General features: G+C 34.3%; 8 protein-coding genes, 1 long non-coding RNA gene and 2 pseudogenes across 12 annotated transcripts; 7 read left to right on the forward strand and 4 right to left on the reverse strand.

Moving 5' to 3' along the window:
- The first annotated feature begins 2,646 nt into the window (after positions 1–2,646).
- LOC145567005 (RNA-dependent RNA polymerase 6 pseudogene) lies at positions 2,647–3,000 on the forward strand (annotated as a pseudogene).
- An 11,315-nt stretch (positions 3,001–14,315) lies between these two features.
- LOC145569461 (SUPPRESSOR-OF-WHITE-APRICOT/SURP RNA-binding domain containing protein 1-like) lies at positions 14,316–19,310 on the forward strand. Its single transcript, XM_081628805.1, has 4 exons — positions 14,316–14,456; positions 15,884–16,892; positions 17,778–18,061; positions 18,336–19,310. The coding sequence occupies exons 2-4, from the start codon at positions 15,928–15,930 to the stop codon at positions 19,043–19,045; spliced, it is 1,959 nt and encodes a 652-aa protein (XP_081484931.1). The 5' UTR covers positions 14,316–14,456; positions 15,884–15,927; the 3' UTR covers positions 19,046–19,310.
- Positions 19,311–22,132: 2,822 nt separating this feature from the next.
- Positions 22,133–23,421, reverse strand: LOC145567006 (CASP-like protein 5B1). The gene is made up of 3 exons (XM_081626243.1): positions 23,279–23,421; positions 23,038–23,182; positions 22,133–22,243 (listed from the first exon to the last, which is right to left on the reverse strand). The coding sequence occupies exons 1-3, from the start codon at positions 23,419–23,421 to the stop codon at positions 22,133–22,135; spliced, it is 399 nt and encodes a 132-aa protein (XP_081482369.1).
- Positions 23,422–29,791: 6,370 nt separating this feature from the next.
- Positions 29,792–45,088, reverse strand: LOC145569463 (uncharacterized). 2 transcript variants are annotated; one of them, XM_081628806.1, is made up of 23 exons: positions 44,875–45,088; positions 43,540–43,819; positions 43,079–43,147; positions 42,858–42,995; positions 42,604–42,721; positions 41,335–41,417; positions 41,011–41,106; positions 40,129–40,297; positions 38,960–39,102; positions 38,774–38,860; positions 38,486–38,671; positions 37,553–37,720; positions 36,871–36,991; positions 36,717–36,786; positions 35,729–35,816; positions 35,521–35,641; positions 34,841–35,034; positions 34,626–34,734; positions 34,157–34,312; positions 33,245–33,347; positions 32,048–32,221; positions 30,730–30,875; positions 29,792–30,578 (listed from the first exon to the last, which is right to left on the reverse strand). In XM_081628806.1, the coding sequence occupies exons 1-23, from the start codon at positions 45,024–45,026 to the stop codon at positions 30,388–30,390; spliced, it is 3,162 nt and encodes a 1,053-aa protein (XP_081484932.1). In that variant the 5' UTR covers positions 45,027–45,088; the 3' UTR covers positions 29,792–30,387. The 2 variants fall into 2 exon arrangements, with proteins under 2 accessions (XP_081484932.1, XP_081484933.1); XM_081628807.1 differs by lacking the exon at positions 37,553–37,720.
- A 10,738-nt stretch (positions 45,089–55,826) lies between these two features.
- Positions 55,827–57,847, forward strand: LOC145567008 (uncharacterized). Its single transcript, XM_081626244.1, has 5 exons — positions 55,827–55,871; positions 55,970–56,596; positions 56,700–56,843; positions 56,954–57,168; positions 57,259–57,847. Exons 1-5 carry the CDS (start codon positions 55,827–55,829, stop codon positions 57,845–57,847), a joined length of 1,620 nt encoding a protein of 539 aa, XP_081482370.1.
- Positions 57,848–70,097: 12,250 nt separating this feature from the next.
- LOC145569464 (deoxyuridine 5'-triphosphate nucleotidohydrolase-like) lies at positions 70,098–71,444 on the forward strand. Its single transcript, XM_081628808.1, has 3 exons — positions 70,098–70,480; positions 70,570–70,661; positions 71,040–71,444. The coding sequence occupies exons 1-3, from the start codon at positions 70,188–70,190 to the stop codon at positions 71,282–71,284; spliced, it is 630 nt and encodes a 209-aa protein (XP_081484934.1). The 5' UTR covers positions 70,098–70,187; the 3' UTR covers positions 71,285–71,444.
- A 1,346-nt stretch (positions 71,445–72,790) lies between these two features.
- LOC145567974 (glucose-6-phosphate isomerase, cytosolic) lies at positions 72,791–83,649 on the reverse strand. Its single transcript, XM_081627410.1, has 24 exons — positions 83,483–83,649; positions 83,194–83,247; positions 83,030–83,106; positions 82,799–82,880; positions 82,655–82,702; positions 82,335–82,490; positions 82,146–82,242; positions 82,003–82,045; positions 81,270–81,337; positions 81,103–81,187; positions 80,545–80,593; positions 79,594–79,666; positions 79,173–79,233; positions 79,019–79,085; positions 78,662–78,718; positions 78,486–78,539; positions 78,225–78,353; positions 76,371–76,434; positions 76,179–76,252; positions 75,800–75,853; positions 75,648–75,716; positions 75,388–75,477; positions 75,093–75,200; positions 72,791–73,265 (listed from the first exon to the last, which is right to left on the reverse strand). The coding sequence occupies exons 2-24, from the start codon at positions 83,242–83,244 to the stop codon at positions 73,215–73,217; spliced, it is 1,707 nt and encodes a 568-aa protein (XP_081483536.1). The 5' UTR covers positions 83,245–83,247; positions 83,483–83,649; the 3' UTR covers positions 72,791–73,214.
- A 3,032-nt stretch (positions 83,650–86,681) lies between these two features.
- Positions 86,682–88,567, forward strand: LOC145567975 (UBP1-associated protein 2C pseudogene; annotated as a pseudogene). Its single transcript, XR_014095760.1, has 2 exons — positions 86,682–87,949; positions 88,159–88,567. The product of XR_014095760.1 is annotated as a UBP1-associated protein 2C pseudogene (transcript).
- Positions 88,568–92,480: 3,913 nt separating this feature from the next.
- Positions 92,481–98,840, reverse strand: LOC145567976 (uncharacterized). Its single transcript, XM_081627412.1, has 5 exons — positions 98,337–98,840; positions 97,507–97,568; positions 95,162–97,408; positions 94,949–95,039; positions 92,481–93,206 (listed from the first exon to the last, which is right to left on the reverse strand). Exons 1-5 carry the CDS (start codon positions 98,419–98,421, stop codon positions 92,599–92,601), a joined length of 3,093 nt encoding a protein of 1,030 aa, XP_081483538.1. The 5' UTR covers positions 98,422–98,840; the 3' UTR covers positions 92,481–92,598.
- A 1,925-nt stretch (positions 98,841–100,765) lies between these two features.
- Positions 100,766–103,589, forward strand: LOC145569465 (uncharacterized). Its single transcript, XR_014096113.1, has 2 exons — positions 100,766–101,040; positions 101,805–103,589. It is a non-coding gene; the product is annotated as an uncharacterized LOC145569465 (long non-coding RNA).
- A 1,294-nt stretch (positions 103,590–104,883) lies between these two features.
- LOC145569466 (ATP-dependent DNA helicase Q-like 2) lies at positions 104,884–118,660 on the forward strand. Of its 2 annotated transcripts, XM_081628810.1 has the most exons (20): positions 104,884–105,090; positions 106,484–106,704; positions 107,751–107,897; positions 107,992–108,207; positions 108,706–108,810; positions 108,921–109,025; positions 109,108–109,230; positions 109,324–109,412; positions 110,162–110,198; positions 110,289–110,322; positions 111,594–111,646; positions 111,717–111,794; positions 111,895–111,960; positions 112,898–112,964; positions 113,088–113,141; positions 114,838–114,945; positions 116,395–116,459; positions 117,401–117,479; positions 117,895–118,115; positions 118,341–118,660. In XM_081628810.1, the coding sequence occupies exons 1-20, from the start codon at positions 105,024–105,026 to the stop codon at positions 118,524–118,526; spliced, it is 2,121 nt and encodes a 706-aa protein (XP_081484936.1). In that variant the 5' UTR covers positions 104,884–105,023; the 3' UTR covers positions 118,527–118,660. The 2 variants fall into 2 exon arrangements, with proteins under 2 accessions (XP_081484936.1, XP_081484937.1); XM_081628811.1 differs by lacking the exon at positions 104,884–105,090 and having other exon boundaries at positions 106,587–106,704; positions 107,803–107,897.
- Positions 118,661–125,507: the final 6,847 nt, after the last annotated feature.

Consider the following 125,507-nt stretch of genomic DNA (forward strand, 5'->3'; position numbering starts at 1 on the left):
ATTAATATTCAACCAACATAGATAAACAGGGTAGGATCAATATAATGTTTGTATGTTATTCGAAAAGCGCACATGAATACGAGCAGAACAAAGTAGAGGCCTATTTTATAGGGCGGGTCCTTTCTTTTGTAGATTGGATTCGTACCCTCATCCCCGGACCCTATTTGGTTCAAGACCTTATGGAGTAGTTGATGGTCCTTTTGGATTGTCTTTTGGGTTTACAAGTTCCTAAAACTTGTTGGCGACTCTTTTTGCTCTTTGTCTTTCCCTTTGGAACCCACCGTACTTTAGTGTATGATCACAGTGGGGTTCAAGTTTGGGGTTATCATAATGCTTGAAATATTCCCTACAATTATGTAGTACATATTAACATTATGTAGTAGTTAATATTACTACATTATGTAGTAGTTAATATTATGTAGTACATATTAACATTATGTAGTAGTTAATATGGGTGAAAAAGAAAGGTGACAAGTGTATGCTACTACATATTAAACCAAGTGAGTTGTTGATTATCATCACTCATCTGCTTTAATATGCTACTACATATTAAAATACCGAATATTTTTTTTATTATTGTAATTAAAAGTGTTCTTAAATTTGCAGATGAAAAATCTGATGCATCAGAGATAATACTAATAAACAAAGAATATACATATTTGGTATGAGACTCCGATCTACACAAGCTAAATTGGATGTCTTTCGGGAGAGGTACAAGGAGGCTTTAGATGAGCAGGATTTCATGCATAAGAAATTTGAGGAAACTTCCACTATGTTGAAAGAACTAAAGCAGATGAGTGAGGATAATCAGCAACTCACTTGGTTTAAGAATAAATCTGCCCTCTATCAACGGCAAAAGAAGGCGAATGAGGAACTTAATAACGTTCTCTCTGAGAAGCTCAGGATTAAAATGGAGGAAAATCGGATCGTGAGACGGAGAACCAAAGAACAGCATGTGGAGAACAAAGAAGAGGTACCTTTTTTTTAAAAAAAAATTAATTAATAGTTTGGGCTGTTTGGCACAACAATTTTTTTATTTTTTATTTATTTATTTTTTAACAGCAAGTATTGAGAAGGAATTTTCTGCCGAAGAGATATCTGCAATGATCCAGATATACAGATTAACTAATGTATAAATAAAAAATTAAATACAGATCATTCCCCATTCCCATTGCCATCAACTGCTGCTTCACACTTCTTCTGGAATTTGCTCCACTGTATATGCTAATTGATCAATTGACATCTACCAATAAAAGAAATATGTCTTGCACTCCAAGTTCTTATTCTTGCTGTCATCTTTTCAATGAGCACCTCACATTGTTTTAGGAGCTTCGGAGTAAACTGAAACAAGTAGGCCATTTTAGGAGTTAAATTATATTGCAAATCTTCTTTACTGGCTGTTATAAAGCAAACTGTCATGAAGGGGTAGCAAGTTTTGGGTGATGAAGGAGGAAGGATAATAGATGAATTGTGGTCTAAATTTAGTTTGTTGTGATGGACGGATGTATTGGGAAATTGGGGTGTCGAAAAGTTGATTGAAGAAGTGAGAAAGGTTATGGAAAAGTGGGTTTGAAAACAGAGTTTGCAGACTAGTGGAGTTGTGGGCTCAAGGTTTGAATAATGGTAGTTTTGGGTTTTGAAGGGATGGGCTGAGAACTTAGTGTTAAATCTAAATACCATCAAATTGGGCTTGAATTTGGTGAGCCCAGAATTCTGCCAAACCTCTTTAGAGGGATTGAGAGTGGGTAAATGGGCAGATATTAAATCACGTGTCACTTAATTGTAGAAACTGCTAGTCTTGGGTTTAAGAAGAAGGTGGTGGTTTTGAGAATGATGCAATGATGGAGGAAAATGGGTGTTTGAGTTTAAGGTCAGGGACGAAGGTGGTGAAGAATTTGTCGAATGAGCGCGAAATCGATAACGGTAAGGAGGGAAAGGGTAAATTGACCATCCTTTGTGTTCGAGGCTACTGTCTTCAAATCTTCAATCTTCTTCCGCTCCTCCTGCTGAAGCTTTTCAAATTGGTCCTCCTTTACATTTCAAATTGCTCTCAGTGGGAGGGTTTAAAGCAAGAGGTGAAAAATCACGACATTGTCTGGCCTCCTATGGTTATGATCATGAACACTTTGCTGGACACTGATGACAATGATAAGGTATGCATTTATGTTTATTTAATTTTTTTATTTATACATTAGTAATACAATCCTATATGTAGTACATATTAACATTATGTAGTAGTTAATATGTGGTGGAAGTGACAAGTGTATGTAATTTGTAAGGTGACAAGTGTATGCTACTACATTTTAACTACTACATAATGTTAATATGTACTACACATAGGATTGTATTTAATACATGAAATGGTTAACGTGTATTTGCAGCAGCAAGTTGTTTCTTCAAGTTAAGCACCTCTATACCGTAGGAAGCCAACCGTTCTTTCAACATAGTGGAAGTTTCCTCAAATTTCCTGGTAGACTAATACTAAACAACCTAACCCAAGACTCTTTATTTCCATACTCATTCATCACCCAAAAATCAGCCTCTTCCATTAGACAAGAATCCCGAACATGATACGTAACAACCACACACAAACATCCACCCAATTCCGACAAAAGCCTCTCGGTCCTCATGTTGGGTAGATGGCTGATGGGTTGTCTAGATGAAGTTGGTGTACTTGAACAAGGTCAATGCTTTGTACAAGTGCCAAACCCTTCGCTGGAAAACTACTTCTCCAAACATGGTTCAAGGTTTTCAGAAGTGAAAAAGAATTTACAGATTATTAAGGGCTTGGTCATTGTTGCCAAAAATCCTTGTCTTCATCCAGGAGATATAAGGGTTCTTGAGGCTGTAGATTGCCCAGATTTGCATCATCTTTTTGACTGTCTTGTCTTTCCTCAAAAAGGGGAGAGACCACATACAAATGAAGCGTCAGGCAGCGATTTAGATGGGGATCTATACTTTGTTTCTTGGGATGAGAATCTTATCCCACCTAGTAAGTGAAGCTGGATACCTATGGAGTATACACCTGATGTGGTAAGGGAATTTCCTTGTCCAGTGAACCATCTGGTAATTATCTGCTCTTTTTTCTACTGCTTCATCTTTTGGTATGGTTAGAAGATGTCAGCATGAATAACCCAAAAAATTGTTAGCATTTCGTGATTAGTAGCTGTTTTCTGTAACATAAAAGTGTTATGTGTCTCCTTGTTATAGCTAAATAAAGCAAGATGCCATTATTTATCCTAGTAGCCCAAGTGCATACATGCTGTTTTTGTTTTTCACTCATCTTCTTATAAAATATAAATATAAAAAAAAAAAAAAAGTAAATTTTATTGTTGGTCATGAATTACCTGGGTGAATTTTATTAATGAACTAGTCGATGATCATCCCATCAAAGATCATCCTATCAATAAAATGAAAAACAATCATTAAAATGAGAACAAATACTCATGGGTGTACAGTATACCCGGGTGTATATAACAACCTCTCATGATCCGAGGCATTGTCCGGGCCAAAAACTAGTTATAATTAAAAACAAATAACCCTAGCCAAACCTCCACCGCCACCTCCCCTCCGACAGCCCCTTCTCCCCACTACTAAAACCCCCATCACGGGAGTTTAGGTGGAAAAAATTTCAATATATATGAAGTTTACATGTGTCTCTTAATGATGTCTACATGTTTTATTTTAGTAATATAATATTAAATAGATAGGACATTTTAAAAAAAACACTACCTCACCGCTAGTGAGGGAAGGTGGTGGACTGGTGGGTCATCGTTGAGGGGGATGTGGTCGGTTTCCGGTCAGGGTGGTGGTGCGTCGTCAGGAGAGATAGAGGATGATGAAGTAGTAATGGTATGGTTGTCCATTCACACCAAATATTAACAGTGGTTATGGCGGTATTTAGCAATCCACTTTTTTCATTCTATTTTTAGTTGTACTATAGGACAAAAACACCCTCAATTCTCTCTCTCTTATATATATATATATATATATATATATATATATATATATATATATATATATATATATATATATTGTAATACCCCGTATTTTTCTACGTATTTTCCTAATTAATTAATTACTTATTATTTTCTAAAAAGGGTATTTTAGTAATTTAACTTACTATTTAAATCTTGGAGCCAAAACGATATTTGAATTTTGGCGCCAAAAGTATTTTAAAAACAAATTATTATTTTGGATAAGATTTATTATCCATTTATCCTATTTTAAAAACCGGATTATTTATATATTTTGGATATTTTAATTAAGGCAAAAGCTATATTTTATTATTATTTTAATAAGTCCGAAAATCCCATTTATTTGGCTAATAAATTTCGGATTTTCCTAAGAGAAAATCTGATTTTATTAGTTAAATTATTTGGTGAATATTTGGTATTTTATTATTTAATTATTTATTACAATAAATATTATTTACACAATTATTTTAATTCCTTAAAACTAGCAAAATAATTTCCTAAAGTACTAAATAGGAGGGCCGAAAATATGAGCTTAGGAAAGCTCAAAAATTTCGGCCATCCCATGTAGATTTTGGGAAAAATATTTTTTGGTAAATTGTATTTTTAATTATCTCCTTAAAATCTCCTATTTTCCTTAAATCTAATTCTCCATCTTTTTAGTATCCAATCATTATATTTTCTTGCCATCTATTTTTCTTAATTATTCCCCAAGTAATTCCAATTTCCTTAATATTTTTCATGACAATCATACCTTCCATATTCAATTATACACAATCTCTTCAGTATCAAAACTTTCCTTAAATCTTTACTCACTTCTCCAAGTAATCCCTTAAACCCTACTTACCATAATTCTTCCCAAATTCTCTTACCATAATTCTTGCATGAGCTAGCCTATAAATACCCCTCCATACCCCTCACATTCTTCACACCAATTCTCTTCTTTTCTTCTCCACTTTTTACACAAATCATCCCGTTTATCTTTGAAGCCAATTTTCGGGCACTTCTGGTCAGTTTTTGGGGTATTGCTGTTTCACAGAAGATTGTTCCTCTCGAAAAATCCTTGAGGTTAGGCTCAAGAATCACCCAATTCGGAGTTATATCGAAGGAGTTATAGCCTCTGAAAGTTCTGCCTATTCTTTCCAACGAAAATCCAATTCTTCTCTTTTCCTTGGTTTCTTATCTTTTCTCTTTCTCTTCTCTTATTCTATTATTATTATTATTATTATGGGGGATTTATAAAAATTATTATTAGTAGTTTTAATTATATAAATTAGATTTTTAATGATTTTTATGAAAATTAATTTAAAAGGTTCATGTACATATAGTTGGGGGTTTTTAATTTCATTGTTGTGATTATTTGTTAACCTTATATTAATTAAGGTTATATTTATTTGTAGGGTGTTTTTGATCAAGCTACTTGAGAGTTCTTTTGAAGTGTTTTTGGCTAAGCAAGGATCAAGGTACGTTAGGTGGCTAGATACCTTGAAAGTGATCGATTTGAATGAGCATGTTTGAATGATTTTATGGTGATTGAATTAAATTGACTTGAATTATGGTTTATGAAATAAAAGTATGTTTAAAAGATTGGTTTTAATAATTAAATTGGAGTATTGATTTTTATAACATGTTTTGATTAATTAATTTATTATTCATGTTTTAAAAAGGATTGGTTTTGAAAGCTTGTTGGATTTATATAAAAAAAAAGGGAGTTTGAATTATTATTATTTTTATTAAAGGTTGGAATTATTGGATTTAAAGAGGATTTATTTAATCATTGAATTAAATTTATTATTTATGCTTTATAAGCATGTTAGTAATCCCACTATGCGGATTTGGTATTTTGATAAGGCCTTGGACTTTGTATGACCGGGTCTTTCCTCAAGAATAGCCTTGTAACATAAGGAGACTAGCTTGGGGGGTGTGCACACTTGGGAGAGGAATTGGTTAAATTGGTTTTAAAATAATTGGAATTGGTTTTATTGATTATTGGGATTTGAATATTGAAAATTGGTTTTGAATCATGAGTTTGGAATTATTGGAATTGATTTCAAAAGCATGTTTGCAAATAAATTGAATTTAATTATCTTGCACTTACCGTACTTAGCATATTTGCTAACCCGTACTTCTTATTTGTTTTGGTTCGCCCTGTTTACCGTAATGGTAAGCAGTGTTATTTCAGGTGGAGTGAATAAATTGATGCATTGGAGTCCCGGGATTTGGTTTCACTAAATTAGGAATTTTGGTCTTGTATTTAAATTGAGTACTCATAACATTGGTTTCTATTCATAGTTATTATTAATAAAGGAGAGTTTTGAAGTTTCCGCTGCAAAGTATGGTTTTGTTAGTAAGTTGAGTAGCCTTACGTAATCACGCGGCGGTAATACGCCTAAGTCTATCTCTACGGTATAATTATACGTATTATACTAGCATTTCCGTAGAGGGAGATTTGGGGGTATTACATATATATATATATATATATTTTCCTTCTTCTTAATTACCTCCAATCTCCGTTCATTTGTTTTTTTGGTTGAAAAATACACTACATAAAAGTACACTCACACATGCACTATTTACCGCATAATTTGAGAAATAAACCCATTGATAAGAGACGGAAGGAACATTACTCCATATATTTTCACCTCTCCAATTCCCATATACAAGTAGCAAAACACCCGATGGGTTAGGGTTTCAATTGAGGGATTCTTCTTTGGTACCTCCGGCGACTTGTATCAAGGTTCACAGGTTTTCTAGTTCAGCGTCTCTTTAAGCCACCTTTTTCCTCTTTTGTTCTGTTGGTGTAGACAAAGCGGAGTACGGGTTCCTTCATCGCCGGCTCGCCTTCTTGGTATGGTCAGTTCTTTTGTGTGATTAAGTGAAAGTCTAGTGGTTTAGTTTAGCTTTGTCTTTGGTGTTTTAGTATGTTTGTTTAAGTTTTAATGGCTAGCTTTGAAGAACTAAGGGGGATGTTGTGTATGTCACATGTTGACGAGAATAACGTCTCTTCTCATGGGTTAGACTTTGTAGTTGGGAAATTGAAGAATCCTTTTGGTATTCTCAATTTTATTAAGGGTTTAAAACATGGGGGAAACAATTTCTCGGTGAAAGGAGGGTTTTTAATTTTTTTAGTTTCAGGTGGATGGTCTTGGTGGGGGTGGTGGATGCCGGTGAAAGGGGGTGGGCAGGGGGCTGGGAAAGTGGGAAGGGGGGTTTAATTTTTTTTTTAATTTTTTTGTTTTTTTTTTAAAGTTTTTTCAAAATTAAAAATAAAAATAAATAAATTAACCAATCAAACTAGAATACGTGTCCCAGGGTTACCAGTTTTTTGTTTCATTTTTGGCAAATACATGTGAAAGGTGGTGTTATTCTGGAATAATCAAAAGGTGGTGCTATTATTGGAAGACCGCCCAAAGGTGGTGTTATTTTTGGCAAATTTTTTCTTTTATTAAGGGTTTAAAAGATGAGGGAAACAATTTCTACAGGAAAAATCAAATTGGGTCTGCTATTGCGAAATACTCTCTTGCTCTTAAAATATTGTCCTTTGCTTCGGTTTGTAGTGATGAAGATAAATTGATGTTTTCGAGCATATAGTTGTGTCCCTAAATCTGAACTTGGGTGCTTGCTTCATCAAGGTGAAAGACTATGATAGTGTTGTTTCAATGAATACTACAAGAAGGGGGGGTTGAATTGTAGTATGGCAGAATAGTCAAACTTTTTTTACGGAATTAAAACTACGTAAGCTAGAGGAACAGAAAGATAAGCTAAAGGAACTAAAAGTGCAAGAGAGATTTTTACGTGGAAAACTCCTTGGCCCTAATCAAGGAGAAAAACCACGACCACTTGGGATTTTAGAAAAAGAATCTTTACTAGAATAGGGCAAATAATACTATTACAAACTAAAGACTCTAACTTTGAGTTCCTCAACGAACCCAAAGCCCCGAGGAACAAGTCACCCAACTTGTTACTCTTCTCTTCTCTTTCTCTCTTCTCACTTCTCTTTCTCTTCTCTTCCCCTTCTCTTTCTCACAAATAGAAGTTCACTCAAACTTCCCAATTCCCCAATACAACTCGAAAAGATTAGCCCTAGTATAAGAACATTAGAACACTCTTTTTCACAAGTGTGGAATTGACTCTTGACTCGACTAAAGAAAACAAAGGTTGAAATCTTATTTGAGCAAGGGTGAGTTTTCCAACAAAAATCAACAACTATTTATAGACCAAAATTCGTTTAGGAAAAACTTCTTTGTGCAGCAAATCCATAACGCCACTACTCCAACCCAATAAGAAGAACATGTCCTAAAATCAAGGAACATGAACTCCTCCATGTGCTTGACCATGACATGAAAGGGATCATGGGGAGTAGGCCGCAAGTTTTGGAAAACAAAACTGGTTTTATTTGTTTAACTGATTTTTGAAAATAACTAAAATAAAATCCTTTTGATAAAGATAGAATTAACCTCAACTATTTTCCTAAAAACTAGCTTGCACAATATTATCTTTATAGACCAATTCCACACAGATATTTTCGAGTGTAATATTATCCTTATACTTACATAAATCTTAAAATATAAAAATATCTTAGTCTTCATGATTCTCTGCTGAAGCTTCTACTCCGAGGCTTCTGTTCCTTAGAAGGAACTTCTCTTCTCTAGCAAAGCTTCCACTCTGAAGCTTCTGTTCCCTGAGGGGAACCTTCTCTTCTCAACACTTCATTTCTAAAGCATCGGTTTCTGCAAAGGAACTCTTCATTTGGATAGCTTTGTTTCTGGCTTTCCTGTTTCTCATGGTATCTTCGCAAGACACTTAATTCTCCTAGTGTTTGCAACTGATCACACACTCAAACAATCAAGCTCTTATTAGTTTGTAAGTAAGTGAGGTTGTCTTACCATCAAAATCATTAAGTCCAATAGATAGAGTGGGTCAATTGTGTTCAGCGGTTTTGTGTTTTGATATTACTAATGTGAAAGCTTATTTCAGAAGAGCGATTGCAGTGTTAGAACTTAATAAACCTTCATTAGCTTTCATGGATCTTGCACAAGCCCTTAAATTAGATCCTAAAAACCCTGAGTTCGAACAAAAACTAAAGAAGGTGATATCCTTATTGGGTTGGACTCAAGATTTCGTTGATGAGGCACTTGCAGTAATGAGGGAGAATGACAAGTTTAGAGATTATGTTCACTGTGGGAATGAAAATAATAGTAGGAAGTTAGGAAAAAAAGGAAAAGAAAGGAAGGAGATGGTCGTGGTGATGGTCATGTTCGAAGGTAGAAGTGTCCACCATGCGAGTCGTGCGAGTTGGGTTAGGGTTAGGTGGGTCGCGGGTTGGGGTTTCATGACACACGACACGACACACGTAAGGTAGGGTGGGTCGGGTCGTGGGTTGGGTCGGAGAAGTTGGACACACCAGGGTTAGGTTCGTGGGTTAAACGGATCGTGGGTGGGTCGAGCTGGGTTGGGTCGGAGAAGTTGGACACACCAGGGTTAGGTTCGTGGGTTAAACGGATCGTGGGTGGGTCGAGCTGGGTTCGTGGGTTAGACGGGTCGTGGGTGGGTCGAGCTGGGTTCATGGGTTAGGGTGGGGCGAGGTGGGTTAGTGGGTTAGGGTGGGTCGAAGGGTGGGTTGAAGGGTGGGTTAGGTGAGCTGGGTTTAGTGTGTTAGGGTCGGGTGGGTTCGTGTGTTAGGGTCGGGTGGATTCGTGGGTTAGACGGTGTTTTAATTTTTACAAAATTAACAATTTGATGGCTTGCTCTTAATTAAGATGCCTACGTATCCTTATATCACAAATTAAGGAATCAAAGCCAACGTAGTTCTTATATTTACTTATTTTGGAATTTGGGGGAGGGGGGGCTTGGACCTATCTTTAGAAAATTAAAATTTAATTTTGCAATTAAATTCTAATTTTCGAAAAATAAGTTGCCTACGTATCTCGAAGAATCAAAGCCCACGTAGTTCTTAGCGTACCTGATTAAGACTTTTCTAGCCACCCATGTTTGTTGCATCATCATCCCTGGAAGGTGCATTATCCGTTGACGACTCCAATATCATCACAGGATCATCTTCATCGTCTTCGTCTTGCTTTAAACCTTGAGTTCTTCTTTCAGTTTGATCCCAATATTTTTACAAACACAAATGTGAATGCTTTCCGGAGTTAAGCGAGATCTTTTTTCATCTAACACTCTTCTACCTGCACTAAAAGCAGACTCAGAAGCAACAGATGAAGCGGGAACTGCAAGTATATCTTTTGCAATTCTCGCCAATATAGGAAAACTTTTTTGATGTTCTTGCCACCATTTTATAATTTGAAAGCTGTTGTTGGTCTCATGTTGATATGACAAATAATCATTAATAGCAAGTGTTGAAGAAGATGGTGATGAGAATGATGTAGATGCTTGTGTTTTTTTTTCATAACTTTATCAAGAAAACCAAATCTAGAATCGGAAGTACTAGTATTAGTTGGTGTTGCTAAATCAAAACCATAAATAGATGCATAATGATCATAAAGGTCTCCCAAAACAGATTTACATTTGTTAATATATTCACTAACATCATAATCGATACCTAAACTTGTATAATAAAATTCTAAAAGATTTTCCAAACCTTCAGCTTTGACACCAGGGTTGAATAGCAGCAATTCCGTAAATAATTGGAAATTTACTAAAATAAGTATGCCACTTACGTTTCATGCTATCAAGAACGGGACAAAGTTCATCAATCTTCATATGCTCTTCGATGGTGTGAACAACTTTAAGACACTCAATTACGACTAAATGAATGTTAGGCTCATAGATATAAGAGAAAATATGAGCTGCACTATCAAAAGCATTTAAAACATCACGAACAAAAGAAGCATTAGTCCATTGACTTTCGGTTATTAACTTAGTAGGATCAGCACGAGTCTCATTGTAAAGTTGGGTCAAAATATCACGATACTTTATAGCATCATTCAACAAATTGAAAGTAGAATTCCAACGGGTAGGGGTATCAATAGACCATTGTCTTTTCAAAAGACCTCTCTCTTTACACATATCTATGTACTTTCTTCTAACTGACTGAGTTATCCTAATCCATTTTATAACTGTTCTAATTGGGTTTAGCAATGGTTGCAACTCAGCGAGACCCTCTTGAACAGACAAATTCAAAATATGAGCATAACATCTAACATGCAAGAGACTACCACCCAACAACAAATGCAACTCGGAGTCATTTTTCAAATAGTCAATGCACTTTGTGTTTGCAGTTGCATTATCAAGAGACAAAGAAAAAACTTTATTATTCAAGTGAAATTCTTTTAAACAATCCAAAATATGAACTTTGATGTTAAAACCGGTATGCCTTTCTTTCATAGCTTGAAAACATAGTATACGTTTTTTAATAAACCAATCATCATCCACCCAATGAGCAGTAATGCAAAGAAAAGGTTCGCCCATACTAGAAGTCCATGTATCACTTGTAAACTAACACGACCATCAAAAGTACGAAATAATTCAATCAAACTACTCCTATACTTATAATAAGAAGTTTGTGTATAACGTCTTAGGGTATTTCGAGGGACACGAGTAAATGCAGGTTGTAATGCAACTTTATTAAAATGCTCAACATTTGCATTTTCACCGTAAAGGGTATTCATTAGCAATAACTAAAGTACTCATTTCATAAATCATTCTATCTTTATTATAAATGAAAGGTGTACCTCCGCCCGGTAGATGGTTCATGTATCCACCCAATTGTGTTTGGACGGGCATCCCACCCCCCGAATGACAGGGGCCATTTTCGAACAAGTCGTGTTTATTTTGCAAATGCCGAGTTAAGGTTCCGGTTCCATCTCTCGTTTTCCAATTATATGACTTGACATTTGCACCTAGCGCCTTGCAAACTAGGCATGTACATGTGAACCTCTTTGGTTGACCAGGTTGCGGATCCCGGGGGTGTAACTTCAACTCGTTCAAAATGTTTCCACACCCAATAAGTTTGTGCTCGACCTTTTCTTTCACCGCCAACACCTTTCATAAATTAAATTATTGAAATTAATTTTTAACGCTATTTATGAAAATGCACTTTTAAATTTAAAATATTTTAATTATAATAATTTAAACGCATTTTTCATGGTGATTATAAATTATATAAAATTGAAAACTAAACTAAATTTATAATCATTAATAATTGTTTTTTTTAAAAAAAAAATATTCATAACAATAAAAAATAAATTTGAAATTACCTTGAGATGAAGGTTGAGATGTTGGTTGCGATGGAGGTGGCATAGTTGAACTTGATGATTGTTGGGAGAAATGTTGTGGTGGAGACGTTTGAATATTTTCCCATCTCCTAAACCATAATCTCCATATTTATTGACAAATTGGTTTAAATTTTCCGTATTAATTTCATACGAAAAATTTGCACCACCACTCCTTCGACCACCACTTTGATTCCTTCCCATTCCTCCTCTTGAACCCATTTTTTTTTTAATGATTACTAACTATAATATGGAGAATTTTTTTTTTTTGAGAAATTGTTTTTAAGAATACTAATAATAGTATTAAGGAGATTTTTTTTAACAAAGATAAACTTTAAATAACACTAAATAACACTTGAGATTTTGAGACCAATTAAGTTTTTTTTTTTTTTTTTTTTTTTTTTTTTTTTTAGTAACAAGAGAGAAAGAAAGCTTGAGTTGTGTGGAAATTTGAGTGAAATGGAATTGGTATTTATAGGAAAATTTGAGGGGATGGTCGTACAATTAAAAAAAATACTAGCCTTCTAAAAAAAAAAAAGAAAAAGAAAAAAAAACTAGCCACTACATAAAAGTAACCGTTAGTTTTGAAAAAAAAATCTCATAAAAGTTGTTAGTTTTGAATTTTTACACAAAGTAGCCGTTAGTTTTTGGAATTTTTTTTTTTTTACTAAGTAGCCGTTAGATTAGGCGGGTTGGGTTGGTGGGTTATGCGGGTTGGTGGGTTGGGTGGGCTAGTGGGTTGTGCGGGTTGGTGGGTTGGGTGGGCCGTACGTGATGGGTCGAATTGGGTGGGTTCGTGGGTTGGGTGGGTCGAAGTAGGTTGAACAAGTTGGGCCAAATCATGTGGGTTGAAAGGGGCTGGGCTATAATTTTTAGACCCACGACACAACTACCTTTGCAGACAGGTTGTGCCGGGTCAGATCCGGGCTGGACCTATTTGACCCACTAGCCGTGCGGGTCAGGGTGGGCTGGGTTCAACCCGGCCCACTGGCCACCTCTATTCGAAGGTGTATAGGTGTGACAGACGACACCAACATGGAAAAGAATGTTGATGGTAATTCTTTGGATTTGGAGGGTAAAGTCAATCCTACCAACCAAGATCTTAGGCCCAACATTATAGATAACAATTGTGCTCTGAAGGAAACTTCAGAAACAAAAAACCCAAATATGTCAGGGTCCAGTTTTCGGTTCTCAAGCCGAAAGCGATACGGTACCTATTTGCATCTCACTCCAACAATGTATAGAGCGATTTTCAAAGGGCGGACAGTACAATACTATTGTTCTCTTCAAAAGCATCTCATTACCATCCGAGTAGCCAATCCTTTAAAGAAGATGGATAGTGGTGAATCTCAAGAAGGTTCTACACCAATGGAGCTTAGTCACCCCCTGTGGAAGGGCACGATAGGTGTGAAACAACTACAAATTTGATGTAAGAAGATCCAGCCATAGGTATGGCAAGTCACGAGTCATCATGTGAAACTACGTCGACACTCCTACCAATTTCGCCCGTTTCTTCCCCTCTGCAAACTTTCGTTCACCCAACAACGTCCTCCTCTGAAATTTTGTTGGGTTTTGTCTCGTTTCCCCGTTCCAGGTTTAGAAGGAAATATGCCACGCTGCATAGTAGGTCTCCCGTGCTTTTTACTAACTCTTTGTTTTGCAGGTTAAGCGGCTCTAAAAGAATAGCATCTTCTTCCATCGGGTATACTTGGTTTCCTAGTCATAAGAAGTTGTATGGTTCGACCCCCAATGTTCTATCGTGTAATCTTGCTTTCTTTACTTAGTTTAGGTTGTAATCTTACTTTTTTTTTTTTTTTTTTTTTGAAAGAAAGATAGAGCTTTATATTAATTAAGGAGAAACGTCCATCTCCGCTAAAGTTACAATACTATGAGGAAAAGAGCTAAGACGTACTACTTCATCGTTCCCTCCCATATCTCCTCTAACAACTAGGTGAGATACCGTATTGCAACTTCTTTTAGCATGCGAAAATAAACATACATTAAACCACGCTCTATCTTACTTTTCTATTACAGTACTCTTTGTCAAACAAAAAAAAATTAAATAAACCCCCCCCCCCCCTAAAATAACACCAAAATTAAAAAAAAAAAAAAAAAAAAAAAAAAAAGAAAAAGAAAAAAGGGGAGTTATTCCCCCCTTCAGAACTCATTCACGTTTGCGGTTGCGCTGCGTAGCTGCACTCTCTCTCTGTGAGCTTTCTCTCCTCCATTGAAGCAGCTTTTTTAAGTTACGGTAAGATGTTCTTACTTTTTAAAACATCGATTATCAATTTCTCAATCTATTGTTAATTGCTAAATTAATTTAGTATGGTCAATTTAGGGTTCGTGCATTATTGAACTACTGATTGATTATAATTACTTGAAGATTTAACGTAATTATTGGACCCTAATTTGATAGTCGATTCAACTTTGGTTAGTATAACCCTCTAATGTCAATGTCAGGACGAAACCATCAAATTCTAGATGGTTTTCGAGTGTAGTGTTCATGATTTCAGGTTAATATTTGATAGTCTTTAGGGTAGTTGACTTCAGGTTAATGTTAGGTAATTTTTTAGGGTAGTGCTCATTGATTCAGCTTAATTTTAGATAGTTTTTAAGGGTAGTATTCATGATTTCGGGTTACTTTTAGATAGTTTTTTAGGGTAGTGTTCATGATTTCAGCTTAATTTCAGATAGTTTTTGAGGGGAGTGTTCATGATTTCAGGTTAGATTTAGGTAGTTTTCTAGGGTAGTGTTCATGATTTGTTAGTGAATTCGAGCCTGATGAAAAGGTTTGCATATGTTGGCATAATGTAATTTGAGTAACTATTGGAGAATTGCTATTATGCGACATGACCGGCTTTTTAGTTTGGGTTAAAGGGTTGCCTTTTCTTGCTTGAACATATGTTGACATGATATGTTTCTTCCTTTCTTTGATATCATGTATCTCAATAAAGCTTGCCCCAAACAATATTAGTCAAACTTAATTTTTAAGTTCTCTGTACTTCTGTAGTAGATTGTATGTGGGTTAAGGTCAAGATGTTGTATCTTGCTGAGAGACATGCGTGGTTAGAAAATTATGATTGTTAATTTTGGTTTGGGGGAGTTTACAAGATTTGCTGTTAAAGGATGGTCATTTTTTAATTGGAGACTAATGCTGCTGCATTTATTTCATTTTTTGGTTGAGCAGGGGAAGAGGAGATTGTATTATATTATGATTTCTTCTTTTAAAACAAAAGGTCCCTCTTTTGTAATTTTGGATGTGAAGTTCTTTTTGTCCACAATCACACTAAAACACTGAATAAAGTGATTTCTATGACTTAGATTAAATAGGAATTTATGTTTTCATAAGGTGAAATGTGAATAATAAAAGTCTTTTTGCTGCATTTATAGCTATTGGTTTATGCATTGTGAAAATGATGGAAAAAAAAATTACATATAAAAAGTACTTATAATTTATAACAGATGCTTTTAACAAGACTGTTAACAATATATAATTATCTATACTATTAAGCGATCAATTATTAAAGGACAAATGAGTATTCAAATGTTGTCAACTGTTTTGATAGAAGGGATTATATTTGTGTGTGTTGTGTGTGTGTGTTTTGTTTTGTTTTTGGTTTTATTTCTATTTGCCAGCAAGTAATGTAATATTAATGGGGAAAATCTTCTGCACTGCAGTTAGTATACAGGAGATTGTCTTATAAAAAATCATTTAAATATTGATGGATCGTTCACCACATGATTATGCTGCTATGGCATTTGCTCAGCAACAGCAACAGCAACAAGCAGCTAATTTGCCAGGACAACAGTATGGATTTCCTCCACAGCATCAACAGTTTCCCCCTTCAGTTCACGGTCCTCCTTTTCTACCTCCTCCTCCATCTGTCCAACAATTTCCTTACCAACATCAGCAACATCCTCAACAAATCCATCCTCATCCTCCTCACTCTCATCTTCTTCATCTTCAGCAGCAACAACAACCTCCACCACCTTTTCCTCCTCATATGCCTCCTCACATGGCACCATCTCCTTTTCCTGGAGGACCATATGACTCTGCCCCACCCCCAGCTCCTCCTCCTCAAGATCCTGAAATGCGAAAGCGTATTGACAAGCTAGTTGAGTATGTTGCCAAAAATGGCCCAGGATTCGAAGCGATGGTTTGTGAGAAAGAACATAAAAACCCAGAGTATAGTTTCTTGTTTGGCGGTGAGGGTCATGGATACTATCGCTATAAGCTGTTTTTGTTTACTCGATCTCCTGGTCCTTTTGGTGCCCCTTTTCCCCCTTCTATGCCTGGGATTCATCCTCCTATGAATCCTACTGCAGCCTCTGGTCCAATGATGGGCCTACCTCAGATGCACCAACCTCCTTTCCCTCATTATGATCAGCAACAGCCCTATTCTCAGCCTTACATGGGTGATGGTCGAATGGATTATGACCAACCTCCCAAGTCATTTAGAGGTCTTTCAGGTCCACTTCCTTCTGATATTGCAATGGAGTTGAACAATGTGCTTGTCAACCTCACTGGTACCAAGGAGTCAATTAAAGGTGCTAAAGCATGGTTTATGCAGAGATCTCCTTTTGCTCCTGCTCTAGCTGAAGCGTTGAGAGATAGGGTCTTCACTTTAGAAGATTCTGAGAAGCTATTGCACATTATTTACCTTGCAAATGATATTCTCTTTGACAGGTATTTGAAGGCTATAATTGAGTTTGCTATAATTATTAAATTCTAAATGTTAAATCTAAATTAAAATTGTCTTGCTGATTTTGCTTTGTTTTCAAATTATTTTTCTATGTTCTTGCTCCTGTGGATTTTGTTGTTGGTAATAACCCTATGGAGGCTGCATAACTCTACTCTTTTTCTTTTGTTTTGCTTTATCTTCTCAAAACAATGCTTTGCTCTTGGCATTTTTAAGCCATTTACCGGTTGCTACAGTAACATATTGCATTGATAGCTATTCTGCATCTCTTTTCATCCTCCCTTCCTCTTACAAATATTTCCATGCACCATAGTGTTAATAAAAACTGTCTTCCTCCATTTACAAATTTTGTCTGACAAATACTTCCATACTTAATTCTAAAAAATTTACCCAAAATATTTAAGAGAAATTTATTGTGAAAACTAAATACTTTGTAAGCAACGTGGAGAGTAAAAATTTATTTTTATTTTTATTATTACTCTTTAACAGCACCCATTTTAGAAAATAATGGCTTGATAGTTGCATTTATTTTCCCCACCATGTAAATATGTAATGGATGATTTACTGGTGTTCTGGAATCATTTTAGATATATTTTCCCCTATGTGTTTATGTAAATGTCGTTATTAAACTATAAAATAATTGGCATACACTGTTGTGGTACTTTCCATTTTCAATGGAGCTCAAAGATATACTATTCTTTGGCTTTTGGTAAATAATAGATTAAATCAAAGTGGTTCAGTCCACTGTATGTGGTTAATCATGATGTTGATGTTAGCATATCCTTGTTTACATGGTTTTTCTTCATTAGTGGCATTGCACTATTTTGCTTTTTGCACCATTTTTTAATACTATGGTTACTTGAATTTCACAGCTTCCAGCGACGCGCCAATCCTAACGAACTTGATAATGAGGCTCTTGCATTCAAACCTGTTCTGGGCTCCATGCTGGCAAGAATTTACCATCACCCACAAAATAAGGAAGAAAACCAGTCACGGTTGCAAAAAATATTGCAATTTTGGGCTTCAAAAGAAGTTTATGATCAAGAAACTATCCATGTGCTTGAGGGAGAGATGACTGGAGGACCACCGCCTAGTTCATTTTTTGGGCCTCCCAAAGAGCTGCATGGTTCGTCAGCCGATCCTTCAAGTTCTGGGGGTAGGCCATCACCTTAAAATTCACCGTCTAATATTTTATCCTTTTGACATTTGAGTTAACAAATTTTTAAATATATTGGTGGGGGTTGTTTTTGTTTTTTTAAACTAATATTCCTGCTATTCTTTGAAAATTTTGCTGGATAAAATTGTATCAGTATGTTTCGAAAATGATATCTTCAACAATAAGATGCATCTTACTTGTGGACTTTCATAGTGGTTTCACATTTTCTTTAACTCTTTGAATCGATCATATATTTTTATGGACCTCGATGCAGGGATTCCTCACCAATCAGCAATCAGTAACCTTCAGTGGCAGCAGGACAAACACAGCATACTTAACCAAGAGCATCCTGATAGACATGGCTTCGGAGGTCAGCCATTTCTTCCACACACTGTCACGCCTGGTGGTTTTCCAGGATCTGTTCCTTTACCTTCGGCAGTTCCACCTGTAAATCAACTTCCTACCCCACTTGCACCACAGCCATCTGCTAATAATGTTGGCGAAAAGGTACCGCCATACCCTTTGTTCCCTCCCGGTCTTATACCTGGAATGGTAAAAAAACAGCAGGTTGGAAGTGGTGTACCTTATTCTCCGATGAGCCCTCTCGAAATCCCAACTGTCATACCATCATCTGATATTCTAGAATCTGATATCTTGGAGAGAGTGTCTAAATATTTTAAGGAGATTGGGGAGGTCAACCCTTCTGAAGGACCAATGAGCGGGTCTGAAGCAAGATATGATGATGACTATCAAAGAGATTCTCCAGTCCGCAAAGGAGGAGCTTGCATCCCTCCACCACCAAATCTGCAATTAGATGCAGAAAGAGAGACAGAACCGGGTTCATTTAGCTCTGGAAGATTAGGTCTTGGAGCCACTGCAAATCCAAATGAAGCAAGCCAATATGATGATGTGTATACTAGTTATCGCAAACAGAGAAGCTCTAATTACCATGTGTCAATGAGTACAAGAACAGGAACACGGTAGTAAAGCATAGTAGAAAATTTTGTGCTTTGTGAGCTGAAGTACCAGATACAAAAAGCTTAACTCTCTTGTATGACTTAATGTTTATTCTTGGTTTGAGTTTTGTAAAGCCTTAACGTAGTGTTTGAATACAAGGATTTAATTTCAAACTAGTGTTAGGCTCGGACGATGTCCCGAGTTATTATATTATTTCCATGATAAAAATCTTTGTTAATATGTCAATTAAGAATTCAGAGTGCACTACAATGAAGGAGAGATAGCTGCATCATTCTCTTCGCTTGACCCAATAATATGTCATTAAGTTGTACATCTAAATAATCAATCAAATACTAAAATCATATAACGACAATTTAACTAAATTAATGATCAAAATAAGTTTAGTTATAATAAGCAACCAAACGAGGTTAAATAATTTATCACTTTAGCATGATCGGTAGATGTGAAATTATGAATTCTTTTGTAATTGAACCATGACATTTAATCAATAAATTAATCTTAGTACAACTGAACAAAGCACAAGTGCACAACCAATATAATAGTTTGATACAAATTTCATAATTTCATTTGACATGAATCATGTAAAATTGATACTGAACTAAACTAAAAGTCAAAAGCTAACTCAAATTTGGCTCCACCCAATTATATATTGAGGATTTTGTTTTTTTTTACCACTTTTAGTTATTGAGGATTTTGCTTAAAGAGTGAAGACGTATTATTATATTACCAAGTCGACATTATCAATGATTTAAATTTAAACTCAGGAATGGATCCCATAATATAATTAAGATTATGGTTACAACTTACAAATCTTATGAATTAGAAAAAAGGAAAATTTGTCAGAAAAAATCCATTTGAAGCACTCTTTTTGTCCGAAAAAATTTTTTAAATTCTTTTGGCAATCTAAAACCTGATTCCAATTTGTTGAAGACAATCAAAAAATCTAATTACCCTAATCACTCTCTAATTATCCCTAATTATCCTTCTAACTCTCAATTAATTATTTAAAAATTAATAATTAAAAAAGACATAAAACACCCAAACCCCCATCAACCTAATCCTCTTCATCTGATATATCATCATCCGCATTATGAATCTGATTTACAAGGGAGTTCTTAATCCTTTGGTAATTTTTTAATTTTATTTATTTATTTATTTATGTTTTTTTTTTTTTTTTTTGAGGACTAATCCTATGGTAATTAAGAACTCGATTACTGAAGAAGTTCAAGTTACTAGCATGGACCAATCAAATGAAGGATTGGGCCCAAAGTATGAATAGCCCAATTCCAAAGATGAAGCCCTAATTACGTTTAGCTGTTGTATGGGCCCTAATTTGGTTTGGTTTGCCTTTTTTTCTTTGGGTCTATTATTTACTGTTGATCGATATAGATCATCTGCAGGTTACCAGGAGGCTCGTAGAGTCGTAGGGGTGCAAAACATAGCTGAGAGTCTGATGCGGGCTTCAAGTATTCCGACTTTGCTTGAATAAAGTTTGCTTGCAAGTGTCTTTCTTAGGTTTTTCGTAGTCTTGTTATTTCCTTTGTTGGCTTCTTTATTGCTTTATACTAATTTTTGTCAATAATTTAAAAAAAAAAATTATAACGATCAATTGAGGTGACAAATTAGTTACCACAATTTGAATTAAAAAATGACTACATATTGAAAATTTTCAATCATTGAACAATAAATTTTCAATTGACTGACCTTATAAAATAGGTAGAATTTTTTTTTTCAACTATAATAGTTTGATGATGCGGAGTACAAATTTCATAATTTCATTTGACATGAATTAATTTAAATTGATACTGTGCCTTGGTGGGATAACTTAGCTTTCATAGATGCATTTCATAGAATACTGTGGGAAGGCTCATTGGGAGTCATGGTATTGTAATTTGTAAAAGATAATTAGAATTTTTAGCAAAGTTAAATCTTTATCCTTATCGTGGTGTAACTTTTATTTGTTTTAATATTATTAAATTTTGAAAAAACTTTATTAAATATTCATATGATCATATTGTTATATACATCGGGGTGTACCGTATACCTAACTAACCTATGATTAGTTTTTACTCTTCATTTGATGATAAAATGTATAAAAAAAAAATATCAAAATGAGAGCAAATATCCATAGGTGTACAATACACCCGGGTGTATTTAACAACCACTCAATTTAATTTGCAAAACATTGTTTTGTAGGTACTCCCTCCGTGTTTTAACAAGTGTTAAACTTACCAAATTTGGCCGTATTTTAATAAGTTCAGCTCAATTCAGTTCAACTCAGCCCGACTCCTAAGTTCAGCTTAATTTCAGTTCAGTTCAGTTCAGTTCAGTTCAATTCAGCTCCAATCAGTCCAATTCAATTCAGCTCCTAAATTCCTTCTCTCATAAAATATTCATTTTAGCTCTATTCACTTCAGTTCAGTAAATCAGAACAGGCCCTTAGTCATATATACACATTATATGTTGCATGGAGGAAATACATTTATACAAATACATGTGGTGAGATGATGATATAAATTACGTAGTATAAACATCAAACAAATTAAAGCTTGACCTACTAGCAACTATTTGATCTCATGACTTGCTTGAAGGTCATGAAATCAACTCTAACTAGAAACTTTTGGTGTGGTGATGCTAAGATCTCTTAGTTATTTCTACTCATTGTCAATGAGTCTGACTTCTCTTTACCGCAAAATATGTTATATGACGAATATGAGATTCAATCTAAACTAAACTACTTGTCATCTAAAACTATAATGTGTTTCGGTGAATAAAGTAATGACATCTTTGTAACCTACAATAGTCCGGAGTAGTAAGCAACTAAGCATCCACGTTCCATGATATTTAGGCATACTGAATTACTGTTTTTTTTTTTTTTTTTTTTTTTTTTTTTGGTGAGCACTGAATTACTGATATTGGACATATGACCGATTGATTGGGCCAGTGAAATAGATGAGTATATGTCCAACTATTTCAATCAATTTAGATGGAAAGATTTTTGGGCCAAGCCCACTTAATTGCCTTGGCATCATTAGGTGGATTTGGCAACAGTGGCCCAAGAGATTATTTTGTGTTGGGTTGAGATTATTTCAATCAATTCGAACCAGGAATGTCGTACTTGCTGCAAACATCTGCAACATAAGCATTGAACACATATCTTGCTGCTGATGCGCCTGCTGCTGCTAACGACAAATGACATGTCACCTGTACCAAAGTTGCTGTATTGTTAGTCATTGAATCTTAATTAAGGTATCATAACATAATCGTATACAAATTAAGGATGACTTTTGAGTGGCCAAAATAAAATTGTGGTTATTGTATCAAATCAAATCACAACCGTTTATTTTTATTGACTAATGTAAACCGTTGATATAGTTTACTTTTTATTTTATTTGTTAAAATATTAAAATAAAATAAAAAAAACCTTCCACGTTCTTTTTCAGTTTCTTCTTTGTTTAAGCAGTATTTTTTTTCCCCCTTAACTTCTCTTCAATCTTTCTTCATCGTTTTCTTTGTTTTGAAGTGGATACAAATAATTTAATCTTCATTGTACTTTTACAAACCAGTTTTCTATTTAAATTACTTGCAATTAAAGTATTTTTAAAGACCGAACTATATTGTATGTCTGTATCTTTTCAATATTGCCGCATCAAGCCATCAAGTACCTGTAATCTGTAATCAAGCAAAAAATTAAAGCAATCTTGAATTCAAGCAACTCTATTTGAATGGTTGGACTTGAAGCCAATTGTTATAATCAGATTGAAGAGAAGTAATGAAAGAAGATACTGAAAAGAAACCGATAAGAATTTGAATTTTTTTTTTTTGATTTTTTTGTTGTCAAATTTTTTTTAAATATAAAATAAAAATAAATCATATCAAAGGTACACATTAGTCAATAAAAATAAACGCTCCTGATTTAATTTAATACAATGGCTACAATTTTATTGTGGTCATTTGAAAACTGTACACATATTAAAGGTCATAAAATCAGTAAATACCACATCGATGATAAAGATTTTGATCAGAAGTCTAGGACTCAATCGCAAATCAATCTTCTTGATGAGTGTGAAAATGTCCACGCATGCAGCTACCAGACTAAATGTCTGTTGCAGGCATACTAGCCCGATAATCATTTTTATAGCACTAAACACAAAATTAGAAGAAGAAAAAAATATTAACAATTACAAAACCAATTAATCGAATTCATGAATGGAACAAAGCTAGCAATATTATTATTACCTGATGTTTGCTTTACTGAATAGTGACCTTTGCGTAGATGGGGACGTAGCTATAAGAGTTACGGCAGTAACTACGCAAAGAAAATGTGCTAGCCTGAGTATCAGGCTAGCTATCGTCCCTGGACGGCCTATGATATCATTCATCGATCCTATCATGATTCACGAGTACATATGGGAGGATCGTAAGTTAAAACATATTCAAAGATTATACGTATAAGAAATAAACAATGAACTAATGAAGTGACGAAGGGTGCATTTAATTAGAAAGAATGAAAACGAAGAAAGACAAAGTGATTATGACAGAAATTTGTGATGAAAAACTAAATTCCATAACAGCAAAGAGAATAATAATGATTGACTTAATTTAAATTAGTCCAAGCAAATGGTAAACAAGCAACCTGATCCTAAAATTCACATCTATCTATAATATTATTAAAACTTAATGGGACAACATGTTACCGCCATGTGTCACCATTCCTTTTATATGACTTGGCGCCACATGAGCAATATGTGTCACCTTATGTGTCATCATTCATTACCCTAAAACTCTTCACATGTATAACATTTATACTTAATTTCCCCATAAAGATGTAACTCCTAAATAATTATTGCACATTAAGATATTTTGTTGATTCCTTGGATGCTATGGATGCTAATTTCCTAGAATCCTAGATTCAATACCAACCAAACAATTATACAAAATACTCCATAATATTTACATAAATTATTATTTTATTATTATTACTGTATTCTTATTCACTTATAAATATTGGTGAACACTACCCTTTTAAACTTAGTTTTTTCAAATATACAAATATATAGTGATCCGGGACATCGTCCGGGCCAATAACTAGTTTAAAACATGAAACCCCAAAGTTAATGTAATTTTTTTAAAAAATTTTTTAAAGAAATTCCCATTACATTGGTGGCCCTTATTAACTTAAAAAAAAATAAAATAATACTAAGGTTAATTTCTTAAACGCAGCATTAATTAAGTTAATTTCCTGTAACTAAGGTTGAAGTGAGTTGAACTAACCAGGGTTATAAAATAGTGAAAGCGTTGAATTGACTAAAATTGTTTCTTTGTCCTATCCATGAAAAAGCAAAGCGTTGCTCCCCTGTACAAGTACAACATCTCCTCTTACCTATGCATTACTCACCTAACAACATACTAATACTCAGTATAATGCACAAATAGGATCATTTTCTCCAACAATCAACTCTAAATATAGCTTAATAGTATCATGAATTTCAAAATAAGGTAAACATGTAATTTTCCAAAAAAAAAACATGTAAAATAGGATCATTTACTCCAACAATTAACTGTGAAAATAGCGAAATTAGTGAAATTACGAACCTGAGTTTCGATTTCCCCAATTCTCTATCACCAGAGACCACCCCGACACCGGCTACCGGGCCTCTAACTGTTTCTCTTTCCTTTATCTCTGTTCTGCTTCTACTTCTCCTTTTATTTCTCTTTCTTCGAATCTGCTTTTTTTTTTTTTTTTTTTTTAATTCACTTACTGTAGAAGTGTAGATGCACTCCATTGGAGTCCAGTAGGTGTAGAAGTCGAATAACTTTCCCAAGTCACTTCCGTTTTTTTTTTTTTTTTTTTTTTTTTTTTTGCTTTAAGTGGTACGAGTAGTTCCTAATTATTTATTTATTTATTTATTTTACATTTTATGGTACAGGGATACTTTTTGAAATTTTAATTTTGCGTATCTCATCCCATTCCGTGCAACATAAAGTATAACCTTTAAAGTACTATGTATATTGTATATTACTCCCTTCGTTTTTAAATACTTGATCCGTTTTTTTATGTGCGGAGTTTTAGGAAATATTAGAGAAAGTAATAAAATATATAGGTAGTGGGATGGGTGGAAGAATAAAAAATGGTAAAAAGCAAAAGTAGTGGAGAGAATGGGAGGAGAGATAATATGAAATTAATAAAATATGACTTATGTTAGGTCCACTAGGTGAGAAAAATGAATTAAATATTGTTAAAGTTTTCCAAATAAGGAAATAAACAAGTATTTAAAAACGGTCGAAAAAGAAAAGTAGAGCAAGTATTTAAAAACGGAAGGAGTATCATTTATATTATAATGGGGTAGGACCGTAGGAGTGAACGATAAGCATTGGTACTCCGTAATAAAAATTGCGACTAGTTTGAATCCAACAAACCAAACAACGAAATTCTAATCTCGAGATCAGAAAAGACCATTGTAATACATACTTAAATCAATTCATAATTAGAATTATACCTACATCCCATCATAATTTTTTGAGTTTAATACGAGTATATAATTAGGAAATTTTGTGTAAAACTACCTTAAAGGTAGAGTTATTTGTAAATAACTACCCATTTTTTTTTATTGGTTTAGAACTACCCACAAGTTTGAAAACGTTTGGGTAGCACTACCCATTAACATTTTTCGTCCAATTAAGACGTTATCGGAGCCCACTTTTTTCACTTTTGCCATCCAATTAACTCTCCCAATTTGTACAAAGGTTTTAATTTACCTTAATCAACCTAATTAGGATTTTAATTAGAATTCATTTTAGGGTTCATTAGTTTAGTATTATTTGGGGATTTTGATTTCTAAGGTTTGGGGACTTAATTGAATTGGGGTTTTTGTTTATTTTAACATCAAAATCATGTTTTAATTGGACGGAAAACATTAGTAGGTAGTGCTAACCAAACGATTTCAAACTTACGGGTAGTTCTAAACAAATGAAAAAAAATAGGTAATTGTTTACAAATGACCCTATCTTTAAGGTAGTGCTAAAGAAAATTTTCATATAATTATGGGATTTGATTGAAACCCTAGATTGAAGAACAACAATCGCAAATAAAGCAATCGAAATAAGGATGCAAACGCCAATAAACTATTGAAGACATATCTCATCACGAATTATAACTCAAATAATTAAATCAATAAGATAAAAGTATATATTATTGTATAATACTCCATAATATTTTCTTTCAAAAAAAAATGCTCCATAATCTTTATTATAGTATGATGATATTATTTATCAATTACGGAGTATCATATATCAAAGATAAATAAAAAAAATTAGTCTTCGCAACGTTTGGTGTTCCAATCTTTCCAGCAGTCTTTTTCGTTCTTATAACATTTCTCATCCAAACAACACCAGCATGTACTAGCACCGCATTGTTTTTTTGTGCAGCCTATTACTTCAGGAACTACTTTTGCTTTCCTGCTCATCATCAACTTCATTAATCCAACTTCATCTCCAGCGTTATTCAAGTTAGTTTCATCACCTATACATTTACAAATTAAGGGAAAACAAATTATGAGAAAATTATAGTTTTTAGTAAAAACCAAGTCTATATTATTATTTATTGAATTAAATGGAATTATTATATATAGCTAATTAGAATAATTATTGTTGACTTGTTGTGATAGAACTCTATTGCTAGCACAATATGACGACAATAATAATTGCTATAAACCTAGACATTCAAACAACACGAAAATAATTAATAATAGTGGGACTTACAATTTGCAATAATCAAAAGAGAGAAGACGATGACAACTGAAAAAATAAAAGTGCTTGATGCCATTATTGTTTTTGTTATTGAATTGATTGAATAGAGAGTATGATAGTACGGAGTATAAGTGAGTACATCATGCATGGATTCAACTCGAATTATTTATAGGTGCATTTTGTTTGTAATTATGGAACGTTAAGATTTTCTTAGCTAGCAAAATAATAATAATAATAATATATCTAATTGATCCGATCTCCTCTATATCTAATTGATATGGTATGATTTGATTATCTTTGTGATTTCAATTGCTTGTCAAGATTAATGTTTGTCATTGCTCATTAAGGAAATGAATCAATTATACTACGTATTAATTGGATGTTAATTTTAATTTAGAAGATTTTTGAAAGGATTGTTAATATACGGAGTATTATTTATTTCCACTATGCATCTTCAAGATACTATTGGCAATATTTCCTACTCTAACAAATACTGGTATATATTATTATGCCATAATGTAAGATTATCAAGATTCTATTCTAACAAATACTGGTATGTATTATTGATTTTCTTTGTGCATCTTATAGATACGGCTCACAGTATTTCCAAAGAATATTACTCCGTATTATTTATATTTCATTCCTTGTAAAACTGTTTTTTTTTTTTTTTTTTTTTTTTTTTTTTTTTTTTTTTTTTTTTTTTAAATATTCAAATTTATTTAAGGGAATTACTAAAAAAAAAAAAAAAAAAACTTATGCAAGTCCACAACCTAAATATGCATATTACGTAGAATCTATCTATAATCTATAACTTTATACTAAAGGCGAAACCAGGAATGACACATGTCATCTCCTGGTTAAAAATTTTCCCTCCAAAAGTTTTTTTTTTTTTTTTTTTTTTTTTTTTTTTTTTTTTTGGGCCAAAGCTTCTTCGAGAAGTTTTTAATACAAACTATTCAATAATATTTCACTTCCTCTTTTATAAGTATATTCCATTTGACATTTGTACACAATCAAACAAAGATTTTTTTTTTTTTTTTTTTATATACAATATTCTATAACTTTATACTAAAGGCGAAACCAGGAATGACACATGTCATCTCCTGGTTAAAAATTTTCCCTCCAAAAGTTTTTTTTTTTTTTTTTTTTTTTTTTTGGGCCAAAGCTTCTTCGAGAAGTTTTTAATACAAACTATTCAATAATATTTCACTTCCTCTTTTATAAGTATATTCCATTTGACATTTGTACACAATCAAACAAAGATTTTTTTTTTTTTTTTTTATATACAATATTATGCAATAATTGTTTTCTATCTATAACTTTATGATGTAATTCATAGTTATTTTTATTAGTTATGTATACATTATTCTTTTTTTTTTTTTTTTTTGTTAAGAGAGCCACAAGGGCAGGGGTAAGAATCGATCCCAAGATCTCCTGGAACCGGGAGGGAGCTCTAACCACTTGAGCTACCCCTCACTCGCATTCTCTCTGTTTTCTTTAGTGTGATCAATTTTTTTAATTTTTTTTGTAATTACAAAACTTTTAATTTTTTATAATTAAATAATAATGCTAAATTAATGATAAGTATCAAGGTTTAAAAATTATCGTGCATGGCACGGGACTTAACCTAATTTTATACTAAAGGCAAAACCAGGAATGGCACATGCATGTCATCTCATGGTGAAAAATTTTCCCTCCAAAAGTTATTTATTTATTTATTTATCTTTTTGGCCAAAGCTTCTTAGAGAAGTTTTTAATACAAACTATACAATAATATTTAACTTCCCATTTGATAAGTATATTCCATTTGTACACATTCAAACAAAGATATTATATTTTTTTTATACAATATTATGCATATATTATGCTCTCCGTTTTCTTTAGTGTGATAAATTTTAAATGTTTTTTTTTTTTTTTTTTTTTTTTTTTTTTTGTAATTAGAGAACTTTCATCCTATTTTGCAATTAGGTATAATTTTTTAATAATTAAATAGTGTTAAACTAATGATAAGTATTAAGTATTAAAAATCACCGTGCATGGCACGGGACTTAACCTAGTTTTAAAAATGAGCGAGTCTAAGTGGAAGCAAAACTTTGATGTCTAAGTGGAAGTTAAATTTTCATGTCACCACTCACCAGTGGAAGGAACCATTGATGTCCTTTTTACCTTTAATCTATGGCTTGAAGTTAAAACTATTATAAAAAAAATGGCTTGAAGTTAAAAAGTTATTCTTGATTACTTCTTTATCATAACTAATTAATTTCAATTATTAATAAATTCCTTAATGTAGTTTATTTTGTATCATAGCCATTACTCTTGATTTATCAAGCACTACTTAATAATATTTGTTTGCTTTAAATAAAAAAAATAAAAAGTAATAGACAAGGCTATTGGCCTTTTGGACATAAAACTTGACAAACAATATGTGATGTGGGGTTGTGGGCCTTCAAATAAATCTTGGAGAAATAGGATCAAAAACACATGCCTCAAAGCAGCTTGACTTTTTTGAATTATTAACATGTTATTAAATCACAAATGTGGGCCTTGATCAAGGTTAACACTCTATATTCATTCGAGAATTAAGATCAAATCATTACCAAAAAAAAAAAGTAGCCTCGTATTACTTTTGATAAGTTAGTACATACTCCCTCCGTTTACAGTTTGACTTTTTAGTGAGCTAAAAAAAAAATGTATACCGACAGTCAGTATTAGAGTAGTAATACCAGTAGTTGCATAGTTGCATAATTGTGTACTTGTGTACCCTGCATGATCCCGAGCTTTTTAGTGAGCTCAAAAATATGTTCAAGCTCGGCTCATTTTGTACATTATATGTTCGTGAACAGTTCATGAATGACTCGTTTATTAAATGAGATGATAAATGAGATGAACGATCTTAGTAGTAAACGAGATTCTCTAATAAACGAACTTTGTACTTTGGACATTTGAAAAACTCAAAATTAGGTATAATTAAATCCTAATTATAAATTAAGAATTAAATCTTAATTATTAAAAAGCTTAAGAACTTAACAATTCGTTTATCAAAAGTAATGATCAATGTGCTTAAATTAATACAAAGTAATATAGTCAATGGATGTTTGTAATTATTTGAACAGAATCGAAAAGTTAAAGGGCTTCCATTCTTCCAAAATGGATCAACACATATCAAACTTTGTGAGTCATTGCCGAGAAGGCAACTAATAACCTTTAGGAGGAGCTAGGAGCCTATTTCTCCCAAGTTTTACAATGGTGCCTCGCTCCTCTTTAGCTTAAAAGTGGATAGCTCCCCTCTTTTCCTCCTTGACTGAACCCGTATGACAAAATACACAAATATAATGAAATGACTCAAAAGGCTATCACGGTAATAGTTATTACTTGGTATTATGTCAGAGACATTGATACAATTCTGGGTACAATTTTGCTTATTCTGAAGAACATTTTACCAACAGCTTAAGTTTATTCTTCATTCTACAAACACGCTTTTCATTTTACATTATCTGGATGCACAGGCTGCGAGCATGAATCCAGACACACCACTCAGCACTTGATATCTGTATCGTTTTCCTACTTTTTGTGCGACAACTGAGAAGATATACAAGGTACTAAGTCATTTTCACCTTGTATTCGTGTGATATGCTTAGAGGTGATTGCTTAGAAACAGGCCTTTGCTCTGACCAGAGCTCCAAATTAACAGTTCCTGTACCCCAGTGGATTAAACACTTGTATACTTCATTGATATCAAACTGGTTGACAAGACTAACACCGAGACATTTATCAACTAGTGCCCATTCTCCTGAAAATTCACAGATTTGAGTGTATAAATTCAAAGAAAACTAAAAGATAATATCAGATAGCTCCATGTATATCTAAAACAAATCAGATGATCAAACTAGCTACTAGCTTTCTACTACTAAAAAATGCCACTATTACTGTGTGAGAATTACCATTTGGTCGCTGGTCGCCCTCATAAGACAACTCATCAGACTCTGGATGAATCTGATGCTTAGATCCATCAACTGCGGTAAATGATACAAATGATTCTGTAGGGTGCATGAGAGCAAAGGTTGGATGCACACGCAAGCACACAAGCCTACACAAAATTCCCGTCATCAGGCAATGAGTATGAGCACAAGTGGCTGCACAACTTAAGACTAGATGAAGCAGGCTTGGATTGACTAAAATATATTCAAAAAAAAAAAAAAAAAACACAAGCATTCACAAAATTCCCATCATCTAGAATTGAGCATATGTACTGTAGAATGACCATTTTAAGTTGGCATGTTCAATTGGGTAATCATTAGAAAATATAAAATTATAATTTATAGACATTTAACTGATACTACTATGTTGTCTATGTATATTATAAATACTAATCCATAGCACTGGAATTACACAAGTTAAGATATGCAATATAATTAAAATTTCCCACTAGTTATACTTACAACACAAAAGGCTGACTGTTTACATTAGCATATAAAGATATAATGAAGGGCTGAAGGCTGTTCTTAGAATCAATAGGTAATAAGTTGATACAACCTCCAGAGTCTTAAAACAATTGGAGAATTTGTAATAAAAGTTAATCAAGTTAACTCAATCTATTCAATTCAAAATAAATTAGAGCTTCAAGCATCAGTTCATGATGCAAATGATCATAAATTGATAATTGTCTTATAATATATTTCAATTGCTTAAAAATTTAATAATATGATGATTATTAACCATAGTCTTTCTCAGGGCAAATAGAAAATTCTTATCATGATTTCACCTTGCACCACCACATAGTATGTAGATAAATTACCCAAATTGTTAATCATCTAGAAGCAATTTTCTTCAGCTGCAACAGCAGAATGTGTTCACGTTGCTAATCTGTTGTACAGTTGCATATTGGCACCATGATGCTTTCCACAGTTTCATCCTAACCTATCTAATAATCAACATAAAGCCCAAGCATAGGGGAAGCCTTCAGAAGTTTGAAATGGGTCTGGGCATTGGTTGATAAGGGTTATCCAATCGAATTTAGCAGGCAATATAGGTCATGTCCAATTTCTGTGAAAATTAGTAAATCTAACTAAATTTGAAGCTAGGTTGTGCATGTTCACCTGAAATTGTGAAAGCCCTTCCCCAATTCTTTTATAGAAAGACCATGTAAAAGTATACAAATACACTATAGCATTAAAACCTGTGCTATACAAGTGCACGTTCTGATCATTAGTAATTGAGAGTTGTGAATGAAATGATCCTCGAGTAAACATAAGAACAAACCTTGAAAATCCTCCAGAACCAGCACCAACACTACGGCCTATGATACTGGATTTAATTTGGACAGCATTGGGTTCAGTCTTTGGAATAGATATATTTCTCTCCAGGATCAACCCTCCACCAATATCACCTTCCATTAACAGGGCTTCTTCTTCTCCAGCTTGCTGAAGATCTCGCCTGCATTAAGATGAATTTGGAGAAGGCAACAGGCACTTATTGTCATGAGATTCAAGAAATAAATAACTACATAATGTACATTAACTGCATCCCCAATGCAGTCATGCACAGACAAATTCAATAGTGAGATCACTGGCATCTTCAATACCCTAAAAAGAAGAAGCTCAGACTTGACAGTTCCTTAAACCCAGTTATTCCAGCCAACATAAAGTTTCATCACATGTGCAGAGAAAATACAAAGACAAATTCAGACTCAACAGTTCCTGAACTAGTTATTTTCAGCCACAATAATTTTCATCATTTATGCAGAGAAAATACAAAGGTGTTAACTTTGACTTAATATGATCCGTGCAGCTGTAATATTCTATATGTGGTGTGATTGAAAAATACAAAGTAGCATAAAGCATAATAATCCCATATGCTAAGCTGTAGTTTCAAAAGCACGCACACAAGTTAGAATACTAATGACAAGCTTGCATAAATTAATAAGCAATATTATTGCTCATGAGGTACATTCAGTCATTCTCAGCATATTTCAATCTTTTCTTTGTAGAAAACCTCGCTTGTGTAATTGTGAGTAATGTGTAATATACCCATACACTAAGTTGTAATTCCAAAAGCATTAACAGCTAAATCCTGAACACATTGTCAGGCTACGTTAATACACAAGCAATAATGCTGATAGGTACAATTAAAGATTTAAAGCACATTATCATCTTTTCTTCATAGAATATTCAGGATCATTGGTGTTCATTATACGAAATATGGATTTCTTCAGCAGCTTAATATGTGCATTATACGAAATAAAATTTCTGCACTTGAGTTCCAGGTAAATAAATTCAGATAAGTTCTGGAAATCTGGATAAGTTCCAATAATGGCCACCCAAGTTCAATTCACTAATAAAATGGGTGTCAGTTTAATGATATAAATGAACAATCAGTTAATCATGTTTTAGCATCTTGACATGCAGCAACTTCCAAACTCAAGACTCACAAGTCATCAGCATTAACAATAGCACTCACTCAATGACAGTATATTCCTCAGTGCATCCAGGAGATCTATACTCTGTGCCACTGTACTCCTCGTAGCCATCAATTTCAACCCTGCTATGGAGCCACTGTATTCCTGTACCAAGTGAAGGTGCATAGCATTAGACAATTGCATGCAGAAGATGAGATTCAAAACAGGAATTATTATCAGGCAACAAAGTTTGGATAGGAAGTCCAGCCAAAAATAGTGGCACAACTGATCAAAACCATAAGAAAGTTTGTTTAAGAATGTTACTTTCTCACGAAATCAGGGTCACATGCTTTCTTAAGTTATTTCTGTTATGTGAAGTATGCCTACATATACTTACTTTATTATTTTTACTAGTATTTTTTTGGGCTATTAGTTCCTCAGAAAAGGACAAGTTTCTTTAGAAATTTTCAAAACATATTTTATGAGCTAAATGCTATTATTATCCACTTTTAACTTGAATGTATAGAGAAACAGATATATAGTATGATACATTCCAGAGAACTACTCCCTCTTAATCAAAGAGTCAACATGAGATTTTCAGTAACGATACAGACAATTGGTGATAACAATTTTTAAAAATTAACAGAGAAAGATTTACTATTCACCCTTGAATTAATATATAATCTAACACCGCAAAGTTCTTTCTGTCTTTTTCTGTCTAGCTAATAAATTTGGCCACAATAGTCAAAAGAGTTGAGGTGGATTATGCTAAAAGCAGTTGACATTTTTCCTTCGATTGAATGAATTATGCTTTTCTGTTTGTGGTAAAGAAGGGTAAATGTTAATGTTATAGGAGGCTTAAAAAGCTTCATGAAAGTTTTATGCCCAATCATTTTGGATAAAGCTTGTACCCTCCATTTTTCTGTAAATGTAAATATTAGCTTAGTAGATGGATCAAAGAGACAAAGTCATACCTGTGGGATGATGCTCCATTGCAATAATTCTACCACCAATCCAGGGAACCACTCTAAGAAGCCAATCACCACCTTTTAGTTCAACAGGAGTCATTGAAAGTTCAGTACCCTTCTTGCCTGCAGTATGTTCAACCTCTGGAATACGCTTCACAGTTTCTGCAATAAATAGATATAAACTTGAGCTCAAAACTTAACCAGGAAGATGCAACCTAAATTTTCTGCAAGGGATTTTAAAGGTAACATTGACTAGCAAATTTTTTTTTTTTGAGAAAAGACTTACATGGAAGTATTATGGCAATTAAGAGATTCCTACTTTAGTATTACATAACTAATACAAGATTACAAAGAAAGTGACAAATTCCTGATGCCAGGTAAAGGCAGCTGGAGCAAAATAACTGCAAAGGAGTAGGCAGTCAAAAATTCAAAGCATGTATTTTTGGCCTAGCTTGCTCAATGTCTTTCAAGTTACCTATACGAGTCTGATACTGCTTCTGACACACTGAGACCAAGTTAGAAACTTCATGTTCTGATGGCATGGTAATCTGCACTTCTTCTCCATCAGTGGCCCAGGAATCAATCTGCATGAAAGTAATAAAATCTGAAGACTTATGAAAACAGATCTATCTATGAAGCAGAATAGCAATTATATCTAACCAACTGTCATATTTCCACCAAATTTCCTACCATTGCACCTCCACCAAGCAACAATTGCACACACAGACGACGTTTCGGTCTCTTCCAGGATCCTTCAGTTTTAGAAACTTTTATAGTCACGACAGAAGAGTGGAGTTCAGCAGTGTAATAAGTTAATAAATAATTCCCTCTGGTGAATTCATATCCATCACCATCATCTTCAAATAGTACACCTTCAGCTTTTCCTGCAATTATACGGAAGCATGTCATACACCTGCTGATAACTTCAGCACAAAAAAAGGCTTCCCTTACAGCAGGAAAATAGAAATAAACAATGAACTAGATACAGAATATAACAGCCACCATCTTAGAATGGCCATTAAACAGACTCCAATAAATGAAGATCATGAAAAAAAATGAGAACAAAGAAAAGGGCAGCTTGTGGACCAAGAAAAGAGGGTCTACAGAGGTAATGAAGACAAGGAATAAGCTGCAGGAATAGTCTAACATGACCTTTATTTTGTGAATAAGTTGATTTAGAACATATATTTATACGGACTCTAATTCAAAATTCATGGCATACTCTATATAAATTAAATAACTAAATACATAAAATGACATTGAGATCTCTTACATGAATGCATCTGCTATAATCCAATTATTATATCTGCTATAGCTTAAGGAGTTAAAGTTTACAATTTCTGAAGCTAAATAGCAATGCTGGAACATACCATTTTCATCTAAAGCGACAAAAAGTGTTAAGTCATCTGTTGGCTTAGCTTCCCCAACATGTTGATGTGGAGGGACCAAGGGAATCACTGATCCTCCTCTGAGATACAGCAAGGGTAAGTCCTAAATAACACAAGACCAAAAGCTTCAATAATTGTCATGTAAACTTGTTTGCCATCAAAGTACGCTTAAAGGAAGGTTGCCAAATACCGGATGTGAATCATTAAAGTCAAACTTCAACCAAATGCCTTTAGGCAGCACTGGCTGTATCTGGTCTGTCCCCTGATCCTGCAAAGTACTGTAGATAGTGACGCTTGAATCAGTTCAAATTTAAGCAATCAAGTCAGCTCCTAGTTCTTAGTTACTAAAAGATGATCCCTATGAAAAGTCATATCCAATAGAGCCAAAAATATATTGCAATTTTAACACATTTACTGCAAAGGATTGTATTACTTCCGCAGTTGCTAACTTGCTACCACATCAATAAAACAGAGATAGATGTTGTAGGTTCAATTAATAAAGAGTCCGATGCTTGGAGTTGTGGAATCCCACATTCTACCGTATCATTAGAGGGTGGGATTATGCATATAGCAAAAATTATTCAAACTAATCATCCTACATGCACCTATTGTTTTGTAGTTCTGTACAATATTCATATAGGAAGCAGTCTTCTGCACTAGTTTCTTAATGTTTAAGGGCCTTTTCACATCCTATTTGGTAGGCTGTAATAAATAGTGATAATGGTTATGAACCAATATGTAGATTGACAAGTGAAGTCCCATGTCAGTGTCCATGGAGATACAGCCCCTTCTATGAATGTGCTTCAAAAATTCCCATTGCCTCTCAATACCACTACAGTAATAATGGTGGCACAAGGAATTAATGAAGGAAAAAAAAAAAAAAAAAAAAAAAAAGCTAGTTGGGACTTGGGAGTGGGCAAGCATTACCAAGAATACTCGCAAGGGACTTTGCTCACAGCTACATTTGTGTTCCTTACCATTATCACCAATGATTACCACCTACCAAACGGGTCGACAAGGCAGCAAGCCCTAAAGGGTATTTAGCTGTAATTAGTCTGCTTGATTCATATTACAATGAACTAAAATTAAAGACGTTCTAACAACATATCAATGGTATAATAAGAAAATAGCAATCAACACATGAAAAAGAAGAAGGCATAAGATGATAGATGGAAAACCTTGTATGTATAAGAAGTGGTCCCAGCAGAAAAGAATTCTCAACTGTACGAAGGTGTACATCTTTTGGATCTAGAAACATGAATAGCTTTAACGATTAAGATGGTAAACGGATCATTGATGAATTTCAAGCTATGTCATTGATAATTATACCACCTGCGAAAAAGGCTGGTGAAGCAACTGGAGTTCCCCTCGTATGTGCTAGATAGAATAAAGTATATATGTGTGGTATAAGCCGGTAGCGTCTCTTCAAAGCAAGACGACACACTTCCTCGCACTGATAAATGAAAGTGAAGTTAGCAGTTAACCTCAATCTTACTTTCTAATTGCTACATTTTCCTAATCTAAAAGTTTCATATTAATTGCTACATAGCCATTACATGATCCCTCATTTTATATATCTATCTCTGTCCAATTCCTTACATGTGTGCCACCCCTAGCAATCAACAAGAACGAGGAAATATTATTTAAGCAATACACCTTTCTTGTACTAATGGCTAATGAAGCACCAAGCGGTGCCATCAATACACAAAAGGTGGGCTGGATAGGAAATCATCACACTTAATTATCATGTCATATTATTCACAATCATCATTTTGAACGCAGCAACTTTGGTTCAACTAAAGCTGTGAAAGAAACTTTAAACTTTGACATGAAGATGATATTCTTAAAGATCCACAGGTCTACTTTATAACTCTAAACAATCGAATTGGTTGATAGAAGTTTTGTCACAAAGTTAGCCATGCAAAAACTAAATAATCAATAGCATTAAGCATTGTACAAGGGCATATAAACCAGCATTAAATTGAAACTTTTATGTCCTGAATTTCCAACATACCTCTTCACCAAAAGCCCAAGGTTCATGGTCATCTGTACTCTTCTCAGAATGACCGCGACAAAATGGAAACATGGCACCAATACCCATCCACCTTCCAAATAGCTTTGGTGTTGCATTACCAGCAAAACCACCTATGTCTGGGCCTGAAAGAGGCTGTCCACTAAGGCTCTGTAACCCAAAAAGGGGGGAAACAAATGAAATAATTAAGCACATATCTTTTCAACCTTTGATTCTTAGGAGAACAGTAATTCTACTCATAGTAGTAAACAAAAAGAAACATATAAACACATATTTTCTTTCCCAATACTTCAATTCTTAGTGTATGATTGTATTTCCTTGTGTGTGTATCAATGTACTTCCTCCTTTTTTTTTTCTTTTTTTTTTTTAACTTTATGTTTTAGAACTTCTACCATTTCTCTTTAGTTGCTTTATTACGGGCAGCGGTTCAAAGACTAGCCCAATCATGTGACTAGCCAAAAAGGAGCTTTGTCATTTAGAGCACTCTAACAATCTAACATACTAAAACCTAATTACCAAAAATGAACATGTAGATATCCTAAACGAAATATGGTAGAACTAAAAAAACAGAGTAAGTATATAGGATGGCCAAGGTGAGGACGGGGTTTTCCTCCATGAAACTCAATTTGGGCGAGAAGCCCAATTTATGCTGAACCTCACCTTCCAATTGGACACAAGGATTTGATACCTTGTGGTGCTACAAATCAAATTATACCAATAAGGAACTTGCATCGTCAATATGTATAAGGAATGGTGCCTTTGGCTGCATTAGAATGACAGCCACATTACTTTACTAATTGTCTTCAGATGGCACCACAGGATTCCTTACTAAGTCAAATATTCCTATTAAAATTACTGCATAACAGGGAAAGAATAATAAACAACAAATAAGAAAGACCTCTCCAGATCCCATACCAATTGAAGTACCATGGGAACACTCATGTGAAGGTGTTCCCAAGTTGAAAGGTTGTCACCAGTCCATGTTGCAGCATACCTTTGGCTGCCTATAAATCCAGCTCGAGTAAGAACAAATGGCCGCTTATCTTCTTTTGCTAATCTCATGCCTTCATATGTAGATCTAGCCATGAGCATCCCATAGACCTGAAAAACCAGCAGAATCTCATATTAAAAGATCAAGCTCTGTCAATCATATAAAAAAATGTGAGCAGGAAAAACAAAAGGCATAAGAATATAAAGTAATACATTGTGGTAGTATGAATGGTTTTGGCTGCCGCCTAACTCAGGATCTCCATCATGAATATTGCTCTCAGGCATTGTCTTTGTCACCACCTGATAAACATGTAACAAGATAAAACCAACTTACAACCCAAGAGAGGTAGAAGATTAAAGGTTGGGTGCAATCTGGATACAAATGTCAAAATTCAATACCTTAAATATTGCTGGTTCATTCATATCATTCCATATACCATCAACGCCATTGGAAATGAAGTCTTTAACTAAATTTGCCCACCATAATCGAGCTTTTGAATGTGTAAAATCAGGGAAGACACAAGGTCCAGGCCATACTTCACCTGATTATAAAAGAAAGTATAAGACAACCACAGGGTTCGACTATTGCTTATGAATATTTCATACAATCCTATTGAACTTCAAGATGGATAACATTGATAAGCAATGGAAGAATAAGGTTTCAAACAATTACGAGTACATAATTATGTTACTTATCTAGTGAGTTGACAATGCATCAACAATGACTTTCTCTATAAAGAAACTAGAGAAACAGATTTTCACCAGACTGATCACTGATGTGCTAGGAATTAGCATGGTTTCTGGCATGATTACAGCTTAACAATGGTAGAAATTAGGGACTGAAAATGATGATCGTATTATGAAAATTACACTAGATTGAATGATAATTCCACTTTCGAGATGTGGATGCTATCCAAGTATGAGCTTTCGAGAGGCTCACTCTCTTCCAATAACAATCCTCAATAATATTCAACATGATCATTATTCCTCCTAATGAGGTCTATTTATAGAAAATACCCCCTAACAAACCTCTAGCTTATTCCCCAAGTTACTACGAATAGACTATGACTAACATACCCTTCCCCTAATATTGATTCCTTGCATGATGCTTTCCGTTTTTTCTTTTCCAAATATCCTGCTGCACAGTCCATCACAAATATTTTTCCCTTTCTTCTTAAAATCAAAACTCCTGAACTTGAAATCTTCTATTTATTGACTCTCTATATGAGTGAATATAGGCACCTTTATTTCAAGCCAAAACATTTTAAAAAAAGAGAGGAGTAGCCAACTCGTGACTTCATGCGAGTATGAGACCAAACAAGTAGAATTTGCATAGTATTATTGGAAAATGTGGAGTTAGTGAACTGCTAGGTGCTATATCTAAGTGATTGAATTGGAAATTGAATCCCGTCAAACCGAGCCACTTGTCAGCAATACACTCATTTACAGAAACAAGATATTAAATAGGTTATAAAACATCAGACTTCAAGATTAGCCCATGTACAAGAAATCCTTGTGCTATCAAGGCCAAGTATCCATAGAAAAAACTTACCTAGTAAAATTCTTACCTAAAAAAGGTTTCCCATCAGCAGTTTTGATCCAGACATCGTTTTTAGTTCCACTGTCATAAACAAAGTAACCCTTTTCATGTTTGATTCCAGGATCAAGCATCCAGATAGCTTTGAAACCATTAAGATGGAGATCATTCACCAACGAGTTTGGGTCTGAAAAACGCTCCTGGTACAATATTTTAGTGAAACAAGAAAAACTTTATGATCAAAATAAAGAATAAAAAGGACATTCCATAGCATTCTACAAATTTTCTCATATCCCGCAAATAATCCATATCAAATTAGAATATTGGGAAGGAGTAATATCATCCAGGGTCTTTACTAGCACAAAGGCTCATTTGCAAAGAAAATCTAGAGATGGTGGCCAGAACAGATGATTTTCACTTTTTCAGTACTACACTAAGGTTATGGAAGAACCCAAACTGAAACAAATCCCATTTCCCCATTAGGTCCTTTGGCAGGTTTCTTTACACGGTTACACCCCTTTTGAGCAGATATGTATCCACATTACATAACTGACTAGTGTCTTTGAAAAAATGAAAGAGCTGGGTAAATAATATGACATAAAGGCCAGTCTTTACTATCGAATAGTATTTTAGCATATATATATATATATATATATATATATATATATATATATATAACCATGTTGTTCATTAGCTGAAGATTGCTGACAGAATGAATGAAAGTTATAAAATCACCCATATCTTGTCATTGAGGGGCTCCTCTCCCAACCTAACTTTAGTATAAAGGATGACTATCATACAGAGTTAATTAAGGATATTACTGTAAAACTGCAATATGTATTATTGCAAAGGAGCAACTCTTAAAATAGTATTGTTGATATGATCATTTGAGAAAATAAATAAAATAGCTTACACCGTCAAAAGTGAAGCAACGAAAACCATCCATGTAGTCTATATCCATCCAGATCACATCACAAGATATGTCCTTTTTCCGAAAAGTTTTAGCAACCTGCATATTCAGTAGATAATTACCAAAAAAAAAAAAAAGACAGAAATATAGATATGAGTATATGATAGGCCAGTAGGGAAAAGGGAAGGAAATCCAGGCTATGAACAAGAAATCACTTAGCAAACACCAAAATCACATGACAGATGAACAGTTTAACGTGCTTATGTATGCACCACAAATAGAGATAGGATTTCAGTGCATCTTTTTCAAGGACTAAGAATTACTAACCTCAAGAACTTGTTTATCAGTATCATAGCTCCATCGACATTGATGATAGCCAAGTGACCACTTTGGTGGCATAAACACAGCTCCTGTAACCAGAATATAGGTTATAAGTCTGTACTCTGTACAAAATGCATTTGGGATATGGAAAGTCCATAACATCAGAAATAAAACATACAATACAGCTTATTTCAATTTGCTTTTTTAATGCTCCTTCCGTATTTGAGACAAACTCAATGAAAACAAAGAAATATAGCTTCAAGCATCTCTCTTTTGACTTAATACTGATGTCACTGGTGTGTATCATATTTCTGAAAGATTCATATGGTGTGTCTCTATGTCCCAAAGATGATTTAGATTTGTCAAATCCAATTTAAAATTAATAGATGCTTGTTTCTCTTAGCCTTCTACTGTTTCTAAGGTGAGCATGTAGATGAAGTAGCTAGTTTGAGACACCAAGGAAAGCAAAAATTGGTCAATCAATAGCCACGTGATCCTCCCCTCTTATAACTTGCATAGCAGAGTTGACCTCCCCCCCCCCCCCCCCTCTTCCCTTTTCTCTAATCGTCACATGATAAAGTAGCAAACAAGCACGGGTCTTAAAGAAGTTTTCAAAGGGGTAAGGTGGCCATTTCAATTAGAAAAAACGGCCATAGCATTGAGTATAATAATATATATTACTCCGTAGTCTCTAGTACATTTCCTAGCCTAAACAAAACAAAGTTGCCAATTATTTGCTCCAGGCAAGAATTAAAAGACAAAAGGTGTACACATATCAAATTTCCTTAGGGAGGAAAATGGAAAGTAATGGGGGTGCAAAGGTTATCTATCACAAGAAGCATATTTAATATATATTCATAACTTTAATGTGTCAAAAGGTTGTAATTCTAATTTGCAAATTCTCTTAAGATTGGTGTACGTAAGTACGTTATTGATATTTTTCTTCCTTTTCTTCTGCTAGAAATGAAAAGTGTAAAGTGCAACAAGCCTGTACACAAGGTCATGCTTCTCTAACTGAAAAGAATGTAACCTTTTTCCCTTTTTTTGAAACTTAGAAGGATTTCCATTATTAGTACAGCATCCACAGATATTGACCATATGAAGAAATAAGATTTTTATAAAGATGTCCATAAAGGCTTCATGAAATTCTCCCTTTGCCCTATATTGTAATTCTCTCTTATTCTAAGCTAGCTAAACATCCAGCTGTGTAGAAGTATTGGGGGAAAGTGGGAATATGCAATCAAATAATTTTCTTATATGAGTAACAGTGATTACCAATTGCATGAGATAAAGACACCAAAACCTGAGTTGGGGAAGAAAATGGACCAAATGTGATAACTGGGTAAGATGATGGTGCAACAAACTTTATGGTAGATTCCTTCCGTAAATCAATCTGCACATGAAAGATGATTAGAATAAACATTTAGGGAGTAAATGCAAGAAAAGCAACCACTCATTAATTTTCTGTGAACATTAATACATTATAAAATCAGGGACTTCAGATAGAAAACCATAAATGAGGATTTTACCTCACAGCGTTGTGTTGTATCAGCAAGCACACCTAGTGTTTCCCCATTTGGCAAAACGGCCAGAACCCAGGGATGTGACTGATATAAAGACGTTGTACCAGGACCATATCCCCAAGCATCTGTATTCCAGGTAAAGACCTAATGCAGAAAGAATAAGTGAAGACCCTATATATAAAACTAAGTGATTCACATAGGATAGAATGCCAGGATTGAAACTTTACTCTCTTTCCTGTCCTCTCAAGCTGTCCACTGACTTCTCCAGTTCCATAAAATGATGTACCAACAGGAAGCTGCAATGAAGAAATAAGTTTGAAAACAAACTGTTGTAAAAGTGAAAAATAAGAGCATAACAATTCAAACAAACCAAAGAGCACCAAAGTGAAGTAATAAGTCATAACTCACCTTATAGAGAACAGAGACGGGGTGTAGTAGAAATTTTAAAACTTTAGGTGGAAGAATTAGCAGAAAATCAAAATTTAAGTTCATAAATTTCAAGATAATGTTTGACACCAACAGAGAGAAGAGAAGGCATGACAAATCATGATATCTTCAATTCTTTTAAGGTCATCTACATGGTTTCAGTTTTGGGTTCAGATAAAATATATCAGTCATTGAAATAGAACAGAAGTAAAAAAACATGTCCCAGATTGCAAGCATGAAAATAGTGAGAACAGGATTTAACCTGAAGCTGAACAACTTGTTGCCCTAAAGTGCACTCAGATGTAGGTATATAGAAAGGAAGTTTTTCACTCATCAGAGGTGTGTCTCTGACTTTAGAATTCACAAATGAGAGGCTAGGAAATGCCGCATTTCTATCATCAGATGAGCAGTCGAATCGAAAGACGCCTTCTTCTAATATAGGCTCATAAATCATAGTTCTAGAACAGACATCACTCGTCATTCCCTTCCTGTCGATTCCCTCCATGCTACAAGAAAGCTTATAGCAACTGATTTTTTTGATCCTGCAAACAGAAGCTGATATTGTCAACATAAGCATCTCTTACAAATCTCTACCTTGCAGTACAACCTTTCAATTACGGAGTAACTAATTACGAAGACTTAACACAGATGTAGAAACAAAGGAGGCAAATACATCAACACTTCCTAATCCCTTATACTCGAGCACTTCATTCCAATTCAAGTGCAAACTTTGCTATACCCGTGTATCAAATTGGAGGTTGAGAAGGGAGACAATTTAGTTACTATAGGTTAAAAAGCATAACAAAAAGCCAGGAAAGGCGGTAATGGTTACCTTTAGCAACCTTATGAATTAAAAACATAAAGTAAAAAAACGATTATTTGACTCCATTTTCACCACACAGGCACACACTATACCTAACATGCTCTAAAAAGAATCAATCATTGAAAAACGCTAAGAAACACACCAATCCCTGATCATCACACTTCCTTCTATTGTGTGTAACAGCTCCTTAATAAGCATTCACATTCACAATGTTACTTCGTATGTAACATATATTACATGATTTTTAATTTTAAATGCGCGTAGTAATATAAACTTCAAACATTCCAAATCAAAATTATTTGATAAATATTTTTTAAAAAAAAAAAAAAAACAAAACAAATTATTGAAATCTATGTGTTAGTAATTTGTGGCCAGGAATTAAAATTTCAAAACCTCAGTTCTTTTTCAGCCAAATCCTTTCAACCAAAAAGGACCTAAAAACTACTCCATTCAGAAATTTAGTACAAAAAAACCAACTTATATAACCCTAAATTGAGATCATAAAACATTAGATGTTACTTACTTGCATCAGTACAGTATAGTAACAACTAACAATGATCAAAATTCATCAATAATAATAATAATAATAATAATAAGTAAATAAATAACAATGACCAAAGAAAATTACACGAAGAAAAAAATAGCGGAAAGAGATCAAATTAACCTAATTAAGTGAAATTGATATTCAAATCATGAAAAAAATCATAATAATTGAAAGCATTAATCATCAAAATTGCATAAATATGAACATTAACATGTGAGCGAGAAACTCACCAAGAGCTTGGAAAACAAAATGAAGATGATCGATGATGATGATGATGATGATGATGACGATGACGATGACGATGACGATGATGAAAGTAGCACAATTTCAAGGAAGAGGTTGAAGAAGCAGAAAGTGAAACTGCTCTTACTCCAACTGCCATTTTTGTAGGTCGATCTTTTTATATTTTATTATTTTTTTGTTGACGGGGTCACCTTCATTTTATTTTTTTTTAATTACAGTACTTTTTTTTGAAATAATTTTTTATTTAATGGGGAAATTGAAATACAAGTACACCCTTTTTTTTGTAAGAAAAAGGATCCTACCGAGTCAGGATTTTTTAGGGTTTTTTTATAGGGAAAAAATTGAAATATAACATACAACTATTAGGCCTGTTCTGTTCACCTTATTTTCACTTATTTCAGGGTTAATAAGTTCAGATAATTGTTAATAAGTTCAGTAAAAATAAGGTCAGATAAGTTGTGATAAGAGTTAATCAGGCCTACCAAAGTATAATTTATAACTAAAATAATTCTGAAAGAAATAATAAGTTCAAATAAATTCAGATAAGTTAAGATAAGATCGGATAAGTTCAGATAAGTTAAGATAAGTTCAAATAAGTTCAGATAGTCAGATAAGTAAAAATCAGGAGAATAGCACACACCCTTATTCAATCTATCGAATTTTTTTCAATTACAAAAAAGAACTATTTATATACTTATCCACGTGTACAATAAAAGGAAACAAAATAATTTTCTCTATTATGTTTTTTAAAATGTTTAGTGGATAATTGGTTTTTTAAAGTACATATAATGAGACAAATTTATAAATCACAAAGTTGTTTAGGGGCAGGACAATTCCTTAGGGTGTGATTGCCATGTTGTTAACAATGACTTACATTTACTAATAATGCTTAGATATATAGACCATTTAGTAATGTAAATAATATTAATTATCTTCATGTATGTAGGTGATATGACAAAGCGAAATGTTGAATGCTCCATCCGGTTTCAAAATAATTGAGAAATGGAGATCAAAGCATGTTGTTTTTTTTATCCAAAGAGATCAAAGCATGTAAACCGGAACTTTAATAAAAGCAGCAAAGCAGTCACAAAAAATAAACTTACTCAATTGTTCTAGATTATCAGAAAATAAAAATAAAAAACATGGACTAGGACTACATTTGCATGTTGTAAGCCTGTAAGAGTTGGACAAGTCTATTGGGCCATATAATCCAATTGCACCTGGTCTTTAATTGGCCCAAATAAATCAACTAGTTTGGTTCAATCCAATATCTAATTGTACTCCGATTTCTTAATTGTATTTCTTTAACCTACATTATTTTACAAATACCCCATCATCTAATAATAGAATGATTTATCCCCTGTGTAAAAAAAAAAAAATGATTTATCCCTAAGAAATACCCCATATCTAAATGCAAACTGGAAATCAGAAAATGATAGTAGATAATTTGGTTTAAAAAAAACGAGTTTCACAATATTATTGAATCACTAAAAAGAACTTGAGATTTTGACATAGAAAATAGAAAATGAGTGTAGACACCAAATTTTGATCCTACTTTTGTAATTATCACTATTATTATCTTTATTGTTTTTGCAAATAATTATCATTATTTTGCTAAATATTTTTATAAACTTTGGCGTTTTTTTTATTATTTAAAACGAAGAAAACGAGTAATAATAATGATTTTTATTCATAATTTCCAAAATACATGTTACAATTTGTACTTCTAAGCTACTAAATTACAAAAAACTGAAGTACAGCTAACATCACATGTATTTTTACCCTGCTCCACCGAAGTAATTTCGGGCTTTACTTGTGGATTAGCAGGTAAACTAATACAGCCATTAGGAGGACCACTAGCCCCACAATGTACATGAAGTACACTCGTATCAGTATGAAAAGGCATCCGGGCAGAAAATTAATTATGAAAAGTCGGAGGTTTCTTTCAGCAAAGGGGTTCCTACTGAGCAGAGAGAAGGTTTGATGGAAATTTTACATATGCGGCAAGTTGACAGACATGAAAAATACCTAGGTATTCCTACAATTGTAGGTCGTTCGAAAAAAGCCATTTTTGAGGCGATTCTTGACAGGATTTGGAAGAAACTGCAGGGTTGGAAAGAGAAGCTTTTGTCAAGAGCAGGAAAGGAAATTCTCCTAAAATCAGTTATTCAAGCCATTCCAACATATTTGATGGGTGTTTATAAATTTCCTAGCACTGTTATTCAGCGTATTCATTCGGCTATGGCTCGGTTTTGGTGGGGCTCGAAGGATGGGAAAAGGAAAATACACTTGAAAAGTTGGGAGTCTATGTGCACTATGAAATGTCTAGGAGGTATGGGTTTCCGTGATTTGAATGTATTCAATGACGCTCTCTTAGGAAGGCAAGCATGGCGTTTGGTGCAATTCCCCCACTCTTTATTTGGGCGTGTTTTCAAAGCTAAATATTTCCCTCATTCGGATTTTCTTGATTCTTACCTCGGGCTTAATGGAAGCTACTCTTGGCGAAGCATATGGGCGTCGAAAGCTATCATCAGGGAAGGGGTTTTGTGGAAGGTGGGAAATGGCAGCAAGATCAATATTTGGTCGGATCCATGGGTCGCTGATGAGGAAGGTCGCTACATTTTATCCGAAAGAAATACAGCTTTTAATAATGTGAGTGACATTATTGACCCGGAGAAGAAAGAATGGAGATATGATAGTATTGATGAATTTTTCACTGAGAGGGATATTAAATGTATACTGAGTATCCCCCTTAGTGAAAGAGAAAATGATGACAAGCTTGTGTGGGCCTATTCAAAATCAGAAGACTATACTGTGAAGTCTGCATACCTTCTCGGGAAGGGATGCAACTTAGAACTTTTCCACCAGGCGTGGTTGGAGATATGGAAAGCAGAAGTGACCCCTAAGGTACGACATTTTTTCTGGCGTCTCTGTACAAATACGCTCCCTGTCAAAAGCCTCCTCTATTTTCGACACCTTACTCTGGAAGCAAACTGCCCCTGGTGCAACTCTGAAACTGAAACAATTAATCATGCATTTGTGGAGTGTTTCCGAGTACAAGAATTGTGGGATGAATGTGGCTGTCCAAGTATGGCTAATTGGGGTGAGTATGACTCTATTTGTGATCTCATAGTAAGTTGGAAGAAATTGGAGCCAAAGGTCGTTCAACGTGGTATGTTCCTTGCTTGGTGTGTATGGGGAGACAGAAATCTGAAGGTGTTCCAAAACAAATTTACACCGAACGCTGTCATCAAGGATCGTGTTGCAAGATACGTAGATGAGCAAGGTAAATATAACACACGCATCTATGGTGCTGTGGGTCTCCGTCCACCTCCTAGTCCAAGCAAATGGTATGCGCCCCCTGTTAACATTGTAAAGATTAATGCCGATGCTAGTCTTGTTGATGAAGGCTGGGTGGGCCTTGGGGCTATCGCCAGAGACCACGAAGGGAAGGTTATTGCTGCAGCAACCAGAAGGCTTCGTGCCTTTTGGACCCCAGAGACAGCTGAAGCTAAAGCCCTTTTATTTGCTCTGAACCTTGGCAGGAAATATGGGTGTTCTGAGGTCATCTTAGAGTCGGATTGTAAGTCAATTATTGAACGGCTGTCAAAGAAATCTGCATCCTTGGAGATTGATATGGTACTAGGGGATATTCTAGAGACGTGCTCGTCATTCATGTCTGTTAATTGGGCTCATGTGAAGCGAGATGGTAATAGTGTAGCGCATAATTTAGCTAAACTTGTTCCTTATGGCTATGAGCAGTTTTGGGAGAATCATGTTCCCCAAGAGATTGCACATTATGTACTTATGGACTCTTTGTCCCTGGATTGATTAATGGAACTTGTTTGCTTTCAAAAAAAAAAAAAAAAAAAAAAAGTACACTCGTATCATTCTCATATCTTCCTCAAAGGTGAAGACAGGTTGATCTTCCTGATTATCTTGAAACATGGTGGCCGAAATTAATGGTGGTTTTTGTTTGGTTTTTTCGGGTAAGGAGGGAGATGGAAGAAGATAAGAAATAAGTGGTGAGTGGAGATTTTAGATAAGGGTAATTTTCTTTTTATATAGTAAAAGTGGATATTTTATATCGTATTTTTATACGTATATGTATAGTATTCGTATAGTATAAAGTACAATATTTTTTGTCTAGCCAGGGGAATATGTCATTTTATTTATAACCCAGCATCGTTTACTCCTTTAGAGTATGATAAGTATATTCGTATGTTCACTTAGTGTGTCAGAGTACTTTTAGTGATTTTTACGATTTGTGTAACACTCCATTATATGGCCAGCTTACCTATAAAGTCCACTACTCCAAAAATTCATGCCCAACCAAGGTAGGGAAATGACAAATATTCCCTTTCCTGCAATAAGTTTGCCCTACTCATATAAAAGTACCATACATTGTAATATTAAAAGAGCCCTTTGATGTACACTTTTTACCACTATGAGCCACAGGCTAAGATAAATTATTTTTTTTTTTTAGAGATTGGCTATCTCCACTAATATTTAAGAGCATGGTGAAAGTATGGATGTGAGTAATTCATGGATGGCCACGGAATGTGTTATATGAATATAATGGCAAATAGTGCTCTCAATAGTGTTTCTTGTTACTAGTTGAGCCATCGCGCGCGATGCGCGTGATAGCCCAATAAACAAGAATGGATTGTTGTTATTAATTTTAATTTATAATAGATGTATTACTAATTCGATTTATTTGCAGGTTGGGTTATGGGTTTAGTTTTGAAAATTGATGTTAAATTCTTTATGTGCGTGGTAGCCCAATAAAGTAGAACCGAGTATTGATAATTTGTAGTGTAAGCAAATGAGTAATACTAATTGCTATAGTTATTATTTGAAAATATTGGTATTGTGAAGAAGAAAAAAAAGGTGTTTTATAATTAGTAAAAGCGTGGAGAAAATACAAAAGGAACTTTCAAAGCATAATATGAATATATCTAGCTAAATGAAACTACAAGTATTAAAGTTTGATAAATTGGTATTCATATAAACTGCAAAGGGAATTTTGAAATAAATCACCATAATAAATAACAATAAAAAAAAACGTGTCCAGTTTTCTGTAGAATAATTATGGACCATTTTCCTCATAATTTTTTCAAGATTTTTTAAGAGTATCAAGCATTAAAACTCAAACAAGATATCAGATCTGCATGTAATAGTGAAAGGTAAGAACAAAATTCATCTATCAAGAGTGACATTGATTGTATTCAGCCATACACAGTGCAATACTACAATGCATATACATGACAAAATGATAACTGATATTATGGGATGGTTTAATACATTTGTTAATGACAATTAAACAGGTTAAGTACCTTTTCTAAGTAGCAAATAAATAGTAGTATAAATAATTGAAAGCAATAGGATACACATTTTTCTCAATTGTTCTATATATAGCACTGATAAACCAAATAGACATCGCCAAAAATCCTCATACAAAACAATCATCCAATTAAGATAAGAATTTTGAGTCGCCTCTCAAAATCACAAGATAGAAGAGTACTCAACTACTTATACTATAATATTAGTAGGTGATTTACACAAGTCCTTGGGTAAGAAAATATCCAATTATTCCTGAAAAAAAAAACATATGTAGAATAGGTAAGTAAAATTTTACCCAAAATGAGACATTTTCAACACCTGCAAATCTGCAATAATCTACACTATTCATAAAATAAATTAATTACCAAATACAAAAATTATATAATACTCAGATGTTCATTAAACAATTCCTACGTAGTGTACATTAAATTATCTAATTAGAGCCACATTTAAGGGTATAGACAAGCAAGCACTCATGGTTCAACTTTTAAAATTGATACAAAGCTTATTCATTATTCTACACACCCCTCTACTGCACGACATATTAACAAGACTTACAAGGACACATGATAAAACATTCATATGAATTCCAAGTATAAGCCAAACAAGCATACAACACAATTAACTTCCCACAGTACACTCCTTAACGACATTGACTAATGAATGTCTAAGTCTAATATACATAATACCCCTAAACAGAATACAATTACATATGATTATATAACAGCTATTTACACCTATGCTTTCCTAGGATCACCGGAGAATTATCAGATATTTTGACGTATCCTGGATCTTTATTGCAATACATCAAATATCTAATTGATGAATTGAGCATAACAAGAAAGCCAACAAGAATATACATGATATCCATCTTCCACAGTAAAACACCTATTATAACCACATATCAGATCTATCCTTTTATGTATAGCAAAAAAGACCAGAGAGCAAGAAGAGGACTCGGCTTATGGAAGGCGATATAACAGAATGGTCATCAAGGTGCGACATGCATCATTTAGATTCTACTCATTCTCATTTCCTTCTTTTACTTCTAATTCTAACTCCAACCTTTTGTTTAAAAATTTTCACTCCATTTCCTTCCACCCTCTCTCTCTCTCTCCCTCTCTTGCTCATCTAATCTAGTTTCACACTACCTTCCCATCTCTATTACTCTCTCTTTCTCTCTCTCTCTCTCTCCCTCTCTCTTGCTCATCTAATCTAGTTACACACTACCTTCCCATCTCTTTCTCTCTCTCACACACACACACACTCACACACACACACACACACACACACACACACACACACATCTAATCTAGTTTCACGCAACCTCATCATGTTTGTCTTTCTCATGCTCATGTAACACACTACATCCTCATGTTTTTCTCTATCTCTTGCTCATCTAATCTAGTTTATCACTACCTCCTCAATGTCTCTCTCTCTATCTATCTAACACACTACCTTCTCAATAATGTTTCTCTCTCTCTAACAAACTACCTCCTCATCTCTCTCTCTATCTCTCTCTCTCTCTCTCTCTCTCTCTCTCTCTATATATATCTATCTATCTATCTATGCTAAAATAAGTAGTAAATTTCTTATCAATGAACAAAGCCCAAGGCCCAAAAAGACAATCAGTGATACTATTAAGAGATGGACTGATGGACGAAGTGAAAATATTTAGCCATGCAACCAACACCTATCACGGGGTATATGTTTGATAAGGAGTGTAGGTGGGATTGAAAAGTTTAGTACCAAACTCTCAAATTCCCATGTTTGTTAAGGGGTAAGGGAAACAGGAGGTTTCTGCTCCACCCAACCATTTCTAGTGTAATTTTGAGATAAGTAATTATCAAGGACACAAATAAAGAAAATTATGATAAAAATTAACAACAAAAAAATATTGGCAATATTAAATTTAGTAGTTTGATTTCGCAATAGCATTAACTACACTCAATTCGTGTTTATTTTTAACTTTTGTTTATAACTTGTGTTTCTTAAGTACACTCAAAACTTAAAATACAAGTTCCAAATTCAAGATACGCTCCAAATCCAAAACCTATCCTTGGGTTTCATTGCTCCTACTCCATTCTTGCGATGAGATTTCAAGATGCTCAACCCATCTTCTTCACGATTGTAAAGTTGATATTTACTTGAATGGAGAATATAGAGTACGTAGTGTTTGTTTCAATGGGTGTAGATTTATTTCATCACTGTTGAAAAATCAAAGTGAAAGAGAATGAAACACCTTAAAGGGGAGAGAGACAACTTGAACATTGAATGGTTAGAGAGTTCAATAGTTGTGAGGAAAAAAATTAATTTGGACTGAAAGGACAATTGCCAAAAAAAAAATGGCGAGGCAAATTCGAAACGACACTAATTGTTTCTACAATTACGCATACTCTTTTTTTTAAAGGGTTGTAGATATAATACTTGACAAACTACATACGACAAACACATTAAAATTCAAAGCAATGGCATCGAATGAAACCAAACACACTGAAGTACATAACACACGAATGAGCCAAGACATTTTCCCTCCCCCGCAAGTCAATGGGTTGTTCTATCCTTCAATACTATTAACTATTTTAAAAAGTTGGTCCAAATAAACCCCAATAAAACTAATTGGAAATTAATTAACTCATATTCCTAGCAATTATAGTAATCAATCCTAAAAAAATTATAAGTTTATAAGTAATATTTTAATACCCAAAAATTCGATTAAAACCGCAAAAGAGGAGATAAAAACCCCTCAAATCCTCCGAAACTCTTAAGTCTTAATCAATCACCGGACTTCATATGTCCTCGATTTAAAATCTAAAAATAATCATAAAATCAACTAAAACCCCATTATCTTAGCATAATCTAGCATAATGGGCATTTAACTCCAAGTTTCAAGCTTTAAATTTCCCCAAAAAAAAAAGGATATCAAAAATCTCAAGCTCATCAATAGGTTCAACCGCATACTCATCACCGACGATGTATATATCTATAGCAGTAAATTTCCTCAATTTATTATGGGTAATCTAATCCATGCGGTTTAACATGACTTTCTGATTTTATAATTGATTTCAATAGTAGTATTTTTTCGATCCCAAGTATCTCTTTTTTAAGCCAAGAAAAATAACCCAGTTCATCCCACACATATAACCCAATTAATCTCACATTATAACCCAAATTACAGGGGGGAAAAAAAGCAAAAAAAAAATGTACCTTAATTGAGTGAGTAGAAGGCTACGATTCTCCATAGCTTTTTCGATCCATCCCTTTGATTTCAACACAATTAATCTGACATAACAAAAAAGATAACACAAAGCGATATACCCAATATAAAAAAACAAACATATGAATAACCAACATCAGAGTAACCCTTCGGAAAACATTTCAGCGATATTGATAGGCCGAGAGTAACCCACTGCCCTAACTCTCTACATTAAGAGACTATGCCATCAATTATTTTGTCCTCTAAGTTATTGGTGATTTACAAAAGCAGGAACCAAGCATATTAAAACAACAGTCCAAACCACGAGTAGAAAAAGCAATCAACAGTGTAGGACAATTTATGAACCTAAGCAAAATAACATAACACATCTCTAATTATTCCGATAAAATACTCAGCATATATGGCACAGCCTACAGAAACAACCAGAACAAGTGCAAATGATAGCTTTCATTACAGCATAAATTTAAGGAAATTTTAGATTTTAACACCAGACAAATCAATGAAAATTGATATTAACACCTCCCAAAAAAAAAATTTATTTTAACACCACATAAAAATATTAAAATTTGAAGTTACCACCAGATAACGGTTTCTGTGACGGAAAAGTGACTTGAGTCCCATGTTTTAGTTTTACCTCCAATTTTCTCACACAGTAACACGATTCTTCCTCCTTCATTGATTACTTCCAACCATCTTCATTGAATTCTCTCTTAATCTTCATCTACTCAAAAAAATATTTTCATCTAGGGCATTCAATTTCTTAAAATTGTGTGGTTAGGGATAGCAGAGTACAAGGGAGCTGTCAACGTTGCAGAAGAATAGCCTTTGAGGATTTCGTCATCCATCTTCCAAAAAAAGGCGAAAGTTGCTGGTAATTTGACAATTACAGGCGAAAGATTCCAAAGAAGGTATCTTTTTCATCTTTTTACAGCAATTTCATCTATTACTTGTGAATGATTGATGTCAATTTTGCAATTTTATGCTTAATTAGGGTTACTTTTGGCAACTGAAACAGAGAACCCTAGAAAAATCGAATTTTTTGAAATTGACTATGCGAATTAGGTTAATTGGTGTTTTAGGTTGAAATTTGAGATTAATTAATGTAGGTTTATGTTAATTAACTTAGAGAAGACTGTACATGTGTGATTTGTTTATTGATACATGTTGGACTGGATGCTTTGTAGTTAAATATTCAAGTAGTGTAGTTGATTAATAATGTGTTGATATTATATGGCTTTTAATAATACTATTATATCTGTGTTATTGGTAGGTAGATAATGGGTGACAATGAAGATATGGTTGACATCTGTCTAAGAGTGGGGGGTGCTTTTGTCCCTAAAAGAGTTAGCAAAGATAGACAAATGCTTTGTTGGTGTGGGGGTGGTGTTATTGGAGAAGAAAAGTCCAAGTGTCTAAGTTGGATGTACAGGAGATTAGGACAGCTGCAATTCATGGATTTGTTCAGGGTGATATGGAGGTGCCTGTGTATTTCAACTGTTGGTATAGGCAGAAGAGTAAAACCTTTAACACTGGTAGAAGAGAACTAGTCAACAGTGATGAAGTGAGGGGCCTTTTGGAGACTATAAATGCAGAGGGGTATGTTGAAGTCTTTGTGACAGCACAACTTAATTTGAAGCCCAGAAGTCAAGCCCAACCCAATCCCCCCCCCCCCCAAAGGATAAGGTTAGTTAATAAGGGAAAAAGGGTCAAAGTACTTCTACTGTCAGTGTTAGGAGGAGCCCTAGGTTTAAGAAGACAGAAACTGAAAGGGAGGAAAGTCCACCTAGGGATAATTTAGTGACAAAGAAAGGGAAGGGGAAGCTTGCAGAAACTGGAGTGTCTGGTAGTTTAAAAGAGAAGAGTAAGGTGAAAGGTAAAGCCTCAGCAAAGGCTAAAGCATTGGTGTTTGATGAGGATGATGTTGGTGGCAATAATGAATCTGACTACTCTAGCTCAGATTTGAGTGATGAGGACTTAGATTGGGAACCTGGTGAAGAGGAATTTGATGAAGGGGATGAAGAATGGTTTATTGAAGGGTCTAAGGAGATCCTAGATAAGGTTAACAAGAGTTTGAGGAAATTGCAGGGCAGTGGCATAGATCAGGGTGTTGTTAGAGATAAGAGGTCAGATCTGAAAGATGACCTAGATATAGGAACAGTCAGGGTCAATCCAGAGGCTAAAGATGGTGATTCAGAGAGTTCAAGAAACTTGTGTGGATCTGATTCAGAGGAGGATACTGCTCCATGGTTTAATGAAGATGTGATTTCCAGAAGCCCATCCAGCTGCAGCTAAGGCAGAAATTCAAGAATGCTGCAATCTTGAGAAGGGTATTGAGACTGCATGCCATATAAGAGAGGTATGAGTTTTATTTCTTGCATAATGACAGTAGGAGGATTACAGTACAATGTAGGTATAGATGTGACTGTGAGTTCAATACTTATACTTGTAGAATGCCTGCATGTACATGTGTGGGGGGAGTAAAGTGTCATTTCAAGGTGTATGCATCAAAACTAGTGAAGCAGGAAACTTTGCAAATTAAAAGTTGTAAATTGAAACACACTTGTCTTAGAGTGAAGAAGAACAGGATGATTACTGCTGAATACATAGCAGACAGGTACCTAGAGGAGTTTAGGTGTAATTCTGCATGGAGAATTAAGGATATTAGGGCTAGGGTTCTTAATGAATTGGGAATTGAGGTGACATACTTTAAAGCATGGATGGCTAGGTGTAGGGCAAAACTAATCATATTTGGTTCAGCAAGGGAGCAGTATGCTAGGGTGTGGGATTATGGAAGAGCTGTGATGAAGTATAACCCTGGTTCTGGGTGCAATGTGGTTGTGGATGGTATAGATAGACCTGAGCCCCCTTTATTTTTGAGAATGTTCATGTGTTTAAGGCCTTTGAGAGATGGCTTTGCTAAGGGATGTAGGCCACTGATTGGGGTGGATGGTTGTCACCTCAAGGGTGCATATCCAGGACAAATCCTAGTGGCAGTAGCTAAGGATGGGAACAACAACCCATTCCCTCTAGCTTGGGCAACAGTAGAAGCAGAAAATATAGAGATTTGGGGTTGGTTTTTAGAGTCTGTTATGGCAATGTTCACACATGATCAAGGAGCAGAGCTGACAATAATGTCAGACAGGAAAAAGGTAAGATTTCATGTTTTCACATATTCATTTATAGTTATTAACCTTCTCTTTATGTAAGTTAGTAGAATAACTTAATTACTGAATTGGTGAATGAATATGCTAGGGTCTTCTGGAGGCAATGGATGATGTAGTTCCAAAAGCTGAAAAAAGATTTTGTGTTAGGCTCATTTGGGCAAACTTCAAGCTCAAATTCACTAGGTCACCATACAAGGAACTGTTTTGGGCAGCAGCCAGATCAACCACAGAAGTAAGTCATATTCCCATAATCATATACTGTATGCAAAGAGATTTCTGTTTTTGTCTTGCTTTTAAACTGGTTCATGTGCTAAATTTGTTTATATTATTGCATGTTGTCAGTTTAATTTCAAATTTTCCATGGACTCTATCAAAGAGTTGTCAGAAGAGGCATATGATTATTTAGTGAACATTCCCACCAAGTCTTGGTCAAGACATGCATTTTCATCTAACTGCAAGTCCAACATGTTGTTAAACAACATGTGTGAGACTTTCAATGCAGTCATCAGGCCTGCCAGAGATAAGCCTATCCTCACCCAAATGGAATGGATGAGGAGGTATGTAATGAATAGGAACAATTAAAAGTGGGAGGATTCCAAAAAAATTACAAGCAACCTTACCCCTTATGTGAGGAATGTCATGGGTAGGATAGAATTTGTTGCTAGGAAGTGTGTTGTGCAACCATCAAGAGGGTCAACATTTGAAGTGCAGTTGATGGATGATCAAGAATGTGTGGATTTGGAGAAGGAAAGTTGTACCTGTTACCATTGGGAACTAACTGGGATTCCCTGTGTGCATGCTTATGCATGCATGATGGACATTAGGGGTGACATAGAGGCATATGTGGACCCTTATTACACCATAGACTCATACAGGAAAGCTTATGAACCCCCTATCCAACCCATGCCTGGTCCCAAACATTGGGAGAGAGTCAAGATGAGGGAACCACAACCTCCTGCATTTAAGGTACAGCCTGGAAGACCAAAGAGCAAAAAAAGGAAACTTGAACCAGGGGAATGTTCTAATGCAAGTGGACAGCCAAACACAGCAAAGAGGCAGAAACAATGCAGTAAATGTGCAGGTTTTGGTCACTATGCTAAGACCTGCAAAAATCCTGCTGCACCGGCAACTGATGTGCCAAGGCCACCAGGAAGACCACCCTCCAACACTCCTTGGATGGTGGAGGAGAGGAAGAAGAAAGAAGCCAGAGCTGCCAAAAATGTAAGACTATTGTAGCATGTGTTTCTATACTTTTATTAAGTTTGTTCTGTAAGCTAACTAAGTTGTTCAATCCTAAAACAAAGCTCAAGTCAGCCAAAGGCAAAGCAGCAGGCTAAGTCAAAGACAAATGCTTCCTCTAGCCAACCTGCAACAACCACTACTCAACATCCACACAGAAGTTCTATGATTTTCTCAAGCCAGCCCGCAACAACAGTGCAACAACCAACACACACAGGTGTGATAACAAGGGCCAAGCTGCAAACTATCAAGGGTGTAAACCTTACTCAATGATGTAATAAGGGCTAGCTAGAAAACAATGTCTTATTTCGTTTCATTTGTGTTAGTTTTTGTTGGGTTGTCATTAACATTTGAACAATCAGAAACTTGGAGTAGGTATATTTTGTATGGCTGTAACTGCCATTAAAACAGGTTGAAGTACACACCTTTTGGCAACTATTTTTGAATATTTATGTTAACTTCTCCAATTTGCATTTTATATTCAAATTACGAAGTTCCCCAATCCCTACTTTAATGCATGCATGCTTTCAATGTCAAGTTAAAACCATCACAAATGAACATCTAACACATATAAATAGGTGGAATTCATTCACATAAATATTTCATTATACAAAATCTCCCTACACTTCAAGTCACAAAATGAAAATTCAAGAACCTACTTCTATTAGCTTACAACTAAACACCCCTAACCATTAGGAAAACTACACTAATTGACAAACTAATACAGATAGCCATGCCCCCCCATAAACAGTTCACTGAAGACTTCTCCACTGCCTTGCACTTCCTATTCATTCTCTTTCTTTCAGCATTCAAAGTCTTGCATCTCATCTTCAAATTGTCAACTTCATTAAGTAGGCACCTCCTTTGCCCACTGATTTCATCAACTTCCCTTTTCAACTCATTCACTTCACCCTCAAGCAGCTTCTTATCCAACAACAGGTTGTTGATAACGTCTGTTTGCCAATCTGTCCCATCAGGTTGGTCAACCCATTCGAAGACCTTGCACCCCCTTGTTTCTATGACTGGATCAAAAAACTTACAAGATTTGAACTTACTCCCTGGATTCTCCCTAGTCCAGCTAGTTAGCCTGGCCATTGGCACTCCACATTGGCACTTTCTCTCCTTTGAAGGAGAATAGCTCAAAGAAGACATAATCTGCATCAATTGAGGATGAATATAACATTTAGTGCTTTGTACACATACGAATTAAAAGTTTCAACACCAACTTTCAATTAAAATTGCCTAACACGAAAACCCCCAATTTCATTTCCATTTAAACCCTAACTTTTGTAATTGGGCATTTAGATGCGACAATGCTAATCCAAACACCAAATCCAGCATAATTCATGACTAAATTACTAAACTAAGGAAATTTTAACCATAATTATATACCAAACAAGCTCAATTTGCCATTAAATTGCAGAGAAAGTGCGATTTTGATGTATGAACAAACATACCTGTTTACCACCTTCAATTCCTTCCTCGTTCCCAACAAACCCAAGAATTCTTGATATGAATTCGTTTTTTGGAATGAAATGCGACCAGAATCAACTTATTTTAATCCAAAATTTGCTAAGAAAAGAAGGAAATTGGAGAGAATCGTGCATTTATAAAGAGATTTTTAAAAAGTATCCGTTGGAGTGGGGCCCAGTAACAGTTCCGTTAACAGATTCAAGATTTTGGTGGTAACTTCAAATTTTAATATTTTTATGTGGTGTTAAAATAATTTTTTTTTTTTTGGGAGGTGTTAATATCAATTTTCATTGATTTGTCTGGTGTTAAAATCTAAAATTTCCTAAATTTAATCAGATTTATCAAAATTATCAGTGGTAAAAAGCATGTAGGCCATCATTTGTGTTTCTACTTTTACAATCTAGAACTGTTTACTTAGCTTCTATGTTAAATGATGGGTTACCAGGGAGGGAAAACCCCATATGGTGAGATCCGAGATTTTTTTTAATTCTTCTAAATTCTATCAATTTGGTATTAGAATCCGAATTGCAATTTTTTGTGCTAAGCGACGGCAGATATATTTCCTTCAAAATTCTTAGATTCATAGTTAACACACATTTACACATGGATTACCTATATTACAGAACGGTGACACTATGATGTGATAAATTTATGGAAAGAGAAATCACGAGACATTTTATAACATACCATTAGACCATGAGTATAGCATGTCAAACCCATACATGAAAAGCCTGGTTAGTAAATCTGATTTTTCTGAACTTCTCCTCAGCTGGATTCTTCACCACATGCCTGCATAGGTAAAAAGTGTTGGAATGCTTTCTTTATGCTGACATCCTCATCCTGGTTTGGTAATCGTCAACAAAAAATAATAAGAATGAAGGCTATATTGTGAATTTGATATTCATGAAACATGTACATTCAAGAATTAGAGTGCAAACAAGCAAAATCATTGAACACATCATTCACCTTATGATTCTTTTTTAAAGATCGAAGGCACTCTCTCATTTGCTCTGCTTTTGTAATAGGCTTAACTGGCAAAATACTCTACAATTCGTATATAAATACATCAAAATAATGGCAAATTCTAAATATATAGATTAACTTCACAGCTATGCCCATCTTAACAAGAATCCGCCTTCTTCTCCTTAACAATGGGTTCAGAAGGTTTTGCAGCAATGGGATCTTCTGGAGGCAACCCAAGATTGCGTTTTCTTTCATCCTGTGAAACCAAGGGAAAGAAAAATGTCAGGTTACCACTGGTCCTCAATATTCAACTAAATAGATCCAATAATTTTAAGGCCAGAAACTTCAAGATGGCACTTATGAAATGCTTGACATAGCATTGAATTAACTCTATTGAAAGAATGTACTATACAATAACCAAAACACAAATAGATAAACCAAGGCTAATAACAAATTACCATCTTATTAGATCATTAAGATCAACCACAAAATACAATCCACCATCTTAAATCACAATAATTATTCACATAATCCCACAATCAGTAAATGGATTGATATTTAAATTAAAGTGTGTGTGTTGGGTTTTTTTTTTTTTTTTTTTTTTTTTTTTTTTTGTTTTTTTAGTTTTGGGCTGAAATGCTCAATAACACAATCAGAGTCCAAATCACCAAATAAACAGATCAGCCAAAAATTTTATCTGCTATTTTTAATCACATTAATTATTCACATAATACCACAATTGCTTATTGAATTGATGATTGAACTAAAGTGTTTTTTTTTTTTTTTTTTTTTTTTGCTGAAATTATCAATAACACACAATCAGAGTCCAAATTATCGTCTAAACACATCAGCCCAAAATTCAATCCACTATCTTAAATCACATTTATCATTCACATAATCCCACAATCACCAAGAGTTTTTTTTCCATAAATTCTCGATAAAACACAATCAGAGTCCAAATTACCATCAAAACAGATCAGCCAAAGATTCAATCCACACTATCATAAATCACATCAATCATTCACATAATCCCACAATCACCAATAATACGATGCATTGTAGTCTGGACATAGACATCCCTCCCAGATACATACAAACCAACATAAGATTGATGTTAAAATACTTTGACACATATACCCTAGCAACAACACCCTATGCTTTGAAAAAATTCAGCCTTTACTAAGCAATTAGTTCCTGCTTCAAAATGTGATTAAAAAAAGGATGATTATGCTACCAATTCTTCATCAACCCCAAATATTATTGCCATTAGTTTAGTAAAGGTATACTGGGGAGGAGGAGAATAGAAAGTATGATTGAAAGGAGGATACTGATGAAGAAGCAAAGGCAAATATCTGTAATTGGTGCCATAAAATCCTTTTTTCTTATCTCAGGTCCAATTCTACACAATAAGAAATACTCGAAGATTGGCGTCATATTTGAACTTGGAGTTTTGACACACTCTCAGTTAAGTAATGAATTGAGAAAAGAGAATCAGATCTGTTTGAAATGATTATGGCTGTTGAATCTTTTTTGCGAAATACCATTTTAATAAATACATTTCCCAGAGAGCATTTAGTTACACAAATAAATGAACTAATTAACTAAAACAAATGCGGTATATCAGATAGGTGAATTTCAGGGTAAATAACATTACTTTCACAGGGATTGTCACTAAAGCACCTTAAGAAGATATATTAGACCACAAACAACCCAATTACCATACCTAAAGAGACTTCTCATCACAAACTCGCCCTCCAAAATAGCCTTGTAGCAATAGCATGCTAGCAACTCAACAACCTTCGCGTATTCTTGTAGCATATATGGATGATATTTTCTTTTGTTTTTCCATATCATTTTAAATCATCCCAGTATCCCACCATTACTACTATGTGCTACTCTTATCATCCATTTTCTACACCCATTGAATGGAATTTTCTTGCATCAATAATTAAGCATCTAGAGGATTTAACCTTTGCAGCTTGGAGCTAAGATTCAATCACTAAAATGACCACCAAATCATCAGCCTTTACAATCCTTTTTCAGCCAACACATTAGCAACCCAAATTGTCTCAATTATTAAATTAAATTCCATATTCATAGTTTCATACCTACATTTAAGTATTTGATAAAAAATTCCACAATCACAGTTCCATTTTAACATTAAAGCGTTCTTCAACACATTAGCAACAAAATTGACTCAATTATCAAAATTCCATTTTCATAGTTTCATCCTAACACTAAGTGTTTTACAACACATTAGCTACCAAATTATACTCAATAATCAAAATTTCATTTTCACATTTTTCGAAAAAAAAAATCATTTTCATAGTTTAATCCTAACATTAAAGGGTTCTGCAACACATTAACAACAAAATTTGACTCAATTATCAAAATAAATTCTTCTCCTAAGGAATATGAAGAGCAAATTTCTAACATGGAAATTTCTCGCTTAAAATAATTCAGTGATAAGAACTAATAGCTCAATAATCCACCTAAGAATAACCCTAAATTGACTATAATGACATTTAAAATAATATCCGATTATTAAGAAAAACAGATCTTACCTCGGAAGCTTCATCAATGGAGGAAAGAAAGCTCACAATTAAGCTTCAATGGAGGAAAAAGGGGTGCACCGTGAAATAGCTCCAAAATCGTTTAGGAAATTTAACGAATTCGGAAAATCAAAGCATACTCTATAAATCTTCTTCTCCTTTTACTAACATCCTTTTCAGCTTTCTCTTTGATCTTATTCAGCGCAAACATAATTAATTTAACCTCTCTGAAAATTAATCAGATTTTTTTAATAGCAAAAATTACACAAAGGTGACTCTTAATCCCGACCCTTTACGATAATCCCTAGATTGAGAAGTTTAAATTCGATGATATAATAAAGAAACAAAAGTCTAACTTGCTTCAATGGAGAAGAAAGCTCAGAAGTCGCTTCAATGGAGAAGAAAGCTCGGATGTCGCTTCAATGGAGAATCCAGAGTACATGTCTAAATGGAGGAGAAAAAAAGGGGTGCAGCGTTATGTTGAAAAATTAAAATGACAGGGAAATGTAGTCAAACAAATGAGTGGAGGTGAGGAAATTCGGGAGAGGAAGAGGAAATTAAGTAATTTTCTTCTTTGTTTTACAGCAGTCAACAAGGGCAACAGGATAAAAAAGAAATAAAGAAAAAAGGAATAAAAATAAGCAAGGGTAAAAGAGTCATTACACTGTAGAATTGAAATGGTAACACATGTTGTGGGATTTAAAAGGGAGAGGATCAATAGTGTCCTAAATAGTTGTTCTTGTTAGTATTCTCAATGGATGGCCACGGAAGGCACTTTGGGTTTTTGTTCCTCCGTGAGGATGAATCATGAATTAGGGATCTTGCCTCTTTATCCTTGTCAGAAATGATTTATTTTTTGTCTCAAGCGATAACTAATTTGTGTAACGGTTATTTTTTATACAATCGTGATAAGTATAAATTTGTGTTTTAGTAGAGTAAGGCAAGATAAGAGTTCACCTTCTTTTTAAAGGTCATTCGGTCAGGGGAATATATTTTACTCTTGACTACCTTAAGTAATTTATGTCGTGTGACTTGATATTGTATGATTCACACGGTGTATTTTCACTTTGACCACGTCAATCTTATGACTTTATATGATTTACCCTTACTTTACACTTTTAGTAAAGGTCATTGTTTGTAATGCTCGTATGTATAAGATTTTGTTGTATGATTAAATGTTCTTGGGTAAATTTATATGTACTGTCTAATAAGGGCAAGGGTTATTTTTTTATTTTTTTTTATAAGCTCTGAAAATATTTTGTCTACCCCTACTAGTATTGTAACCTAATATCTTTGTGTAACTTTCAGAGCTGACATCTTAGGGAGATATTTATTTTATAAGTGTTGTTTTAGTACCTTGGTGAGTATAATAGTCACTAAATAAATTTAAGCACTCTACCATACGTATACCACGTGAGTATTTTTGAGTTGTGACATGACTTGGTTATATATTTTCTTTGGCATTTAGAACCTTTTTATTATATAAATATTAGAGTCTGATTTAATTACGGTTTTCTTTATTTTATCACCTTAAGTGTTGCAAAACAGATTAGGTAGTTTGTTACATATAGAACGAAAGAATTTAATATCAAAATTCTCATTATTACCAAAATCTTGATATTTACCAAAATAATCCTTGAATTTTAATTTATTTACTTTTTTTATGTACAAATTAACCCCTTTATTTTCCTATAAATACCCCCCTAATTTTCAAGTTTTAGACACTAAAAAATTTCCTACAAATTCTCTCTAAAAAATTCTCCTCTAATATTTTGCTTTAGTTAAAATCTCTCTAATTTAGCTTTATTTTTAAGTTATTAGCTTATAAAAAGCATCATACAATTAAGTTGTTGTTTTTATTTTTATTTTTATTTTTATTTAAGTATTGTTATTATCTTCAATTCCTATAAAAAAAACACAAAAATATCTCAAGTTCAAGTATTGTTGTTATTTTCATTTTGTTAAAAAAATTAGTTAATTATTTAAGTATTCCTATATTAAAACCAAAAAACAAAAAAGTTTATTTCTTAGGGCTCGTTTGGCATTGTTGTGGTTTCCTGTTTTTTGGTTTTTTGTTTTTCAAAATCATATGATACATGTCATGAAATGAATCAAAAATTATTCAAACTTATTAAAAAACATGATAATTTTGAAAACTGACAACAGAAAAGTGGAAACACCTTTTTCTTGTTTCCTGTTTTTGGTTTTTTGTTTTCAAAAAAACAGAAAACTAAAAACCAAAAACAATGCCAAACAAGCCCTTAAGATTTAGTTTTATTTTTCAAGTTTGTTTTCTATAATCAAAAATCAAAAAAAGTTCATTAGCTTTATTTTGCACTAATTTCTTTTAATATCTCAAAATTCCAAAAGAATATCTCTTAGTCTCTTTCATTGCATTTTAATTAAGGAGTTATCATCTTTTCATTCTTGATAAACAAAAGAAGTTATCCAAAAAATTGCTACACCTAACTCAAGGTATTATCTTTATTCCTTTCTTAATTTTCTTAATTATTATTATTAGGCTAACTAATGTGTTTGTTTCCATGTGATGATACCAATAGGGGTAATGACGATATTAGGTGCTAAATTAGCCCTAAATATTTCATTACTCCACATTAGAAAGCCAAGCCTATTGGTGAGGTGATAGGTTATAAATAGGGGAGTAATTGCATTTTGCATTGCATCTTTTTCTAATGCATTTAAATTTAAAAGGTTAATACATTCATGTGTCTGCCTAAAGTGTATTTTTAAGAATGATTTATTTCTTAAAGTAAGCTTAAAGACCTAATAAATTAAGAGTTTGTGTAAAGGATGTTCAAGAGTAAAGAATTACTTACCACGTCCCAAAGATGGCCTATGAAACAACCCTTACGACCAGAAGCAGTTCCATTTCTTTAGCTCAAATGATAGAACTTTTCAAGAGCTTTCTAACCGGATCTCACAATAATTTTTTCGATTTTTCTATGATTTTTAATGATTTTTTTTTAGTTCAAGCTATCAAAGAAATGAAATGTGCACGTTTTTCTCTTAACTTTTTTTAAAAAAAATTGTATTAATTTATTTTTAAGAAGCTAATGGTGGTATGAAACCCATGTCACTTTATATTATATCTATACTTCTTAACTTATGGAGTTTAAATTAAGATGTCTTCCTTTTATCTAGAGATGACTTTAGAAATAAGAGTTTTTAATTCTAAGTGTTGTTTTAAGAAATTTTATTTTAAAGATGACTTTTGAAATAAGAGTTTTTGACAAATTTTAATTCTAAATGTTGTTGTTTTAAAAATCTTTAATCCTATTTCAAAGATGACTTTCGAAATAAGTGATGTCTTAAGGACTTTAATTTTATTTTAAGATGGCTTCAGAAATAAAAGTTTTAACAAACATTATTTTCTTTTATAATTTTGTGAACCTTCTTATTTCAAACTCTTTTGTGACACAAGAATGAATCGTAACATTGCTTGTTTATTTCTAATAATTAATGATAGTTAATATAAGGTTATGGCCTCATTTCCAAACATAAGGTTAAGATTAATTATTTAGTTGTATAGGATTGTAACAATTGTCCATCTCCATAAAAATAAGCTTATATCCCATTATAATTACCCGATGGATTAATTGACAATCGGATATGATTAGATAGTTCATTGTTCCCTTTTATTTGGAAGTAAGGCCTTGACAGGTGTCGTGTTTTATTTTGTCAATTCCATTAAGCCTAAACACATAACCCTTAAAACCTTACAAAAATTACCCTTGAGTGATTTTAAACCCAAAGTGAGATTATATAGTAAACCCTTACAGTTTCACTCCAAAAAATACCTTGACCCACATAAAAAGTCGTCAATTAGGACGCATTTGTTGAATTATCTTGTTCAAAAGACATTTTTGGTAATCACTAATTGGGGTGATTTTCCTCAACCAAGGTGGTTCATTTTACTTTTATGAGTGAATCCGTCAAAGATCACTAAAATCCCATTTACAAAAATGACGTTTTATGTCAACTATCCAAATTAAAAACCCAATGGAATTGGTAAAAACATGACATCGGTTCGAACTACGAAGGTTTTGATCCGTGAGTGAATTCAAAATTTCACTATGATCGATACGTAGTGCAACTTTGGTGCTCAAACCTTCCTTATATTAATATGTCTTAAAACTTGATTTTTAACAACGCAATAGTAAGAGCCCGTTCCTTAGAACGGAAGGGAAAACGAGTTCCAGACGTTCGATTCTCTTAACCTAAACCCCGAACCCTGTGCCTTATTTATCTTTATGGAGTTAACAGTTGATTTTTTTTTTTTAGTTTTATTTCTTAAAATTGACTGTTTTAAAATCCGTCCTTATGGATAAAAATAAGGTTGTAACACCCCAATAATTCTCCTTTTTTCCAAACCACTTAATTTAAATAAAATAGTGGAGAACCATTGGCATGTTACCGCCACGTGTTAAAACGTTAAGGCTTTATCAAAGTATTGTAGCGGAAATCCAACTTAAATCTTAAAATAATATAATTTAGAAAATCAATAAGTCAAAGCTTACAAATTGGAACCATAAAGGCCCTTATTAAACCAAACTAATATTTAAAATCCCAAAACATAATTGAAATAGTAAAACATAGATAAGTTCAACACAAAGAACGAATACTCTCAATCACACCAATCCCTTGACAATGCGTATGTCAAATCCCCGAACCTCACATCATCAAGCTAACCTGTGCAATACTGCTCCCCAATAATACAAGTGTAATAATTGGATCATCACAGGGTCATTGAAAGGCGAAGGCCATGACCAAAAGAAAACACACACAAAGGCACACAATTAGCAAAGCTGAGTACATACAAGCTACAACGTACAAAACCTAACATGCTCAATTAATTAAAGTAAATAAACATACAAAACGAATTCATTAATCAAGACTCCACACTTAAACAATTCAATTGACTCAACATACTTAGTAACCAATTCCAAACACTTGACTCTTAATATTTAGTTTGATTAATTTAATTTGGTTTAAGCAATAGACGAGGTTGTCCAACCCACCAAATCATTTTGGTCCCAAATGACCATTTAAAATAAAAGTTTAGCGCAATGCAAGAATGGGCGCGACTCCATTCTCACAAAGTTAGTCTAGGATCCCATCTAACTTTCATTATAAAATAAAAATGTAAATACCAAAAGAGAAGAGGACATGTTGATCAAACAAGCCTCGAAAAGCCACGGGCTACCACCGTGTACCCCAACCCATAACTGTCAATACTCTAGAAGTGCACACTTTCCAGACTTTTATTGCTCATCCTTGTTTCACTTTACGTGATTACAATTTTAATTAATAGCCGACTCATTCAAGTAGACCATACATAACAATCATACATCATTTCACTTTTAATCTTATTTAGGACAATGGTGATTACATCACAAATTGACCTTTAATTCCTTTAAACTTCCAAATTATCCAAAATTGTTGAACAGAGTCAACCCACCTAGCCATTTCGGCTTGATCCACTTTTACTCAACATACTAACAAGTCATGCTTGAGTAATAAATAAAATAATAATAACCTTGTGGAATAATTAATAAATTTATTCCACTTAAACCATTCAATTCCAATCTTTCAATAATCCAAATGTGGTTAATAAACCAATCCAATAAAAAAAAAATATACGTGTATCAATATTCCATACAAACAATTAATCCAATATAATTCAACATGCTTGCATCCATAATTCCATACCAACATAATCAATTTACCAAAACATGTCTCATAAACATAAGCACATGAATTAATTAAATGTATAACCAAACAATTTCCATCCAAGTGTTCTCTAAACATGAAACTAAGTTCTTTCTTTTTGGTACCTAAACATGATACTACTTACAACGAAGTAGACATGTACGTACCTTGTATAAACAATCATTTGTGCCACTTGTAATCACTCAAAAGTCTCATAAGGAACAATCACTTCCTAGAAAACAACCAATAACAATAAATTAATACTCAACCAAATTTCCAGCAACTTAAATTTACTTTAGACTACTTAAAAAAAATCTGAAAATTATTTAAAAACCCCTAATTAAACTCCTTTTTAATGGGTAATCACACCCTTTCATTAAAATCACAGTTATACTACTTTAAATAAAATTCCAGCATTTTAAACTAATCAAAAACCCTTTAAAACTCAAGGATAAAATTTAAAGCATAAAAAAAAACTTCGTTAAAAATCAAAAACTGTCCGAAAATCATATTTAGAGGCTGAATTTGGCCACGAGAACCCTTTAAAACATTGTTTCCACATGGAAAACACTACTTTTTTTTTTATCAAAATCGGATGAGTTCAGAACCTAATCGGGAATAAAACGGGATTAATATTAACGAATGGAAGTCTAAGAATTAAAACACGAATTTACGTGTTCAAAATATTCTGGGATTAAGTTAAACTAATCAGTAGTTATAATCACCAAAATTTCAAACATCATTACTATAAAAGCCCTAAATCAATTGTTCGTAAAAACCCTAAAATCGTGATTTTCAATAATTAAAAACCCTAGGTTATAAAATTTACAAAATCTGAAAATTATGACATTTATAAAATCTGAAATTATAAAGTTTAATCATCAAAATACAATTTGATACTAATTAAATTAATTTCAAACAATAAAATCAAAACCCATAAATCAATAATTATAATTACACAAATTAATAAAACAAAGGAGAAAATAAGACTAACCTTTTGTGTGGGGAAAATTTTGGGGATGTATGGGTATTTATAGGGGAGAGAGTTGTAGGGTAAGTAGGAGTATTGGGCCTCATAAAATTAATGGGCCAATTAGGTAAATAAAATGGACTAGGCTTTGTTTGTATGGCATAGATTGTAGAATGAAAGCTCATAAAATAATTTTCGACCCAAATTAATAATTTGAAACTTTTTAAAATAAAATCCGGAAAAATACAAATAAATATTATAAATAAAATAAATTTTCATTTATAAAATATTTAAAAATACGGGGGATTACAAAGGTGGCGACTCTAAGTTTTGTTTATAAGTCTTATCAGACACTTAAATAGAACCTTTGTAGACTAATTTTTATCCACTAAAAACCAGGTACCACAATGAGGAGTATGTATTAACCGGGGTATCATCCATTCGTGTGAGCCAAAAATTAGTTTATTAACTAAAAGGGAAAGTGTTACAACTTGAAACTTTTCGAATCGGATTTGAATATCGAAGATTTCAATTTTATCGGCTTTCCGAAATGCTCGGCCGGTCATCCCTATGCCCCCTATAACAACTCATCAGTATCCGTTTTGTTAAAACCGGTACATACCAACTTCTCCCGAAAAACACAGGTAAAATGGCGGGAAATATTGGCGCCATAATTTGGAATAAAATTCCCCAAACCCAAACCCTATTTAAACTGCAAAACCCTCTTTTCCGTAATAATCGTCGCTTCACTCATCACAAACTCATAAAAATGGCAGAAAACAACTCAAACACCCAAAGCCCAGAAATCAAGGAACCTTCAACCAAGCTTCAACCCCATGAAAATGGCGATGAATCCTCTTTCTTCAAGGTCAAAAAGCTCTCAGATAAGGCTGTTGTTCCTTCTAGAGGATCCCCTTTTGCTGCTGGTTACGATCTCTCCAGGTTTCTCTCTCTTTTTTAGGATATTATTATTGATTTGAAACCCCCATTTTTTTTAGTTTAATCTGGGAAATTATTGAATGGTTTTTCAGTGCGGTTGAATTGAAGGTGCCTGCTAGAGGAAAAGCTCTGGTTCCTACTGATTTGAGTATTGCTGTTCCTCAAGGAACTTACGCCAGAGTTGGTAGGTTTTTCCTCTCTCATTCAATTTCCCAGAAAATACCCATGATAATTTGATTGATGATATCTCTGTTTTCCGTTGTTATTCTTTGAAGCATTTCGTCGAACACATTGTGTGCATGATAAACTTTCCTGCTTCTCTTTTTATAGAATGAACATTTCAACTGCTTATTTGCCTCTTTTGGTATAAACGAAAATTCCCAATTTGATTTACGTTTTCTTTGATTATGATTGTATGTATTTGGACCTCAATTGGTATTTATTTTAAATTCTCAATTTTGTCCTAATTTAACCTAATTAAATGGCACATTTTATTTGTCGACATTCAATTCAACCATGATCTAAATCTTCTGAAACTCGTTTGATTTTGTAACATTTGCAGCACCGAGGTCAGGACTGACATGGAAACACTCCATTGATGTGGGAGCAGGAGTGATTGATGCAGATTACAGAGGACCAGTCGGTGTTATCCTGTTCAATCACTCTGATGTCGATTTCGAGGTGAAAGTAGGTGATCGTATTGCACAGTTGATCATTGAGAAGATTATAACTCCAGATGTTTTGGAGGTCGAAGATTTAGACTCTACTGTCAGGGGTGCTGGTGGGTTTGGTTCTACTGGTGTTTGAATTGGCTTAGGAATTAGCATTGAAATTGCTGAATGCTGTGAATCTGTGAACCATTTTGCGTATATTAGTAGTTTAATTGTACTTTGAACTTAGTATTCAAGTAATGGCTCATGGTAGAGCATTGATCATCGTAATCGAGTATTTTTACCAATACCGCTTACTCTATTGTGTGCTTCTATAACTTCGTTTACAGTTTTGTTCCGAAAGTGTTAAATATTGCCTCATATATCAGGTCACCAGTCTCGCCACTCGTTTACTCTATTGTGCTTGTTTAACTTTGTTTATACATTTGTTCCGAAAGTGTCAAATATTGCCTCACTAGTTTAGGTCACCAGTCTCGCCACTGGTTGAAAATTGCATTTCAAGCTAGGTGTTTTGAATTTCGGATTCTCAGTTTAGTACTGAAACAATCACTACTTCCGCGGGCTGTTTTTGGTTATAGAATGAGAAACGAGCATAATTATTGTCATTAGACTCTGCAAATCGTGTTTCGTCTTCCATTTGTTGTATGGACAACTGAATCATGCCAACTATCACTAGTATGGTATCAAAGGGAAGAGAATAGGCAAGGCTTACTGTAATCTAGTAATGCCTGAGCAATAATAAGGTAAAACCGTAAAATATCACTACACTACCGATCAATGAACATTCAGCAAATTTGATTATTTTTATAGGTTATTATAGATAATCCAAAAATGAAAAACCCGGTTAGACATCCCAATTTTCGAAACAGAACAACGAATAATCGGTTCATGTACATTTGCATAGCCCTATCGGGCATAGTACAAAAGCAATCAAATAAATACTTTAGTAAATTTCACTAGAAAATCCATGCCGACAATATGATAAATAGGAAAATTTGTTAAAAAAAACCTTTTAGATGTCTCGTTTTGCAAGAAAAAAACCTTTTAAATGGATCTTTGTTAAAAATAACCACCACGATGACTTTTTTTTGTTTAATGAAACCTCAACTTACTTTTCCGGCATTGACTACTCAATTCAGGTGTTGACTCTTTCTTTTCCCTTACTTGCAGCCTACTATTGGGTACTTTTCCTCCTCTTTTTTTTGGCTCCCTAATTTTTAACTTGTTATTATTAAATTGATATTTTTTTATTGCACTCAAATTATTTCTAATACTTATTTTTACTAATTTTCTATTTTTTTTATTAAAATATATTATAATATAATATGATATGATTATTATCCTTGATAACCGAACTAGAAACGATGAAACTAGGCACCAAAAGAAGCCATATCTTGTGCACACGAACGAGGCACAAAATGCACCTTTGTCTATAGAACCGTACTCTGGGAAGACAATATAGTCTGGATTGTTGCTAGTTTATTAGAAGTTGGAACCTTTAAAAGAAGATAGGGCAAAGTTGTATGGAATATCAATTTTAGCTCACTGCAATTTTTTTCCTTCTTTGGCTGCAATAAGAAATCAGACCTAGATTCATTATTTCAAGATAATCATCTCAAGAATTGAGCATTAAATTCGCCACTGAACACACAAAGAAGGAAATTTATTGTTCTTCAATCCCTCATACATGAAAATACTAGTACATCATTCTTCTATAACTTGTCATGAAAATAGAGCTAAAAGTTGTTTAAGGAGAACATCAGACACAACAATTTGACAAAAGTGACGAAGTCTCAGTTAAGCTGAATTGCATTTTATGCCAAAGCAGCTGGACTTGTAACTCATTATTTATTCCGTGTTGCTTTAGAGTTAAATACAACCATTTCTGGCGATCCATTCTTTCAATAAACTGTCACAGTAGTCTCACAGTAACTCATAGGTGTTGGATGCCATCTCGAAATCTGATTATTAAGGATTCATAGGAGACTTTATTTGTGAGCTTCAAAATAGAGGTCGTTGGCAAACAAAATGGAGACATGTATGTTCAAAGCAAGTGAGCTGCAAGCCTACACCTGTGGTAGCTTGGTTGGAAGCTCAGCAGGGACTTCAGAACTCTCCTGCAAGAAATATGCATGTTAAGATCTAAGTAGTATAACCTCTGATAATTTGTAGTAGAAATTAGTTTAGAATTGAAGTCTTCAAAAGACAAGGCTCAGAACAACCCTACATTGCCTTTCTATTTGTCAAGCATCGACATCATGCTAGACAAAAGCATGTCATCCACTCATCACTGAACTCCTCCGTTATTTCACTTTTTTCCTATATCCCAATGAAAATTTTCCAATGCTATAGAAGTAAGATTGTGAGGAGTAAATGCCACAAGCAACAAAACCTACTCATTCTGTAAAACATTGTAATAAACTAACCTAAGAAGGGGGAATAGGGGTAGTCTAGTATTATTAGGCCAACATTCTTTAATTTTAGTATAGATAGAGATGGAGGGGAAAGGAAAAAAGAAGGCAGTTTTTTTTGAAGTGAATCCTAAGGAGAGTTGTGACCTCAAGTCACTATTTTGAGAGTGGTGATCTAAAAGTAACTAAAAGTGAATAAATATCTCAAGCTATCTTTTGTAAAGGTCATCATCAATCAAATATCAAGCTTTCCTATATTTAACAATAGAATACACCCAACACTACAACAGAGTGTTAATACCAAAACCTATGCGATTGTACCAGGGCTGCTTCACATAGCATAAGTCTTACAAACGACCGGGCACCTTTGGGAGATGAGGTGAAAAGGAATGAAAAATGAAGACGAGAGGCAATTGAAGGTGAGAGTATCTACAACTAATTGACAATCCTCATATAATCATCTACTACGATGATTAAAATTTTTTTAAAAAAAAAGTAGAAATGCACAGAACATAGTACAGATAGACGACAAGCTGTCTTCATAATTACAGATAAAACAAAAAATGCATCAACCAAACAACAACAACAACAAATCCTTAGTCCCAATATGATTTGGGGTTGGCTAACATAAATCGTCATAAGGAATTGTACGATGTAAAGAAAAGGACATAACAAAATTACAAATAAAACAAGAAATACATAAACCAAAAATTTTCTTAAATATCCTATGGAATAACAAAGGTGATTTTTTTTTTCTTTTTCAATAGGAAATCTCTATATATATATATTTTTTTATTATTATAATTTTTTTTTAAAGTTTTTCCAAATCAGAACACCTTCACCATTCCTGTCATTATTGTAGTTATCATATTATTGTTCCATCATCCCAAAAGCAGACCTTATGTTTTGAAATTAGACCTTTGCAACAGAAGAATTTCCTGTCCAGGTCTAATGAATAACAAATGATGATAGTAACTCTGTAACTGTGATAAACAAAGTCCCGTCCTCTTTAGGAGACGAAATAGATCACTCATTTCAGGCAAATAGAGCATCTGGCCACCTAATTTCCCTAAATCTGTGCAGTGTGCATAATGCTAGATTGCTTTCATTCCTCTACTCTACTCTCCGTATATCTTCTTCAGACTTATACTCAGGTAGCATCTTCTATTGCAATAGTGCTGAATTTAATTTGGCAATCCTGCCCCACATCACAAGGCATGGCTGCTACCACAGTACATAGTCATGCTACATGATTACTATGAATTATTATTGATCACGATTCTAAGTATTTATAAACACTCTCATATTGAATCATTGACATATGCCAACAATATTGGAGTAAAAATGAGACTACTATACAATTGCCTGTATCAGCTTTAAATGGGGCTTGTGGGCAATTAATTGCATGTATTTGCTTCTTACAATCTTACAACTTCAGAATTGAGTACCTCAGCCACATATAACACTTATGTTTAATAAACAGGAATCTTACTAGGCATATACTAAATATTAGCTGCATGTTACTTGTTATACCTGTAGATACTTGGCCAACACTGTTGTAGTACTGAAATTAAAGCCTTTGATAGCTTCTCCATTAGTGCGAGATGCATGAAGCTGTTTCCTAACCTGAGTTGCCAGTGACTGCATTAACATAAAAGTAATTAGATACTCAGAAATACGATTTTGGGAGAAATGAGAGAGAGGAAATCAGCTTAAAACTTTAAACTCTAAAAAAAGGAACAAAGGAAACGGAAGATCTCACAAAAGTTTACACCTGAAATTGCCAATACAATGGCCTCATAATAACTGTCATATACAAGCAAATTACCTTTCCTAGCTCAACTCCCCATTGGTCAAAAGAATTAATACCCCATACGAAACCTTCAACTGCAATTCTGTGTTCATAGATGGCCAGCAACTGCAAGATAAATAACAGCTAAATCATGATATTATATAACATTTATGCTTAAAATATCCTACTGGATCAACAATCAACAAACTGATCACAACATTATCCAAGTTGTCCAACATCACAACAAATTAAAAAAAAAAAAATAACATATCTAGAAAGAGGTAAGGTCATCAAACCTGCCCAACATTATATGCAGTCAGAGATGGAAGTAAAAGGCTCAGAGAAGGACGGTTTCCAGTGAAGGTCTGTAAGGGAGGAATGGCAATTAATTATGAAAAGATAGTGTCACAACCTCAAAAGATTACAGAAACATGAACAGAAAATTCACCTTGTGCGGGACAAGATGTGGAGATACGTTCTCCTTCTGCAACTCTTCTTGAGTCTAAAGAAACAGAACAACAATTAGCTACCCAGCCATTACCACAATGTCCACAATTGAACAGTGTGACAAATTTTTTAAGGAAGAGAGCAGAAGATAATTGATGTAATTTTTACAATACTTTGTACAAAAAGAAAACAAGAACACTAGATCTATGAATGACACAACTTCAATAAAATCTATGATAATTTACTAAAAATCATTTCAAGTAAATTCAGTAATAAATATAACAAGTACAATCCTTGAGAGAAGATATAAAGTTTGATAAGGGGTTATGGAAAGTATGGCCAAAAGGGGATCTAATTCCCAATGTAAAACAAAAACCAACCTTCCCATAAGCTAGTGCATCTGGCTGTGCAAAGAAGTTAGACATGAGCTCATCATGATTACTCACTACTTCACCTGAAATATATAAGCTACCATCAATGAAGGTAAAAGTCACAACATAATAATACATTCTATAATTGAATGGAATTACAAGCTCATTGACACAATTAAAATGGGATATGGAGTTTGGTACCTTTGAGATATACAGGTTGCTGACTTTTTGCAACTCCTATAAAATCACAGGGGATAATACGTCCCTGAAGTAACAAAACCAGAAGTATCAAAGACATTGTTTATATGGTATTTATATGTTAATCTATGAATTCTCTTAACTTAAAGTCTAAAAGTCTATTAAAAAAGTTAAGAGCAAGAAAGCAGAAGAAATTCAATAAGCAGAGCAGAGTGAGAAAGTAAAACAATCAGCAAGGAAAGTTTTAATTGTTGGAACATCAAAATAAAGAAAAAAGTCAATTATAATGTCTTAATGAACATCTCCATACCTAATAACTGAAATTGCCCCCTAAAAACCTGAGAAGCTTTTCATTTTGGTTTGACACGTATTATGAATAGTTGCAAAATGTAAATAAAATATTTTTGGTGGTGGATAGAAATCAAAAAGAAAATAGTACAACAAAGTTTTGATATGGGCTGACCAACCAAACAAGAGTCCAAAAATACCCCTCTTTGCCATATGGGTATTCATAAAACATTGATACAGAAATATACTAAAGGCACTGGAAGCAAAACCTTTTTTCCTGGATGCCGCTGGTTTTAAGTGTAGCACCAATGCATGCTTTCCCAATGTTACCATCTATTCACCCCTCTCCTCTTCCCCCCTTCCCCCAGTAGCTGTACTATTACCTTCTTCATCTTTGATTAGCATAACCCAAAGTAAAATTACAAGGCTTTAAAGCAGTGGAGCAGGGTATGTTATCAGTCGTGAAAATAGTGGATCAAGCTTCTTGTCAAACCAGATTGGAACCATATTCAAAATACTACCTCTGTTTGTTATTATTTGCAACTTTGGAGAGTCACAAAGACTCCTAAGCAAACTTTTTTTATAAGTGTTAATGGAGAGAGAAAGATAGAGATGCATCTCATGCATGTAATGAGGAAAGAGAGAGAGAAATGGCAACTTAAAAAGGAAAGAAAACATTTGTTGGGAAAAAAAAAAATCCATTTTTGGCAAATGTTGCAAATAATATGAATGGAGGTAGTATAAGAAATGATATAGAAAGCTACATTTAAAAGCCAAAAAGGGCCTTTCTGGTTTCAAAAGTGCACTCATCATATGAGCAGATAATTAACTTCATAAGCATAAAGTAGTTTAGACAAGAAGGGCTCAACAGTAAATGACATTCTCTCCTAGGTATGATCATATTATGGGAAGAGATGAGCATATTTTCATTATTCCTTCTTAATTTTCTAGCTTACATATTTTTTCACATTCTCCGAGATTATTAGTCAATCATTAACACACAAAGTTAATCAAACATGAAAGCATCTTCAAAGGTCAATCTTGGTAGCTTTGGCTGTAATATTGACATATCAAGATTGTCAACCAGAAAATTATTTGCTTTCATACAGTATGGCCACTGGGAGGAACTGACTTTTGTAGCCTCCATCCCTCAAATTTCTACCTTTTTAGGCTGTCCTAAAATTTCTTTGAACTTCTATGTTGGATTATATGCAACATTTTTTTTCTTGTTCTTCTTTCCATCAAATCAATCGTTTTTTTCTCTTTATCACGATATTTCATTATTTTTCTCTATTGTATTCCAATTTTTGTTTTACTTTTGTTAGAAAAAGATTGCTGGTAAATAAGGATGCTTTATCACAACATTTCATGTTGCTGGTAAACAAGGATTTCATGTTCCAAAACAGGCAATGACACTCGATTTCAATATTCATATTTACTGAGCACAGTCAACAACAAGAGTATGAATTGAAGTACAGAACTGGATAAAGCTAGTAATGATAAAAAATATTCATGAAATTTTGAAACTTAAACCAATATAATAATACAACATAATATAGATTGTATAACCTGATGAATTAGCTGATAAAAGCTGTGTTGTCCATTTGTTCCAGGCTCACCAAAGTCAATTTCACCAGCCTCAAAAGGCAGCACTACACCATCTATTGAGACACCTTTTCCATTACTTTCCATGCTAACCTATGAAAAGTCCAACTCAAGAGTGTTGATTAAAGACAGAATTTGAACTCCAAGGAGCAGAAATACTAACTAATTAGATGAATAACATGAATTAATTGCTACAAAAAAAAAAAATGGAAGTGATATACATGCCTGTTGAATATGAGGAGCAAATTTTTCCAATGCTTGACAATATGGTAATATAGCCTGAATGTTGAAAAATATGGAATCATCAGTCAAGTTCCCATTATGGTAACAGTTGCTGTAAACATCCAAGTCAGAAATCCAATCACAACTTATTGTACTTCTAGTAGACAGTGAACACTTACTCTTGCTGGATGTCCAAGAAATGAAACATTCCAAACGCTCAACAAACCTAAAAGAACCTGAAGCACATAGTAATAGCGTCATGTATGATATAGCAATTAGTTACAAGAACTTTGATGCATGACTCATTATCCAGACATGAAAAGAAGTTTAGACAACAGAAATACAAGTCCTACGATAGCCTAATCCGTAAAAAAAAAAGTGAAAATGTACACATGTATCACATTCAGCAATATACCATCTGGCCAAGCAATTAAGAGCAGATAAATCACATAATGTATCAAGCAATGACAAGCCAGTAGCACATCCTTGAAAACAGAAAAGAAATTGAATAAGGGTATTAGCAGGTAGGCAGTTACCGGTAAGTTTTTCTCAAAGGGTGCAGAATAGAAATGTTGATCAATGCTTGAAGCTCCCTTCAGAAACCTTCAGCCCAAATATCAGAAGTTATTAACTATTAAGTTATATTATATAAAAAACAACTAATAAGAAAATATGAGCAAGGTAACATACTTCTCTACAATAGAAAACCCGTACTGAAGAGACAAAGGCAAAACTCCAACTGCACTACATACTGAAAGAAGAAATCCATCATTAGAAAACTTATATGAACTAGGGTGGCTAACGCGCGCAATGCGCGCACGCCATAGCTAGCCATGTTAGGGGAACTCTTTCAACTTGACCTTATATTACAAATTTAGTTATTGACAGTATTAATGAGGGAATATATGTAAGCAAATTATTTTAGAGGTATAAATGTACGCAACTAAGGCTTTGTTTTTGTTGTTGTTGTTGTTGTAAATGTACGCAATGAGGCAAATATATAAATAAATATTTTAGAGGTTATAACTGTCCAATTACTATCCATAAGAGTTATCTCAGACTTTTTCAAAGGTAGGGATAAAATCTTACATGAAATTATAAATACACTTACCACTATATCTGCCTCCAACCCAGTCCCAGAATGCAAAAGCATTTTTAGGATCAATGCCAAATTTTTCGACAAGCTGCAAGGAAAACAAAACCACATCATGAGTGGGAGGTCTCCAGACTGATTAGACTATGTTTCATCAATTTATAGAAAACTTCTGTGTCTGCGTATACATAGTTGTTAGACCAACACGTTTTCCTAAACTTATGTTTCATACCCCTCAATCTTCCATCAAAATGAACAAATTATGATGAATAAATTAAATCCCTTTTTTACCATATGCATGCTTACATCTATATATGCAAGCCAAGCTCCAAAACTACCAATCTTATCAAGAAGCTCCTTCTCACAACTTTGGAGCCTTTCCACCATGCTGCCCCCACCCCACCCCCAACGGCCTTTTTTTCTCAATGGCACGGCATAAGCCAGCATGCTGCTTTGATCACTTTTTATATACTTACTAATTAAAAACCAACAGGTTACATAAACAAACAATCATATGGGATTTGTTTGCATTTAGAGACAAAGAAAAGTCATGAGGTTACAGAGAGCTGAATTAAGTCTTCAAATTCGAAATATATTTGGAGCTGTGGAAGAGAGGTTACTCTAGATAGAATTGAATTCTTCTTTATATTGATAACTTTGACACTTGCTCAGTGCCAGTACGCCCAGTGCTATGCACAGAGACAGTAATTCTTCTCTGAATTTGCTTTTAAACAAAAGACTAATTAAAATCCATTCTTCAATTGAAAAACGGCATGAATTTAAAAAACATGGAGTCGGTTATCTGAGACTAAATATTCAGAACTGTAACAATTCGATTCACATCCAATTCTAATCAGACAAAGTAGCAGTGAAATCAAATTAATAACTATTGTCCCTAAAGTAAGATATGACAAAGAATAAACAAAGAAAGTAAAACATAAAGCCCAATTTAAAAAGAGATGGCATCACCGTCAGATTAGTGCTAACAGCAACCATATGTTTTGCAACAGCTGCAGGCCTGCAATAACAGCATAACCATGCAAGTATTAGACCACAGGGGAAGAAAAAAGATCTAAAAGTAAGATTTCAGCATAAAGAATGGCACAGTAATAAGACTTAATTGTGCAATAGCACACTGCCACTAAACCATCAGAAAATACATTGATTCCAAATGTTGGATGCCTTATCCAAGATGCCACAAAGAAGTAGAGTGATACTTTTCTATTATATCTTTCTGCCTTTTGGTGACCTTGGCCTCCATCAGGTATGTATAAGTTTAATTTTGATGCTCATATTATAGAGGGCGAGTATGTGGGCTTAGGCGTTGAGGAAAGAAACTCTGATTGTGCACTGGTGTTAGCAGCAGCAAGAGAATGGTGGGTACAATTGGAGTGTGGAAATGGCAGAGACCTTGGTGGCTAGATTTGCACTACAGATTGCAAGGAGGTTCAACTTCAATAACAACTGATAGTCAGAATTTAAATTATAAAGCTTAATTGCAATATGATTTGAGCATTATTCACTAACCCAAGTGCAGAGGAAATCCATTCTCTTAGTGTTCGAGCATTCAACATGGTTTCAGCAGTCGTGAAAGTCTTCGATACAACAACAACTACATTACCAAGTGAAAAATCAATACTTTAACTGATAAATTGCCAGTAACAAGACTAGAAAAGCATATTAATAACACTTGCCTAGAGTAGTCTCAGGATCCAATCCAGTAATATTTCTTGCAACGTCAATTGGATCAACATTTGCCAGACTGCAGCATAAGAAATTAAAGGAGGCATTAGGCCCTACAACAGTAGACATCGTATGAGTGGGAATGTTGGAACTTTACACTAGTAATATCAGCTTAAAAGCCATTCATACATCTTATCAAGAGATGTTTTCAAGTACGCAAGCCAATAAAAGTTTATTGCATTTCTATCATCAGCAGCCTCAGACTTTAGGTTTGCTCAAGAACTCATTAGTGACCAGACTAGATATATGCACATAATGACCAAAAAATCCTTACCTCCTATCAACATTAAAAATGTGTTAGAATATTGTGTTCTAATGATCTGCTACATTCTGCTATTCTTCATATTTACTTATTTTGATATAACAGAACAACTGTACTAGAACCATAAGTTGGGCCAATAAAGAGTGATATCAACCTTTTTCCAATAAGAAGGAATATTTATCCCAATAAAATCAGTTCATGGCTACTATAAATCTCAGTTAACCATCTTGATGCCTCAAGATGCTCTAGAAGCAACAAAAAGCCCTGTTTTTCCTTGGATTTTAACCATAAACCCATAGCTCCTTGGCCTTTTTTAGATGCAGGCAAAGATTTACATATGTATTTATGATACATATCTATGATACATGAATGTCCAAAAAAAAATTCTTGGCTTCACGCGTACATAAGTTTTAAAGACTTACAAGCGTAGCTGACGCCCTTTTGCACATTCAGCAGCCTCAGGTTCTATATTTGTCGCAAATCCATGTAAAAGAAAATGTGAGATACTGTAGGTTACAGTCAGCCTTTAATTTAGAGCAATTATGAAGAGCCTGAATGTTCCAACCTGTTTGGAGAGCTGTGTGAACAAAGAGTGGTCCTAAGAAGCTCCCTCCAATACCAACAGCAACTACATTTGTCAGGGGTTTCCCTGTGACTCCAACCTAAAAATAAAAATTAATCAATTCTTCTCAAATCCAAGTTAACAGACACCAAAGGCTAAGGGATTTAAATAGAAAGAAAAGATTGTAGCTACCCATGAACCACTTCGGACTTTCTCAGAAAAATCCCGAATTTTATCCAAAACTTGCCACACATCAGGGACCACGTTCTTCCCATCACTGTTTATCACTGCATCTCTTGGTGCTCGAAGAGCAACATGGAGAACAGATCTATTCTCGGTGCTATTAATCTGATGGCATTTAATACATAGATATGAAATAATCAGAAGAGAAATTATGTTGCTTCGCTTGACAAGAAAGTAAAAATTTCCAAAGCAGTTAAAAAGATGTGACTCTTGCGAAACGTAAGATATAACTATGTTCAAACTATATACAGTATCATCATTGAACTTACATGCTCTCCATTAAACATTCGGTTAATCTTATCTTTGAGATGGGCAGCCTGCCAAATAACAATAACATTCGGTTAAATATACGAATTATATGAGACTTTATCATAATTCAAACTCATTATCTTATAAATTGCCTTCTAACCCACCTCTGCCAGCTGAAACAACTTATTTGTGGTGTCAAGAGTAGCATTTTGCCGAGAGTAATCTAACAGCAACCCATCAAGTTCACTTCAACAATTATAACAACAAGAACAAAATATTATTATAAATTAATTTGCACAATAATTTAAGCTACAATATATAATTTCTATATAATAACAATCATATTCTTATATTTCTATACATCCAAATAAGAAAAATGAGTGTGATAAACTTACACCATCATGGACTTGCATCTGTCAGCATCATTCATCAAATCACGAAGATGGGTCTTCTTAATTTCAGCAACATGGGTCTAAACATAATTTTTTAAAATTAATTAATCCACAAAATAAAACTAAAAATCAAGCAATTGGAAACTTGTGTAATCAATTACAATTACCTTCAAATTTTGCCAAGAATCTGTGTCACATATAAGTGTAGATGGTGCCATATTCTGTATTTGATTTACAAAAATTTAGATTAAAAAAATTTCTCCAATTCAAAGGTACCCAAATCAACCAACCCAATAATTCATATTATTAAATAGTTTACATAAATTTACAAGTTCATGAACTAAATAAATCTAACGCATTTAATTCCGGATTATTAATTAAACAAATAATTAAATAAAATGGTATTAGAAAAACAATCAGATATAGAAAGATGAGAGAGAAAGATATAGCTCTTACAGATAATGGAAATGGAGAAGGTTAAATTTTTGGATTAGGAATTTGTGGGATTATCGAGTGATAGAGAAGATTAACAATATTTTGAAGGAATGGAAGAAGCAGGCTTTCAACGCATGACAACGGCCTTATAAAGCTAATACGTGGGTTTCTGTCAATTGTTGTGTGCTTGTCTGCTTGTTGCAATGTTTTGATGATGTGATGGCTTTGAAGGTAGGGACTATGGCCATTAGGAGTGTCAACGGGTCGAATTTATGTTGACCATATGTGTCTTGGGTTCGGTATAGCTAGAGAATGAACCACAATGTTACGAGTGTTGTTTATAGCCATACGAAGTATAATTAATGAGTAGAGGAAAAAAATAAGGTTAGATCAAGCCTTAACATCATATCTCGTGTCCAATAACCCACAAAAAAAAATAGTGAGTTTGTCATGCCAAAGCGGGCTTTTCGGGCTGGGTTTTTTTTTACTAAAAATGCGTCTTTAGACAAGTCTAAACCCGCCCTATTTTCGGGTTGGGCCGATTTGATCATCTCTAGTATTGAGTATGATTTTGTTTAAGACATAATATTTGCAGTAATGGTATGACACTATGACTTTGGATTTTACTTCGTACTTAGGCAGAGGTTCTCATATGCCCACCGTGATTAGGCTTATAATGATTGAGACAACTAACTGAATAACACATGGGTTGGATATTTCATGTGATTATTATGTCATGGGTAAACTTTTTAATAACATCGATTGATATGAGTATGTGATGTATTTAATAATGAACGTAAGGTTGTGTGTAAAAAGTTTAAATTTTGATTTGTATCCAAATTAGAATCACATTGAACAATATAACAAGAATTTGAATTTACCAAGCTAAGCTTGGTCTAGTGGTAAGATTGTCACCTTCTAATCTTGAGGTTGGAGGTTCAATCCCCACTAGAGACACTTTAAGGATGGGAATCCCTTATCCTCCCCCCTCACTCTCAAAGTGTCTGACTCGCAAATAGCGAACCTTAAAAATCTGTGAGGGTTGAGGTACGGTCAAGATCTTTCTCCTTACCTTTAAAAAAAAAAAAAAAAAAGGGAATTTGAATTTGTATTAATTTTGAGATTGGCTTTTTAAATAAGCATTTGTTTGTAACAATGTGAGTAATTTCATACGTTGATTGTCATTTAGCTTAGCAATAGGGAATTAAAATAATTCAGATGTGTCACCTTTGCCAAGTGGGAAATAATGTTAATGTGCATTAGTTTAGACGGGAAAAACCTATGACCTAAATGTACTCACCTTTGACAGAGTTTCACTATTCCCTCAAATAAGTTATCTTGTCATCAACCACCTTACAATAATTTTAAATTTCAGTGGCAAAACTGCGCCAAAATTTATGTCTTCGTTAGATATTCATTCATGTGACTTGGGATATGCTAAAGGATAGCGAGTACTCTCATATCTCGGATTTAAGGCCACGTGTTGGTATTTTATGAAAAAGGAATGTTAGATATAATTACCATATAAACAAATGATAAAATAACGTATCATATCACATAGAGTATATTGTTTTTAATAATTTAGGAGTAAAACAGCCAAAAATGGTGGGAAACTTACCTTATGAATTAGGATCACAAATTTGAGTGCCACCATCTACATATATGTAAGTGTTAATATGTATGATTGGGTTGGTAGACTAATTAAACCATGTCAATCTCAAGATTCTCAGCTTGCTACTACTTTGACACATTTAATTTTTTTTCCTAATGAGAAACTGAGGACAGTGACCCATCCATTTTAGGAGAATGGTTAGGAGAGAGAAAATGACAGTATTTAACGTCGTGTTTAAGGAGAAGAAAGTTGAAACCATGATTAAAACTCACAGAATCATCTCTTTAGAATCACCATAATCCAAGCAATTGTAATGGCATAAGAGCCACTATTGCCAAAATCTCCATCATCAATGTCGCCACAACCACCATTGCCACGCTTAATCATTAAACCCTTGGAGTGAAATTGAAACAATTCACCATTTTCCCGCACGGACTAATAAGTGATACTCCGTAGTAACGAAGGAGAAAAAAAAGAGACTAGCTAGGAAAAGAGAGGAACCAAGAAGTTCAAAAGCTGTCTTTAAACTACACGTGTAGTTATCGTCAATCAGATTCTTGTTCGAAATTATTAAAGGATATAACCAGGACTGTACAGAGTGCGGTTTAGACCGCACCAAACCGCAAACCAAACCGCAAAAATTGCGGTTTGGTTTTTATTTTTTCCAAACCGAATTATTGCGGTTTGGTTTGGGTTTCCAAAAAAAATATAACCAAACCGCAAACCACAAAACTGCAAACCGCAAATATAAACCGCATTTACAATGATATATCATATGGTAGAAACGTAAGATCTTCAATTATATGTTAGATTCTTAACTTATTAGTTTAATTGTATGTTAGATTATCAATCAATTGGTTCAATTAATAGTATGATTATACCCTTTTTCGATTAGATTTTGTATAATCATAACCGTTTGTTTTACTTTCAAACGCTTTTGAAATTAGTTGTGTACATGTGGTAATATATTCTCAAATTTTGAGTGTTTGATTGTAAAAGTGTAAGTTGAAAGCTATATTCATTGTTGATTGTTGTTTGTTATTGTAGCTGATAAGTCGCTATCAGTTAAATAAATTTGAGGAGGTGTTTTTTTTTTTCTTTGAAAATTGCGGTTAAACCACAAACCGCACCGCACCAAACAGTAATTTAAATTGCGGGTTGGTGCGGTTTGGGAAAAATTGAAACCGCATAATTGCGGTTTGGTGCGGTTTTACCCCCAAACCGCACCAAACCAAATCGTGTACAACCCTAGATATAACAATGTGGATTTAAGATATATTCCGTATTAACTATACCATTAAAACAAACCCGTCTTTTATATTTTTGGAATTTCATACATATATGAAGTGATTTATTAAATTTAACATTATTTTCCTATTTTGCTATGGCTAAAAATCATACTACCTTCGTTACAGGTTATGTACAACTATTAGATATTTTCCCTCTCTTCTTTATGTCAAATCGTTGCACATAACTGGAGGCAATATGATTAAACTTATCCAAAAAAAAAAAAAAAAAAAAAAAAGGGCTAAGTAACCTAGGTTAGCCGAAAAAAGGTCTACTGAGTTTCCACCACTATTTATACTTGTGTCGTCCCCCCAATTTCTTCAATCGTTTCTTCCTAAAACCCCCAATTTTCTCTCTCCTACGCTATTGTTAGGGTTTTTTGATTCCTTCATCTTCTTCAATGGATGCTACAAAGAAACGCAAAGCCGACGAAAATGGCAATTCCTTCGTTTCCGACGCAACCCCAGATTCACAACCACCTTCTCAAACCCAAACCCTAATTCCCGAAGATGCTCGCAAACTCATCGAACCTTTTACAGCCGACCAACTTCGCTCTCTCCTCCAAGACGCCGTCGTTCGCCACCCTGATGTCCTCTTTGCTGCGCGCGCGCTCGCTGATTCCGACGTTTCTCGGCGGAAGCTCTTTGTTCGAGGTCTTGGTCCGAGTACAACAACTGAATCTCTCAAATCGTTGTTTACATCTTATGGGGAACTCGATGAAGCTGTTGTAATCTCTGATAAGACTACTGGGAAGTCGAAAGGGTATGGCTTTGTGACGTTTAAGCATGTTGATGGTGCGCTCTTGGCTTTGCGGCAGCCGAACAAGAAGATTGATGGGCGTATGACGGTGACGCATTTGGCTTCTGCGGGCCGAGGGCCAAATAGCGAGGATCAAGCGACGAGGAAGATTTATGTGGGGAATGTGCCGTATGAGATTTCGGCCGAGAGGTTGCTTGATTACTTTGCTGCGTTTGGGGAGATTGAGGAGGGTCCTTTAGGGTTTGATAAACAAGGTGGGAAAGCAAGGGGGTTCGCCTTTTTCGTGTATAAGACCGAGGAAGGTGCGAGGATGTCGTTGATGGAGCCGATGAAGATGATTGATGGGCACCAAGTTATGTGTAAATTGGCTGAAGATGGAAAGAAAGGGAAGTTAGGTGGGCCGAATCCTGTTATGCCTGGGGAGATGGGGGGTGGTGATAGGATGCCGGGTTCGATGAATCCACCAGTTGGCGGTCCGATGGGAGGGTATGGGAATTATGGGCTCGGTCCTAATTCCGGCCCCGGAATGGGAATGGGGGCAGCTCATGGTCCTGGTGGCGGCGGTGGTGGTTATAATTCTTCTGTTGGAGGGCCGTATGGGTTGCAATCACAGTATCCGGGTTCTGGAGAGTATCCGTCATATCGGATGCCACCACCATCGAGCTCTATGGGAGTGCCACCCCCTTATCAAGAGGGTGGCGGTGGTTATGGGCTTCCTTCGTCTGGTGGCGGTGGGTATATGAGCCAGAACCACCCTCCTTCACAGGGTCCTCCTCAAGGCCCCCCTCCTGGTGGGATGTATCAGAGAATGCCACCCTCTTATTATTGAGGTAGTATTTACTTATTATTATCTGATAAATTATGCTAGGTTGATTACTTGTGCTTACCTGTGTTATTTGCTTACATGTGATAATATGCTTAGTTGAATGCTAGGTGTTTATTGATTGGTTATTAGCTTATTCTTCTTTAAACTAATACATATATATGGTTGGTTATTCTTGAATGTTGAATTAAGTTGGCAATGTGATGTTTGGTTCAGGTGTTTGAGAGCTCCTTGGGCGCAAATTGCTTAAATGGTTTTGGTGATTTCGTGATTGCTGACAAATGAATGTGTCGTTTGCTTGAATGGACTGCTGCCCATGTCTTGCTGCTACATGTGTAGATTTTTAGCTGCGAAAGTGGTAGTTATTTGTGGCTATGTTCTGCAAGATAGACTGTTACTCCTTTTATTTAAGTTCTTTAGAAGGCACTCATTTTTTTTCAAGGTTTTATAGGATGTAGGTCTATATGGATTTGGCTTGCCATATGTGCTTTGTATTCTCCATTGGTTATCTTAAGCAGAGTCACATGCTACTATTTTCAATATGTAATCTTTTACTTTATATTCCAGTTAGGTTTGGTTTGGTAGTGATTAAAGTAATATTGATCCTGCTACTGGGTTTATACTATTTGTGTCAATATTCTACTTTCTTTTCTTCTCTGTTGTCAAGTAGCTGTCTTATGTTTTATTGTAGGTATGATATACCCTCTTGGAGATTAACAATCTTTGTTGATAGTTGATGATTCTTTGTGCGAAGTTTTTTTTTTCCACGGTTTTCCATGATTTTAATACCCATGTTTCTGAAAGGGAAGGAGGGTGGGGGTTTGGGAGGTTGCTGTCAGTTTTAGATTAAAATTTTGTTTCCTGCTCTTTCAAGAACATCATAAGCTTCTTTTTGCATATTTCTGCATGCTTTTTATAAGGAAACTTTTTGGAAAACTACCGTATAGAAACGGTCTTTGTGAGAACTACCTTGTATAATAATGATGTGATAAACTACCTAATTAAGCATGAAGTGTTGTAAAAAAGGTAGCTTTTGCCGGAATTTGGGAGTTTGACTATTTTCGGCGTTAACTTTTTGCTGGTCTCCCCCCCCCCCCCTTCCTTTTTCTTTCCGGTCATGGTCTCAAAGACATTCTCAACAATCTCTAATACACCAAAGCAGTGAAAATTTCAATTCGGGAGTTGATGATTAGTATTTGCTATCACAGTAGAGGTGCTAAGTTGTTACCCTCTATTCTCACTCTCCCTCCTTCATATAATGGCAAATTCTTCTCTTTAATACCTCCAAAACCATCCCTTAGCTTCTCTCTCTCCTCAGCTAAATCCATGCTAAACAGCAAAACCTTTTGAAGCCTCGTCTATGGCAGAGTCCAGAAGTTGTAATTCCTATAATTCATCTATAGCAAATGAGTAATATTCTTAAAAGGGTTTGCAAACCAATTAGTTTGAAGCAAAACCCACTGTCCATTTCAGGTGGTGAAATATTATATAAACTTTAAGGGAGAGAAATTTGGATTTATTGGGTAGTTAGTGGAGGGATGAGAAAAACATGAGGCATGAGGACTTTGAGAAGAGAGATGAAGAAATTTGAGGAAGATGGTAATTTTGGGTGCAATGGAGGGTAAAAGGAAGAAAATATAGGGGAAAAAAAAAGAGTCCACGAAGGCAAACAGTTAAATCCGGTAAATGTACATTTTTACAACTTTCAATGCTTTATAAAGTAAATTATTACAACATTTTTATATAAGGTATTTTTTTGCAAGCGTAGTTTACAAGGTTTTTTTCCAAACTTTCTCTTCTTCCTTTATAAAAAACGTTGTAAGTTCCTTTTCAAATATTACTGCATGCTTTTTACAACTATATACATGCGACTTAGGTGTCAGCACTAATATTTGAAAAATAATAATTGATTTTCTGGTTTCCAGCTGCAAATACTTTTACTATGCAACTATTTTAAATGTATTGAATAAATAAAGTTCCTTTGCAATCACGATTGCACATGAGATAGATGTGAGTTGCGTATATTGGTAATCTGTGAGAGAGACGTGGAGTTGATTATTGGTTACTGTTGAAATGTGAATCTTCTATTCTATTTACTGATGATTTCAATAGTTTATGTTATGCCTTGTCTGTGCATAAAGAGCATTGTTTCCTTGATGACTGGTATATTTGTTTTGGTTTCTATCAAGACGGTGAAACAGAGAAGAGGGTGTTAATTGCCTAGTATGTATTTTGTGGTTTAATTCGGCCTACAACATTGTATTTGGCATTACTTGAACAACAGAAGCAGTGAATTTGAGATGCAGGATAATATGTTTTGAGAGGGTGCAGCATATAAATTTGAACACACTTTGTGCACATAGCAAACCAGTAATTTCTAGCTTTTAATATGATTTTCTAGACGGACGTGGTTTTGTTTGTATGATTCTCCTTTTGTGGTTAGCTTTTTTCATTGAGGGAATCCTTGTAGCTTATTTTTGTTAGAATTGGGTATTACTTTATAGGTTTGGATAGACAGTGAAATGTAGGGTTGCTTACCTGCTGGATATTCCTGTGATATTGTTTATTTTTGTGACCTTAATTTGGTTTTCTATCCAATTGCTCATAAGATGCAACAACTTAACATTGCGAAAATGAAATTGCTTACAGCATATGACTTCAATAACATTAGTAGGAGCCTTTAGGAACTTCCTTAATGGTATGGTGTGGCCCTGATGTTTTTGGGGTGGGGGAAAAGAATGCCTGCAAGGTGTCGTCTTGGAATGACTTATGTTTTGGGAGACTTAGATTTGGGATAAACCTTTGTATGTTCAAAGCTATATGACCTGCCTGCTCAATTGAGGAAATCTAAGTCCAGGAGGCACGACATATTAACTTGTGATGAGTAAATGAAGAATAAAATGATGCCTTGTGAGTTGTGATTATCTACGAATCGATGACCCCTTTTTAATCTAAGTCTAGCCTGGTAAAGTTTTGAATTGTCATCATTGCTTATAAGAAGCACTTATGCCTTTAGATTGCACCAATAACTCAATAATATACGAGAGTGCATTAATACACTTTGTTTTCTGTACAAATTTGTAGTTCATTATTATGCTTTGTAGGCCTTGTCTAATTGTCCTAAGCTGTCTATCTGTTTGGTTTCAAAACCCAACTAACGTACTGGTGCTCAAATACTCCGTACTAGGAGTGAGTGTCCAGTACTTTGTTTCTCTCTCTCTCTTTTTTTTTTTTTTTTTTTCCTTTTTCTTTTTTGTTGTTGTAAATGTGCAGCTTTGCTCTAACCTCCCCTAATAGGTGCTCAAGAAAAGACTTGGAGAGTTGTACCCATTTAGGCCATTTTGATATATATATTTTTTTCTTTTATACTCTATGTATTAAACATTTTTGCTAGTTTGTTAACCTAACTTTTACTCCTGTATAACAAACTCTTGTTATATAATACGAAGTAGCACATTTGTATTATTATCTCTTGCAATGTCAACTTGATCATATCGCCATACTAAGAACAGGTTACACGCACGGGGCTGCCAGACTTTATTGTACTCTGGCTGCCCATAAAGTCTCGCAGCCCCAGCATCTAGATTACTAGTAATGTGGGAATCCTAGTCTAAATAGCAGAATTTGCCTTTTCAATTTCTCAGCGATCACTGATCAGGAATTCAAGATAAATATGAGCACATTGTTGTGTGTTTAAATGAGATCATTATTTGCAAAGAAAAGAAAAAGTTTGTGAATTGTGTGATGGTCATCTTGCTGGAACTTTAGGTTACTCTGTGCATGACTTGTACAGTCAGGGGGTGTTGTGGAGGGTTGGGAAAAGGAATTTCAGTGTGTTATAGCGTTTATCCTTGTACTTTATCTTGTTGATTTCTCTCATTTAAATTGAGAAATTTTGTGAATATATATCAAGTCCTCTAATAAACGCGGTTGTAGAATTTTGTGCTCCAAACACGCATTTGAAACTTCGTAAATAAATGGAAATAACCAGAAAACAGGCGAGGGTCGGAGGGACAGGCATGGGGTATGCAATAGAAATGAAAAACTCAAGAAAAAGTAAAAAAAAGTCTAGGCCTTCCTAATTTCCACCCAATTATAAAGAGCGGGGAAATTTGACAATCGACCTAAATAGTAAATACCATTGTTTTCCTTCACGACTATAACCCTCGCAATGAAACACGGGCAAACAGCTATGTTCGCGACCACCTCAAACTTCTCTCTCGTGTCTGAGTTTTACTTATTACAATCCTGTTATTAACAATGGCTACCCTGGAATCCTCTCCACCGCTTGCCAAGTTGCCAACTCAGCTTGGAATGTTGAACTGAATATCTGCGGATACTCGTAAATTTTAATTTTAGAAGGCATGTTAGAGCTCCTTTGGACGCAAATTGCTTGAATGGATATGCTGATTTCATGATTGTTTGTAAATGGCTTTTATATCATTGAACTTGCTTTCACAGTTTTTTGATAAAAAAGTTTGATAGGTTATATGATGAACATTTAAAATGTAAGGTTGAAAAGCCTTCCTAATCTCAGCAACAACTTTAAATCAGAATGTGTATTTCTGAAGAGAAAATCTTATGAATAGCTTCCAAAAAAAGCAAAAAAGCAGACTTTTCTATACATGTGGAGTCATTAGATGCTTTACAATCAAATTATAAGCAGTCATTTGCTAACTCATCCACGAGTTCATCAAGCATTAGCTGCTCTATAATACCTATAGCCTCATCCATTTTAGCACGTGGAAATGCTAACTCATTCCAGCCGATGTCCCACATGCAGTTCAAATCAGGATGCCTGTTGTAAATATCAGTCTCCAGCAGTTTAAGTATACAGTTCGCATAATCATCATATTCATCCCTTCCATTTCTTCCATAATATCTCAGAGCCTCAAAGTCTTTGTGCAGTTGCCTCACCAAATCATCCAGAGACCTGAACTTTGCGCCGGTCCTAAAGATATTGGTGCTAGCATAAAAGAATATTTCTTGCCTTCCTTTTCTCTTCAGCAATTCATATCCACAATCTAGTATGATCTTGTTATCTTTCTCTTCAAAAATTTGATCACTCGCGTAATTAAGAATGCTGATAGGAATGTTAAGCTTGAAGAGAGCTTCTGCTGTATTGAGAATAAGGTGGCTCTTTATGAGTTTCTGCTTCAAGAACAGCTCATCTTCTGTGAGTGGCTCTTGTTTTACTATCTTTATAGGCTTCTGCTGCTTCTGTTGTTGATTACAGGAGTTATTATTGCAACCCTCTTGGCCATCTGCAGTAAAATGTGAAGAATTAGCAATTATTTTTTTGGTAAAACCATATAGATTGATGTCTAAAATCTGTTTTTACTTGATCAGATAGTAAAAAGATAATAGTTGATGAGTTATAGGGTATTTGATAAGCTTAAATGTTTCTTTCTTTAACCAAGAATAGAGCTGTCAAAAGTTGACCCGACCCGAAGTACCGACCCTAACCCGACCCTAACCCTAACCCGTCTGAACCCGAAAAAAATGGTGATCCAAACCCGACCTAACCCGACCTGAAACCAACCCTAGACCCGAGTTGACCCGAGTATTTGAGACCCGAACCCGACCATGAACCGACCTAGAGAGGACCCGACCCGAATGTGACCCATAAATTATTGACCTGAACCGAACCCGACTCGAACCCGAAAATGACCCAAACCCGATTTAATCCGTCAAAACCCGAATTTAACCCGACCTGTTACTAACCCGACCCGTTCCTAACCCGACTCGAATTTAAACCCGACCCGAAATCAACCCGACTTGTTATTGACCCGACCCAAATTCAACCCGACTTGTTATTGACCCAACCCGAATTTAAACTCGACCTATTACTAACCCGAATTTTAGAATTTAGGAATTTTTAGGATAAAAAGAGTACTCCGTATTGACTATTGAGTTTCAGGCTTTTTTTTTTCAATTTATTAACATGGATTCCAATTATAAAACAAAAGTGGCCTTTCTCATATTACTTGACTTATCTCTTACATAATCCTCGTCAAAGAAAAACTGAACTGGACTGTAGCCAAAAAAAAAATTTAAAAAAAAAATAAAAAATACACAGGACCCAGACAATAGCAGGTCTTTCTCATCTTACTTGACTTATCTTTTTTTTTTATTATTATTTTTAAGGGAATTCAAATTTTATTATTCACTTGTCTGTTTAATGTTTTTTTTTTTCAGAAAATGTTTTAAATTACGTAATTTAATTTTGAGTTTTAAATAAATTAAAAAAAATGTAACTGGACCCAATATGACCCGACCTGATATCAAACATAAACCCTATTAATCCAATATTTGATACCCGAATTCGAACATGACCCGACTACTTGATTATTATAATCCGCAAATTATTGACTTGAATAGAACCCGACTCAAACCCGATAATGATCCGACTTGATTATGACCCGCAAATTATTGACTTGAACCGAACCCGACTCAAACCCGATAATGACCCGACCTGATTATAACCCGAAAATAATTGACTTGAACCGAACCCGACTCTAACCTGAACACGATCCTAACTCATTTAAACCCGTAAAAATCCGAATTTAACCAGACTTGTTTTTAACCCGATCCGAATGTAACCCGACCTTTTATTGACCCGACCTAAACCCGACCCGAACCCGAAAAGATGTATGACCCGACGTGACCCGACTCAAGCATGACCCAACCCGAACCCGACCCACATAGGTCCTGACATTAACCCGTATTGACCCGACCCGAGATGACCCGACCCACACAAACCCGACTCAAACCCGACCCATTTACCCGAATTGACAGCTCTAACCAAGAGCATTAATTGCAGTTCTTGCAATTGAGGTTAATATGGTCTTTGAACTTGGGAATATGTATTGTAAATAAAATTGGTTGGATCAGAAACTCGCAGAGGATACATATTCTCTAGTATCTGGTGGTGTAATCTTTTCTTGGGGAAATGGAGTCTCTGTTTATTATTTGCTCTTGAATTTTAGGCATAATAATTGCTTACCCTTTTCAGTTATTTGGTGCATGATTTCTGCTTCATCAGGTACCAGTTTTCCCCCTTGATCTTCAATAACTGTTGATACTGTATTCTCATCCTGAAATACGCATGGTAAAGCACATGTTAATTTAATGGTAGAAGCGTATCATTAAAATTATATATCTAGAACTTGAGTATGCTAGTTTGCATTATCGTGAGCTCTATCATGCCTGATCTTACCTTGTCAGCTGGAGTAGTAACTCTCTTCAGCCTTTGTGAAGGTTTGTCTCTGATTGTATGATTTTTGGTGCCTGTCTGTTCAACATCTACGTTTTGTTGAGATTCCTCATATACAGGCGGCTTGATCGTACCATGATTTCCTGGTATGCTTTCTGTTGATTTTGATATGCTTTCATTTGCCTCTGCTGCTGTCCTTGAAATATTGATCTTGTCAACCTTGTTTTGCTTCAGTCTGTATGATGTTGGTCTCTGAGGCCGTAATGCCCTAGCTGCTGTCCTTGTAGTTGTGACTGTCTTTGTGATATCTTCTTTTGTCTTCAACACAGGCTTGGGCCTAATTTTGGGTGGTCTTATGTCACCTACCACCTTTTTGGGTGAATCATGGGTACACTTTGCATCAATATTTGGTCTAGCACAAACTTCTGTCATGTGTGATTCAGATAGCCCATCTGTTGAGGAGCCATTTTCATCTGATCTCAAACACGCTGAGCTATTTCTTTTATCTTCTGAGCTCATAAAGTTGCCATCTCCGACTGGATTTTCTTTTTGCCTGCTGCTCAATAATGCTGCTTTTGAATTTGCCAAACCAATATCTTCTGTGTTTTTCTTTCCAGCATTTGGTTGCTTGATGGGAAGCTGTTTCTGCGTATGCTTCGATTCTCTTCCTATAGTTCTCGAGTTTTGCAAATTTTCTGCATTGCCTTCCTTTTTTCTTTCCCTCTGTTGGCTTCTGCTGTCTGCTTTCAGATTCTTTCCTTGAGGCTCATATGACATGTTGTGGATATCTCGGTTCTGCTTTTGTTGAGGAATTAGGGGCTTACTTGCTGCTGTCTTTGGTGTTTCACGAGCATTTGAGTTATCAGGTGTATAGGACTGCATTGTTTCTGCCACGATCAAACTTCTATTTTCTGGCGCTACCATTCTTTGTAATGTTTCCGTGGCATATGCGACTTCTTGTTGCCTTTGTTTAATGCTTCTGACTTTTGCCTCCTTTCTGATGTCTTTTTGGCTCTCTCCATCTTGGTTCAAGTGAATAGTTTTACTTTGCAGTTCGTTTATTTTGAAGATAGCTGCTTTTGACTCTTTTATGTAGTCTTTGATTCCCTCTCCTTCTTCCTCATTCCATCTTGGTTTCACTGGACCAGTTGTCATTCTATGACTATTGGTTGATCTGTATGTTTCTTCTTGCAGCTCTATTTTATGAGTTGTCAGTATTGTTATTTTGTTGCTGTGCACTTTGTTCTGGTTAACTTGGATTTTGGCATTTTTAGTGTACTCTGTGTTTAAGCCAGCACTTTTGGAGCTTCTTTCAGCAGTATGAACCGAAACCAGTTCCCTTGATCCTTGGTGGGAAAATGGACTGTCTGTGGCAACCTTGTTCTGTGGAAGCTCCTCAAGTCCCATTAACTTTGCAACAACATTAGGAAGTCTAGCTGCATTGTGTTTTGGTTTTGAGGAATTTGCTAGCTGTGATGTTTGGATTTCTGAATCACAGCTAGCAGAACGCCTATGAGTGCCTTTTGGGGTCATGAATTTGTTCCTCTCAGTATTAGAATTTGGATCCTCTCGGTAAGGAAGAGCTAAAAGCTTTTTCTGCAAATCTGTCTTTACACTTGCTTTAGAGTTCTTAGTTGGCTTGTCAAATGAGAACACTGGCCGCTCCACCTGCTTTTGTTTCTCTGAGCTGACAGTGCTGTCATCCTCACTATCTCCATTTTCATCAAGCAGTTTAAGGCGGCTTTTCCTTTTTTGGCTCATTGTGTTTTCTGACGCTTCCTGCAAGCTCACAAGCATTCTGAGAGATTGTTCTAACTCCATTGCTCCTTTCCAAAGATCTTTCCCAATATCTATGGAGCCTTCATCTATGTTGATGCCACTAGAGCAGGCTCTAAGTATTTGATTCAATTTTCGGGCTCCCTTTGCTATCTCATCAATGTGGAGATTCGTAAGGGTTGGAAATTGGTTTGCTGATTGCCATTGGATGTCTAGACTTTGTTGCATTGATCTCCTTCCTATTTGCTGCAACAAATCCATCATTGCACCGGTGCTTGCAATGTCTAATCTTTTGAGTTTCCCTCGGTTGTCAAAAGCATAGGATAGAGCCATAGATAGGTCGGCCACTTGTCCTGAGTGTTGGGCCTGTTGGCCTCCAGTATAAGGGACCATCTGATTCGTAGTTTGTATAGTTCCATGAGATTTCTGGCTATTACTGCTACTTCTGTACCTGCTTCCAATCTTCGGACCAACCTGCAGTAAATAATTTGTTTTGGTTTCTACTGGTACTTTTTATACAATTGTTTGAAGCTGCATACAGAGTATTTAGGTGTACTAGTAGAAACACTTACTGTTTCTAGTGTCTTTGTTCCCCTGGATCCTTTTAAGTTTTGCCTCGAGTTCCCGTACATATCTGTTCACTCCAAATCAACAAAGCATCAACCATATTTTATTAAAGGTTCTTCAGTCTGGTGTCAGAACTGTTTGGTCTAGTTGCTTAGAACAAGTGACCATCTGCCTGATTATTTTTGTTTTATAGGCTTATAGCACCCCTAACTCCCAAGTCATTTTATTTTGTATATATACGAGTATATACTAGTCATTTGTTGGTGCAATGGCCGGTTTAATTGTTATGTTTCATGCTATATCATATGTAAATCCATTTTCATGGTGTGGACAGTAGCTATAACCTATAAGTGCATGCTGAATATCCTAAATTTTGTTGTCACATGCCTTGATTTTGTTTTTGCTTTTAAATGTGAAACAAACTGTCTACAATCTTTAATTTCTGGTTCAAGAACTTACTCTTGACTGATTGTTGGAAGCTGAGAGGTGAATCATTGGAATCGGACAGCTTATAGTTCCTTTTAGGTGCAGAATGAATCACAATTACAAAGTTAATTACAAAGTTGGCTAGGTATTTCTGTACATGGTTGTGACATACAACAGATTAATATGAGAATTAAGGTAGGTTTCTAGACTTCTAGTTTAATTAATATGATATGTCAGATACTGATATAGTGACTCATTAGGACATTAGGAAATGCTATTTTTCATAAATACATGTACGTATAAAATTATGACAAAAACCGATTTAGTATTCACACAGCCAGCATAAGATGCAGCAGCTTAAAGATGTACACTGTTGTTGCAACAACTGCATGAACAAAGCTAAATTTACCTGAGTTCTGAGCAGTGGCCATACGCTGCTTCCTAAGCCGTAGGTCATGCAGCAGTTTCTGCGCGAAATCTGGTTTTGTTGCCATCCTATCCGTGTGAAGCGAGTTTAGTGATGAGGAGTTCGTCCTATATTTTGGTCTGAGATTGAACAAAGGAGTTTTCTGTATTCAGAGTTAGGCTTTTATGCAGAGAGAGTTGCAGAGTGTGTATTATATGGTTGAAATGGTATTTTCATTGTTGGGTAAGGTGGGAAGGTTTTGTCAGATGAGACACAACACACAATTGAGAATTGCCTTTTTAATGGCGTGTAATTAAATTGACGTTCACATCATTCTTTTACTGAGATTTCTTTCTCTTTCTTTGCTGGACTTGCATTGCAATTCAAGCAATGTCTCAGGTTCTGTGTGGGCTTCTGCTATAAGCAATTGATTAAGTAGGTTGTAGTGCTCTTTCATTCTCTTTGATTTTGGTGTGGGCTGATTTTGGTGTGGGCGGGCAGGCAGATTAGTTGTTGAAATTATGGATCGATTTATGATAGTAGGTGTTAGTAATACAAAAATGTCTACTAAGGCATTTATATTATGTTTTCCTATCTCTTATAATTAAGAACATGTAACGAATTTTCAAAAGTACCGTTATAATATTAATGTGTTCTTTATATTCGTTTATTATGTCACTTAATTAAGGCATATTTAGAAATTTTAAATGATGGTACAATTAGAAGAGAATATGAGTATTAAATTATTAGTTGACATTTATTTGCTTTAAAGTATATTATACTTAAATATTTTGATGTGTATAATGGTGAAATTTCTATACTGTATTTAATTTTCGTAACATGTTTTATTGACTTGGATGAGAAAAGAAAATAGCAAACAATTATTTCCTCCTTTGTGAAAAAAACTCTTTAAATCATCCTTTATTATACACACTTTACCAACACTATGCATTTTTGCTTCAGTACATACTAGTATTTCTTGAACATGGAGTTGTAATTTTAGCATCTTGCACCTTTATTCTTTGCTCTTGTTCACAAGGAATCCTTTTATAAAGTTGTTTTCACATGACTTAGCTTCTCTTTTCTTTATTTATCACATATACGTTCTTCGTCTTATTCTCACATCTTTTTTTAAAAGACAAAATTGCCTACCAATTCAATATAATCTATAATTATTAAAGTAAAAAATCACTATTATTTTTTCCCTTCTAAATCTCTTTAATTTCCCTCCTTTTTAAATTTTTTTTATTAATTATTATTATCACAAAAATGGATAGAGTCATACAACCTATAAAAAGTTAGTGGGTAGCTGAGAAACAATTTGAGCCCCCACTCCTTTAGCTATGGCAAAACCAATTCTAACAAAGATATGCGCTGTTGCACGAGCTCCAATATCCTGAGTTTGAGAGAACTTCTGCACCCGTTTGAGTAAGGCAACAACATCTGTCTCTAATTCTCCCAAAGGAGAAGGGAAGAAAACCATATTCAATTGCCTTACACTTAGCCTCATACTTTGCACGTTTATGTCGAGCAGCATCTATCACCACACGACCAGGTACAAAAATCAGACATCGCAGACTGTGTCAAGGGTGATGACCTAGTGTGGTCAACACACACATCTAAACCCTTATCCCAAGAGTAAAGTAACATGTCCGCAGGACTATTATGCTTGTATTGCCCACCACATATGATGATGATGAAGACGACTCGATTTTTTTTAATTATTATTATTATTGTTATTATTATCACTTTTTTTTAAGGGAAATTATTTTTACTTCCTTTTTAATTGTTTCTATTTAAAATTTCCTAAATTTGTTGAATTTGGATTATTTATGTCAAATTTTTCCTATTTGTAGTTATTTTTTTTTATTTTTTTTTTAAGAGAACTTTGTAGTTAATTTTTATTCATTATTTACTTTTTTTTTTTTATTTTTTTTATTCATTATTTACTTTGACGGATCTCAATTATATTTTCCGCCAAAGATTCTTTAAAATAAATTAAGAATATAGAAATTGTGTTTACCTACCACCTAATACTATTTGGGCCTTAATGACGTGGCCTATATTGTCAAAAAAAAAAAAATGACGTGGCCTAATTCAACCGCCAAACTCTATACACTCTATTAATACTTCTTCCGTTTTTATTTAGTTGCAACACACCTTTTTGGCACGCATGTTAAGGAATATATTAGATTAGGGAAACGGATAAATTAAATTACAAAATTTTAACACCTATAAGAATAAAAGGGTTAAGTTGCTAGGGTTTAAATTTCATACCTTAATTCATTCGTTTATCTAATTTAATTACCTCATCAATAAGCGTGATAAAAAATGTATTACAAGTATTAAAAAGCAGAGGAAGTACTTAATAGACCCCTTTTTCCGCCAAACTTATAATACCAAGTCCTTCTAAGCAACTAACTGCACGCACAACCGTCCGATCATCCAATTAACCATGCAATCTCAACCGTCCATTACTTTTCCTGATCCACTATATATATCTGATACTTTTACCTGTTTTCTGATTTCTGATTCCTTTTCTCTCTCCTCTTAACCATGTCTTCTTCTCTTCGATCAGATTTCTCCAAACAATTCTTTGTTCTTCGAATCAATCAATTATTCGTTCTTCAAATTCATTGATTATTTGTTCAATGGTTTATTTGATTCGCGATAATTCTTCTTTTTTGCAGATTTGATTGATTACGAGGTATTAAGTTACTATCCGATCGTATTTATTCAATTCAATTATGATTTAGACGCAGAAATTATGATTTCTTGAAATTTATCGGCGTTTTTGCTTGATTTTGATCGAATTTTATGATTCGTTTGTCGTAGGAGATTTGAATTTGATTCGAATATCGATTTATCTGTTTGATTATTGTTATTCTATCATATCAATTTAAAATAAGATCGCTGAATTTCAAGATCATTAAATTTTTGATGGAGAAAATTGCTTAATAGTTCGATTTTTACATTATTTCTTTCGTTTAATTTAAATGAAATTTACGAATATTTCTGTCAATTTAAGTGAATTTTTCTGTTTGGATTGAATATATCTATGTGAATTTATGTGATTACATCGCAATTATTTCAAGATTTTGGTTGCTGCATAAATCTGCCTCTATTGTTGGAAAACTGTGAAATTGGCTATTATTTTCGTTCTATTGATTATATCTGTCTTTATTGCCATGTGATTAATATTAAATTTAATCTTTATAGGTTTGAAATTGAAATTTAAAGTTCGTGTATGAAATTGATTTCATGCGGTTCAAGAAGCTTGATTCATCTTTGATTGTTCGGCTAGTCGAATTTATAAACATGATATATCTTTGATGGTTTGATTAGACGAACTTGTAAAAATGATTCATCTTTGATTGTTCGGTTAGAAGAATTTACTTGTTTAGCTTGAGCGTGTTGAATTTGAAAATCATACAATCGATTTAATTTTGCTATATCGCTTGTTGGAACCAGGACTTTTGCAGTGCTCTGACGTGTGGACTAGTGGTTTGGTCCTGATTGATTGTCAGATGTTCTGCACGGTTCAGCAGGCTGATAGGGCTGGATAGAATAGGAAGATGGCTGCGTTGCGGTTTGGCTCTCCCAATTTTATGGTGTGTTCATATAATATGTACTTCACAGTTGTGATAAATTACTCTCAATACATGTGGTATTGGTGAGTTTAATGTTCTGTGGATGGAAAGTAGTAGTATTAGTTCGTATGGTGGTGTTGTTGGGGAGAATGGAGTGTTTTCCTTGTTTTGGTGAATTGGTCTTGTTAGTCGACCTTTGCCATGTCGGGTGCGCTTGCTTGGCAGGTCATCAATCTTAATAAAAGATCTTTTTTTGTGGTTTTGTTGGGAGATGGCATGGGGTTTTTCCCGGCTCTCCCAACCGTGTGTGCGTGTGTTGTGTCTGTTTTTCTTTATTTGTCTCCCTTTCCCTGCACCCCTATGCGCTTGAATCATCAAGCTCCACTGCTATTGCTCCAACATCGAACAAATCAACTTCAAATGATTTCGTTGGACAACATATTTGGCCAAGATCCAATTTTGCCAAGGTATATTTATCAAATTCTATATTTATCAAAAATCCTTTCCAATTTCCCTCTTTTATTACTCGTACTATTTAGATTGCAATATTATCTGCGAAGGTTAAGGTTGTGTCATTATTCTTCACTAGTCCCTTGACATCAAGGCTGTCTTACAATTGTTGCCTTCGAATTTTTTTGCATGAACAGAGCCCTGCTTTTTGAATCTTTCTAAATTAGGACTCTACAATTGTCTTTTACGGAGTATTGAGAAATTCTGCTTATTTAGAACTTAATTTATATTCAGAATGTTGAGCATGTAGAACATCTCTTCATTGACTTATTCATATAAAACATTCTTCATGAACTTTAGGTTAACTTTCTTTATCATCATGTGGAAAGCTACATACAGTTCCCTGTTTTATTGCATATATATTTATCAAAAGAATAGGTAATTATGTTCTTGAATAAGCTACTCTGATTCAGCAACTTCCAAGCAATTTGTAGAGGGTTGTTGCAAAATAGATCTGATTACTACTTGTCAGCTGCACAGATAGGTCGTATATTCCACTGGATTGTATGCTGTACCAATCCTCGTTTATGTGTGCGCTGCACCAATCCTCATATGTGGACACTGCACCAACCATCATATATGTGTAAGTTGCCCCATACAGATTATAATTTTTGAAAACCATATTGGTTGGGGTTATTTGGCAATCTCTCAACCATGTAAATATTTAGTTTAACAGCTTCATGCCACCGTAATCCTTTAAGTAAAGTCTAAGTTTATTTATTATGCATTCTGTACAGGCATGTTGATGCTCAAATTAATTTAAACAATCTATTACCAGCGAGCAATTTTTTAATTCCTTTTTTTAATTCTGCTCTTTGTTGCTTGTGTTTGCATTTTACATTACTGTTAACTGAGAACAATAGTGTTGAATTGTGTTTGGAGTTAGTGGTGTAATAGAAATTATATCATTCTCTTTGTACACTTTTGTATTAGAAGTTCTTCTACAGGTTTTGGACATTCTTGGTGCCAGACTGTTGATACTCTACGCTATGTGGACAAGGTGCTGTTCTGTTCTGATTCCAAGGATCTCACCGGCACAAGTTTAACTGTTAGCTGTTTGTTAGATTTTCGTGGATGGTTCGCCTAGCAATGAGGCACTATCAAATATGTACCGCCAAAGCAATCAAGAATATTTGAATTATTGATCGTTGATGCTTGATGTGTTTTGCCAATGTCACAACTTCAATGTTCAACGCTGAAAACTTGTTGTCAGAGTGAGATGTGCACCTATTAATAATAGTTCCTTGATTGATTGCTTATAATGACTATTTCTCAAAGATGTGTTTTCCCAGTCTTACATATATTTATTATTCAATTTAATAATATGATTAATAGATTAGAATTTGCTCAAGTTTGTCCTTAGTTTTTTTTTTTTTTTAATTACTCGAATAATTATTAAATTTGTAGTTCCTTTGTGCTACACTTCCTGGGAGTAGAAGATGATGCTCATCGCAATCAGTTTGATTGTTGTGTGGTTATAGTAAATTATAATGTGATATGATTTTAGCCCGCAATGTTTTTTTTTTTTTCATTTTTTTTTTATTTTTTTTTTTATTTTTTTATTTTTGAGCTAGGGTATAGTGTTGTTATGAGAAAAGGCATGATGCCCAGGCCTTGGTTAGAATTTCATAATATGTTAGGTGCATCATGATCTATAAGCTCTAAATGGAAAGAGCGCCCAAATTATGTTTGGGAGGTTGGTGGTTCGAATCCATCTAGATCTGTTATTTCAATTTGTACATTTGATTATATATGTGGGATCATGGGAGATATGAATTAATAAACAAAGTGTGTTATGATTTATAATTCGGGTCAAAAAGTTTATCCCAATATAATCACCAGTACATCAATACTATTAGAGCAAGTTTAGCCCCAAATCTTAAGATTTGGGGTGATATCATCATGTTGAGTCATAAGACCAAGCAAGTCTCAAATTGAGTTTTGAAGTTCCAAGACTCAACTTAAGACTTGAGATTAGGACCTACCTCAATTTTATTTGTATTATTCTTTTTTTTTTTTTTTTTTTTTTTTTTTTTTTTTTTTTTACACTTTCTACATAAAGAGATTAAAAAAAAAATTGTCATGTATTTGAGTCTTAGTGATAAATTTGGACAAGTCTTAGTGAGTCTTAATAAGAATTTGATGACATCATTTTCAGTGGCAACCACCAAACATTATGTCATATCCAAATTTTAAAATTTGGGACTAAACTTGCTCTTACCTTAAACAAACTTACACATCAACTCAACAGCCACGAATTGGTTATTTATACTAGACCAACTATTTTTGGAAAAAAAAAGTCAATTTAAGACCAACTATTAAAAAAAGTCAATTTTATCTTAAAAGAAAAAAATGGGCTAATGGTTGTAGGCCTTTTTAACTCATAGTATATATTCGAGCAACCCAAAGGCCTAAAGTATTGATACCGATAAATAACAAGGACATTTTCTCCAGTTTTCAATTAATTCGCAAATTTAATTGGGCAGTAGTCTCTTCAATTACAATTTCTGGGGGTTAATTTAATTGATTGAAAAGTACAAATTTGTTGAAATACAAATTTTACATACACGAAGAGGGAAAATTCTGGGAAATGGACTGCACCAATGAAGTTCTGGAAGAGCTGCTGAATGTGGAAGCCGAGCTTCAAGATGTTCAAGGTTTTTTCTTTTCTTGTTAATTTTTCAGGTTTTAAATTGCAGTATAATCTTGCATTTTATTTATGGGTAATCTAGTATTAGTATTTGGGTATATTTTTATATTAATATTTCCATCTTTCATGGCAAATTTTGCGTAACCAGAAAATGTGAAGAAAGAATACATTTTAGTTGAGGAAGACGATGATTTTTGGGTATATGGAGCTTAGATAATTGATAGAAATTAGTTTTTTGGGGTCTGGTTTTTCTGTGTGTACAATTGTTTGCAAATAGTGTAAAAATCAACATTTTTGAAGCACCCATTAAATAATTGGGGTATGATATGATTTCTATATTTCGAAATTTAGCTCATTTGATGTGTTTATGTATATGGACTTATTCCGAGAACTGTAACATGTAAATAACAAAGAGCAGCATTAAGAGCCAAGTTCTAATATTAATATTAAGTATACTTTAAGGATTTGTTAGTTATCGCATTGTTATTTAAAGTCTGATGAGTAGTATCTCATTCGGTTTTGAAATGACGACTTATACAGTGCAAATGGACAGATAATAAGAATTGGAGAGAGTAACAATGGCTAGGGTAATCATGATGTTTTTTGTATGTGTAACCTAAGACGAAGGGCCTAACAAAAGGCATTGTGTTGCTTATTTAACTGCTTGTATGATGATGTACTGTTTGAAGACTCCTAGAGTTTGTTTTAAGAATTTGGTTTTGGAAAAGTTTGGTTTTTATTTATCGTAGAGAGGCCTTTAGCACTGGCTAGAGACCGAAGCAGTGTATCGAGCTGTTTTCAAAATGTAAAAAGAAGAAATTCAGAATTTCATGCAGTGATGCTGTATATCCCAAAGGGGAAAAAAAATCCCATTTGACTCCTCCGTCTAATTTCTTGTAGTCTATCCTTGTCCATCTTGGTCTTGATTTGTATTTTGTAATATTAGCTTATCGGGGCTATTGTTTTGTGGCCTTGTGGTTTGAAATTTTTGTTTGGCAGTCTTTTATAATGCTGTTCTGTTAAGTTAACTTTTCTAACTGCCAGTATCAGTTGCTTTAAGCCTGCCAGAAGGTCGCCGTTCTCTCCTTAACACTTTTCACCTTCAATTTACAAGTCCAAACCTTGATTTTTAATACATCACAAATATAAGAAAGTGCTTAATACTTAGAATAGCAATTACGTATGCTCTACTTATTTAATATGGAATGTCAATATATGTTGATTTACAACCCAAATTCAAAAGTAAAAAATAAAAATAAAAAATAAAAAATAAAAAAAAAAAAAAAAAAAAAAAAAAAAAAAAAAAAAAACCCTTCTTTGAAACAGGAAATGGATACCTGAGTATAAGTCATCTAATTTGGTATGGTAATACCTGTTTATAATTTTGCATGGATCTGCAGATCAAATAAAGCTACTGCTAGATCAGCAAGAAAATTTGTATGCCAGACAATCTGAACTAAAGGCACTCCTTGAAGATTGTGAGGCATCAGGTAGCCACCGTAACGATGATGCCTCAACAGCTCCAGAGGATTGGTCAGGGTCTTTTGGTTGGGATTCTGAGGCTGAGGATCTCCGACTAAACATTTTTGGCATTTCTTCATATCGTGCAAATCAACGGGAGGTAAATACGTTATCAACTTGTTTGTCTAATCTAAAGGAAACATAGTTTTCTAAAATCAGTAATGTTGTAAATTTTGCCTTCTTGTCGACAAAATTAAGTTGAATTGGGTTGAGATAATGCATGGTCTATTTAGCTTGAGCCTTAGGGTTTCCCGATTTATTGGAGTCCTCTTTTTATGTTGTGGATCCATTAGCTTAACAGCATGATGAATTTAGTCTCTAGGCTGTGAAGTCCAGTTTAAATTATTTTCATAGATTCTCACAAAGCAAATGAGGTTTGATAGATCTCTCTATCAAATGATTTTTTTCTTGCATTGAATTAATGTGTTCTGGTTGACATTTGATGGTCTACAAGGGTACATGACATTGGGAGGCATCTCAAATCTTAATCTTTCTAAAATTTCAAAAGTAATGACTGGCTTGAGCAGCATTTTATGCCCATGGAAGTGGTGAAAGTGTTGATGGGCAGTATGTCACATCAACTGGTCTTTTGGGAAACTGTGAAGTTGAGCTTAATTTGTGTGCAGTTGCTGGTTAGGAGATATTGTGTGCATCAGAGTCAAGTAATGGGTTTTGGGTTGAAAGAATTGATAGTCTGGGCTCAGTGTCTTTATCCTCAAAATTCAGATACTATTCTGGCCGAATACAACAACAATAACGACAACAAAGGCTTAGTCGGTTACCACCCTCCCCTCCCCTCCCCATCAAAAATAAAATAAAATAAAAAAGGGGAAAAAACATCTAGATTCTTGCTTCATTGGCTATTTTTTGGTGTGTTACAAAAAAAGGTATTAAATATTTAAATCTATGTAAGTAATATGTTCTCTTCATGTTTTGGGGATTTTGAGGGTTGAAATACTTGTCGTGGTGGATTAATCCTATATTTTAGGCTTTTCAGCATTTTTCTTTTATTTTAGTTTATTTATAATAAAATCTATGCAGTGAATTTTTCCATTGTCGTGACTTTATTTTTCTCCATGTTGAACTACATCCAGGAATCTACTTTTTTTCTGCCATGGTCTGACTCTGTAAATTCAATTTTACTAGATAATAAATGCAGTCATGAGTGGTAGAGATGTCTTGGTGATTATGGCTGCAGGTGGTGGCAAAAGTCTCTGTTACCAGCTTCCAGCTGTACTTCGTGATGGGGTTTGCCTTGTAGTCAGTCCTCTGCTTTCTTTAATCCAAGATCAGGTATATCCATATATGCTAATGCTGCGTGAAGCAAAGCATTCATTGGTTTGCCACCAAACAAATCTAGCTATAAAATGTTGAATTTTTGCTTCAGGTGATGGGTCTGACTGCTTTAGGTGTTCCAGCATACATGTTGACTTCAACTACTAGCAAGGAAGATGAGAAGTTCATATACAAAGCCCTTGAAAAGAATGAAGGAGACCTCAAGATATTGTATGTCACACCAGAGAAGATATCTAAGAGTAAAAGATTTATGTCAAAGCTTGAAAAGTGCCACCATGCTGGCCGTCTTTCGCTCATAGCAATAGATGTGAGTTGAAATTGCTAATTCCTCCTTGAGAGTAGGAACTCATTTGATGTATGGTAATCACTTTGTACCTGGTGCTGTAAACAAATTAATAAATCCATATAAAAGAACTACAGCAATTTACTTAACTCCCTCCCACTTTCCTAACCAAAAAAGAACTTATATTGTTCTCTATTCAATAAAGTTAAGACGGTGATTTGCTTGGTGGACTCAAGATAAAAAATTCAAAATAAAATTAAAAAAATCTTTATTTTAAAATAGAATATTTTTTGAATGGCGGTCGTCTGCTGAGGCATATACAAGAATATGCAACTTTTCTGCTGTCAATCTGTCATTAAATGCTCGGTTTTCGATTTTTTTTTCCCTGTGTTGCATTATTTTCTGCTCTCATTAATTTTAAATGTAGGGACTTATAAGTTTGATGTATTCTAAATTGCTGCCATATACAATGATTCTTGTTATAGCTTTGTTAGCACAAGTCAGTAAGTCACTCTTTTGCAGGAGGCACATTGCTGCAGTCAGTGGGGTCATGATTTCCGTCCTGACTACAAGAACCTTGGTATTTTGAAGACTCAATTTCCAACAGTTCCTGTTATTGCTTTAACGGTATCCTACCCTTTTTTTCTTTCTGCCAAGTTATTTTTGTTAAAGAATCAAGTGTCCGATATATTAATTTTTATGTTTTTTAACCTGATTTTTTCTCAAATTATTTTCAGGCAACTGCTACAAAGAAAGTCCAACTTGATCTGATGGAGATGTTGCATATACAAAAATGTGTAACATTTGTTAGCAGTGTGAACAGGCCAAATTTGTTTTATATGGTTAGTAGACATATGAGTGCTATGTTTACTTATTTGCTTGGCTGCCAGAGTTTCCTATGATTATTTCTGTTTTCTTGCACAGGTGAGGGAGAAGTCATCAGTTGGAAAGGTGGTGGTTGATGAAATTGCTGATTTTATCAGTGGATCATATCCAAATAATGAATCAGGAATAGTTTACTGCTTCTCTAGGAAAGAATGTGAGCAGGTCAGTTATACGGCTTACCTTCCACAATAGATAGTTTACTGTGAACTATAACCTTTTTGGTTTCTGACAATTTTCTGTTTTTCTGGAAAATAGGTTGCAAAGGAATTACGTGAAAAGAGAATTAAAGCTGATTTTTACCATGCTGATATGGAAGTTAGAGACCGTGAAAATGTTCACATGCGGTAAGGTCTAAATTTTCTATGCATCAATCATGCAGCATAGCAATCCTGTTTTTTTCCTGTTAAATTTTCCTTTTCTATTCTTTCCATTTTTTAAATTTTACTATCTCAGCTCACAAACTGATGTACACTGTCACCCCATTACCAGCTTTGTAAGATTCGCTAACAGCTTCCTTTTATATAGTCACCTTTGCCACTTAACACCTCAAAATTGTTTTCAAAACACCTATTTTTTCAGACCTTTTTACATGTAGTCCATTGTAATGATACTAGCTTTAGGTAGATTTAAGTGGGTCTTGTTTACCTTTGTTGTTTATGGCGGTTTCTTTAAATTATGATAGTTTTCAATTAAAAAAAGTATTTTGTATACTCATAACATGTTGTGCTGCTTCTTGTTCATGAGAATATGTTATCTTTTTGGATGCTGATTCTAATTACTTATGGCTTTTAGTTTTGGGTTTGTTGCCCTTTTAATGAGAACTATTGTTGCCTTTATTTCGTTTCTTGTCATTGATCCATTCTGTGACTCATCACTTTTCTGTATATACATATCAATTGATGCAATATAAATGTGTGATAAGAGTATGCTAGATCACCCTTCACTTTCACAGTGTCTTTAACCTTGATATCTAGGTTGATTTAATTAAATATGTAGACTTTATTTTAATGGTTTTTGATGAATAAGTGATGGATCTGGAATTGGTGATTATTGGCATATTTTAGTCTAAGTTGGTATTTCTATCACGATGCAGGTGGAGCAATGGCAAATTACAGGTCATTGTTGGGACAGTAAGATGCTAGCCAAAATAATTCAGTTGTTTATCATCTATACCTATCGGGTGAATGCCTGCCTTATTTCACTGTGATCGTGTCTTTCAGGTGGCATTTGGCATGGGAATTAACAAACCTGATGGTTCGTATTGAATTATTGATATTACCATGTGTACACTGCTATGTGCTCCTTATGTTGTTGACTTCTTCCTTCTTAATTGTCTCTTGATAAGCTTGAGGACAATCATTGCTGAATAGTATGCACCCCATTCCCATCCCTATTACTCAGTTTCTTGATATTGTAGTACTCTTTCCTAGAAATTCCACTTCAGAAGTATCATCAAGCCGCTCATTACTTTCACAACAAACCCTCTGGCAACTTATACGTAATTTAAGCAGGCACATGATGATGTTAAGAATGACTTAATATCCTTAGGAGTCATACTAGATACCAGGGATGTTATGACTTTACAGTAATTAAGTACCTGGACCATGGTATAAACTACACTTGGTTTGGAACAACCCTGGTTTAACTTATCTTGTAGGTGACCATTCACTTCTGAAGGATCATTTGGGACCCAATATCAAAGTTAGAGTAGGTTATGGAGGAAGCCTACAGGGGTCATTGGAGGCCATTGTAAATCATATATGGCACCAATGCAGCTGCAGAATGGGCACAACTGAAGTGGGTTATGGAGGAAGCTTCTTAAGCTGATTAGATACCCTCTGGCATCATGTGGCTCCCAAGCTTCATGAGGGCCATATAGGGAGGGTCATATGGTTAACTGGCATAAAGCAATGGAAAGACATAGAGTTGGTCTAAGGATGGTTCTTAGACCATATGCACTACCAAGCCTTAAAAGCCTTCTAGAGAACCCAAATAAAGGCTATATTCAATGTAGTTGGTTATGGGGATCCATTAAAGCAATTTGGTGCTTTATGAATGCCAAAAATATATGTGGATGCTCTATGGAGCTCAACAACACTTTGGAGGCTCTAGATAGCTTTTGTTATCGTGCAGTGAGAGTGAGATATTGCTTTTGAGATGCTATATTTGTTTGGGCATCGATGGTTTGGGTCTCTGAGTAGTAAAGGTACATTGGATTTAACACATAACATCCTTATATATTATGTTGGACTGTTGGAGCATATGAAGACTGAAGAGGACCTATCTTTGCTGATCAAATAGCTTGTCTGTACTTGGGTGCTTTAGTAAGAGAGGAACCCCTAGTATTTCCTTGTCATTTTGCCAGTGCATTTGCTTTATTCATTCACTTCTTCATTCTTCAGTCTTACTTGTCTGCAACAGGTGTATGCTGGTTTTACCTTGTATATGCGTTAATCTGTTCCCTTTTTGCTCCTTTGTCTTTTAACAAAAATGCCTATGGTGCTAATACATTGGGTTGTTTTCAGTCAGGTTTGTTATTCATCACAGTCTGAGCAAATCTATGGAGACATATTACCAGGTTTCTTTCTTCAAATCGAATTTGCTCTCCTGCAAACATTTGTGCTGTGATTTATGTCCCTTGGCTTCAGGAAAGTGGACGTGCTGGACGTGATGGACTTCCTGCGGAATGCCTTCTCTACTATAGGCCTGCTGACATGCCTAGGCAGGTAAAGTTTCTGGGTCTCCTATCTGTCAATCTATTTTACTAATCACGACTGAAGGATTTACTCTCCCCTGCCCCTCCTTTGTGTGTTGCTTCTCTGGCAGAGTTCAATGGTCTTCTATGAGAACTCCGGTCTGCAGAATCTCTATGACATAGTACGGTATTGTCAGGTACTGTTTTGTTATATCATCAAGTAGCATGACTTTCAGATTGAAGAATATGTTGATTAAATAATTTGATTACAGGGTGTATCTGACCAGGCCATACCAGTTCTGAAAAATAAAAATAATAATATATCAGTGTTAGAAGTGCATGCCTTTGAACAAGTTGAAGAAGCCAAGTTATAGAAAATTGCAATGCATATGACTAAAAAATATAGTACATAAAACCAAAAAGGGTCATGAGGTGGGGAGGAGGAAATATATTTTTTCAATGGGTATTTTGATGGTTTCTAGAAGAGCAAGTTGCACCATAGATTGGTACTTGACAGCAATAGTTTTTTCACCTCCATGACATCCCTTAGGATGTACAAAAAGGCTGGTGGTCAGCACCAGATCAGACCCTGATCTGGTATAGTAATGTAGATCCACTGTATGTTCTGAAAACATCAAAGCTCAAATCGGTTACGTTTCCACAATTATATCCAGGTACTTGTTTCAAGTGGCCCAGTTTCTGATTTCTGGATTCCGGACCTAGAGTCACTACAAGTATTCCCCTCTTCATTTGATGTTAATTGTAACTTTTAGTTGATTTAACATACGAATCCTCATTAAACAAACTAGCCAAGTAGACACTTCCCTTTGTTTCTAGTTTCAGTTCTTTGCTTCTTTAGGAATGATCTTAAGCAATCCAAAACCGGGTCTGAATCCTTGAGCTAGCATGAATTTAAAGACTGGATTTAGGATTTATAGTAGGTGGTTGGATCTCAAATAAGGATGCTTATATTTTTATATCTATGTGGGGACCAGAGGACTCAATGCCCATTTGTTTCTTCTTTTTAAATTGAAGAAAAAGTGCTCCATAACTGTTTTTCAATATTGTTTCGTTTTTAGCTGTTGGTATATGTGTATGATATTCTTATATTCAAGAAATTAATTTTGTTTGCAGTCAAGGACTGGGTGCAGGCGAGCTGCATTTTTCAAACATTTTGCTGAACCACTGCTAGATTGCAATGGTATATTCTTTATTTTTTCTTTCTTAAATCTTCAGCTTCCCTAGAGATTTCTAGAGTTACAATGACTCCGAGTTTAGGCTGATGCTGATTGGTTCTCATAATACTTTGGTGTTGTTTTCACAGGGATGTGTGACAATTGTGTATCTTCTAGTGAGGTCAAAGACATTGATGTCTCCTGTATGTATTGCGATACTTATCTTTCTGTTTTATCTGAAATGCTTCTTTCCTTAAATTGTCATATAAAGAAAATATTTTATTTATAAGCTTACAAAAAGATCAGTGGGCCAGGCAAACATATATTACATGTAATAAATGACAAATCTATCTTCATTTCTTATAACCGACTTTCTTAAAATTGATCGCCTCACCCACAATAAGATAATTCATTGTAACTATACTCAAATATTACCTTCTTGCTATTTTGATTGACCTGAATGAGAGACCTATGAGGTTATGATTGAATTCATTTATATTCAACAAAGAAATTATATTCACAAATTGCCCTTATTATCATTAATGACCTTTCTTATTACTTATGACGGGATATAGTCATATAGATGCTTTTATTTGTTAGCAATGCTAAGTTATTTAGATCATATATCAATTTTGAGACAAATTAAAAGAAAAACTTTGACAACCATAGTCAGATATTCATAGGAGTAGTACTAATTTTCTTTTTAAACATTAACATAATTATTTTCACGATAGTAGGAATACATTCTTCTACAACAATCTATTAAGTAGCCAGGATACTATAGGGACAAGTCATGGCCAAAGACTTAAAGTAGGAATGGCATGGCATAGATGGTGACTTAATGCAAATTGCAGTTCTGGGATATGCATCCTAGGGTCGCTAGAGGTTATTTATAGCTATAAACGCTTACTAGTCAGTCAAATAATGGACTAATGAGAAGGGGTGTGTCGAAAGCCAGTTAGATGGATGGTTAAGAGCCGAAGTAGATGGTCCCAAACACTAAAGAGCCATGATGTGGTCCCACGAGACCCAAGGGAAGCATTTTTTAACCTACAAACTTTCTGGGTTCAGAATTAGTATTTAGCTCCAAAATGAAGGATATAACACATTCAGAATTTTTTTTTTCTTTTTTTTTTAAAGTTAATTACCCCACGTGAGGATGAAGTTTTGGATCGTAAGGGATGGAGGAGAAAGATTTATGTTGATGACTACACGGAATAATCATATTTGGTTCATGTTAGCCGACCCCACTTTTGGGATTAAGGCTTTGATTGATTGATTGATTGATTGATACCTGTTGGGGGTGCCTCTCGGTGTCATAGAAGGTGGCTTTCAGGCTTTGAACCATATGTGACTTGAGAAGGCCTTGAGAGCTTGAAGTAATTACCCGGTTGATAAATAATTAAGTGGCATAGGAGATGTTTCCAACCACCCAAGGGGTACCAAGGGCACATGGGAAACATCTCAACGTCCAACCTTTCTGGGTCTTAGAGAGAGTTAATTCACTAAGCAGTCATGTCTATTCATTATCTCTCATGACAGTTTAGCTTTTTGTCCTGGTGACTCGTCTCCTTCCTTATAAAAAAATATTTTTCTTTTTCTGTAAACTTTTCTCTTATAGAAAAATTCAATTTCTTTTGTCACAGTTCTTTGTATATTCCCTCTCTTTTGTGCCTTAAACCGTCTTACTGCTTTACTGAGTGCTTCCATTTTTTGAAATTTATTTGGAGCTTGTGATTCTTGGAGAATATGTCCTACTAATTGCTTGACAGTAGTACATTATGGCTTTAGCTGTGATTATCATGATTATGATTAGTCTGTAATCTTCTGTAATGTTTAAATATTATTTATAAGAAGTGCAATAGTCTCTTATGTGCTCTAATTGAAAATCTTGTGCAGGTCATGCAAAAGCTGTGATTTCTTTGATACAAAATATACAAGAAAAAGATCAGAGAGTCACAATGTTGCAATTGGTTGACAAGATGAAAGTAAAACAGAAAGACTTAGGTATGTGTGAAACTTATGTACATGGGAAGCATGATTTAGTTTGCTTAGTGTAATAATGTTATGGACTGACTACTACTAATTGTAATTAAGCACAATTAATAGTATTTAAGGCTGAAAGCTTGATGTATTTGATTAAACAAGAATGAAATTACAAGGGATAGGCATAACTTGAGGTTATGAATCTCACAGTTGCTTTAGGCTACAAATCTCTAATGTGTTCTCTCTCTAATTTCTGGATACCTTCTACTAACACAATTCATGCTACTTATACTAGAATGGTCAAAGGTGACCTTAAGGCCTATCATGTGATACTTAACTAATTTAGAAAAACATAAATAAACAACAATGAAACTAAATTGCTTTCTTTCCTTCTTTCATTCTTAATTAGTTTTGTCTTCATCTCAATTGGTGTTGTCTTGAGGCATTGGATTGTTCCCTGTTGCTGCTCCTCCTTGACCATGTTGGACTTTCCTTCTTCTTGCATAGACTTTCATAGGTGGTTCCATCACAAATAATTTTACTGTTGTCTTTATACTTTCGAGCCCTAGACTTCATTTCTCAGAAAAAGCAATTAACTTAATCACTTTTTAGTATCAACTCAGGACTCTAGTAATATGGTCTACATGTAGATTGTCCGTCTTTCTAACTTTCAGATTTTAAGTGTAGAACCTTAGCTGTATGCTGTTATGTGTCCCTTGCTTTTCTTTCTTATTCCAATGCATAAAAATTCTCCCAACACTCTGTATAAGTTCCCTAGTAAGAAGCAGGAGTAGAGAGAGGCAGCCGCAAATTATCAGATAGTAGTCTTGACTCTTGACATAGTAATAAATAAAAAATTGAGGTCTAGACACTTTTACATTCATACTGTTAGTAGCCCATGGTAATTGCATTCTGACATTGCAGTCCAAACCACTTTCTCATTGTCTTTCGGTGTCAACTTGAATCTAGTCATGTCCATTACTAATGGAGCAGAAAGAGTGATGATGATATATCAATTTTGGGATATAATGGATATAATGTCTTGTGCTTCTCAATTCTTAGTGAATGTGTTAATGCATTTTCAAATATAAAATGACCACTGTAAATTCTTAGCAAGGAGCCAGTGTGAGGTACGAGTAATGATATGCTATTAATTCTGTATCTTACTGAGTCGATATATGTATGTTACACCTGGAACTGCTCTGTTATGAAGCCTTCCGCTTATCAAGTAGTCTCGGAATTTAACATGTGAATTTTGTGAGATGTTGGCGCTCTCGTGTTGTTGACCTAGCTATAGTGAGTCGTATACTTGTGTAAATTGAAACATTAATTTATGGATTTTTTTTGGTTTTAGATCTCTAGTTTTTCTATTCAAATTGCATGCTTGTCATCTCATGGTTCTATGGCACCTGGTTAAGTAAGATTGCAATAAACATCTTTAAGTTTCAATATGCTGGTTTGATTTGCCAGATCCAGACCTGAAAAGAGATCATATGGAGCAACTTATCATCCAACTAATTATAGATCGTGTTTTGGTAAGAAGCCTGTAATTTTCCTGTTAAGGTTTTCTTTGATATCTCTTGCTCATTTGCATATCAAGTTGATATATATGTCATTGCTTCAGAAACATTGTGTCAACTCCATTGTAATTCATTTTAAAATGGATATAATAGTCCACAGCCTAAACCTTGTGGGATAGCTAATTCACCCTAAAAATAAATTAGGATTAAATAAAGAGGGAAGAGAAAAATTGAGACTGGATGGAAAGATGGGAGAGAAGGATAAGCAGAATTAGAACCAAACGTCAACCTACCAAAAGAAAGGATATAAGTCTTGTCCAGATTTTCTTTGGACATCATTGAAAAATTTTGCAGCTTTCACTCACATAGTATCTCTTAGATTTCATAGTCGATGGGTAGATCAATGGTCATCTGCTACAAAATTTTGCTTGCAAAACATGTTATCGTTGCAATACATACTGACAAGACCCAATCTGTGTGGCCTGCAGAAAATTTTACAAGAAATAGATTTAAAGAAATCTATCTAGACTACAAGTTAAACAGTTTTCTCTTTAAGAGGATTATTATGTATGTAAAGATGACACTTCCATCTTTTGAGTCTAAGAGGCAACAAAGTTTGACAATGATGATTTGGGGTTGAGATAAGGAAATCTATATTTTGCAAAAGACTTGAAGCTTGTGATAAGTTTTGGATATACCACAGTAAACTCTAGCCAAAATCAGGAGCTGGTGTAAAAGTTATTGTCTACATTCCCCCAAAAGGATTGAACCTGGCAGGCTGGCACCTGACATACTGTTGTAAAAATATCTGTATATAAATATAGCTATGGATTCGGATAAACCTATTCCTTTCTATTCCATACTTTTCTTAATTGATATGATATCAATTTTCTTTCAAGTGTGCTAATTAGAATCTAAATGGCATATGACTAACCACTTTTTATAATTGTATGCAGAAAGAAGAATTTCAACACACAGCGTACACAACAAATGCTTATGTGACATTAGGTCCATTGGGAAAACAAGTCTTACAAGGTGAATTTCCTGCCTTCTGACAATTATTCTCTGTCTAGATCTTTGTGGTTAGGATGGGAAGTTGCTATATATCGAGCTTGTTGTCCACCTTATTCAGTATGAGTGAAGGGCTTAATGGTGTGGCAGGAACAAATTATTTGCAATTGTAGCCTTTAGGGTTAATTACTTTAAGGTTATAAGCCTCTTTGTTCCCCATCTAACCTGATTCTAGGTGGGATCTCTCTGAAATCGTACCTCTTTTTTTAATATTGGAACTGAGTGAGTAATAAGATATTCGAGAAGTTTCTATCATTTTGTTCATGCTGTCATCTTTGGTCTTTTCTTGATACGAACATTTTGTTATGTAATCAGTTTCAAGCATTTTATTCATTACTTGGCTTCAAATTTTAGCTTCCTTCTCAAATGCTTTATGCAGGAATGAAAACTGTGAAGCTTCAAATCTACTGTGGTAAGGAAATTAAAGCTGGGGTTATGAAGTCTGCTAAGCGTAAATCAGCATCATGCAATTTGGGATTCAGGCTGGATGAGCTGCGTAAGGAACTTGCTTCACTTCATGGAGGAATATTCCCTCATTCTATTTTATCTACTCAGCAGATCAGCATGCTAGCTGCTGAAAAACCAGATTCAATAGAACAGGCAAGTCTCAGTATATATACCCCTTGATTTTCAAAATTTTAACTTCTTTGTGGACAGGTGAAGACAATTTTAAGTTGCAAATGTTTAATGCTGTGAATGCTCGACTCTTCAGTAGCTCAGATACAATCTTTGCCTACGTAAATGTTATTCTTCAGTAGCTGTTTTTTCAATTTAAAGACGACTTAGATTCTTCACGTGTCTGAACAAATATTGTGTTCTCTGCAGTTGGAAAAGATAATCGGGAAGGTGAAAAGTGGAAAGTATGGAAGTAGAATTCTTGAAGAAATTGCACATTGCTCCGCGTCAGGAAATCCTGACCCTGACATCAATGAAGAACAAGACAATAAAACTTCAAAAAAGGCTAAGAAAAAAACTCCTGTTCTTATAGAATGTAGCGAAGATGACGAATAACATATATAGCTTAGTGAGACGGATAATATAACTATAAATCAGTAATATATTGTTTGATTATGCTGCTTCTACTGCAATATAATCGCACCGTTTTGACTTTAGGCACTATTTACTTGTCTTAATTTCACCATATTTTTTAACTGATATTTGAAAACAAATTAGTCTGGTATTTGTTTTCTTCTTTGTTTCTGTTATGCTTGTACACTGTAGTCATTACTCATTAGCTTCTTATGTCGATTGTAGTCCTTGGTATCCTTCTATTCAGGGGTTCTCTAAATGGGCCGGATTGATATGCACTCTCCTCTCACATCCCTTTCTTCTTATTAAACTATTAACTCACTTTTTTCTAAAAATATAATTTTCCGACAAACCACACTTTAAAATTTTATTCCATTCAACTCATCTTTCAAAAATTAAGTATCGGATAAGTAGATGTTTTTTAAAAAAAGCCAAAGTAGAACAAGTATAAATCACAAATATAACTCGTATAGAGAGGAAAGTCGTAAGCTCATAACTAATCTTAATTAAAATTTATATTTACAGCACATGTGTAAAGAATAAAGCTTTTTCCATGCATTTAATTGTCAAATATTTTTAGGTATTTCTTTTCTTATAAAAGAGAATTATGAAAATTAAGTGGTAGAAGTAAGAAACCCAAATGAATGAATAAATAAAATGGGACCTACAGATATTCTTTAGAGATTTTGGTTGGAATGTACCTTACTATAGTAATTTTCAGATAAATAATAAAGGTACCAACTTCCAACAACAGTCCAAGATTGCCTTTTTTGCCACTTAACTAATTTGCCTTTTGAAAATAAAAACCAACCAAAAAACTTTATTTTTTTCCTTTATTTATTTATTATATTAATATTGTTATTAATTTTTCTTGTGAATCAAATGACATCTCACGTACTAAACAGCTCACTAAAAATTCAATGCAAAAAAGCCGCCTTTATTCCTTTAATGTGAAATTGTGAACCCACATTGCATGGTCCATCTTTTCTCATCTACGAGTATGAACTTAACCATGCAATTTATTAGTAATATATAGAATACCCTCTACAAATTCCATTATTCGAAATCGGAACCTGTTGTAACAGGTTCCTAATTTTATTATTCGGAGCCGAAACTTTTTGCAACAGGTTCATAATTTTATTACTCGTAATCGGAATATGTCGGTTCCGAAACCGGGTACCCTGTCTTTTATTCCAAAATTATTAAATTGTTCCAAAGTTATTAAAAAAATGGATGTTTACCAAAAATTAAAAGCTTACAAATTTAATTAATACAAATATAAGTATAACAATCCAACACTAATTGTCTACTATCTAGTATATTTAATACAAATACTTAGCTTATAGGATAAAAATACAAATTTTATTACACAATCTCATATTCGCATCTTGAATCGTGATAGCCCATGAAGTAAGACTTTTGATACTTACATAGCATAAGAATTAATATAAGGGAAAGAGATCATACATAAATGACAAATTATTAGATTACATACCAACAAGAGGGTTTTGTAGTAGGTGACGGCCGGTGAAAACGAAAAATGAGAAATAAGCTTAGGGTTTTTGTTTGCTTTTAGGGTTACTTATATATGTAATTTTGATATTGGGCTTGCATATTTGGGCTTAAATTACAGGTTCCGGTTTTGGTTCCGAGTGCCCTACAGGGTAACAGGGTACCGGAAACCTAAACTTATTCTAACAGGTTCCGGATCCGGTTTAGGATACCCTAAATTTTTGCTCACCCCTAGTAATATACTTATAAATGTTTGCATGGTTAATACTCGTAATTAGATTTGAGGAAAGTTCACGGAATTAAAAACTGATGCAAAATTATATATGCGGGTGCAAATAGATTTGAGGAAAAGATAGGAGAGAGTATGACTGATATTTCGTATAATGGGACAATATCGAAATGAAGCTCAAAATAAAAATACGAGGCAAATAAAAAGAGGAGAAAGTTTGACTGATAGGGGGTTCGTATGACTGATACACGATAGGTCTTCATTGGGAACAGTTGAGGTTAAAGTAATAGAGACGTGACGTATTTGTAAGACATAAAATATTTCAAATTTACAGATAACTATTAATGGATGTAGTATTATTTTCCAAATAACGTAGATGGCTCGTGTTTGAACTGAGCTAGCTAGGCTGTTGATGACCCCATACCAGCTAATAATTTGGATGAGGTGGGGGAAATCCGTATGATATGTAATGTATGGGTGTTACATGTTGCTTCCCAAAAGTCGCTTTTTGCATTTATATGGAAGCTTGACATTTAATTTTGTACACATTACTTAGGTGTTCTATAATATTTAACTTTATCCTTATTTGCAAAATTTATTATTAATTTTTTTTTAACTTTTCCAATTTGGCATATCATCAAATTACATAGAGAAGTTTCATAGGAAATTCATAGGAGTGAGATCTTTTATTTTGTTGTTTAGAGAGACGGATGATGAGAATCGATCTCAAGATTTCTTAGAATCGTGAGAGGAGATATTTCATTTTGATGTAGAGTAATTGATAAATAATAAGTAATGTTTTTTATTTATTATGATAAAATACTTTGTACCTAAACTACTCTGTAATAAGTTACTAATGTTTATTCTTTTATAATAGTACTAATGTTTATTCTTAATACATTAAATAGAATCAATTATGTATTCATTTGAGATAGTATTACGATATTATTTCATTATAATTGACATATTTTGAATTTTATTCACTATTCACATACTAACTTTGTATATAACTTTTGACTTTTTGAGTATATCTAAAAAACAATTAGTATATTATGAAACTGATTTTAAATATATAAATTTGAACTTTAATTGTATTAACTTTTTAAATAAATTTTAATGTTTGATTAGACATATAAATGATCAAACTCATAAATTGTCATGTATGTCAAATTTGACTATTTCAATTATTATAAAAGGAGAACATGTTTTTTTTTTTTAATTACAAATTATTCCCTTCAATGAAAGTCCATAAAATTATTAATGAGTGAATATAACATGGAAAACATGGTAAGAGTACAGCTTTTCAAACATAATGCAAACATACAAATTAAACTTTCATAATCAATCAAATGAACAACAATGGCTTACTATACAATTAATGTATGAGCCACTACATTTAGCCTTACGAATGAAGGATAATTCTCTACTCAAACCTAATCTAACAAATTTGGACCATTGGACCACTTGTATAGAACAATTGTTTTCAAATATGATAATTAATATATATCCAAGTGGTACATGCTAAGAAAGTGATAATAATTATAATAATAATAATAATAATAATAATAATGATGATAATAACAATGGAAAGCACTTGTATGTTAGTGTGTAATTTATTTTTCTTTTTAATGTTTCAACTTATAACATTATTTGATTAAAGTTTTCTTTATAAACATAGTATGTCAATAATAATATATCAAAGTCATCAAGGCCAGGTTTAGGTTTGTGCAAAAAAAAAAAAAGTCAAAAAAAAAAGTAAAAAAAAAATAAAAAAATTGAGGTCTATTGCTCATGTTCAATACACCTAAAAAAGGAAGTATGAGAGTTCAAATGTTCAATAGTTCATCCTTTGATTAATACAGTAATAAAATTCAAAGCTAAGTAGTTAAATAACTCGATTGACTTAATAATTGACTTTGCGTTTCTCCTCCATATATATATATATATATAAAGAAATTCCTTTATAATGTTGATTAAAATTAATTTAGTAAATTTACATGATGACATTTAATTAGCACTGTCAAAACGGTTTGACAGTTCGGTTTCGGTTCGGTTTGAAATCGGTTCGGTATTTAAACGGGTCGGTTTGGAATCGGTTTAATTGTCTCACGGGTCGGTTTTGGTTCGGTTTAAATAGTTATCGGTTCGATTCGGTTTCGGTTTATTCTTAAGCGGTTTTAATTCGGTTCGGGTTGTAAACAGTCCGGGTAGTAAACGGTTCGGTGCAGGCGGGTTGCGGTTTGTTAACGGTGCGGTGTAAACGGTTTTTATCCCGGTTCAAACAGTTTCAGGTTGGAAACGGTTTCGGGTTAGAAACAGTTCGGTTCTTTTTTGGTTCAGTTTATAACTGGTTCGGTTCTTTTTCGGTTCAGTTTTTAACTGGTTCGGTTCTTTTTCGGTTCAGTTTATACTGGTTCGGTTCTTTGATTGTTTAACCACTTTAACGTTATTCATATCGGTTCCATTTCAAGTTTACTAAATTACGGTTCGGGTCGGTTTTCGGTTTCAAAAAATAAATTGTTTATCGAGTTGTTTGGATTCGAGCAGTTAAATGGTTTTGGTTTGAAATTTGATAGTACTTGCTAACCTTTTGTGTTCACAAGTTTTATATAAAGTCGCGAATCATTTCATATTTAGGCATCATATTATAAACAAATTCTCATTGATTTTATAAATACATATTATGTTCTATTTCAAGTTTAGTCATACTGATCTTACTAGTTTATTACGAAGTAGATTATAAGAGTTAGTGTATTAATGTATTATTGTTTTACAATTAGGTTATTATATGCTTCTTATTTAATCATTTTTATACTACGCATAGTATCATAATCATGATTTGATGAGTTCTTGTGAAATGGAAGTTTGCAATTTGGTAATTCGATACTTGACTAGTCAACAAGACTGATAATTATGACTCGTTTATCATTATATATTTTCATGAAATTATGAAGATATTACAAAGTGCTTTGATTTGTATAATGAAAGAAAACACTAATGATTGATTAACAAGGTAATATTGATTAGTTCAATCGATCATATGTACACATTATTAACACATGGCATCTAACCATCTCATAGTTAAATATTCGTATCATCGTTATTCATATGTATTAGTACAAAGTTATAGACTCATTACTTCATTAGTGATCTTTTTAAATTTATCTATTTATACATTTCATTAATATAACATTTTTATAATTTTTACGTGTATGAAAATAAAGATATACTAGTAGTCTAGTAGATGTTTTAATACGTGTCTTGGGCACTGATCCCGATCAAATGGGGCAAAAAAATACTAAAGAATTGAGGGAATAATATTTTTGTAGATGAATGTACAACACACAAACACACACGGATCACCACTCTCAACCATAGATTAAAAAATCAATGGTTAGATTCTTTCTCCTACAACACACACGGATCTCCACTCTCAACCATAGATTAAAAAATCAATGGTTAGATTCTTTCTCCTACAACACACACGGATCACCACTCTCAACCATAGATTAAAAAAATCAATGGTTAGATTCTTTCTCCCATAACACACACAAATCATCATTCTGAACCATAGATTAAAAAATCAATGGTTAGATTTACATGAAACCCTTTCACTCTCACTCTCACTTTACCACTCTCACTTTACCACTCACGGGCTCACGACGCCTCTCATTCTCACGGGCTCAGCGCCTCTCCGTCTCCCTCATTCACGGCGGACCTTGAAGCTGTCCTGATTCTGCCTCTCTCCAACTCTGCTCAGCACTCTCTGTCTCTCCCACTCTCCATCCTCCATTGAAGCAGCTTCTGAGGTAAGATCGTTTTTCATAATCTAGGGTTTAATCAAACTATCATTGATTTAATTTTCAGTATTGTCAATTTAGGGTTCAAATTAGGAGGGGTTCGTGAAGTATTGTTTATAATTACTGAAGCTATGAAATAGTACAATGAATAATTTTGTTTCTAGGATTTTACTGTGTTTAATTTAGATTGATATACTTAATCCAGAATTATTTTATGTGAATTTTTTTTAGCCTAATTTGATTCGTAATTGAGTCAAATTTGATTGTTATTGACTTGCATTATTTTTTGGGCCCTAATCGAGCCATTTTAATTAATTTGAATTCAGCCATTTTCAGCCATTTTAATTAATTTGATTTCAGCCATTTTCTAAATAAAAATAAAAAATCCAAAAAAACTTACAAACAATTGGTTCAAGGAAATTACTATGAAAATGGATCTTTTCTCCTTGTAACATGGCTCAGGGATGGAAATGTATGAATTTGAATTAACAAAATTAAACAATTGACGTCCTTTAATCTTTTTTTTTTTTTTTTTTTTAAATAGCTTTTTTTCCTCCTGCCTCCCTTCTGCTCACATATAGCTTTCCTTTTTCCTCAAGCCTAGGCGATGCTACATTGGGGTGAACGTCTGCTGATTGCTTATTGCTGTTCTGATGTCCGCTGACTGCTCTTCCATTATACTGACTGTTCTTTGCTGTTCTGAAGTATGCTGACTGCTGCTCTTCTATACTGCTCCTGATTGCTTCTGCTCTTCTATTCTTCTGCTCTCTGCTAGCTGCTGTTCTTCTATTCTGCTGCTCTCTGCTGCTGTTCAGCCATGTATGTTGTTCTGTCTGCTGTGTTCTGCCATCTCATCTTGTTTAATTTCATCTGTAATGGTCCTGTGGAAAAAAATTGCTAATGGACTTTGCTTGGTTTTGGGATTGTTATATTGAAGTGTTGTGTATTGAAGTGTTGTGTTGTTTCTTCTATTGCTTCAAATTACTTTTGCTGTTCTGATTTGCATTTTACTTCTTGTAATGGAGATACATGCAAATGGAGGAGGCAGCAGTTGTATATGTAATTTGAGAATAGAATTAGTTGAGTTGCAATCTGAATGTTCAGTAAACAATTTGTGCAAATTAGTCAATCTCCTGTTTTCTTTGTGTCCCAAGAAATGTGCGATGGTATGTAGCAGCTAGCTTGATTTGCGTCCTTTATTGTCTTTGTGTAATATTCAGCTAGCTCGCAACTGATGAAGATTATTATTTCTGTTGATTGAAGAGTCTCAGGCCATATAGCATGATTTTAGGGTGTGTAATTGCTTCAACCTGAAATAGAAAGACCAAGAGGAAAGGTTGAAGCTTTCATTGATAACAAATGATTTTTTACAAGTTAGCAGCTTTAGGCTGCAAGTCTCCACACTCACTTTAGCTCACAACT

Source organism: Chenopodium album, chromosome 11 (assembly GCF_948465745.1).
Source record: "Chenopodium album chromosome 11, dcCheAlbu1.1, whole genome shotgun sequence".
NCBI lineage: Eukaryota > Viridiplantae > Streptophyta > Magnoliopsida > Caryophyllales > Amaranthaceae > Chenopodium > Chenopodium album.

Bases quoted from the DNA above. Each gene is read 5' to 3' on its own strand.
- LOC145569461 (XM_081628805.1), top strand. From the start codon at position 15,928: ATGGATCGTTCACCACATGATTATGCTGCTATGGCATTTGCTCAGCAA. The intron at 16,893-17,777 runs GTATTTGAAGGC...TGAATTTCACAG, and splicing joins AATGATATTCTCTTTGACAG to CTTCCAGCGACGCGCCAATC. The intron at 18,062-18,335 runs GTAGGCCATCAC...ACCTCGATGCAG, and splicing joins CGATCCTTCAAGTTCTGGGG to GGATTCCTCACCAATCAGCA.
- LOC145567006 (XM_081626243.1), bottom strand. From the start codon at position 23,421: ATGAATGATATCATAGGCCGTCCAGGGACGATAGCTAGCCTGATACTC. The intron at 23,183-23,278 runs GTAATAATAATA...TTTTGTGTTTAG, and splicing joins TTCAGTAAAGCAAACATCAG to TGCTATAAAAATGATTATCG. The intron at 22,244-23,037 runs GTATTTACTGAT...ACTTTGGTACAG, and splicing joins AAATCTTTATCATCGATGTG to GTGACATGTCATTTGTCGTT.
- LOC145569463 (XM_081628806.1), bottom strand. From the start codon at position 45,026: ATGGCAGTTGGAGTAAGAGCAGTTTCACTTTCTGCTTCTTCAACCTCT. The intron at 39,103-40,128 runs GTAAGAATTTTA...TTTTATAATCAG, and splicing joins TGATGGGAAACCTTTTTTAG to GTGAAGTATGGCCTGGACCT. The intron at 38,861-38,959 runs GTATTGAATTTT...CATGTTTATCAG, and splicing joins ATGAACCAGCAATATTTAAG to GTGGTGACAAAGACAATGCC.
- LOC145567008 (XM_081626244.1), top strand. From the start codon at position 55,827: ATGACAGTAGGAGGATTACAGTACAATGTAGGTATAGATGTGACT. The intron at 56,844-56,953 runs GTAAGTCATATT...GCATGTTGTCAG, and splicing joins CAGCCAGATCAACCACAGAA to TTTAATTTCAAATTTTCCAT. The intron at 57,169-57,258 runs GTATGTAATGAA...TGTCATGGGTAG, and splicing joins CAAATGGAATGGATGAGGAG to GATAGAATTTGTTGCTAGGA.
- LOC145569464 (XM_081628808.1), top strand. From the start codon at position 70,188: ATGGCGGGAAATATTGGCGCCATAATTTGGAATAAAATTCCCCAAACC. The intron at 70,481-70,569 runs GTTTCTCTCTCT...ATGGTTTTTCAG, and splicing joins GCTGGTTACGATCTCTCCAG to TGCGGTTGAATTGAAGGTGC. The intron at 70,662-71,039 runs GTAGGTTTTTCC...TAACATTTGCAG, and splicing joins AGGAACTTACGCCAGAGTTG to CACCGAGGTCAGGACTGACA.
- LOC145567974 (XM_081627410.1), bottom strand. From the start codon at position 83,244: ATGGCACCATCTACACTTATATGTGACACAGATTCTTGGCAAAATTTG. The intron at 82,881-83,029 runs GTAAGTTTATCA...TAATTGTTGAAG, and splicing joins AGATGCAAGTCCATGATGGT to TGAACTTGATGGGTTGCTGT. The intron at 81,188-81,269 runs GCAAGTGTTATT...TTGGTAATGTAG, and splicing joins GGATCCTGAGACTACTCTAG to TTGTTGTTGTATCGAAGACT.
- LOC145567976 (XM_081627412.1), bottom strand. From the start codon at position 98,421: ATGGCAACAAAACCAGATTTCGCGCAGAAACTGCTGCATGACCTACGG. The intron at 97,409-97,506 runs GTAAGTGTTTCT...TATTTACTGCAG, and splicing joins GAACAAAGACACTAGAAACA to GTTGGTCCGAAGATTGGAAG. The intron at 93,207-94,948 runs GTAAGCAATTAT...ATTTTACTGCAG, and splicing joins GCACCAAATAACTGAAAAGG to ATGGCCAAGAGGGTTGCAAT.
- LOC145569466 (XM_081628810.1), top strand. From the start codon at position 105,024: ATGGACTGCACCAATGAAGTTCTGGAAGAGCTGCTGAATGTGGAAGCC. The intron at 109,413-110,161 runs GTAAGGTCTAAA...ATCACGATGCAG, and splicing joins CGTGAAAATGTTCACATGCG to GTGGAGCAATGGCAAATTAC. The intron at 111,795-111,894 runs GTAAAGTTTCTG...CTTCTCTGGCAG, and splicing joins CTGCTGACATGCCTAGGCAG to AGTTCAATGGTCTTCTATGA.